The 144,179-nt window shown below is 43.1% G+C and overlaps 1 protein-coding gene across 1 annotated transcript; it reads left to right on the forward strand.

Moving 5' to 3' along the window:
- The first annotated feature begins 10,616 nt into the window (after window positions 1-10,616).
- On the forward strand, window positions 10,617-115,435 carry CCDC83 (coiled-coil domain containing 83). The gene is made up of 11 exons (XM_069203978.1): window positions 10,617-10,712; window positions 13,484-13,604; window positions 30,339-30,423; window positions 43,516-43,684; window positions 57,545-57,712; window positions 69,282-69,373; window positions 74,488-74,556; window positions 85,035-85,156; window positions 107,252-107,346; window positions 110,274-110,458; window positions 115,127-115,435. The coding sequence occupies exons 2-11, from the start codon at window positions 13,504-13,506 to the stop codon at window positions 115,307-115,309; spliced, it is 1,269 nt and encodes a 422-aa protein (XP_069060079.1). The 5' UTR covers window positions 10,617-10,712; window positions 13,484-13,503; the 3' UTR covers window positions 115,310-115,435.
- Window positions 115,436-144,179: the final 28,744 nt, after the last annotated feature.

Genomic DNA, 144,179 nt, shown 5'->3' on the forward strand with positions numbered 1-144,179 from the left:
CTCTTTTGTGGGAAATGTCTGAACTGCATAACATGAACTCAGTTTTAGGTTGAATTATAGCTGTTATCCATTAAGGTTTGGATTTGACTGAAGAATTCCTCTAAGCCAGTGGTTCCCAACATGTGGTCCGCGGACCCCCAGGGGTCCGTGACACATTCCCAAGGGGGTCTGCAGTCCTGGGCTGGGAGGAAGGCACTTTTCCAGCTGGGGCCTCAGACAAGCACGTGGGTGGGTGTTTTCATATTTATTACTTCCTTTGTTCAGCAGTTTTAAACGCACTTCAAAGCTCCTTGTACTGCAAAAATAAAAGCGTCAAGCTAACTCCAGTGATAAATGTATCTGCTGGAGAGAGATGGGAGTTTAGTGCAGTGGCAGTTTTGACTCAAAGGTAGCGCAGATGGTTAATATGCCTGCTGCAAAGAATGTGTATCATGCAAAGAACAGTATTGTATGTGCATGGCACAGTGGGTTACTACTTTTGTCACAGAGATTATTTTGTTACTATGCAGTTCATAATCGTAATCTAGCACAGTGAGCTGTGAACTGCCTTTAAAGAGCTGCATGCAAACCGCATGGCACAAATGAGAAAGTTGTTTTTTTCCTAGTCTTTCATTTTCCTTATGCTGCTAAAAAAGGTTTGCTTGTGTAGAAATACATTCCTATTGCTAACACAGTGTTTCATTTGTGCTTGTTGTTTCCGGTGCTGAGCACCAGCACTTATTTTTGAGGGCCAGGGCTTATTCTTCTGCCTCAAGTATTTGCTTCAAGCGAAAGACACATATGGGAAAAACTGAGGAAGGGAAAAACGAAAAAGCGTCACAAAGGGAGAAAGTAGAAAGCTACTAGAGTGAGCTGAAGTGGCAGGGTGTGGCTTTATATGGATTGAAGAGTCCCGAGATGGCTTCAGGATTATGCTGCCTCAGTATTCCATGTACCCATATTTAAATGCAGCAGCCGCATGTTCAAGAGGAGGTCTTTGGGCACCAGCACGTTTTTATTTACAAATTAAGCACTGTGCTAACATCATCGCTTATCACTGTGCTGTGTTCTGAATCCTAAGTGTGTGCTTCTCCGGACCAAGCACTCTTAGAAAATGCCTACCAGTGTGGATGACATGTGAATCTTACACATTGTAGTCCCCTGTAAAGTGCCCTGACACCCTACAGTGGTATGAGAGGCGCTATAAAACAAAATGAAGTACATGTGACAGAGAGGCTAGGGAGAGATGTGAGGCCCTTACGGTTTACTTCCTTTGCCCTTCACTTATTTATGTGAAAAAGCTTTCTCAGATCTTGCATACCTAAAAAATAAAAACAGAAATCACTCCGGAAATGTAGAATCTGACCTGAGGATTCACCTTTCCTAAATAAAACCTAACATTGAAAAGGTAGTTGCCGAGATGCAGCGCCAACCTTCCCAATAAAATGTTTCGATTTTTGCATATTTTTTCAATATAAAAGAATTTTGTCTTTAGTAATTTGAGTATTTGTTTTGTATGTACTTGTTAAATGTTTTGTAAATTACTGTTTTAATGTTTGAAAATTAAATTGTACAAATTGCTTGGGGTCCCCGGCTTCCAGTAATGATTAATTGGGGGTCCTCAGGAGTTAAAAGGTTGGGAACCACTGCTCTAAGCTTCTATCTTTTTCTGCATCTTATATTAGTTTGACCACCACTTGGGAGTAGTCAGCGTATTTCTGAAAGTTGACTGAGCTTTTCAACAATGATACAATGCATGGTGAAGAGCAAAACTGGTAGTCAAGTTTCGTGCATTATATTTTCTGATGGGGACAGATGTTTGAACATACAAATTATTTGCATCTCTCAGAAAAAGAACCAATAGAACCATGTACTCACAGATCTTGACTCTAGCACTATACAAATATACAACGGGTTTGAGAAATTACTGCTCAAGAACTCCTGAATGGATTTACACCAAATCACAAAAAACACTTTCTGGATCCATGATCGGCCCGCACTCTCTTGCAAGTGGCGTTGGGCTGTTGGGAGGTTAGTGCAAGCTTGGTGTGTGCAGGAGACAAAGCCCTTGTGAGTGGGGCTGGGTACTGCCCACCCCAGTCATTCTGTCAGGATGGCCCATCCTGTCGACACCTAAGCCTCCATTTGTGTAAGTGTCTAGACGCAATTCACAAACCCAACAGCAGAGCAATTCACAGTTATGTGACCTAGAGCACTGCCACATGGCACAAATGGTTAGGACACTGCAATGCCAAGTTTCTAAAATTTACATTTTCAGGTCTGTGACTTAAAATCCAACTTTACCATTAAATAGGATGTTAAATTACAGTTCATTTGAGTGTTAACTGCATATGTCTATCTACTCCCAATACAACATTAGCACTTATTAAATGTGATAAAGTAACTTAGTATTAGTCAATGGGAGAGATAGGCTGTACAGCAGTTAAATACTATTAAACAAATGTAGGAATTTTCCACTGCCAGGTCATGTAAAACTTAAACACACGTCCTACTTTTTAAATACAAAGCCTCCTGCACTGTGATCTTTAGGGCCTACTGTAGGGGTGAATTTTAAGTATTAAAAAGGAAGGTTTAGGCCTGTCAAAAGGTTTATTTTGCCAGGTTGAAATGGAAGTGTAAAACTGCAGCATAGAATGTAAAGTAAGTTCTGAGACATGTTTTGAAACCTACTTTAGTATGTGACACAATGAGTACTGCAGACCCATTAATAGCATTTCATTTTCAGACCCATGGTACATGTAGTGCCATTTACTGGTGGCTTACAAATAGATTAAATGTACAAGTCAGATGGATGCCAATTGCAGCATGCCTTAGGGAGAGAGCACAAGCAAGCTACTGCTGGTTAGCAGGGACAACATTTACAGAGTCCTAATGCAAACAAAATCGGATTCAGCAACAGAAGTAAAAAATCTTGTGGAGACTCTGAGAAAACAGGCTGGTCCAACAAATCTCCTTTGATATCGGCAAGTAGAATGCTAAACATTGGCTCTGTAGCATTAAATAATGGTGATACTTTTCTATCAGAAGTATCTACAAAGTTACAGTCTACTGATAAGGCAGCCTGACTTGAAGAAAAGGAAGAACAAGGGATTCATTATTTATCAAGGAGAGACTCTGTGTTTGCCTTCTGCAATAGCCTGTGAGCTGGCTTCTTGAGTCTAAGAATGCTGGACATCTCGAATAACTAAAACAGAAGCCATAAAATGTATTTTTTTAGACCAGCTGTGCTTACAGACCTTGAGCATATGTTCAGACATGTTCTATTTGAGATCAGATAAGAGGGACCCCAGCATTTGAGGATGTACTGCACGATTCAAGTATCCTGCAGTTTATAAAAGACATACTTGGTTGTGGCCTTGTGTATGGCTTTCCTCCCAGTTGATTAGAGGACTTCTCTAGTAGGGCTCTGCTCTTCACCTGTGTTCTCCTGCTTAGGTGCAGCTCTACAGCAACACAAAAGGATGATGGACAGAGTGCCGAAACTTTTCAACCACTTACCCCCAGTCACAGATCTCGGTTTAATCCATGGTTCTTTTGCTCACCATGCCACACCAGTTTGGACCCAGCCATATGCAAATCAGTCTTGACCCTGTTCCCCATGGGAACAGTCCATCCCGAACTGCCCTGGACCTGAAACAAGCATCTTGGGACTGGTTTCAGGGTATCACCCTTCATCAGCCAGGCTAGCTTCCCTTCTATTCTATTTGTTAACCAAATTCAGGATATGGAGACTAGGGCCCTCATTACGACCCTGGTGGTCTGAAGACTGCCAGGGCCATGGTGGCGATCTCACCGCCAACGGGCCGGTGGTAAAGACCGTCACATTACAAGTGTAGTGGTTTGGCCTCTGCCAAACCGCCACATCTCCACTGGTACCGCCAGGGCAGTAGGACAGCTAGGGCGGTAGGACAGCTGGGCCAGAGCACAGCACCTACGGGCCAGCTGTCCACAGAAGACCACCAACGGTATTACGAGTCGCCTTTCCGCCAGGGTTTCCGTGGCAGTAGCACCTCCACGAAAACCCTGGTGGAAAGACTGTGGAATTCCTTTCCTGCCACCGGCAGATGACTCCCTCAACCCCCCCTTCGATTCCATGACCCCTCCCTTTCATGATAGCACCCACCCACAAACACGCACACACACTCCACATGCACACATTCACCAACACTCACATACAAGCATTCACCAACACTTACATACACGCATTCACCAACACGCATACATACACACATTTGCCAACACGCATGCATACCTGTATTCACCAAAAGGTATACATACACTCATTCACTCGACCCACAGACATGCATTCACACAAACATACCAACATGCACTCTCTTCAACAATCATACATGCATCCACACTTAAATTCACACACGCAGACATACACCCACTCACACATGTACACACAACACCCCCCACTCTCCCACCTGCCTCTGCTGTTGGATGATCAACTTACCTTGTCCGGCAAAGAGGTCGTCCGCCAGGGAACGGGACCGCGGGCTTCCACCGCCGGCAGCACCCTGCCGTCAGGACACCGCCATGTCGTATTACTGTTCGTAATACGGAGGGCAGAGTCCTTTTGCCATGGCTGTGACAGCTGTGGAACCGCCTCTGCGCCACCGTCCATGAGCACGACTGCTGACGGATTTCCGCCCAAATTGTGGCGGAAATCCTTCAGTACTCGTAATATGGCAGTCGGAAGACCAATAGCACTGGTGATCTTCTGGTGCCCGCAGCTTCTTAATGAGGGGCTAAGTCCTTATGTACCATAATGGCATTTGCAACATTTCTCTCAATATTGCAGCCAGCAAATTAATTTTTAAGGTTTGTGAAGATTAATCAAACAGCGCCAAAGTTATTAACAAAACAAATAATACTCTTCCTATGGAAACTCTAACCTAACTTTAGCTATACACAAAAAACACAGTTAAAGTGACCTTGTAGTTAAGTCATGCCTACAAAAGAAACCCAAAGAGCCACAAAAATTCACTGGTTATGGATAGCTCTGCAATCCATCACCACAACGACCTTGCACATCTTAAATTGCACACCACATGCAATGTTCAGAGCCTCACCATTAATTTCACAGATACAATTACAATGTCATAAATTATCTTGCAGATGAGATTACATATAACATTACAATGAATATGAATAAACCATCTAGGAATGTAATATAATTAATTGGTTTGAATAGGTGTTGTTATGTAATGGCATTATCTTTTGAGGTGTTGTTACTTATTGGTATGAACATTGTAAGGCTATAAGCATTCCATTCTGTGTTACCTCGTGGTTGTAATTTAAACACACAGATGAAGAACAATTTGTTGTTCGTCTTAAGGAATGCACAGGTCTATTTGTATGTGTATGAGATGTTCGAGATTGATTGCAATACATTCCACAATATTTTTGCATCATATTGAAAAACATTAATAAATGTTTGAGAAGATACAAACTGTTGAAGGATAATTATGAGCTGGAAGAACCATAACCTATTGGAATTATGTTGATGCTGTGTTTAAAATAATATAAAAAAGCATGCAAATGAATTATGTTTGTTTGATATGAAATGATAATGATTGATCCAAAGATGGGAAACCTTTTATGCTAATAAGTTGTTGTACCCGTCTCCAATGGGCTACAAGTCAACAAAGTATATAAGTGTTGGGAGCAGGTCTCAGGTCTTCACCATATGTAGGACAGAGCAGTGCTTAACTTGTGCCAGTGTGTGTTGGTGCTCAGCGCTGGGACTTATTTCACCATAACACCAGCACTTATTTCTGACAGTCCACCAAAAGATGGCACACATTAGCTTAGTATTTAAAAAGCATTCAAAAGTACAATATTACCTCATCCAGGACATTCTTACAGGTTGGTGTGACTTGTCCAAATTGGCACAATTGTTGGAGTGTGACGGTTAGTAGGTAACAGTGGCACTGGCATTAAGGAGCACTAGCAGGGGCATTAGGTTGTGCAACCTGCAGTAGCCTCTGAAATCCTTGGGCACTGGCCCTTAAGTTGTAAACATTAAGCACTGGGATGGAGGCTTGCACATCCAGGAGGGTCATACCTGTGCTTCAGTTTGGCCTAAAACCAAACCTGATTGCCCCCTACCGAGGTATTGAACGTGAGCTTCCAGTTCACCAACAAATTCAATTTAAGGAACAATGTATGGAGCAAAAGGTCAAGGTAGTGTTTTGCCAGCCTTCATGGCTAGGAGGTTTGAGCAATGGTTCCCAGGATAAACTTGTCATAGTTCAATGGGTGCAGAAAGTAACTGCACCATTCCTTTTGGGTAACAGAATTGTGCGCTGGAAACCTTGAAGGTGTCCTAAATTGTCACTGAAAACCTTAAGGAATTGCTTGATAAATTTAGCCCACAATACTTGGTAAAATCACCACCAGAACAAGAATTCAAAGAAATCTTTGGTTTGTGTCTCCCAGGTCCAAGATCCCTAGTCATGTATGTGTAGGACTGAAACACTGATGACTCACATTGGCGGCTATAATAAAGATGCAATCTGGTGCAGCGCTCACACATGGAAGACATCAAAATGTGCACAATACGGTTAAGCACAATCTTTTTTGCCTAATAGTCAAATCTATGTCTTTTATTCCAGTTGCAGTATATTCCGTTGATGTAGGTGTGGCTGTGCTGCACTGAAGAAACAGAAATTTTTAGTGAAGGATGGCACCATCACTGGATCAGGTTTTCAGAATGCTCGAAACCAGTGACAACCCATTGGAACAACCAATCTCTGCAGGTGGGTACATGTAAAGATTGAAAAGCGTGTGGCTTAGAGAAGACCCTTGTGGTACTGTACAATTCAGATGCAAACGTTTGGAAAAACAGGCCCGATCTAGTACCTGAAAGGTATGATTCTCCAGAAAGGAGGTGAGACATTTTAGTGCCATGTCATCAGTACCTGCATTTTATGTTCTTTGAAGAAGGGTGGTATGGTCTACAGCAGTGTTCCCCAACCCCCGGGCCGCGGATCAATCGGCACCGGGCCTCCCCACTGTGGCGGGCGGTAAATGTTTGATAATTTTTCCGTGGCCCGCTTGTCACACAATGGGACAAGCGGGCCACGGAAAAATTATCAAACATTTACCGGTCCGCGGCGATAAAAAGGTTGGACAACACTGGTCTACAGTATCAAAGGCTGCACTAAGGTCTAAGAGAGTAATGGCAGCCGAACACCCTAGATCCAGACGCCGTTTCAGATCTTCCACCACTGCCAGCAAAAGTTGTCAACAATCATTGGCAAAGCCAGTAGATCTAGCGTTGGCCACCAGCCTTCTGGCAATTCTTGTTTTGCCATGGTTTTTGCAAAACGTTAATGTTTGGTTATATGCCAGTTCCTCATCAATCTAAAAAAAAATCAGCTACAGGCAAAAAAATAATTTTGGTTTTGAAAATGTGGTATGAAAGGGGCTTTTCCTCTGACCCCTCTATACGAGGTAAGAGTAGTGTATCCTGTAGTGTTGAGTAGGAAGTCACACCTTATTGCCTTCTCCTTATAGAACAGTTTACAGAAAAAAGAGAGTTCAAATACACACACTCTCCGTGTATGCAATTATATAATTGTTTGATTAATTCTTCAAATTGTATCAATAAAAGTAAAGATCTGCAGGTGTAACCTGGTCTGGCACACACTGCACACTCAAGAAGCAGGGCATCACACACTCGGGGTTCAGTTCAGTCAGCCATTCAATGACTCGTATTTGTTCCTGGATATTCATCAGAATGGAGCAAGACAGTTAATTGTGGGTGCAGGAAATTGGGGGACCCCTACGTCTGAAGAAGCTACAGTAAAATTCTCAGTGGCCCAGGGCAATTTCTTATTTTGCTAGGATAGCATTTGTGGTCCGTGGGATCTAAGAATTATTCCCGGGATGCTCCAACCCCCATTCCTTCCCCCCTACCACTCATTTACAGAGCAAGCGATTTTGGACCTTAAGGATGGGGACAGATGTGTCTCCTGTCTATAGAAGGTGAAGATGCACGATCAGGTGATGGAACCTTTACTGGTGAGGGCCGTGTGGGTGAGGGATTGGGCTCCCATTTAGGAGCCCTGAGTGGGCAATAGTAGTGTTTCCCAACTGTGGTCACGACTCCGCTGGTGAGTTGCAAGCTGATATTTGGTGGGTTGTGAAAGACTAAGCAATAAATGACGATGCCTTTAAATTTTGTATATATCTTGTCATATTTGCTGCACTTCACTGACAGAGGTCAAATGTCAGGCTCTTTCTTCCCATAAAGTGTTGCTCATGTTTTTGTAACACAGGAGTTGATGTTTATAACCTCCTCTTACTGTGCAGTCAGAGAAAGAACAGTGAAGTGAATTATGTAACAAAGAGCGTGAAAGGAAAGTTTGTACGATGCAGTTTATTTGCAACACAACACAATGTAAACAGAAGTAAATGAACTGCACACATTCAGCAGTTCGGAACGCAAAAACGAAGCACATTTTTTTGTAATGATGAAGCGGGATGAAAACACATAATAGGATCAAAACAAATCGAGGCACTTTCTTGGTGATGCACAAATGATAAATATTCACAGAAACTCGATTTTTACACATTATTATTTGTGTGCTGTATAATTATCAGTTATCAGTAAACCTGTATGACTGTGCAACCTTAGTGGCAATTTCCATGGAAAGTGTGCTGTCTGCAGATGTCAGAGCACTATCACACCATGCTTTAGTTACATTTAACCATCTCGTGCCTCATGTCTATTAAAGGTAGGTGGATCACTAACGTTTTTCATTCTATAACGTGGGTTTGTTGTGGTTGTTAAAAATTTGGGAAGCACTGGACTAGAGTAATACAGCATCACAACTGGTCTCTAGCAATGACCACTTTCACCTGACACCAGGCCTATTTCACCCCACAAACGCTTAGCAAATTATACCCCGCACTTTAGATTAACACCCTAGGTGACAAGCACACTGGAGCAGATTACATGTACCTGCTTTAGGCTTGCCCCGGGGTCAACCAGTAATGGGCGGAAGGCGGTGTAAACTTTGTCATTTATTCCAACTGTACAGTTAGCATGCTCTTTGATACACTGTATAATGGGATTACACCCCCCATATATGAAGAGAAAATATATGTTACGTTTATATCTTTATTGTTGGTGCTGGCCAAGCGTAAGATAGTGATTCACCGGTTGCAAACACAAGGCCCTTTCTCTGCCATTGTGCTATAAAGATGTCTGAGTGGTCCTTGGTGGAAGAAGTCCGGAGAAAGATGCAGGGACAGGTGAAAGGCTGCAGGATGATTTGCGAGCATGATGTGAAATGACGGACATATCCCAGGAGAGGAGAGGAGAATTTAACACTACACAACCATCTCACGCCTCACAAACTTGAATTCATGATACTCCTAGGCGTGTTTGGCCGTGCACCTGCTTAAGTTGTAGCTTGAATATTGCTTTTATTTCTGTACCTAAGATTGTGGTCTGGCTACGTTATTACTGTTTAACTATATATTATGTTATGAACAAATATACTAAAATGCATTTAAAAAAGAGTGAAGCATCGTAAATAAATTATGTCCATTATATCCATAAACATGTGCAAGACAGAAGCCGCTGTATGCACACCGCCCTAAACAAAACAAAAGTTTTCTCGGGGTGGAAGGGTTAAAACAAACTGCTGTCGCTTATTGTGTCTTAAAGACTGCCAATCAGAAATGCACTAAACAACTGCAGCCCTGAAAGAGAATCTATAACCTTACAGCGTCTACACTCCAGATTCAACCAAGCGAGAGACTTGTCAAAATCACAGTGATATTGGAGAAAAGAAAGAAGAGTGATGCAAAAGGTACAATTTAATAAGACAATCACTGAAATCTACCACATACAGTGACGCTATATTTTACTCTGTTACACTTTTGCTCAACTGGTGAGATTAATAATTCTAGTAACATTCACCGTATCAACACATCTGTTATTGTTTTCCTTAAACAATTAAGAAAATCACAAAGTGATACCTAAAAAAACAAATACTGCATACACTCAAGTACTCATTCATTTACTTAATACAAATTTGTATTTTTGTGTCTACTGGCCTTGTGATTATAATCGTTTTACAAGAACATTTCATTACTACTAAATAACAAATCAATTTATAGAATGAGTAATCACGATACTCAGTTCCACTACAGTTCAAGTGTAGTCAGAGTTAAATTCCATTATAGTGTCAAACTATTTTATTGTTATTTGTGAATAATCGGGTGCTTTTAGAAAAAGGTTACAAATAACACTTCGTATTAAATTAGTGTCAAATCTGTTTTGGTTACCAAATCAGTTTTTGAATGGGGACCACACAATTGGCTCTTTTTACTGCTGGGAAATAACGACAAATAATTAATAGCTCAAATGACAAAGGTCTCCATAACCACATATTTATGGCTTTAAATATGGCTATAAATGATCTTTACTGATCAAATTTAATTATTCATAGCTCATTTATTGCTGCGATGCTTAGAAGAGGCACGAAAACTCCAGTCTTTTTTACTATTCCAGTGCAGTTCAGTAGATATCCAGAAGATGGCGGCAATACACTTATAAACATCTTTGCTGCATAAGCTCTAGTCGATGCCATGTGTTGTTGCTGTGGAGATTGAAGAATGTTCAAACAAACAACAATGTCCTGGCAAATCAGAAACAAGGAAGGAAAAACAGAAAGAAACAGTAACAGAAGGTGGGTGCAACGTTTTGTTTACATCCTCAAAAAAGTTAATATAGATCCTAACTGAAAGCAGGTAAATATGCTTTTGCCGCCGTTCGAACGTGTCTTCGTGTTAAACTGAGAAAGTGCGAAAGATCTGAGGTCAGTGAGTTAATTGAATGGTTGCTGATTTGTTAGGCGCTACACGTTCAACTGTTTCAGACTACTAGAAAAGTTCAGGAAAGGGTAGGCGACAAGGAAAATGGGCAGGGGAACAGGCATAGCTCACAGAGGTGGCAAACCAAGTCCTTGTGTGCGAAGGGGTACAGCTTGAAGCCAGCGGACCCCGCATAACTCTTAACTCATAAAAGAACTAGGAATTACAAATAGATGAAGACAATCACATTAGTTTGCAAACAAAGCAAAACAGCAACATGCAAACAGTTGATAACAAATAGGGTCTGCTTTACAAAGTCAACACAGCCAGGAACTTTAAATGTAACTTTACCTTACACATGCAAATGGTTTGATTTACTGGTGCAATTACAACACACAATGTGAAATTTGAGCCACAATTCCCATTTTCAACATTAATCCATGATGGTGCAATATTAAGCATGGGTAAATCCAACTTCAGGCGTGAGGAGTTGATGGTCCAAGCCGGAAATGTTTGGGGACACCAACAAACTCTGGAGTATGTTGGATTTCACAAACTTGTTTCTGACCAATTCCCACCCTGGAAAGAGGTGCAAGTTCTCAGAGATTTATTCCTGCCAAGGACATGAGTTAATCCCTTTATAGGGTGGGAATGGACTCAAAACACCACTAAAATGCGGATGGATAGAGGTGTTGAGGAAATGTTTCTCCATAGGAAAAATATTCCCTGAGGTGAAAGAACCCCCAGAAAATGGGGAATGCCCAAAAGTCTATTTCGCATGCACTTTTGTAGTGTATGTACAATTATGCATGCAGAAAGCCCTTTGCATAGGCCCAAGTGTGAGTTGCCTAAACCTTTCTATAAATGTCCTTGGTAACTTCCTCAAATTTGAAAATTTGCAACTAACCCCTGCTGTGCAGGTCTTCAGCTGTGTTCAGCAGTTGGCCACAAGGTCTTCCAGGGCAAGTTTTCCTGCCCTGGTGCCCTGGCCAGTTCTGGGTTTGGGATCCTCTACCAATCCTCTGCAGATCCTCTAATCTGCAGAGAATCTTCAAATCCCTTGCTGAGATTCAAATATCCTGCCACGTCACGAATATATGTCCTTTTCATTTTTTATTCAGGACTCGAGGAAGAGTCCCTAAGTCTTGTAATGGAAATCACATGTCCTTTCAATGTTGTGGCAGCCTATCAGATTTGATGGGAGAAAAATTCCCTTGGCCAACAGGATCTGAGTATTCTTTCACTTCTTGAATCTGGCAATATCCTGGGAATCCTTAACTGTCAAAGCATAGTCTGGCTTTTTCTAACATGTGAACCCTTCATGCCTAACCCGAGCCCCTTTTTAAAATCTAATTTCTTGAAAACTACTCAACAGATTGACACCCGTCCAACTTCTAGTGGAGTATGTTAGTGCCATTACCATAGAATAACCAATGCAAGCATAATTCATTGCTAGAAGGGGGAGCAATGGTATATGCACTCCATTTCTCTGAAAAGTACATTTCTCTTACTTACGTGAGCCCCATGAGCTTTGGCAACGACTGCTATCATGTGTCTTGATTCCTGATCCGAAAACTCAATTTCCTCAGGTCTTCTTTTGCGGAATCATCACTTGAGAAGTGAAAAAAGGGTGATATATTTTCTGATCCATGGTTTTGGATAATTGGAGCTCCTCATACCTTGATACTCTTAGTCAGATTTGTACCCTCTCCCAATGGGATTCAGCGGTAATGACTGTCCTCTGATGGATAATTGAGATAGAAGGTTAGAAAGTCTGTTCAGACAGTGCATAATACTTCTCTGTCTAGGAGATCTGCACATAGGCGTCTTCCAATAGTAAGACACATATAACTATATTATTCCCTCTTAAAACAATGCTACAGACTGCTTGAGGAGGACGGTCTGCTGATGAAGGTGGCCTGTTCTATCCACAAAGTGGTCCATGTTTCCTTCCCTGTAGATTTTGTCCTTAAAGTAGTTATTCACAGCAAAGACCTATTCCAAGAAAGGTTGCCTCGCACATGGCTCTACTCAGGGTTGCTGCTTGTCATTATTTGGGAGGCTCAGGAAGAGGCTTCCCCCATGCGCACGTTTGCATACATCCACTGCTTCCATATATCCGCACCACTGGATACCAGTTTAGCCTTCCTTTATCCAAGGTAAGTGGCTAAGAGACAGGACCAAAGTGGTGTGCCAAGGGCCAGGTTTATGGGTAAATATCACTTTCAGTCCAGGGCACAAGAGCATCAATGAGGAGCCTCAGCGTGCTGGATGAGATGCTCTTAGTAGAGTTGTGTCTTCAGCTTCTTTCAGAGGTTGGGAAGTGAATCTGTTGTGTGGTGAGACATTTCTCCGCATCTGGAGTGCACATCTTGAGATATTCTGTATTCTGGTCGTTTCCTCATTGTAATAATTACAATAAACCTTTATGTACTTTATTTAGTTTCTTACCTCTGTCATTGTGCAGAGCTGTTTATGTTGTCACTGTCACTTTCATATTACAAATGAATACGAGGTATGTTCCGTAATATCGTTTGTAAATATACTATTTTGCTAACCATCTTGTTAAATCTATTACATAGAGCTGCATTTGTTGTCTCTGTAAAACTAAAAGTGTATTCTCATTGAACATTTGTATTTTTTATAGTGCAGGCAGACTGTTAAGAAATGGGCAAAAAAGGAGGTAAAAAAGGAAAAAAAGTTAAGAAGGAAAAAGAAGGAAAGAAAGAAAACAAAATGACCTTCACTGAAGCGCTCCTTGCATTCCAGTAAGTTTCATATTTATGGAAATTCCAAGTTTAGATTTGTTTCGTTGGAGAATATACGCCTGGCTTTGACTACGCGTTGCTTTGTGCATGCTGTGTCGTGTTATGTAGTGGTGGCTGTCTTGTGGTGAGCAGGTTATGTTACATTAAAGAGGATACTTTAAGTAAAATATTCTGGCATTCAACTTGTTTAGTATAATTAACCATGTTGTCTCTCTTTCGCACAACTTAAGTGAAGGGACAGTTTCTCGAGGAGGTAGGCAACCTTGATTGCCCTGTATGGAAGTTTTAATTAGGTATGGCTTTAGCCAAGACCTTTTGATTTTGCTAAAATTATATGGCTGCCCCCTACGAAAGATTTTTTAGGTCTAGCATCAACCAAGAAATGTTGATTTTATTAACATTATTTGTATAATGTACTTTCTTAAAAAGGCTTTCAGCCAGCTCTCACCCTCCATTGGTCTGTATTTGTGTCATTCACATTTTGCTTCCACCCACTAAAGCGTACAGCATGGGGCAGTCTAATTTAACCACTGTCTAACTTCACTTCGAGAGACTGCATTTTGCTGTTTCATAAACGACACAACTGCACGCAAGGTAGTTCCCTTCAGTGCTAGTGTTTTCATTTTTACTTTATCATTACTTTAGTGTTGCTTTTGCGTTTAGTTTTTTGTGCTTACTTTATTATTATTTTAGTGTTGCTTTTGTGTTTATAGCCTGATGTGACAGCAGGCCGCTTCATGTTGTTTTTGGTGTGAGCACATGGCACATTCCAGCTTTATCACTCCCTGACTCCTGCTACTGCTGCTGAAATTTAGTTTTGGAGAGGCCTTTGTTATCTACTCTTTTTAGTATGCATGCAATGAAGTGCATTTATAAATCTACCACTTTACATCATGCTAGTATCTAAAACGAAATAAAGAGCTCTTGCTTCCAAACAGAGACTTCTGCCATCTTGGATACTAAATGGTGTAAACTGGGAAATTTGCTGTGCATGAAACTAACTTCTTGGATAGGGATACACTGTAAGAGTCCATGATTAATACAGTTGAGGCTTATAAACTGCTTGATAAGATCAGAGTTTGTTTCTGTATATAGCAAAGTTAAGTGAACAACCCTTTGTAAAGGCCTTGGAGAGGCTCAGACTCGAGATTCGTTATGCTGCTAGATCTGCCATTAAACCTGACTAACTGCTGTGCAGTACCAGCCTGATGATGAGGCTTCCTGCCTCCAGACTGAATCCCATAGGTGTGATATGTGCCTTCATCATGAGTGTCCCTTATATAACCAAGCCAGAGTTATACAAGAAATGTGTGCTTTCAGCCCAGAACTTAAGGTAGGCTTGGCGGCGCTTTGGGGTTGCTTGCCCAGTCAGGAGTCTTCACTCTGAAGTTGTCCCTTCTCAGGCTGAGTTTTTGAACACAGTCACGGGGATTTCTTTATCTTAATTTTGGTAGTTTACTGGCAAGAACATCTTTGACCACGTTAAGCAAAGCATTGGGATGACACACCTTCAACCATTTAGGATTAACTGGTAGCTCCCTTATAAAGAAAGAATACATCTGTATCCTCAGGAAGCTTCAAGTGATTCCATCAATTAAAACCAATAACGCTTCCAAGAACCCTTTACAATTGCAGATTAAGCAGATTTGCACATTTACATTTATTTCAAGCAAGCAGGCCCCCTAACAAGAAAGCTAGTTTAGCTGTCTGTCCCTCCCTCGATTTCACAGCACAGGAAGCTCCCTGCCTTACACTCCAGCTGAAGCATTTCAGCTGTCCAAATTAACCATCCCAGGACTGTTGTATTTTCACAAAAAGTAGGGGAACTGTTTTTCTAAAATAAAAAAGTATGGGCACATCATTTATTTTCTTATTTTTGCATTTGTCAATAAGCCTGGAATTGTCTTTGTGTACGAGTTCTAAAACTGAAATTAAATGAATATGCACAAGATATGAATATTGTGCTAAAGGTCTGCGCAGTGGAGAACAAATTCAGAGATGTACAAGTAACCTCTGCTCCTAAACTCTATATCTTGTGCCCATTTCAGTAACACATAAGTTACATTGATACCCATTTTTCACTCAACATATTTCACCACATGAAATTGTCTACACTCTGTACACAATGTAAAAACATTGCACAGTGCAGCTCAGTTGTCGGCTCTGGGTTCTTGGAGAACCTATGAACCCTATATATCCCCACATCCAAAATGATATAGCAAATGTAGTGGTACATTGTGTTTGTAAATCGGGCATTTTGACAAGAAGTTACAGTTGAAAACATTGTCACAAATGGCTGTTTTTTCCTATTCGTTTTCAATAATTATTTATTTCATCAGTTAGTTTCTTTGGGAAAATCTTGAGGGATCTACACATATGACCCCTTGCTGAATTCAGAATTTTGTTTACTTTTCATAAATATACAGCTTTTCTGGATCACCCATGGGTTTCACACTGATTTTCACCACAAACTGGAGGTAGGTGGAAAGCATAAAAATAGGAAAAATGGGCTACCTCTTTGAAAAATGCCAAAACTGTGGTAAAAAATTGATTCAGCTCTGCATGTTTCTGAAAGCTTTGGAGGTGGTGACTCTAGAATATCAAATCATTCATTGATACCATTTTATGAAAAAGACCCTTTTATCCAGAGAACTTTTCCCCATTTTTCCCAAAAACTGAAAATGTAGCTATATTTTGGAAATTTTCTCAGTCCCCTCCAGGGGAAATCAACAAACCCTGCCTACCTTTAGAATCCATCAAATGCCGAGAAAAAAGGACACACATTTGGCATGGTTAGGTTATGTGTACAATAGGTTATGGAGGCCTAAATTTAAAATACCCCAAATAGCCATAAAAAGGCTTAGCACTGGGGAGGAAGGCCTAGCAGCGAAAGGGTTCAATAAAATTGAGGTTGCAAACTATAAAAACTACAGTATATTACTTGCCGGATCTATCTTTGCAGTAAAATGAATTGTTTTTGCATTTTTGGAGTAGCAGTGTTTTTTTCAAAACAAGTCCAAAAAAGTCTGTGAGCTTCTTTTTGGCATTCTCAGTGCATATATTATGAACTTGAAATATCTCTGAGTTAAAAAGTGTTTTGCCTCTTGGTGTTTCCGAGCTCTGCTGTCAGCAAAACATGCATTATCCACCAGCTCTGACCATTGGAATTAAGGAGTGGTGATATTGAGCTCTGGAGATAGTACTTCCAGACAGTGGTGTTTGACCCGGTGTGGAATTACCCCCCCGCCCCCAAGACTGGACCAATCAGGTTTAGGCCATACGTGAATGTATGCTGAAGTGCACATTTCAGGAATCTTTCCTCAGTGTCCATAGTTTACGCCTGTGTTTCTGTTTTGTAATGTTTTTTCCCTACTGGCTTAACTTTCAAGCAAAAGTGTCTTCTCTGAAGAATTCTATGCAACTTTTCAGATAGTAAAGTCAGTGACCCCTGGTCTATAAATTGGATGAATGAAAGCGTGGGCCGGCAGAACCAGCTCTCAGTTACCTGTGATCTCTGGGCCTGCAGCCCGCCCTGCAGTTTTCGGATTGCTCCCTAATAACGAGGCATGCCAGAACAAAGCCATCGCCTTCAATGCAGGGATCCAGGGCTCACGCCTCGTGGCACTTTGTAGTTCTCGGGGAACAAAAGTGAACCAGCTGTCTTAAAAGTAAGTTATAGAGGTATGGTACGTTTCTTTCTCAGAGTTTCATTCCCAATGGAATACATTTTCCTTGAGACTAATAGGAAGGACTTAGAACTATTCTTGTGTTTTCTCTCTGAACTGAATCGTGTTTAAAATGAATGAAAAAGCCAAAGTAAATTCCCTCGGCAGTTAATTATTACTGTCTGTAGGGAAAGAGGCATCTTGGGGGATAGTAGTAAACTAACATTTGCCAATTACTGAGCTAAAGTTCTTTCACAATAGTCTCCAGAGTACAAAGTGTTTGCAAGAGTTAAAGCTCTGAGAAGAATGTTTCTTTGTTTAACAGACTAATGCTCAGTAATTCTTGATTTATATACAATAATAATTAGGTACTGATTAATGTAATTGTTTACCCAGAATTTAAACCAGCGGTTAACAGTAAAGTTAAATAGAGTTATAAGATCTTAGCTTATATTAAAAAATAACAGAAATTCGCTGAAAAAACAAAGGGAAAAGTGACATCATAATTAGGTGTTGAAATGAGAGAAAAGAACTAACATTTAAAAACTGAAAAAGCTTTTAAATTTGCCAGTTAAAGTTGAATGATCTCACAAATCACAACATTCATGGCATGTTAAAAGACATTATTAATGACATCCCCGATGGTATCTCAAAAGGCATAATTGATGACATTACTGATCAACTCACTGATGACATCATCAATGATACTGCTATTCACACCACTCCATAAACCTTATAATTTGTTTTTTTAAATGAAGCTGTGAGTAAAGAGCAAATATTCATATACAGCATAAAGTTACTTCACGCACACGTCAATGCATATAATGAAAATAGCGTAAGAACTGGAGATAATTGAAATGCTGTGCATGATAAAAGTTATATGGTGCACAGCTTTCCAACCAGTAAAGTTCTGGGTACAAGCAGTCCTCCATATTAAACAAGGTAAAGACTGAGTCCACTTCATGTGGGTTTCCGAGCTATGTTTGAAAGTAGATTGTGGTCTAACCCCTTATCTGCCAGGCCTTTTTCCCCTCAGGTGGCAAGCCTTTTTTCGGCTATTTAGGGCAGTTCGCGCTTAGGCCCTCATATCATTTTGTCCACATAAGCTATCAACGCTAAATTTGCATCTGTTTTTGCCAACATCCTAGGGATTCTAGAGGTACCCAGAGTTTGTGGGTTCCCCTGGAGGAGACCAAGAAATTAGCCAAAATATAGCAAACAATTTGTTTAAAAAAACAAAAATGAGATATGAAAAAAGGGCTGCAGAAGAAGGCTTGTGGTTTTTCCCCCTGAAAATGGCATCAACAAAGGGTTTGCGGTGCTACAATCACCATCTTCCCAGCTTTCAGGAACAGGCAGACTTGAATCAGAAAACCCAATTTTTCAACACAATTTTGGCATTTTACTGGGACATACCCCATTTTTACTATTTTTTGTGCTTTCAGCCTCCTTCCAGTTAGTGACAGAAATGGGTGTGAAACCAATGCTGGATGCCACAAAGCTAAACATTTCTGACAAGTAGACACAATTCTGAATTCAGCAAGGGGTAATTTGTGTAGATCCTACAAGATGTTCCTGCACAAAATAACAGCTGAAATAAAACAAATATTGAAATTAAGGTGAAAAAACCAGCCATGTTTCTCCATGTTTTACTCAGTAATTTTAAAGCAATATGTCGTTACATCTGCTGGACTCTTCTGGTTGCTTGTAGGTTCATCAAGAACCCTAGGTACTCAGTGCCAATAAATGAGCTGCACCTTCCAGTGGGTTTTCATTCTATACTGAGTCAACAGCACTTCATTTGCTGAAACATAAAGAGTGAAAAAGAGGTATCAAGAAAACCTTTGCATTTCCAAAATGGGCACAAGATAAGGTGTTGTGAAGCAGTGGTTATCTGCACACCTCTGAATTTCGGGGTGCCCATACTAGCATGTGAATTAAAGGGCATTTCTCAAATAGATGTATTTTTTACACACTGTCTTACATTTGGAAGAAATAAATTTAGAGAAAGACTAGGGGCAATAACACTTGCTTTGCTATTCTGTGTTCCCCCAAGTCTCCCAATAAAATTGGTGCCTAACTTGCGTGGGTAGGCCTAATGCTCACAACAGGAAACGCAACATGGACACATCACATTTTTACATTGAAATCTAACGTGTTTTTTGCAAAGTGCCTAGCTGTAGATTTTGGCCTCTAGCTCAGCCAGCACATAGGGAAACCTACCAAACCTGTGCATTTTTTAAAACTAGACACCTAGGGGAATCCAGGATGGGGTAACTTGAGGGGCTCTCACCAGGTTCTGTTACCCAGAATCCTTTGCAAACCTCACAAGTTGACCACAAAAACACTTTTTCCTCACATTTTGGTGACAGAAAGTTCTGGAATCTGAGAGGAGCCACAAATTTCCTTCCACCCAGCATTTCCCCAAGTCTCACGATAAAAATGGTACCTCACTTGTGTGGGTAGGCCTAGCGGCCGCAACAGGAAATGCCCCAAAACACAATGTGGACACATCACATTTCCCAAAGAAATCAGAGCTGTTTTTTGGAAATTACCTAGCTGTGGATTTTGGCCTCTACCTCAGCCGGCACCTAGGGAAACCTACCAAACCTGTGCATTTTTCGAAATCCAGAAACCTAGGGGAATCCAGGATGGGGTGACTTGTTAGGCTCTTACCAGGTTCTGTTACCCAGAAACCTTTGCAAACCTCAAAATGTGGGCAAAAAACACTTTTCCTCCACATTTTGGTAAAAGAAAGTTCTGGAATCTGAGAGGAGCCACAAATTTCCTTCCACCCAGCGTTCCCCCACGTGTCCCGATAAAAATGGTACCTCACTGGTGTGAGTTGGCCTAATGCCCGCAAAAGGAAATGCCCCAAAACACTATCTGGACACACCAGAATTATCAAATACAAAACTACCTGTTTTTGCGGGAGGGCACCTGGGTTTTTGGTCCTGAGCTCAGCAGCCAAACAGGGAAACCTACCAAACCCAGGCATTTCTGAAAACTAGACACCCAAGGGAATCCAGAGAGGTGTGACTTGTGTGGATCCCCCAGTGTTTTCTTACCCAGAATCCTCAACAAACCTCAAATTTCGCTAAAAAGAAAATCACATTTTCCCCCCATTTCTGTGTGAAATACCACACCAGGACAAATTTCTTACCACCCAACGTTCCCCTCAGTCTCCCGGTAAATATGATACCTCACTTGTGTAGGTGGGCCAATTGCCAGTGATAGGGAAGAGCCAAAAACATGTTGAAATTGAGGGGGAACCAAAGCGGGTACAAAAGGGTTGACAAGTGGGGAAGAATTTTTATCGATATAGATGAGACAATGCTGGGTGGTAGAAATTTTGTGGATTCTTGCAGGTTCCGGAAGGTTCCATCACAAAAATATGGAAAAAATGTGTGATTTCCAACAAAGTTGGAGGCTTGCAGGGCATTGTGAGTAAAAAAATGGTACGGGGTGCATGTGAAGCACACCACCCTGGACTCACCCAGATGTTTAGTTTTCAGATGTGTCTAGGTCTTGTGGATTTTTCTACGTGGCAGCACCCCAAAGTCCAAAAAGTGCAGCCCTCGCCATTCCAAGTGGGACAATTTTGAGAGTTAGCCAAGCTCTCATGGCCCAAATGTAAAAGCAAAACCCAAAATAGTCAAATGTCCTCTTGCTTGCTGTGGGATAAGATGTTTTAGTGTGGGGGGGAGAGGTGAAAGACTGTTACCCTCTTCAATTGGGATGGGGGCATAACCATGCCCATATTGGTTGGTAGCCACCACCACACTATTTTTTTTTAATTCCCTGCATCTAGTAGACGTGCTGCCCCCCAGGGGTGTGGATCAGTGGTAATTACCCCATCTGCCCACTGGTGGGCAGAACAACTTTGGCCCCATTTATTTGGGGTGGGGGATATGGCCAATACACCCACCCTCCTATTTAAAAAAAAATATCTTCCTTGGGCTCTGCTGGGCTTTCTGCACCCCTTGGGGGCAGATGGGGCTTCCAAAAATGGCCCGATCTGCCCCCAATAGTAATGTGCCCCCCTGGGAGCAACCCTTACCCAAGGGGCTGCCCCCCAAACAAAACGCACACATACACACACACCAATCCCTGGTGCCAGAGTGTTTTCTGCTATATAGCAATAGGCCAATCTGCTCCTGGGGGGCAGAAAAGGCCTAATTAAAAAATCCCCCCCCCCCGGGGAACGACCCTTGCCTAAGGGGTCGCTCCCCTAAGCAATATAAATAAATAAAAAACATCCCTGGTGCCTAATGGCTTCTGCCCGATCGGCCTAATTAATATAGGCTGATCTGCCCCGGGGGGGGCGGGACAGAAAAGGCCTGCAAAAAAAAATTCCTCCCGGGGAGCAACCCTTGCCTAAGGGGTCGCCCCCGTATCAATATAAATAACATTTTTTTAAAATCCCTGGCGTCTAGGGGCTTCTGCCTTTACTGGCTAAGCCGATCTGCTCCCAGGGGGTCAGAAAAGGCCTAATAAAAAAATTGTCCCCCTGGGAGACACCCTTGCCTAAGGGGTCGCTCACCTTATTATCAATAGAAATAAGAATAAAAAAACATCCCTGGTGTCTAGTGGCTTCTGCCTCCCCCCCCCCCCCGGGGGCGGATCAGCCTAATTAATATCCTCGGGGCAGAAATGGCCGCTCCCCTTCTTTGTTAACCTATGGTAAACAAACATCCCTGGTGTCTAGTGGGCATTCCTGCAGCACGATCCTCATGAGCAGGAATGTTCAGAGAGACATGAAAAGGGAAGAAAAAGCCTTTCCTTCCCTTTTCATGCCTCTCTGCCTCCCATGCCCCCCGTACCGAGGGGAAACTAATCTGTTTCTCCTCGGTCGCGCTGGAAGCACGGCTTCCACTGCGACAGGAGTTGACCTGCTGATGTCATCAGACATCACTGGGGGTGGGGAGGTTGGGTGGGTCAGGGTGGAAGGGGAAGCGATTCCACTTCCAGCCCTGCCATGGGGGTGTGGGAGGGAAGCCCACAGAGGGAGCACTAGTGCTCCGTCTGAGATCCGGTGCCGGGACGTAATGGTTACACCCACGGCACAGGAGCACTGTGCCACGGGACGTAACCATTATGTCTGCGGTACAGAACCAGTTAAAGCCAAAGCATGTCACATAAAACTGTGAGACGAGGCAAAGCTTCAGAATGTATTATCCACCAGTTGATGCCTGAGAACGTGGTCATGTTTAATATTTGAGAGATAGTGCTACAGACAAATTCTAGGTAGAGAGAGTTGCTTATAATGTGTGAATGTTTTTTGCAAAATTTTTCTGAAGATTTTGAGGCACTATAGATTGTTGAATAATGTAGAATGTAAGGGTAACCTGATTAGAGATGGCGTAACTGCAATGCCGCTGCAGCCAGGCACTGACCCCCAGCCAATACAGAGCGGCCACCCCACCACTGCACAAGGCCTTCATCAGTGTGCAGCAGAGAGTTGGCCTTGCGACCTGCCCACACTGCATATGGCCTACATCCTGCAAAACAGTGGTTGGCCGAATGGTCTGGTCTATGATCAGACCCTTGTAAATTTATTTTTAAATGTTTTCTGTTACTGCTGTATTGGTAGTGGCACTGCTCTATCAAAGGGGTAGCATCATGGTACCATGGTACCACAGGGTAGTGCTGCTGAGGGCCACAGCACTTGGTGCTGGTATCACAGTAGTTGTGACCCACAATAATATTTTGGAATTCCACAACATGGCCATGGAGGTCAGGGTGTGTCCACCCTTCCCCCTTATGTGCGCTTTTGACAATTTCTTCAGGACATGAAGATCATGTTCCCAAGTCCTGTAATCAGCACCTAATCAGATCATTCAGTACAGCAGTACCAGCACTAATACCGAAGTACCAAATGACAGACAGGAGAAAAAGCTTCTGCTGCCAATCAGAATGGCTTATTTTTTGGTACCTCAGACGTCCAGTAGGGCTTCTGTGGCAGCAGCCACCCAGACATACCTAACATTTCCTAACCTGAGCTGAGCCCTCTTTAAATTCTAATTTATAAAAAATGGCTGAATGGATTTACACCAGGTCACACAAATCATGCTTTCCGAGCAAAGTTCTAACTTCTTGCCCAATTTGGTGTAATTTAGTTGAGTGTTTACTTCTGTGCCCACTGAACCTGGAGAGGTCATATCTTTTCTGTAGATGGTAAGTAGGATTTTGTAGAGGTTCTCTGTAAACAGGAGTTATCAGCCCAGCCAGAGGGTCAGAAAGTGTGTCCATTTGAAGTAAAGTTTCCTGTGGAAATTAACACAGAAAATCTCACTTTTAGGACACCCTTTTCTCTTAGCCTCCACTTGATGGACCGGCGTGAAACTGTGCATGAAAATGCAAAATGGATGACCTTTGTTTTTGCAGTTTCATCAAATGTAATTAAGAACACAAAAAATGGCTTTCATGTGCAAAATCTGACCTAACTATAATGACAGTGTGTACACCTACCCTGTCCCCTTATATCCCATTTTGTAATCAAATTCAGCATATATGGACTGAGTCCTCAAGTCCTGTAATGGTGGCCACAAAATTTCTCTCAGTGTTGCAGCCAGCCAATCCGATCATTCGGCACCGTGGGACCATGCCATAACTTTTTTGGGGAAGTTTTATGTAGATTCATCAAGTAGTGTCAAACAACAAGACCCGCCAATCCTATGGAAACTCTGACCTAACTATAACAACACAATGAGCTCTGCCACTGGGTGAGATACAAGCACTGAAGTCAGTATTTTGGGGGAAGCCCTTACACATAGCAGTCTGAATCTGTAAACACTAACATTTATGAATATTAGTGGGTGAGACAAGAAAGAGGGAAAGCGATAACGGGAGATGTGTGAGATGGGCAAGTAAGAAGAGAACTGCATCAGATGCAGAAGTAGCTAGGCAGGATAAAGGGAGATTGAGGTAATGTGAGCAACATAGAAGTGGTTGTTGTGGCTGCTATTAGGTTATGATTGGTGTGAAGAGGGATGAATAGAGGTCGACGTGTGGTTGATGTTGATGGATGGGTGATATGGGAAGGGGTGACGGTGAGATCTACATGAAAAAGGGAGGTCACAAGACGTTGAAATATAGTGAAATTGGGATGAAGATAGGTTTAGATAAAATTAAATTGATGTGAATTAAGGTTGAGATGAGACTAGGTTCAGATACAATTAGGTTGATGTTAACTGAGGCTGAGGTTAGGCTGCGTCTTGATCTAGTTGATGTGAGGTGGATAAGTGAAGTTTAGAATAGATTGAAATTGGTGCTGAGTTTGAGGTGAGGGTGGGCATGAGGTCATATTGAGGTGAGATTAGGTTGAGGTAAGGATGTAATGAGTGGGGTTGCAGTTGGAGTGAGTTATAATGTGCGTTTCTGGACAGCATCTCTTCCATATGTTTTCTATTTCTTCAGTCTGCATCTAGAGTAATTTGCCCAATTCTGAGGCTGCGTTTGAGGCATTGAGGAGGTTGAGTTGACTTAGAAGTTGAGGAGACTTTGAGTAAAAACAGAAGTGAATTTGGGAGCAGGATGACATTGCGCTGAGGTTGAAGTAAGCTATAGGTGAGTTAGGGATGAGGTATATGTTTTGTTGAGGGTGAAGTTAATAAAGGTAAGGTTTAGGTGAGGTTGAGTTCAGGTGGGCACAGAGGGCATATTTTCACTTACCAATCAACCTACTTCACAGTAGAATGAATAATTCTAAAACTGTTTTTCCAGTATGAACCTTACAGATGAAGTCTGGGAAGATCTTAACATACTAATTTTTAAATGGAGCAGACCTTTGTGCTTTCAGTAGTAGGGGTGGCAGAGATGTCTGACTGAGCTAGTCAGTCACAAAGGGGGGTAGCTTCTAAGAGACTGCGGGAAAAGTTTGTGGCTAATGCGGCCCTGAAGCCAGCCCCTAGAAGACAATGATAGTAGTCTCCTGGTTGTATGTCGGAACTCCGCCTGCCGAAACAACAAGTGCCTGAACAACAAGGTCGGAACACCGACCTCGTTGTTACCACTAATGCCTTTACCACGAATGCCTTAACAACGATATTTCGTTGTAAAGGCATTCCTGGTAAAGGCATTAGTAATAGGCACCCATTGATCCTGCATGCATCATCCCGACCCCCCAACCCCACCCCAAAACCTAAAACCCCCTGACCCCCCACCCCGCCCCAAAACCTAAAACGGCAGCCCCCCCAACCCCACCCCAAAACCTAAAACCCCCCACCCCAAAACCTAAAACGCCCGCCCTCCAACCCCACCCCAAAACCTAAAACCCTCCGACCCCCCACCCCGCCCCAAAACCTAAAACGCCCGCCCCCCAACCCCACCACAAAACCGAAAACCCCGACCCCCCACCCCGCCCCAAAACCTAAAATGCCCCGCCCCAAAACCTAACACCCGACCCTCCATCCCCGCCCCAAAACTTAAAATGCCCTGCCCCCCCAACCCCGCCCCAAAACCTAAAACCCCCGACCCTCCACCCCGTCCCAAAACTTAAAACGCCCCACCCCCCCAACCCCGCCCCAAAACCTAAAACCCCCAACCCTCCACCCCGCCCCAAAACCTAAAACCCCCCCACCCCGCCCCAAAACCTAAAACCTCCCGACCCCCCACCCCGCCCCAAAACCTAAAACGCCAATACCGCCCCAAAACCTAAAACCCCCCGACCCTCCACCCCCACCCCAAAACCTAAAACGCCCCGCCCCCCAACCCCACCCCAAAACCTAATACCCCCTGACCCTCCACCCCTGCCCCAAAACCTAAAACCCCGACCCCCTACCCCGCCACAAAACCTAAAACCCCCCACTTACCTAAGTCATCGCCTCGTCATCCGCGTCGTCCTCCTCAGCTGACTCCCTTGTTTGTGCCTTAACCACGCATGTTCGTTGTTCAGGACATGCGTGGTTAAGGCACAAAATAACGAAGTCGTGGTTAAAGAAAGCGTTGTTCTGCTTTCATTAACCAGGACTTTGTTATTAAAGAGTCGGCGTAGAGGGCGTTTCCCTAGTCTCCTTTCCTCCTTCCTACAGTAACTCTTGGACATACATGGGACGTACATCAGTACAGATCTTTTGCCAATGCATCAAGGATGCCAGCAATAGTTTATTTAGTCTGGTGAACTTGTATATTGGCTCAGAGCCACTGCAGCTACCCTTGCGCATTGTTAAGGCTGATTGTCAGATGCAGTGCGTCAGTAAAATGTTGCACCTTCTCAAAGTATCCCACAGACACAGAGTGTAAGAAATTGAGTTACTGGTTGAGGGGGTGAAACCCTACTCAAGCAGCAACTAAAATCTGTGTCAGGGTGAGGCACAAGCAAATACCAAATTAAATTGTGCTCAACCCTCTGATAGTTTGGCACAGAGCACTCAGGCTTAACCTAGAGGCAATGTGTAAAGTATTTATACAGCTCTTCAAACTGTAATTAAGTGAAATCACAACACCAGAAAAACCCCACATCAATTTAGATATCTGGTTGTGCCGGACCGGGATAAAGTGAGAAGTTCAGCCCAACTGCAATGGAGTGTGGGCTGGCTGCAGGGACCCAGTTAGGTCCGCTGAACAGGAGTATCTAAAGTCCTGGTTGTGGAGCATTGTGAGGTCTTGTGTCGAGAATGCGTAGCGCAGCTGAGGTGTTGTGTTGGCACCAAGGAGCTGCAGAGCTGCGATGTGAGGTGTTGTGTCAGTGTTGACGATCCCATTGACAAGGGCTTGTGATGCAAAGTCTGGCTTTGAGAAAGCATCACCCAGTTAAGCCGATGCATCAGTTCTGAAGAGCTCCGAGGCTGCAATGCGAAAACCTGTGTCATCATCGAGGCTGCCATTGACAAGAGGTTTGTGATGGCTTGCATCGTGGAACCTTCGCGCAATGGTGGTTCGGATGTAGGCTACGAGGTCGATGCAGAGTTCTTGCACTGAGAGAAAGCTCAGAACAGGGGTGATGTGCCTGGTCTGCTCCAGATTACGCTGCGCAGCAGAGGTGATGCATTGGTTCTGCTGGATCCACAGATGGGCTGGAAGAGCTCCTTTAGGCCAACTTCCGAGGGTCCAGGACTAGGGTGGCACCACCATTTGGCAGGGTAGGACTCACAGATGGCAGAGTACAGCTACTGGGTTAAAGGTTGTTCAAGGTCATTTGTCCCTGAGGCTATAGTAAGGAAGCAATCCAACTAGCCCTTGGGGTCACTCTGGGATCTTGGGTTTAACAGATGAAGGTTTAGTCCTTCTCACCCAGGTAAGAGGGCAGAAGGTCAGCAGGGCAGAAGACCAACAGAGTAGCAGTCCTTTCACCAGCACAGCAGTCTTCATGGCAGAGTATCCACAGGTCCAGAAGTGTACTAAAGAGTTGGTGTCTAGGGGCCAATATTTTTACCTGGGCCTTCCTTTGAAGTGGGAGAAACTTCTAGATGTTTCCCTTTGAAGTCCACAGGCATTCTGCCTTCCCTGTCCTGGCTCCAGATTAACTACAGACGGTGTGCAGCTCTTTGTGTGGAGGTAGGACACAGCCTCTTCAAGTATAAATAGTGCTGTGCCCAGCTAAGCCCTCCCATCCTGCCAGTGATGGCCCATGTAGGCACGCCTAAGCTCTCTTTTGGGTGGGGCTGTCTAGGAGGAATACACAAAGTCCAGCTGTTAGCTACACCCACTCATGTGAACCAGAGACAGGCTGCAGGCACTAAGAGCCCTATTTATCAATAATTCACGCAACATAATGCAGCAAGCCACAGGCGAAAGGACAGGAATGCACCATATTTACCATTATTCAACCCATTCCAGTGCTTTCCTAGTGCTGGTGCACTTTTGGCTGTCTAGCGCCATCGCAGGCACCCTCGTATCATATTGCAAGGGTGCCTAGATTGCAGACAGGTTTGTTTTAGTGCATGAAAGGACACCTTCCTGCACAAAACAATCCTCAGAAGCATTTTCCTCTTTCTAAGTGTGCTGCTTCCTGGTTAGCAGTGATAAACTGAGCAGAGTCCAAAAGGCACCAAAACAGAAGTCAGAAAAAGAGGAGGGTTGAAGGAATAAAGTTAGGAGGGAAATCACTCCAAGGATGCCAGGCCTAACACAGACTGTGAAGTATGTGGCATTCCAGGAAGCAATGGCTCCTGTTCCAACATACTGATGGATGTATTTTCATGAAACAAGTGAGCAGCCACACTTCTATCAAGGTGTGCAGGGATGTCATGTAGTGTGGTGTGCTTTTTTGTGCCACGATATGTTAGGAAACGTTGTTTAAGCTCAAATTACTGCATATTAACATGTTACTTGCTAGTTGCATTTGTTTTCATAATTGGTTTTACTATTTTCATTTCACAATTCCTCACCACCCATATGTATTCATAAAGTTTAGCATATTTTGAGTTGTAAACAATATTAACGCATGCATTTCTCATCACTTCACTGGTGTGAAATTCCGCCTTTAGCTCATATGCTGTTATTTTTATTTTCTACTGTGGGAATTCGTGGGAATAGGTTTTTCACTTTTATGTATGAGATTACACATCCTAGACTTTACATAGTGCCCTGAACAGCTTTCCTAGGTTCTAACTCAGCAAAGCTGCTACAACTCTTACACTGCTAGCATGCAGAGTACTGGCAGATCTTATCTGATGCAACCTTGTCCTAAAAGCTAGTCTGAAACTTTTCACGTACTCCCATCGCCACATCCTGCCCATAATGTAATGTGGCGGGGCCTGTAATTGTAAACATTTGCACGTAAATGAGGGAACCCAGGGAAACCTCTGGATTTAATTGACATTGGGTGGACCAGGATCACTACACTTCTCAAGACAGATTCCACATCTCACTTTGCTCATTGCCTGCAGTACACTTTGATTACAGATAGACAATGATCCTGTGAGCTTGCATATACAATTGTAGAATCTTGGTGTCTTTTATCCCCAAAGTCACTTCAGACACAAATTGATTTCAACTTAACACCCCCCCCCCCCCACCCATATTAATTCTCCTGTGAGTCACACCACTGTGACCATCATTGCCTCTAAAGCTTTACCAGACCGATGTCCTACCCACTTTTTAGGTTTCAGGATTTCTTAACCATTTAACTGGGAGGTAACTTTCAACCTTATATTACCCTATCTTTTAATTGACCTTTATTTTGACTACTGCCTTCCCCTTGTGTATTTTTAAACCTTAAAGGGAATCTCAGCTTTTACTGCACTTTGTAGCCCTCCAGGCCCTTCCTGAAAGCTTTCTGCTTCTGTAAACCGGAGGTGTGTCGCTTAGTTGTCATAAGTAACCCAGTGCTTCCCACGTTTGCTCATTAAGCCATACTCTATACAAACGTGGCTACAAATAATTTGCATTTTGTGCTACTGTACTGCCCCAGAAATCATTAGCTTTTCCCAAGGTGCTCCCAGAGAGAAACACGTAGTTCTGCTTCATCTGTGAAGGTCATAACCAACACTGAAAACCATACTTGACAGCTTGTATTTGCTAGGAAATCTGAGGAAATAGACTACACCAAGGGTAGCATCCCAGCTCCTGTGCGATGCAGCAGAAACCCTTCACACCTCTGCCTTCTGCTCCCATGAAAATGTAATTCCCTTCTCCGAAACAACAAAATGCGATGGATAAAGACGATGTAGCCTAAAACCTCTTACTGAGAAATCCTATTGGCCGTATTCTATTCCAATATGTTTTTTGCGAGTTTGTGTCATTATTGTATGGGGCAAAATATATGTAAAAATCAGTCCTGGCTTCTGCTGAACTGAAATGGTAGTAATCTCAGGTGCCTTTCAGCCTTATTGGGCTTCACTGGGAGGTGCAGATTGAGTCCCCATGCACAGCAAGCCCAGGGCCTACATCAGGGCACCCCCTTACACTTCTGACATCTGAAACACCCCGCCTTCAATAGCCTTCGCTCAGATTGTCACACTGTGGAGCTCAGCAGAAGATCACACACATCTCCCTGGTTTGCACATATACTTACAGTATACGTGAAGCTGAACTTTATAACCCTCTGCATTACTTTCCACCACGTCCTTTAGGCCTAAAGAACAGAATATTTTTATTGGGGTTCTATTAATTTGTTTTTCACCAGGATTCAGGTTAAAGAGACTGAAATCGACCGATATCTCGTAGAAGTAAAACATGTTGAAGAAAAGAACAAAAGATACAAAGAGAGGGTAAGTACAGCCATTGATAGCTGTTTAAGTGTTATTGCTGTTTACTATTATTATTTAATTGCTAGTTGAATTAGGTTCAAGCAACCCCCCTGTAGTAGCTATCTCTTTAAGACACAATTGCAATTATCTCAAAGCTGCACAAAACAAAACCTCCCAAGTTAAATGCCATGTAGCAATTAAGTTATTAATACCACAGTTGCGACTCATTGTATATTTTAACTGGGCGGCTTGAGAAAATGATTTGAGGTGAATGCTTGGTAGGAAACAATCTAATAATACTGAAGTCGAAGCTTAAAATCGACCTTTAAAAATAGACTTACTGCTTTTTGAGCTATGGTTAAAGATTTACTTTTTCACTGCACACTTGCCACCCTTGCGATCAAACGGAATCTGAGCTCCTTGGGAGAACATTTGTTAGTAGTATCTCGAGATATTTTCCCCTAGGTCTGATTTAAGCTGTAAAGCGTTTTATTGGATCAAAAAGGCATTACGAGAGTGGCATAAGGCATCACCTTTTAGGACCAAACAGATATAATTTGAAGAGATAATTTATGGTTAAAAAACGAGTTTAAATAGATAAATCCTTGCCACGCTTTTGCTCTCCCATCTGATGTAGAGGATATTTTAAGTTGAAATGGAATCATGCACTCAGTAGATCTGTTATCAATTTTGGGAATTGTACACGCCTCATATTATATTATTGTTGACAAGCAATAAAAGTAAAAAGCGGTGTTCAAATCAGCCGCTGTAACATTACTTTTCATGAGAGCTGTTTTACTTCGTGAAGTTCTTCCAGGCAAAGGTGTTCAAAGGGTGTGAGGGAAGTTGGTGGTTCGGCTCAAAATAGGGTTCCTGGTTCATCTTGGTGCAGATATGTATGCATGTGCTATTTATACAGCGCAAACCTAGTCAAAGGGGAGTGAAATGCTATGCAAGGTCCAAGGCAAATATCTCAATCAGACCAGTTATTGCAACTGCAGCTAGTTTTCAAGAGCAAAAGTGGACCGTTACCGCATCTCCATGTTTAACCCCTTAGCTGCTGGGCCTTTTCCCCCCCAGTGCTGAGCCCTTTTTTGGCTATTTGGGGTAGTTTGCGCTTAGGGCTTCATAACTTTTTGTCCACATAAGCTAACCACGCCAAATTTGCGTCCTTTTTTTCCAACATCCTAGGGATTCTAATGGTACCCAGAGTTTGTGGTTTACCCTGGAGGAGACCAAGAAAATAGCCAAAATACAGTGAAAATTTCGTTTTTTCCAAAAAAATGGGAAAAAAGGGCCGCCGAAGAAGGCTTGTGGTTTTTTCCCTGAAAATGCCATCAACAAAGGGTTTCTGGTGCTGAAATCACTATCTTCCCACCTTTCAGGAACGGGCAGACTTGAATCAGAAAACCACATTTTCCAACACAAATTTGGCATTTTACTGGGACATACCCCATTTTTACTATTTTTGGTGCTTTCAACCTCCTTCCAGTTAGTGACAGGAATGGGTGTGAAACCAATGCTGGATCCCGGAAAGCTAAACATTTCTGAAAACAAGACAAAATTCTGAATTCAGCAAGGGGTCATTTGTGTAGATCCTACAAGGTTTTCCTACAGAAAATAACAGCTGAAATAAAAAAATATTGAAATTGAGCTGAAAACAACAGCCATTTTTCTTTATGTTTTACTCTGTAACTTTTTCCTGCGATGTCAGATTTCTGAAAGCAATATACCGTTTTGTCTGCTGGACTCTTCTGGTTGCGGGGATATAAAGGGCTTATAGGTTCATCAAGAACCCTAGGTACCCAGAGCCAATAAATGAGGTGCACCCTGCAGTTGGTTTTCATTCTATACTGGGTATACAGCAATTCATTTGCTGAAATATGAGGAGTGAAAAAGAGGTATCAAGAAAACCTTTGCATTTCCAAAATGGGATCAAGATAAGGTTTTGAGGAGCAGTGGTTATTTGCACATCTTTGAATTCCGAGGTGCCCATACTAGCATGTGAATTGCAGGGCATTTCTCAAATAGACGTCTTTTTTACACACTCTCTTATATTTGGAAGGAAAAAATGTAGAGAAAGATAAGGGGCAATAACACTTGTTTTGCTATTCTATGTTCCCCCAAGTCTCCCGATAAAAATGATACCTCACTTGTGTGGGTAGGCCTAGCGCCCGCGACAGGAAATGCCCCAAAACACAACGTGGACACATCCCATTTTTTCACAAAATACAGAGCTGTTTTTTTGCAAAGTGCCTACCTGTAGATTATGGCCTCTAGCTCAGCCGGCACATAGGGAAACCTACCAAACCTGTACATTTTTGAAAACTAGAGACCTAGGGGAATCCAAGATGGGGTGACTCGCGGGGCTCTGACCAGGTTCTGTTACCCAGAATCCTTTGCAAACCTCAAAAAGTGGCTAAAAAAACAAGTTTTCCTCACATTTCGGTGACAGAAAGTTCTGGAATCGGAGAGGAGCCTCAAATTTCCTTCCACCCAGCGTCCCCCCAAGTCTCCCGATAAAAATGATACCTCACTTGTGTGGGTAGGCCTAGCGCCCGCGACAGGAAATGCCCCAAAACACAACGTGGACACATCACAGAAAACAGAGCTGTTTTTTGCAAAGTGCCTACCTGTAGATTTTGGCCTCTAGCTCAGCCGGCACCTAGGGAAACCTACCAAACCTGTACATTTTTGAAAACTAGAGACCTAGGGGGAATCCAAGATGGGGTGACTCGCGGGGCTCTGACCAGGTTCTGTTACCCAGAATCCTTTGCAAACCTCAAAAAGTGGCTAAAAAAACAAGTTTTCCTCACATTTCGGTGACAGAAAGTTCTGGAATCTGAGAGGAGCCTCAAATTTCCTTCCACCCAGCGTCCCCCCAAGTCTCCCGATAAAAATGATACCTCACTTGTGTGGGTAGGCCTAACGCCCGCGACAGGAAATTCCCCAAAACACAACGTGGACACATCACAGAAAACAGAGCTGTTTTTTGCAAAGTGCCTACCTGTAGATTTTGGCCTCTAGCTCAGCCGGCACCTAGGGAAACCTACCAAACCTGTACATTTTTGAAAACTAGAGACCTAGGGGAATCCAAGATGGGGAGACTCGCGGGGCTCTGACCAGGTTCTGTTACCCAGAATCCTTTGCAAACCTCAAAAAGTGGCTAAAAAAACAAGTTTTCCTCACATTTCGGTGACAGAAAGTTCTGGAATCGGAGAGGAGCCTCAAATTTCCTTCCACCCAGCGTCCCCCCAAGTCTCCCGATAAAAATGATACCTCACTTGTGTGGGTAGGCCTAGCGCCCGCGACAGAAAATGCCCCAAAACACTACGTGGACACATCACAGAAAACAGAGCTGTTTTTTGCAAAGTGCCTACCTGTAGATTTTGGCCTCTAGCTCAGCCGGCACCTAGGGAAACCTACCAAACCTGTACATTTTTGAAAACTAGAGACCTAGGGGAATCCAAGATGGGGTGACTCGCGGGGCTCGGACCAGGTTCTGTTACCCAGAATCCTTTGCAAACCTCAAAAAGTGGCTAAAAAAACAAGTTTTCCTCACATTTCGGGGACAGAAAGTTCTGGAATCGGAGAGGAGCCTCAAATTTCCTTCCACCCAGCGTCCCCCCAAGTCTCCCGATAAAAATGATACCTCACTTGTGTGGGTAGGCCTAGCGCCCGCGACAGGAAATGCCCCAAAACACAACGTGGACACATCACAGAAAACAGAGCTGTTTTTTGCAAAGTGCCTACCTGTAGATTTTGGCCTCTAGCTCAGCCGGCACCTAGGGAAACCTACCAAACCTGTAAATTTTTGAAAACTAGAGACCTAGGGGAATCCAAGATGGGGTGACTCGCGGGGCTCTGACCAGGTTCTGTTACCCAGAATCCTTTGCAAACCTCAAAAAGTGGCTAAAAAAACAAGTTTTCCTCACATTTCGGTGACAGAAAGTTCTGGAATCTGAGAGGAGCCTCAAATTTCCTTCCACCCAGCGTCCCCCCAAGTCTCCCGATAAAAATGATACCTCACTTGTGTGGGTAGGCCTAGCGCCCGCGACAGGAAATGCCCCAAAACACAACGTGGACACATCACAGAAAACAGAGCTGTTTTTTGCAAAGTGCCTACCTGTAGATTTTGGCCTCTAGCTCAGCCGGCACCTAGGGAAACCTACCAAACCTGTGCATTTCTGAAAACTAGAGACCTAGGGGAATCCAAGGAGGGGTGACTTGCGGGGCTCGGACCAGGTTCTGTTACCCAGAATCCTTTGCAAACCTCAAAAAGTGGCTAAAAAAACAAGTTTTCCTCACATTTCGGTGACAGAAAGTTCTGGAATCTGAGAGGAGCCACAAATTTCCTTCCACCCAGCGTTCCCCCAAGCCTCCCGATAAAAATGATACCTCACTTGTGTGGTTAGGCCTGGTGCCTGCGACAGGAATAGATTACACAACGGTCAATGTTGGTCCTTACGTGAGGCAGCTGTTGACCCTGGGGTGATCCATTCCTGACACAGACACTAGGTGTAGGCACTCAAGTGGGGTAGTGTTTTTATCAGGACAGGTGAGGAGTCACTGGGTGGTAGGAATATTGTGGATCCCAGCATATTCCTGTAGTTTGTGTGACAGAAATGCGAGAAAAATTGAGTTTTTTTTCAACATTTCAGCTTTGCAGGGTATTCTGGGTAAGAAAACTTTGGGGAAGCCACACAAGTCACACCTCTGTGGACTCCCCCGAATGTCTAGTTTCCAGAAATGTTTGGGTTTAGTGTGTTTCTCTATATGGCCGCCGAATCCAGGACCAAAAACACAGGTGCCTGCCTTACAAAACCAGTTTGTTTTGCCATGGATAATTTTGATGTCTCCACAATATGATTTGGGTGGTGGAATTTGGGGTGAACTAAATTGGGGAGCTCCCAAGAGAGCACTCTCTCTCTGCTTGCCGCCGCATTCACCTGCTCTCTGGGTTGGCCTAACCCACTATTACCCAGTTGCACAAACAGCTTGCGAAGGGACAGCAGGACTGTCCTCATCACCTCCCTCATAATGTACTGGAAGAGGAGTTATCGAATGGGACTCCTCTGACTGAAAAATCACTCCCAGAGTCTGCGCCATTGTCCTATCCCTCAGATGCTGTCTCAGTATCTGATGTCTCAGTCTCTGATCCTATGTCAGAGCGGTCCTCTATAACCCGAGTGCAGGCAGCAGTCATCCATCAAGATGCCATCTCTGCTATTGGCTAAACTGTTGCTCTAAAACACTAGCCTACGTAGACAGTCACAAAATCGATGGTGTGTGAGATACGTGCAACAGTAGAGGCCACCTTACCTGCGCTTCTTCCCTCAATCAGCACGTACTTTCAAGACACTCAAAAAACACCTTGTCACATACCATTCGTCACAGTCTTTAGCACCTCCTGCGCCCAGTCCAACAATCATTATTGGTGCTCCCACTCCCTCCTCCTCGGATTCCCTCATTACCACCCAGCAAAAGTGCCCTTCATCTCTCCATAGACTTTGCTAATGTACTCAGCTATTTACATAAAATACAGATTTGCTCTTTGCAGTAGGCATATAAACTTTCTGCGCTTCTTTATGGCACTAAAACTGCCACTAGACAAGTCGGACCCTTTTCCCCCCAGGGAAACCACACACATATTGACAAAAGTGATATATATATGACAGCCAATCACCTGAAAATCAACTCAAGCAAAACCGAAATAATCCTCTTTGGCCCACACAAAAACACCTGGGACCCCTCATGGTGGCCCACCACGCTAGGCCCTGCACCCACCCCCGCCAACCACGCACGCAACCTCAGCATCATCCTAGACTCCTCCCTCTCGATGACCCAACAAATCAACGCTCTCACCTCCTCATGCTTCAACACACTCCGTATACTGAAAAACATTCAAATGGATCCCTACAGAGACCAGAAAAACCGTCACTCACGCACACATCAGCAGCAGGCTTGATTACGGAAACGCCCTCTACGCCGGCACCACTCTAAAACTCAAGCGCAAACTACACGCATCTAGAACTCAGCAGCACGACTCATCCTCGACCTCCGCCGACACGAACACATCTCTCCACACCTCAAATCCCTCCACTGGCTCCCCATTGACAAAAGGATCACCTTCAAGATCCTCATCCTCGCACACAAATCACTCCACAACACAGGCCCTGCCTACCTCAACGAGAGTCACCTTCCACACCCCCACACGAAACGTCCGCTCAGCTGACCTCTCTCTCGCCTCTGTCCCCCGCATCAAACACACCACCACCGGGGGCAGATCCTTCTCCTACCTTGCACCCAAAACCTGGAACGCCCTCACAACCCACCTTCGCAAGACCCAAAACCTACTTCTTTTCAGGAAGGGCCTCAAAACCTGGCTTTTCGAACAGTGAACCTCCCAGCCCCTTTCCCTCCCCCCGCCCCCCCCCCCAAGCGCCTTGAGACCCTCACAGGTGAGTAGCACACTTTATAAATCTCTTTGGTATATATAGATCTACCTCTATATATATATATATATCTATGTACATAGATATATCTATAGATATATCCATGTACATAGATATATCTATCTACATAGATATATAAATACAGGGAGTGCAGAATTATTAGGCAAATTAGTATTTTGACCACATCATCCTCTTTATGCATGTTGTCTTACTCCAAGCTGTATAGGCTCGAAAGCCTACTACCAATTAAGCATGTTAGGTGATGTGCATCTCTGTAATGAGAAGGGGTGTGGTCTAATGACATCAACACCCTATATCAGGTGTGCATAATTATTAGGCAACTTAACAAAAAACAAATATATACCCATTTCAATTATTTATTATTACCAGTGAAACCAATATAACATCTCAACATTCACAAATATACATTTCTGACATTCAAAAACAAAACAAAAACAAATCAGTGACCAATATAGCCACCTTTCTTTGCAAGGACACTCAAAAGCCTGCCATCCATGGATTCTGTCAGTGTTTTGATCTGTTCACCATCAACATTGCGTGCAGCAGCAACCACAGCCTCCCAGACACTGTTCAGAGAGGTGTACTGTTTTCCCTCCTTGTACATCTCACATTTGATGATGGACCACAGGTTCTCAATGGGGTTCAGATCAGGTGAACAAGGAGGCCATGTCATTAGATTTCCTTCTTTTATACCCTTTCTTGCCAGCCACGCTGTGGAGTACTTGGACGCGTGTGATGGAGCATTGTCCTGCATGAAAATCATGTTTTTCTTGAAGGAAGTAGACTTCTTCCTGTACCACTGCTTGAAGAAGGTGTCTTCCAGGAACTGGCAGTAGGACTGGGAGTTGAGCTTGACTCCATCCTCAACCCGAAAAGGCCCCACAAGCTCATCTTTGATGATACCAGCCCAAACCAGTACTCCACCTCCACCTTGCTGGCGTCTGAGTCGGACTGGAGCTCTCTGCCCTTTACCAATCCAGCCACGGGCCCATCCATCTGGCCCATCAAGACTCACTCTCATTTCATCAGTCCATAAACCTTAGAAAAATCAGTCTTGAGATATTTCTTGGCCTAGTCTTGACGTTTCAGCTTGTGTGTCTTGTTCAGTGGTGGTCGTCTTTCAGCCTTTCTTACCTTGGCCATGTCTCTGAGTATTGCACACCTTGTGCTTTTGGGCACTCCAGTGATGTTGCAGCTCTGAAATATGGCCAAACTGGTGGCAAGTGGCATCGTGGCAGCTGCACGCTTGACTTTTCTCAGTTCATGGGCAGTTATTTTGCGCCTTGGTTTTTCCACACGCTTCTTGCGACCCTGTTGACTATTTTGAATGAAACGCTTGATTGTTCGATGATCACGCTTCAGAAGCTTTGCAATTTTAAGAGTGCTGCATCCCTCTGCAAGATATCTCACTATTTTTGACTTTTCTGAGCCTGTCAAGTCCTTCTTTTGACCCATTTTGCCAAAGGAAAGGAAGTTGCCTAATAATTATGCACACCTGATATAGGGTGTTGATGTCATTAGACCACACCCCTTCTCATTACAGAGATGCACATCACCTAATATGCTTAATTGGTAGTAGGCTTTCGAGCCTATACAGCTTGGAGTAAGACAACATGCATAAAGAGGATGATGTGGTCAAAATACTAATTTGCCTAATAATTCTGCACTCCCTGTATAGATCTATATATAGATCTATTTTTTTTAGTTGTTGTATGGTTTCCTTGGGGCCAAAATGGCCCCCAGGGAAACCCTACAACATCTAAAAAAAAAATTGCCCCCACAGGGGGTCACCCTGCCCACAGACGACCCCCTGTCATTTTTTTTTTTTAAAACAATCCCCGGGGGGGGGGGGGCGCGATCGCGCCCCCCCCCCCCCCCCCAGGGGGCACCTACCTTTTTTTTTTAAATTAATTATGCCCCCGGGGGGGGCGGCCCGTTTTCCGAGGGGGCGGCCCCCCCAAAGTGAAATCCCTGGCGTCTAGTGGTGTTTCCTGGCCCCCGATCGCAGCTGTGCTGCGATCGGGGGCCAGGAAACACTTTGAGAAGGCCTCGTAAGAAAGGGGAGACTCTCCCCTTTCTTACGAGGCCTTCTCAAACTGTTTCGCACAGCTGCGATCGGGGGCCAGAAACAGTTTGAGAAGGCCTCGTAAGAAAGGGGAGAGTCTCCCCTTTCTTACGAGGCCTTTTCAAAGTGTTTCCTGGCCCCCCGATCGCAGCACAGCTGCGATCGGGGGGCCAGGAAACCTGAAAGTGTTTCCTGGCCCCCGATCGCAGCACAGCTGCGATCGGGGGCCAGGAAACACTTTCAGGAAGGCCTCGTAAGAAAGGGGAGACACTCCCCTTTCTTACGAGGCCTTCCCGAACGTGGGAAAGGCCGTTTTCCCCATTAAAGCAGGAAGCGGCCGCAAGGCTGCTTCCTGCTTTGATGGGGAAAACACCTTTGCAACGTCAGCGCGCCGCGAGGCGCGCTGACGTCACAAAGGGGCGGGTGGGGGGGCGGGGGGAGACACGGAAGCTTCCGTGTCTCCCGGGGGGGGTTTAAAAAAAATAATAAATCCTCCGGTGCGACGCACCCGAGGATTTATTGATACCCTTCCTGGTGTCGGCCACTGGTCGTGACCCGCACCAGGGAGGGTGTGTGGGCGTCGGCCAGTGGCTGACGCCCGCAACGAAGAGGTTAAGGAGGTGTGTCTCAGACCTTTACTAAATTTGAGCAGGGATGGCGTTCTCCTGAAGGGCACAGGGGTATCTTTCCAGATTCTTGGCGCATAGATGGAGGAGGTCTGTTTTTTTCTTCCTTTTTTGCACTTTTTATGGTAATTAATTTAATTTAATAACAATAAGCATTCTAAAATTTGAAACCAAATTGTCTTTTGCTATATAAATAATAAGTATTTCCAACAAAATAGTACCAATTTTATCAACCACAGAAGGATGAAATACTAAGTCAGCTCTGCAGTTCAAGAACACCTGACTCAAATAGCCAGTTATCTAGGATTAGTACTACACTACTCATTCTGTAAACACTGGAACCTTTTAACTTCAGGAGAATAAAACACTGTTTGTCTTGGCAGCTCTCCACCATTCTAATTGGTGGGGTGTATGTGAATCAGTTTCTCTATCAGGAAAAATATCTTCCATGCCGATAAAAGGGGGGAATATGTCATTGCACAAAAGTGATCGCATTTCCCCCATGCACCAATGCACATGCCGAAGTACCTTAACATAGCCCCAGTGGCTTGGTAACAAAGGTTTTCTAAAAATATATGTAGTTGGCGGTAATGACAGCCTACTGTCGCGGCGATGGCTGCCAAAACACCATCGCCACGGCTACCTACCATCTGCCATATAATGACCGTAGCCTGAATTCCGCCAAAAGGCTGGCGGAATTCTGGCTATGGTCACGGCGGCGGACGGTGGTAAGCAGCAGCGCCACGCCAGTAGACCGCCGCAGACCGTATCATGACACATGATATGGCCTGGCGGTGTTCTGCTGGCGGACGCTGCTGGCAGCAGCGGCATGACCCATCTCCTGCCGGAGGACCCCCTGCAAGCAGGTAAGACGGGTGCTCCGACAGGGAAGGGGGAGGGGGTGTTGTGTGTGTGGGGGCGTGTGGGTGTATGTTTCTGTGTGCGTGCATGCGGGTGTGTGGTGTGTGGAATGCATGTGTGCATTAATGGGTGTGAATGTGCATGTATGTGGTGTTGTGTTGATGCATGGGTGCTTGTATGTTTGTCAGTGTGTGTGGATGTGTGTGGGAATGTATGTATGCATGCATGGGTGAATGTGGGTATGCGTGTGTGTATGCATGTGTTTGTTGGTGCGTGAATGTTCATGTATGTCTTGGGGGGGTTGGGAGGGAGGAGGACTCAGGGGAGGGGGATGGGGGCAGGGGAGACCCCTATCAGTGTCAGGGAAGGAATTCCCTGGCACTGATAGTGCCTACCGCCATGGTTTTCGTGGCGGTTAGAAAGACACGAAAACCATGGTGGTAGTCATTATCCCGGGGGTGGGACAGTGACGGCCGCCTGGCTGGAGACTCAAGTCTCCAGCCCGGCGGCTGTTACCTCCATGGCGGACAGAGTGGTACATTGGCGGTTTGGCTTGAGCCAAACCGCCAATGTCATATTTTGGGGAGAGGTACCGCCAGCCAGTTGGCAGTACCTTTCTCCAAAATACCGCTGTCCGCCAGGGTTGTAATGAGGGCCATAGTGTCATAGGCTTTCAGGTGCAAAAATTAGTAAACTTACACCCTTGAGCTGCTATTAATGCATTTGTGTAGATTCTGGGGCTGATATGAATCTTGATAGTAAGGATACTCCATCACAATGGTAACAGAGTATCCTCACCGCCAAGATGATGTCCTCCCATCGAATTTAGATGCAGGTGGACCATAGGTGTAACCATGGCGGAGACTGCTCTGCCATTGCCATGGTTTCACCTATCTCATAGCCCGATGGAGTAAGGACCTTTGGACCCTGATCTCTGTGTCTGCCCACCTAATTTAGATGGGCATACATAGAGGTCAGTTTTCACTGACTGTCACCGCCAGGAAAACCCTGGTGTTAAGAGGCAGTGAAAACTGTCTAATGCCTCCCCCCCCCCACCGTGGCACATAAGTCCCCAGGTGAGGGGGCATTTTTTTATTTTTCAAAAGAAAATCCCACATTGGTACATTATTTTTGGAAAAACAAAATGGACAAACTACTCCATGGTGTTGGCAGAGTCCTTTAGCAAACTGAACCTGCTTGGCTGTCTATGCTAAATTTGGCGGGCGGAGTAGTCATGGCCTGGAGGATGTTAATTTCTCCCCCATATCCCAATGTGTCCACCAAATATTAAATTGGGCCCTCAGTAATTTCTATAAAAACCAAGCCTTTCAATTTGTCCTCAGTATCGCTTACATGGTTGCATCTTGTCTGAAGTCACAGTGCTCAGAACAAATGTGAGAGCGACATAGCACCTTGGGTTTTCATTTGTTCCCATATCCACTGTACATAACTCCCCCCACTCCATGTTTAGGCCATGTTAATACCCTTTGCATCTGCTCATCAAATGCCTTAAATTTTCTAGCAGATCAAAAAAAATAGCCATAAAGATCCTCTCCTCATTCTGCATCCTGAAAACAATACAGATAGCCATATATATCATAAGCTTTAGGTAATATATGAGCACCAGGGATTGCGACCACCGGCAAGCTGATAGAGGAAAATGACCCTAATTGCTCAGGGCTAAGGTCCAGGTCTTGCATCAGCCTGGTCAGAGAGACCATAGAGCGGTAATCCAAACATTTCTGAATGTAACCGTGTTTCATCTCTAGTGGATTGTGCTCAGTGGTTCTTCATGAAAAGAGAACCAATCGACAAGCGCAGCAGTCCAATAGATATGTGGTATATGCCCAGTGAATGTTACCTTCTCATGTAGTAATATTTGGAGAGCAAATAATGTAAATGCTGACCAGGTCATAAGGCTTGATTTCAAGAGTGTCCTACCAATGCAGATGCACTGTTCAGGTTCTTGTTGCACAAGAGAAACTAAAGTTGATAATCTCCAGATGGTCGAATGCGTCTACAAGCAGTGGACATATGAGAGCGTTCTCTCCTTTTCTCACCTAGGAGGGCACTTATACCCGCGTTTCATGATTTTGGAACTGCATGGCTATGGTGGTAATCTGTGCCATCTTCACCCTCCCCACCCTAAATATACACCACCCATCACAAAGGAGGGTCTTTAGTGTTAGGAAATGCACTTTTTCAACAGTGAAATTCTGCCAGTCCCAATCATGAGACTCAGATTGGAATTTACCTTATCAAACTCAATTTCTTCCCTCCTCTGTTCAGGCACGCAGAACATTTTTGAATTGGCTCTTCACTATCACCCCTTAAGGGCATCCTACACACTGCTGCATATCTCATCCTTAGCATGATCAGATCATCCCCTTCCTGATGGAACTCCATTGGCTTTCCGCACATCTTTAAAACCAGTTGCATCATTTTCAAAGTTATTACAATCAGCACCCCCGCTTATCTTTCAGACAACCTCGTCGTCTCTTGTGGTTCTCGGCACACCAGCAACAAGGACGCCATCCGTCTGCAGAATAATAAGTGGAAAAAAAGAAAAAACAAGCAGCAGGCCTTTTCCATTTGTGCATCCACAATCTGACACAATATATCCATATCAACTAGGACCTCCCCAATGCTGCTCCAGATGAAGAAAAAGTTGAAAACTCACTTCTTTAAAGATCACTACATCAGAATGCATTAACCTATCACCACCCAGTTACTTTACCTATCACTTGTTGACTTTATGATTACCTTTAACTTTGTACAGCACTCTGCTGCCTTTTGGCTAGGTTCCCTCTCTAGAAATACCATAAAAATACATGCATACAATTGAGCCTTGTGTATTTTTTTAAGAACTATATTACATTGGTATTTAGGTAATTCTGTTCTAAAGCGTGCTTTTTTTCAGGTACTCCAAAAACGTTGTTGACCAGTTTTTTGTTTTTTTTTACAAGATATCAATTTCAAGAATACATTAGACGTACTTACCTCAGAAATGGAACTCATACCATTTCTTATAAATGCAATTTTATTTGTCATTTACATTTATGGTGATTTGCTTTATCTTTTGTAGAATGAGCGGCTCAAGGCAGAACAGCTGATACACATCAGGGATCTTCTTCATGAAGCGAAAAATCAGGACAAAGAATTTGCAAAAAAGGAGGTTTTTAACAGAGATCAGGTTGATCAGGCTATTAGAGAAAAATGGGAATACATAAGAACCATGGAACGTATATTTGAAGGTGACAGCTTTTTGCAATGTATCCTGATAGTACTTTATGTTATTGCAAATGCAGTTCAGAAAAAATTATTTTGAAATAAAAATATTAACAAATACAGGGAGAAATCATGGGAAAATGCCAAATAGAACTTATTTTTAAACTCTGGTGATACCGACATTAATAAATAAAATAATTCTAACTATTGTACACATAACATAGTGGAATATAACACTTGTAGATGAATATAGCAAAACCATGTTCATTGCACTGACCTGCACTGCACTCATTTTGTATTAGAAAATATATCAGTATTTCTTTAAAAAATAAATTTACTTAATCAGGCATTTAATATGGAGCCCTAGCGGCCTACTATCCTAAGCTTTTAAATAACCAGCAGAACAAGGATGCATCCAAATACACTACTTTTATAATGTTACAAAAATAAATACATTTAGTAGATACACAATTGAATAACACAAACCACAAATACGACAAAATAGGAAGGGCCTGTTGCAACTGGAAATATCTTATAAACTGCATTGACCAACTAAATCAAATCTCATAGTTAACATAATTTCTGAGTATGCATTGCACTTTTTAATAAATTCAACCTTTCGTTGAAGGCAATGTCTGTGAAGAAACAATCACAAGAGGGAATCCCCCATTATATCTGTTTCTTTAATTCCTTTAAGAGCTCTTTCAGAGTTGTCCTTTTTGGATGTGTTTTTTTCTAATTTATGTCTAGAATGATTACAGTATTTGGTTTTACGGATGGTACAGCTTGGTTTACAATTAAAGTGGAAAATTATAAAAATAAATAACAAGTAAAGATTCAAGATATGTGCTTAGGTTTAGAGTAAGGCATAGTGTGAAGGGTGATGTAAGATGCATGCGTTAGAGTTAATAAGCATGGGGTAGATTTAGGATTTCAGTAAGAGTTAGGGATGGGGAAGTTATGTAAGTAGGATTAAGGCTAATCAAAGTTCTTTCAGAGGGCCCATCAAACTGGTAGATGTCTAGGTAGTGATTTCAGGGCTGAAAGAAAAATGGTAAAGCTAGTTGTTATTATAGTGGATACAATTAAAATACTAATTCTGGACAATGATCTGGAAATGTTGAACTCCTATTAGATTATAGCGCCCCATACAGAATCTTTCTACAGAGCAAGTAAGGATGCAGTTAGCAAACCTGAAAAGGGAACAATTCCTCACTCTAAATATTCTCTTTCATAGATGAGAGTCAGCAATTAATATCAGTAAGGCATCCACTGATTAGTGCCCTACATTTTTAAAATATATTTTTTATTATTTTGTTTTACATCAAATCAGCTTTCCACCAAGTGTTGTCAGAAATTTACAACTATCACATTATCAACTTCTCAACATCGGTGGACATAATACTACTTTACATAGTTATATCTGGCCCAATATCCCATATCTTACCATCATATGCCTCTTGTTGTTAACAAATTATCTAAATAATATCCAGCAATATCATCCCATTAGGTGTACAATTATTGACAGTCATATACATGTTTGTCATCTTTCAGCATCCCTACTGTTAGCCTTATCTATTTAACCTCTGGTGGAGACCTGCTATCTACATGCATATTCCTTTCTACTAATATATGTATTTACAGGGGGTGAAGAATAGTGGTTAGGAAGCCTCTGAAAGCAATCACATTTCCCCTCACATAGCCTCAGCCATTTCCAATTAACATAATCCACTGATTAATATTGTGAGGTGCTGTACTGGAGTGAAGTTCCGCCTTCGCCCTCTATTAAGAAAAGTAATGCATCCCATGATCTTGCGAAATGTAATTTACATTTGGCCTCCAGAAGCAGTAAGATGCCTTCCTATCCAGCCCATTTGAGCAATTCTCTTTTCCAGTGTTCCAGTGTAGGTCCCACCGCTGATGTCCAATTCAATGTCACTTGTATTTATGCTAACACTAATGCCAGATCTATAAACATGGTGATAGCTTGCACATCTTGTACCCCGTATACATTTTTTTAAGTAGAGGGCAGTACATCTATCTGTTATTCATTAAGGAAGCCAACAACTCCAGTTCACTATTTGGTAATATTGGGACACGTCCACGTCGTATGATAAAGGTCTGCTTCCAACTCTCCACATCTCAGGCATTTAGCCAGTGCACCTGGGTAATATTTATTAGATCTGTTAGGGGTTATATATCCCGTATGAATACGGTAAAAATGAATCATTTTTAAGTGAACATTATGAGGGGTCTGGGGAGCATTTCCAAAGCCTATCCTCAGTCTTCTTGTCCAATTGGTTTATGCAGGTCATTTACCCATTTGTCCCTGAGCGTGGTTCATTCCACGCTATAGTATTGTTATGTCCTTAAAATTGCTTGGGGTAGGATAGATTGTATGAAGCCCCAGATGTATAGGAAGTTCACACTCTTCTGTGTTCCATATGTGATTTATTACTGCTACTAAAGAACCATAAAACAGAAAATACCCTGCAGCTATTTTAAAGACATTCATGAATTCTTCAGATGCATATAATACACCATCTGTGAATAGGCTCCCAATCCTGGCAATCCCATGATCTACCCAAGTACGTAGTCCTACCCAACTTCTCTTATGAGGCAGGACATGCAAATAATGCAATGGTATATTCAGTGTGTAGGAACTACTGTTCTTGATTTTCATAAGCTTCTGATTATACAATATTTTATCATCTTTAAGAGTCCTTCTTTTGGGTCTGAGGAGGAGTGGTGTTAACATTTGTAATGTGGGTCCAGAGTACCGTGCCCCATTAAGCCCGCCCATCTGAGTTGCCACCCATCTTGACATCCAATGGAGGTGGACGGCTAAACAATGCAGCTCGAAATCATGGACAGAAGTCCCCCTCCCTTTTCGTCAGGAGTTGCAATTTAGCTAATGCCACTCTGTGACCATTACAGCTCCATATTAAATCTGTAGGCAAGAAAACTATTTCCCTGAACTGTACCCTAGTTATCACAGTAGGCTGTGTAGTGTAGTAATACCAGGTACTTGGGGAAAGTAACCATTTTAGCATTCGCTAGTCTCCTGGCCACCGATAACAGCAGTGTACTCCAGAATGTCATCCCTGTTCTCAACGCAGTACAGGCTTTTCTGATGTCCCCACCCAGAAAGTCATTTCCTGATTTACATATACGGGCCCCTAAATACTGTATTAATGTCTGTTCCCAGGTGAGGGCAACGTCCACTTGTACTGACAGTTCCCCTACATGTGGATAACGCCACTATGTGACCACTAGAGCTCCATATTAAATCTATACGTAAGGTATCTATTTCTGTGAACCAACCCCTAATTAGAATGATAGGCAGCATGGTGTAATAATAAAACAACTTTGGGACCCCCAAATGATTGTCTGTTTCCATTTGGGGGCAACGTCCACTTGCATTGGCAGTTACCCTACTTGTAGTTCACTCACTTCAAATGCATTAGATTTATTCCAATTAATCTTCTGCCCCAACAGGTCCCTGAAAGTGTTCAGGAACTAAATGGCCCTTCTCATATCTACCTGTTTATCTTTAAGGAATATTAACATGTTGTGTGCATATAAATAAGATATAGTGGTGTGTGTCCCAAGTAATTATTCTTTATAACTATTCCCTTGTCCCACTCTGCAGCCAGCAGTTCTACCGCTATGGCAGAAAGCTGTGGGGTCAGCGGGCATCCCTGTCTCGTGCCCCATTCTGTTGCATATGAATCTGAAATAACTTGGTCAGTCTTCATGATTGTGGTAGGGGTAGTTTAAAGTAGTTTTAACCAGCCACCATACTCCTGTGCCAACCCCATTTAGTTAAGCACAGCCTATAAGTCATAATTTATTGTTTGATATTGTGCCAACAAGGCAACGCAAACATACCCCACATAAAAAAACACCATACAAGACATTACAATTAATATAACATTGCCTAAAAATATAGTTCGTCCATGTTGTATCGTACTATCTAGTTTTGTTCAAAATCAGTGCATATAGATATTGCCAATCCAGAGGGTCGAACACTTTCTCAAAATTTGTTGCTAAAATTAAGGCTCTGAGTTCCGGTGTGTGGAGTAGTCTAGTATGTCAATCAGTCTTCGTATTGATATGGCTCTGTTTCTCCAGGGGATGAACCCATTCTGGTCTGAATGCACAAGGCGCTGCATATAAGGAATTAACTTAGCATAGCAAGTATTTTGCAAAAACAATTGTAATCTACATTAAGCATTGAAAGTGGCCTATATTCAGTCACATCCTACTTGTCCCTCCCTGTTTTAGGAAACAGAATCACCAAGGCCTCTTTATTAGGCCAAGGGTGGCTATGTGTCTCTCTAGCTCTTTGATATACTTCCAAAAGTTTGAGGGGACAATTGTTTTATGTTATAGAAGTCCTCTAGTAGGCCATCTAATCCTGGGATTTTCTGATTTGCCATGTTTTACTGCCCCTTTTATTTCTGCTATCGTAATTTCACCTCCCAACAGCTTCTTCCCAAGACACTCCTGGTAGCAGAACTTCTCTTAGAAAATCACCTAATTCTCCCCCGGATTCCTTCACCCTTCTGGCATATACCTTTTTGTACTACCTTATAAACGTGTTGTTTATTTGTGAACGCATTTGTTCCCCACCTCCAGTTCTAATCATTTGGGAGGCCCTATTGGTTTGATTCACCAGCCCAAGTAACGCCCCAGCCTTTTCCCGTTCATCATGTACTCTCATTATGTATTCTTCAGAAAGAAAGCAGTGTCATCTCTTTACAAGATCTCACACCTTTTCCTTCCCCCTTAATAAGCCATCATGTAACTTAAAGAACTCCTCCTTTAACACTTTGTTTTGTTTCTTAATATCCTGCACTACAGAAGTTCAAACCCCAGATTACTGTCTTAAAGGCATCCCATTCCATACTAGCAAAAAAAGAAGTTCCCTAATTTTCTGCAAAATAGTCTCAAATAGCCTCACCAGCCTTTTGTTTAAAGTTCTGATCCTCTAACGATTCAGCCTTCAACCACCAACTTAGGTTTGTTGCTCTAAGATTGCCCCAGGTTAAAGTCAAGAGTAGTGGTGTATGATATGGTAGTGTTCTAGTGAGGTATTCACTGTCTATTGCTCGGTGCAATCGACCCAACAATATGTCAGCCATGCAATTAAAATCACCCCATACGGTCAAATAGTGTAGCATAAAAGAGGTCTTTCCTTTTGGAAAAGATTGTCTAGGAATCCCTCTTGATTTGAATTTGGATCATATATATTAATAACACTTATATCTTCCCCATTTAATCTCCCATTAAGAAGTATTTAGCTGCTCTCTTGGTCCTTAATTTCTGCAGTCATCGGAAAGAGAACCACTGGTGTGATCCAAATTAGGACTCTCCTTATAAAAGGCAGAAGAGTTAGTATACTAAACTTTCCCCTGCAATGCTTTTCCTTCTGAACACATCGGGTAGGTTTCCTGCAACAGCACAATCTGCATGCAACACCTTTTCACTTCTGCCTAAACATCATATCTCTTGCACATACTATTAAGCATATTCCAGGTGAGAAGATTAATTCTGGGACTTCCACTACTCATGGCAAATGTCTAAACCAGTTAATTGCATTTGTTCACAGCACACTCCATGGAGGCAAATCTGTAACCTCCTCCTCGAAGTGCTACCGCTTTATATGTCTCTACAATGAAAACAAAGGAAATGTAGCCCTTAGATGCCACCCTAAATAGTGACACAACAGACTTCTATCCAAAAATAATCTTATGCAACAGATGAAAACGTCCGTAGATTACATCCAGGAAAACCTAGTGTCCAATTACAGTTGAGCGATGGGGGATTAGAGGTAGGGGAGAGGACCAGCTCCATACCTCCCATCCGACCAACTCAAATTTATAACATAGTACTTCAGCTGAATTTGTTCATTGTTAAATACCTCTGACTGAGGGTCAGAAAAGACAGGGCCTATTTAAACAGTTTCGTCCACCATACAATCAATTTCATGGTTAGTGTCTGTTTCAGATCCTTCAGCTTTACCAAGCAGGTCTGCTAAGTGCCCTACGTGTAACATACCAGGTTTCACATCAAACTATTGAGTGATAAATATTGTGCTACCAAAATATCAGGAGGAAAATATTAACGACCAAAATATTGACAAAGAAAGTATATTTAGATAAGTATAGGTTTACAATACTTAACTCAAAACATAGGTGCCTTGGCGAGATGTATTTTTGCTACTGTACTATGGCAAGGCATATTTTTTAAAACTCATTATTCTGCTATACAAACGTACATGCACATAGAATGTACTTAAGGCCTGAATAAGATTATCTGTAAACGATTGATGCAAAGCTTCAAAGTCACTTACTCTTTCAGTTGTTCCATTTGTGACGATGATAAAAGATTCACTTTAGTAGAATCAGATGTAATTAAATCATCTTCCTTCTCCTGACCCTCTGATTTCTGGGTGATTGTTAAATATCATAACCTTGTTCTTCAAAAATGATGGGGTACCTGAAGACAGAACACTAAGCACTGTTCTTGCATGGATGTCATTGATTATGCTGACACAAAGGAACAAACTTAAAATAAAGAGACTTCCTTGACACCTATTATTTATAGATGTGCAACATTGCATACATGTTTTGTAACATTATGCAAAATTATATAATTTGTGAAAAATAGAGTTTGATTTTACCATAAACTAGGATAAGATGGAAAGGCAGTCAGTTCTAAAAAAATAAAAATAAATGAGGTTAAAAAAGAGCCAAAGGTGGCAGGCCAGCCTGGACCTAAGATCAGGGAGCATCATTCTGGGGCTCCAGCTGAGCACTGTGCTCCTACACCAGCCTCAGCAGAGCCAGGTTGCCTTGTGTCTGTGTAAACCTTGACTTAAGTTGTGGAGGATGTTTGGTGGCTTCTTTGCTATTCTTGCTATTCTTGGACTAGCAGTGAATGTTGTTGACAAAATGCTGGAATGCTACAGGGGCATTACAGAGGCCAAAAGCCACTACAAAATGTTCAAAATGCCTGCACCAGGTATTGGATGCTGTCTTCCTTACTAAGTTGTACACTCCTATGAGATCCAATTTAGAGAAACCTTTAGCAGATTTGCCTAGATCCAGAAATCAGTTTTTCATTGTAATTGCATTCAGTTCTTATTAGTCTATGCATGACTGGTATTCACCATTTGCCTTTGCCTTTTGCCATTCGCAGTTGACACAGAAATTACTTTAACCCAGAAAGTAAGTGAGCGTGCCTCCCCAGGAGTTAGTGGTCTATTGCTTCCGCCTGTTTAAGCTTTCACAACCCTATTCTCTAGAGCCTCTAGTCCCTCAGTGTCTGTCGTCTGGCCTGATTCCTGGCAACTACACCACTTTACCATTTGACCCTCAGGCGAGCGGAGCTGAGCAGTCCAAGGCTTATTCAGGGATGTTGTGCAGGATTAGAGACTCAAAATGGTATCTAATAGCAAGTAATAAATCTCTACCTGCCAGTACTCTAGTTTGTAAAAGAAGAATACTTTATTACTAACCCACAACCAGTTACTGTTCATAATTGTCTGAGGGCACTGGAACTGGTATACTAGTAACCATAGTAATCTGGGGAACAATCTAAACTGTCCTAGGTACAGATCTTATGTGGTAATGTTCACTAGACTTTAGATCGCCCATGGGCATCTCAGAAGAATTGTCCATGGGGGGCACCTACAGCTTAGTTCACTCTTCTGCCCAAGAGGTATTGTGTCAGTCCCCAAGAAAAATCTGATTTTCTGTAGCCACAATAACACTGAACCTTTTTGTCTTTGCTTATATTTTAGATAGGCTGGGCCTGTTATTTTTATCAGTGGTATACAGCCTCACTGCTCAAGATGATGTACACTATGCAGGGCCCACCGAGTGGACTCACTTGCTCCTCTTCCTAACCCATGTAATGCTGATTACAGTCTTCATTGAAACACTGACATATGTCAAGTCAGGTGAGCTTAGGCATTGGTAGTACCAGGAGTTGAGTGTCTGTGCAGTGGTCAGGTACCTCGCAGTTTGGTGAATCCTTCTCCTGGTCTTCTTCCATGAGCCCAAACTGCAGCTCCCCACCCACAAAAAGCTTGGAGGCCATCTCCCTAGCAGTGGTATGTAGGGCAAAGACTGATGTCCTCATTCGGGAACAGTCAGTGAGTTTCTCCTTGACACAGTTCAGTGCATCTCCATCTGTGACAATAATTTATCAACACTTCACACTTAGAGGCATTCTTTTCTGGTACTGGGGTCCACCCACTGAGTCTTCATTGATCGTCAGGAAGAACCCTCAATCTCAGACACTTCTATAAGCTATAACATGCAGCAAGGACTACAGGTCACCTGGACCTTACCCGATATCGTGAGAGGTACAGGTCTTCTAAGTGCTGCAGTGAATGTTGCATTTCATCACTGCAGCTCGGTCAGTGTCTTCCTTTTTGAGGTAGTCTCTTCTCCATGCAAGATCACCTCTAATGCAGCAGTCATTCAGCTACTTTTTTCATTGCAGGTTTCAAAGCAGCTTCTCCTGATTGACTGTCAAATGCCCCTAGGTTTAATTCCCAAACCTGGCAAGTGAAGTTGCATGTGGTAGGTACTGGATGAATTAAGATTTTCTCTGTCACCACTGGTGTGGTTCTCTGGATTCTGGTAGAGAAATCTTGGCACACTGGCTGGAAGTTTTTGACCCATTTTTATATGAAGGATGCAGAAAACAGCTGTTAATTCCAGCAGTGCGCCTTGAGGCTGATTCCGGTCAGTTATGGCCCATTTACTTATTCCACTCAAACCTGTCGATCTTGTTTTTTGTTGTAAGGTGCTACCAGGAAGGTAGGGTGGAGATGTGTTTCTCCTGTGAGGAGAAACCTAAAACCAGGGTTAAAGGAAAGGGAAGTTTCAAAACGTAACTACTTGTTATTCTGTGGGGTGAGGAGTAGCCATTCCAGTGAGCAATGTGTCATGAAACGGAAGGGAAAACTCCCTAAGTCTCAAAGGGGCCCTCTATTTCCTCTAACCCACGCTCAAAAGTCTGATTGACTACAAAGAACCTTTGTAATCTCCAGAAGGAGCCCTACAATTCACATCACTGTCTGGAGTTTCTCACACACCCATCTAAGGTACCATTCAGATGTGAAAAATACAGATTCGGTTTGTTGGAAATTGGATAAGTAGCTGTGTAGGATGTGATGCCTATGCAAGTAATAGGTCCACAATTTTCCCTTATTGGAAACCAAGCACATCATTGTAGCTCTTGACTATCTCAGGGTAGCAAAGTAGAGCAGTCCGGGGTCTACTCAGGGGAGGTGGTGTGGGCTAGTAATTATCATTCGCTGAAACGCAGCAACATCACTCAATGAATGATTGTCCAGTCTCTGCATTTTTTCTGTAAAAAAGGAAAAGTACATTTATTACACCCAATACTAAATACTGTGCAAAAAATTTACAAATATATACATAAGGCAGACCGAAATACCTGGTGATGCTCTTAAATCACATTGACACCCCTAAAGGGTCATAAACCCCCAAATCACACTACCCCCTACCTATACCATATAGCATATACAAATATAGGGGAATCACTTTAAATGAAACAGGGATATTGGCTTTTTTCAAGGGGTCAGCAAAACACATATTCTCGCCTTTGTCAGAGATTCATTGCCTTAAAATAAACCAGTGTCCTCATGTTGAGAGTTATTCACATTTCACTACAATTAATAAACGTGTAAATGCCATATATATTAATGTACGTAAAGCATTCTATCAATGACCAAAAATCAGTCACTATTATACTGTTATTAATGCACATGAAATTAACATAACATATGTCTGTGCCTTTTTTTAACACTTCCACACTACATAAAATGCAACAATAGACCAGCCCCTGCAGGGTGTTGCTCTCACAGCTGTAAAGCAAAAACTCCAGCCTGCTTAAATTCAGCATGAAATGCCAGGGAAAGTCATAATTTACTGACCTTCAAATGTAGGGCCAGTTTACCAATATTACTTCTGGGGGCTTCTATACTCCTAAAGCCCCACACAACACTTTCTGAAATTGTTGGTGGTGCCCACGTCCTCCTAGGGCCACCACAAGGCAAGGAAAATATACAAATAAGCCTCTCCTGAGGCACCATGTGGTGCTCCCAGCCGGGAGGCAGTGAATATTTTATTAGCGGCTCTCCCGCTGTGCCGAGGAGAGCTGCATAGCTTTTCTTCTATGGTTTTCTTTTTTTCTATTTAAAGGGGATGCCTGGTCCCACTTAAAAAAAAAACAAGCCTTCCTCCTTGTTGGGGACAGGCCTGGGAGCACACTCCCTGCTGCTCCAGCCTGCTCTCCTCCGAGCCGGCATGGCACTCCTGGTCATCGGCGCAGAAGCCAACAGCTGTGTTCCCCCTGCATGTCCTATGCCGACAGGGTGTTTCTTTTCTGGTGGCCCGACTGCAGCCCACAGGCATGGGAAGTGAGGTGAGCCCACCATTACTGGGTGGGTTTACGACAGTGCTCCCCCTTCCTTTCTTTAGTGCAGGGGCCTGGAGATGGGATCCCGAGCTGCCTTTATTGTTGATGCAGCCTGGGGAATGGGGTCCTGGGCTGATAGAGAATCTGGGGAGGGGGCCCCGTACATTTCCCCTCCCTGAAAAAATAAATGAATAAATCCTGCGCCAACACTGTGGACACTGGCCCACCCCAGCGGTAATTTTGGAAAAGAGTGACAGAGCCCCATGCACTCCATTTTCTTGCAGTGATCAAAGTTTACCAAACTTTCAAAGGCCATAACGCATGCTCTGTTGGGTGGATTTGAATGATTCTGGGCTAATTTTACTCCTGGTGGTGAGCCTTCTGGCCTCTGAAGTGGCATAATTTGCAGGGAGCTGGTTCCACTGGCTTCCTGAACCAGTTATTCTACATTTCTTTGTCTCTGGGGCTTCTCTCCTCCTTCTGTGGTGCAGACTTCCAGACCTTCCCACAAATAGTCCTCAGATGGGAGAAGGGGGCCAGCTTCACCGGCCCTTGGAGAGTCCCACTGGTCCTGGAGTCAACTATGGGCAGTCCTTAGCACTTCATCAGGGGGCTTGTCCTTCCAGTTGTCTATGGCTTCTGCAGCCATCACAGTCCCAGTGTACAAATCCAGCAGATAAACACATCCTCTCTTCATTGTGCAAAGATTTTTAAATGGGGGTGGACATTTCTAGAAGACAGCACACCTGGCCAATCCTAGGGTGCAACATCTCCCCTCCAGCACTGGTCCCAACCCTCCAGCTCAAGATGGCACTGTCCAAGAGTCATTGGTCATATCTCCTCTGGGACCCTCAGCTCTGCCCCTCACTGACATCACTGAAATGGCCTTTCTCACCAAAACCTCAAAGACAAGCCCCCTTTGTTTGCTCCAGTTGTTCAGTGGGCCTGGTCTATCCCAGCTATGGCACAGTGTGACAGCTACTTAACAGATGCAGTTGTTCTTCCCCAACCCTTCCTCTTGAGGAGCTGAAGGAAGCACTGTAAGTTCGTCTTTTTGTGTCTATATTTGTGTACACTACGATCCCTGTCCTGGGGATCACAGTAATTAACTTGACCAAGCAGGGTGACAAAAAGCTTGGTATCTGATCCTGAGCTCAGCCAGAAAAATATGCAAATTCTGGACAACCCATAAGATGTACATATGTCTGCTTGTTTAATCGATCTTGGTGCACGTTTCACTCCATGTTCACATCTTGCCGCAATCTGTAGACCAAAGGAGAACACAACTGCACTCTAAGGCAGATTTACCCCATGTGTATAAAAAAGTGTCACTCCAGACAAAAGAGTAAATCCTACTGATTTTACCTATGAGTGTCCACTGCTTTTGTAATGCCTAACCCAGGTCTATACCTAACTGTGCAGAGTCCCCTCAGCGACAGGCTCTGGTGCAGAGTGCACATGTGTGTGGGCTGCGTATGTGAGACTACTGTTGCTCACAGCCCACACGTGTGCGCACGTGTTCATGTGTAGCCAGCCAAGTGTTCCTTACACTTGCTGCTTTGCAGTGGCCTAACCTTAAAAGGCGGACACTCGTGGTAAACACACACAGTCTAATTACCTTGTGATTAACTTGGATGAGACACAAGTAGTGAAACGTATTCACCTTAAAAAGTCCAAAACTGTGTGATCAAAAAAGTAGAAAATCTAGGCGAACTAAATAGTCAGAATTCAATTGCAACAGTATGCCTCTGTGGTTTAGGTCACACATGCTCCGCAGACATCCTATATTCACAGAAATAGGCATAAACTCACAGCTTCCTTACCCCACCTAGATAGAGAAATGGGATGGGTTCCAGGGTTGGCAGGCACATTTTTTTTATAAGAACAATTTATTGATTTTTAACACAACAAGCATTGCTCTCTTCAATTCAACACAATAGTTACAAAACCTTCCCAGTAGACCCGCCGATCTAGGTCCGATCCCCAGTGGCCATGTCTGGGCTAGCCACAAGTACTTTATTCAGCTATGTTCCCCCAGCCTGTGATAAGCCCACCATTTTCCCTAACCTCTGTCATATTTGCGGAGGCATCCACGTACCAATCTGACAGTAGCCCAGCTGGGTAAGGAGGGTGCACAAAGTGTGCTCCTCCAGACCACAGAACTCTGCTCTTGGTCTCAATTCGTATTACACTCATACTTCTAATACACACATGTGATTGTCATGTGAGCTGAGGTGGTAGTCAAAAATCTAAGGCCCAGATTAAATAGGGCCCAGCGCCTCCTTGCTGCACAATAATGTAATTTTTTGTTACGCTAGTGTGGCCCACCAAGGCCAAAATCGCTGCACCAGATTTACAAAGTGGCGCAATGCATGTATTGTGCCACTTTGTAACCTCTTGCGCCACCTTATGCCTGTGCCAGCCATAAAGTATGCACGGAGGGGTGTTTCCCCGTTAAGGTAAAAGATTTCTTTGCACCATTTTTTGGGCATTTTTTATGCACAGAGCAGGCGTTGAAAGTGGGCATACCATGATTTATAATGGGCCCCTACGTACTCTGCAGGTTTAGTGCCACAGGTTTGGTGCTAATCCTGCAGAGTACATCAATAGCATCAAAAATGTTGATGCTATTGCCCCTACCCTGCGCCATGGTGCACCGTATATTAAATACGGCACACACATGGTGGTGGTAGGGGGGCACAAGAAAAGTGCCACTTTACTTAAATCTGGCCCTAAAGCTTTTTTATTATGAACTTGAGGCAGAGCGACACACACTCCAGAAACATGCAGGGGACCTTTACCCATCCCAACAATGTCTATTCATGCATTTGCTTCATAAATGTAAGCAAGCCTTTGAAATGAAGCACTAGGTAATTGCAAGTGGGTAAGTCATTTGTTTGCACCCATAATCATTGGGAGCCATATTTTCCAAACATTCACGCAACAGTGCAGCAAGTTACCTTGCTGCGTTGCATGAAAGGGCAGGAATCCACCTTATTTAACATTGTACGATGCATTCTTGTCCTTTCCTAGCGTTGGCGCACTTTTGGCTGCTTTGTGCCAACACAGGCATCTTTGCACCAGGGTGCCTGCATTGTATGAAAGATTGTGCCTATGCAGGAAGGGATACCTTCTTGCACAAAAACAGCCCTGCAGGGCCACACAATGTTATAATTCAAGGTTTTGCATCGCCCCTTTGCGTGACACAAACCCCATGATAATTGAAGGCCTCCGTGTACTGTTCGGCAGGGTAATTCATCCTGATCTTTCTGATTTTCATTGTCTCTGTGGCACTGCTCTTCAAGTAGAGAATAATATTTTAATGCTTTCTGGGTGCACTCTGCAGACTATTTGTATTGGTGATCTGTGTGACATTACAAACTTGTAAATATGAAAATGCTGGTTTGTCTTTTTCCTAACAGAAGTGCACTCCCGCATAAATCAGCTAGCTGAGGACACGGCGAAAAAGGAGTTTGAGAGGGACTACTGGCTGGCTTACAAAAATGTTGGGAGCAAGGAGCATGGGAAACAAATCCAGCTTCTGGAAATGGAACTTGTTAACATTCAGCAGAATTTTAAAGACATAGAAGGTGAGTCTGCAGGTCTTCCCTAATGGTTCATTAGTTGTAAATTGGCACATTGGTTTGGGAGAAAGCTTTCCCACATTTCAGAAGAGTTCTGCTGAGGTTGGTTCAGTAATTTCAACACCAAGATCCGTCTGTGTTGCTTCTACTTCATTGACGTAGATAGCAATTTCCCTGTAAAAAAAAGTATTATTTGAAAGGCTGACATTGTCTGCTGCTTTTGCCTGGTGACATGCAAGTGGAACGATTTACTTTTCTCAAAAGTTTTGTCAGATCAGATTGTTTCTGAAAGAAACTATACATGAATCCAGTGCAATTACCTTGTGAAAGAACAGGAAATACTCAGTCCGATGTCTGGGACATATACAAGTAAGGGAGGGAAATTATAAAACCGCTCATGAAAAGGTTACAAAAGGTCAATTTCAGAAAAGAAAGTTATTATTGTGCAACGGCAGATCTACTACCTTGCATGGGTGGGGATTTACGATTTTCTGGAATTTATAAAGCTTTTCCAGCTTACTCCTGAGAACCTGCCCAGACTCAGCTTTGCAGGGATACTGCAGGGACTGTTTTGTGAATTCTTTCCTTCTCCTTGGCGGAGGCTTTTCTTCAAGGAGTAATTATACCCTTTGTTCAACGAGGCACTGCGGAATGCCGGCACATTTGTGCTTTGGCACAATTTTCTTATTTTTCTTTTTCTCTACTTGGAAAATATGTTTCCCAATGAGCAGAAACTCCTCTGCTCAATCATGTTGCAACTAATATTATAACATAAGATGTGCTTTTCATATCCTTGAAAGTTACATTTCATTTTCTGTTCAGCATTCTGAGTTGTGCGTATTTGGAGGTTCAGTTATTTCTTCACAATGAGTATTACAGCTGTGACTGCAATCATTCAATCTGTGTTTGATTTATGTTCACTTCATATACCTAGTGGCATGTGATTTCTGGGGATGGGGGTTCTAGTTCTTCTCACCAGGGGTGACATTTGAACTGATGAGAGTGAGAGCTCCGCCTTACTTCCAAATTTGTGAACCTTACTCTCAGTGAATGAGAGTTCAGGTCTCTACATGTTGGGCTTGTTGATGGCTATAAGATTACTTGCTGTGATGTATTTTGAGGATTACAATGCCATCCTTTAGGTCAGTGGTTCCCAACCTTTTGACATCTGTGCACCCCCACTTTATCATTAATGGAACCCGGGGACCCCCACTTTATCATTATTGGAATCCATGGACCCCCTAATGATTCATTACTGAAAGCTGGGGACCTAATCTGTTAATATTATTTATTTTTCTAAGCAGTTGCGGACCCCCTGAGGAAGCTTTGCGGACCCCCAGGGGTCCCCGGACTACAGGTTGGGAATCACTACTTTAGGTGATAGGCTGCAGCTTTCATGGCAGCTTCAAAGCTTACCAAGTGATCTTGGGCATCCTGCTGCTTTATAAGGCAAGCTGCCGCTCTTGAATCCCATATGCTGTGAAAAGATCTAAGCAGCACTTGCATTAAGGCAGTCTGAAGCTGAGATGCACCCAAGCAGCCAATTATTTCACAGCTCCTCTGCCAATAAAAATAATTGTAATGGTGTGATTGGTCGTGTGTTGGTCATACTGATTTAGTGCTCAAGTTACTGTGGTGGTCTTCCCCTGGGAAGTATTAGGAATGCAAATCCTGGAAAGAAGCTGCAGCTAAGCTTAAATGTGCCCTCTTGCAGTCATTGTGGAGCTAGAGTGACAAGTAAACCGCAGTTTGTCTTCAGCCCAGGAATCAACATTTAATATTGCTAATAATATAGAGGATACTTGGGAGTTTCTGGGCATTGGCAAACCTCTCATTTACCATTTTCTACTCTGAAATGATCAAGTATTTGCTCCTGCAAAGGGCTGCACTAAATCCCTTTCCCAACATTGTAGGACGTTGGGCAAGGGATTGCTCAATGGGGAAAATGTTTTGACAATTGAGAAAAAAATGTATAATTGCAAATAGGTGCTAAATTATCTTACCCAGGCTTTTATTGTGTGCACCATTCCTTACTGAAGGAATAGCAATGTCAAGCAAGCATTGGCAAATCCAAAAGATCTGGCTCATAAATGAAGTGTTTTTTGTGTCATTAATGTGTTAAGGCATTCAATACCTCATCAGACATGCACTGTGTCACTCATCTTTGCACTATTGCATCCATTTATCCATCCACTGACTCATTTTTGCATTAATTCCCTAACACAACTACAATAAGGCACATCCACAAACATGCATGATAACTTAAAAGAACCCAAATAGTAAAAAGAAAACGTTATCTAAACATGACGGGCATTTGCTTGCAATAATAAAACTAAGCTTAGCACCAAAAATCCATCTAGCAGTGGTTTTGTATCTAGCTTATCATTGATTTAATTAAAGTACCTCCTCGACAGCCATATTCAGAACCAACTAGTTGGCCATTTTTGAGTGGTAAAACAATGACACACTGTGCAGCGTTCCATAATGGTTGCCTGCTTTAGATGAAGTAGCCAGGCAGGACGTGGTACATTGCAAGTGAAATGTGTGACAAGGAATAGGCCCCTTAACACTCCCTGGAGTGGTGTGGTATCATGTTAAGAAAAATAAAAATGAAAAGAGAAGAAGTAAAGAACTGGAGGGGGGACGATTAAAGGAGAAAGGTGCAAATCAAAGTACTGTCCAACCAGTCCTGACACTGTATTGCACTCACCCTCGGGGGATGTTCATATGTGGTCAGAAAATGCTGTCATTTACAGGGCAAAAGAGTCAATGACTGATGTGGCCTTAGTCATTACCCTGTGCAGTATTCCATCGTGGATGGAAGCAGAGTGTAAATGGCGCAGACAGTAGCAGAAAAGGGCTGTCTCAAAGGCCCCCTATGTATCTATGAGGATATGTATTTATGTTTATATGTATTATTTAATTGCTTTTTATTACAAGGTCCTGGCAGACAGCCTGTCAGGCTTTCCAAACGGAATATAGCAAGAAATTATTACAGTACAATATTATCTACCTCTAAGGTTTAATAAATGGGGTAACTATAACCAATGCATTCACTACAAAGGTTAGCTGTGAGATTTCATATAACAAAATACGTGACTGCAGACTTTCACATGGTCCAAAAATAATCCACTCTTGAAGGCGTATTGTCTTAAAATATGTTTTAGTAGATGAATCAGACTTACTACAGTTGTCTTAACTTTTCATAATAAACGGCTCAGACCTACGGCATGCAACCTAAAAAACGTACCATCTTTCAGGTTTTTCGCTTCCTTCATGTAGGTGGAAGGTAGTCGACATGAGCAGAGGCAACTTATATGTTGTGTTTCTCGTTTTACAGGCTGCCTGTGATACAGTCCCAATGGAGAAGGTTTGGGATGTCCTATCCAAAGTATGAATTTCTTTTGAACTTTTGGATATGATCATACGTTTATATGTGGGTCCCTGGATCGCTTTGCCCAGGTCTGATCCGGGGACCAAACAAGAGTTCACTAAAAGGATCAGGCTTACAAAAGGCAGCTGTCATGATGTGTCCTGTCACCTACTCTCTTCGAAAATGTAGGCAGATTATCTAATGAATTGTAAAAATTATTCTCCAGTTTTCGCTGATAGGAAGGTTGCCGCTGCTTTTTTTGCAGCAGACAATCTGTCTATCTCAATAACACAAAAAGGCTAGAGATATTGCTCCAAATGTTTGTTAGATATTGCAACGTGCACGGTCTAGAAATAAATATGCATAAGACTGTCCTCATGGCATTTGAGCCACTTTGAAACTTTGGGGGAAAAATAATGTTGGACAATACCCCTTAAAAGACTTACTGCCTATGGTGTAAGCAAATTGTAAAAAGCACATAATTTCTAAAACATAGGTCAGGTTCAGTAATTAAAGTTGCTGATTGTGGAGTAACTCATCCTATACCACCAGCCCGCCGCTGTTATTTGAGCTCTGCATGTCTCAGAGATATGGGGGTTCTGTAATTTGGATATCCTGGTACAGGCTGAATTCTATTTATAAGGTCACTTCTGGAATGGAAGTAACAGAGGCCACGCAGGTGCCCCACGGTAGCCCCGACCAGAGTCCAGGCAGAGACTGAGAGAGCCAAAGTGGTGGCAGATATCTAACACCATTGCTCCTGGAACTTGGAGAACAAAGGGGAGGCCTTGGCGAGAGAATCAGATGAGGTAGTTAGTGGGTCCGAGAGCTCTGGGGAGGCCAACCAACTGGTGGTCACCGTGATGACTGCAGACATTATGGGCCTCATTACCAGGCTGGCAGTCTTTAGACCACCAGCCTCGCAGCAGCAGTGTGCCCGCTGCAGACCCGGCAGTGAAGACCGCCGTATTACGAGATAGGTGGTTTGGCTGCAGCCACACCACCACAACGCTGGCTGGCCCGCGGGTGTGGTCACACCGACGCAGCCGGCGGTGAGCGCCTCCAGCCCGGCTGTAGCCCTCATGTTGCCAGCCATATTACGAGGCTGCTGTCGCCAGGCTTTAGGCAGCAGTCACCCCGCCACAAAAAGCCTAGCGGTCACGCACCCAGTGACAGGAATCCCCATTCCTATTGCCGGCACATACACACATGTCCACACACCCCCTTGCACCCCCCACTCATCAGCCTACATGCATACACCCCCCTTCCAAATTCACACTCATGCACACACACCCTTTATTCACACTTGCACACACCCCTCACCCACTTCATCCACACTCATCCACACCCCCCTTCATCCACACACATTCCCACACACACCCTCCACGCACACAGACATGCACTCATGCACACTTCAAAAAAGAACGCCAACGTTGTAATGAGGGCCTATATTATGAGTAGCAGAAGTGGCAGCCTCAGTCTCTGCACACATAGCTGTCCACCCTGGGGAACTGAATGGTGCTTTGCAGTGAATGTCTATGAAGTGACCTTACAGGCTCAAGCCTGTCCCTTAAATCTCCATCACAAGCGACAACTAGTATTTGCTAGCGACAACTAGTATTTGCTTATCATGATGTTCTTATTAACTGGTTTTGGGTTACAGAGATCATGGGTCCTGGGAGGTGAATAGTTTCAGATCCATTGCACAAGGAGGTTAGGATGGGGGTGGAGGGGTTTCAGCTTTTGCAGTATGCCTCCTATGAAATGATGCTGCAGTATTCAAGAAAAAGTTAAACACCTGGCTTTTTGTGCAGAATTAATTACACTCTGCGTTATCTACATCGACCTAATGCATGGCACCGGGACACTCCTTGGAGTAGCTGTGCAAACTGTAAAATGCTGTCATCAATATCATTATTAAGGTCCGAACCTAGAATATCAATGGCCTAGGGAGTAAGTTGAAGAGAGGATCAATGTGAAAATGCCTCATGAGGCAAAATCCCCATACAATTCTCCTGCAAGAAACGCCCCTAGATGGGAGCATTTGCAAGGTGCTGAACCATCACAGTGCACTCAGGATTCTCCCCAGGCTATAAGGGAGTGGATATGCTTGTACAACGATCCCACAAATGGGTAGATAACCTGGGTTGCTGGGCAGCAATAAGTGCATGGTGCAATGGGGTAAGACTAATACTTGCATCCTTCTCCCCCGTGGGCTACAGACTGAAGGACAAAATGGGTACATGAAAGACAACAGTGCTGGATTCTGTACTTCTCATGGGGTGGGTGAACTCAGTTTAACCCACCAGAGAGACTTCGACAGGCTGACGATGACTGGAAACAGACTTAGGCCTGACTCATGACTGGCTTACTTCCTTCCTTGAAGCAATGGGATTGGCGGACCTGTGGCAGGAGAAACATCCGGGGACACCAAGACATCAGTTAGACAGGTTTAGAAATAATAATATCATTCCACAAAACATCTCCGATCACTCGCCCCTGATAACTCACATGTACACAGACACCCAGGGGACAAGAGGGAAATGGAAGTTAGATGCCTGGGACTTAACCAACTGGAACACTAGAGAACTGATCACCAAAGCCACCAAACTCTACTTTAAAGAAAACTAGAGTTTGGTAGATTCTGAGGTTTACCTGTGGGAGAAAACCAAGACAGTCCTGAGAGGACAACTCATTGCACATATTTCCATTAAATGAAAGAGTGAGACAAAGAGGTCAGAGACCTCAAAACAAAACTAGTGACGTGGGAGGCCGACTACGTGACCAGCCCCGCCTACAGCCTTGCAAAGAAGATAGAGGTGGAGAGGGATGACTTTGACCCCTGGTACATCAGGAAGTAAGAGCGGTATAAGGGGGAAACAGGGGAAACTCTATGAGGTCAGCAACAAAGTAGGTAACCTGCTGGTGTGGCTAGCCAAGAAGGAGGAAGGCAAAATAATAATTCCCGCCATCTATGTGGGGGAGTGTACGATGGCTGAAACTCAAGCGGCCATAACACACCTTCTTAGGAACACCTGGTATACCTCTATAGGAATAAAGGAGAGACCTATATGGATAACCTAGAGGACCTAATCAATAATATACCGGCACCCAGACTCCACGGGGAGGCAAGCCAATCCTTACAGACCGATCTGTCGGAACGTGAGATTTCCAATGCCCTGGGCCAGATGAAAAGTGGGAAATCCTCAGGTCCTAATGGCCTCCCACCAGAGTTTATAAATGTGCAAAATCCCAAATTGGAGACCACTTAAAATGATATTTCTAAGGAGGGCACCCTATTACGAGACATTAAGAGGAGAACAATAGTGACAATACTTAAGCCAGAGAAGCCACAGGAGGAATGTGCCTCCTACCGTCCAATATCACTCCTTAATCTTGAATCCAAGATTCTGATAAAGGGGCTGGCTAACCGCCTGCTGCAGGTGATGGACAAGTTGGCCCCGATAAATCAGGCTTTTTGCCATAAAGGGCAACAAGGCACAACCTGCGTGGACTGGCCAGTTGCACTGCACGATGCAACAGGATAGCTGAGCTGGGCATCCTTCTTGGCGTAGACACCAAAAAGACGTTCAATTCATTGGAATGGCCCTACTGCGTAAAATAGAGTTAGGAGCAGAGTTCATTACATGGGTTACGCTGTATATAAAGACCCATTTGCCAGAGTTAGGACAAACGGGGTGAGGTGGGACCTTTACTGGGAGGATATTGTCTCCTCATATGGTGACAACGTATCATTGTATCTAGCAGACCAGAATACTCAACCCCCATGGTGCTGGAAATTCTGGTAGTGTTTGGCTCCTACTTTGGGCTCAAAATCAAGTAGCATAATTCTATTGAATTTCTGCTGTTGAAGGAGGAGGTAGCGAGGGCCTGCCACTACTCCCCAGCAATGCAACCTCAAGATTTTAAATATCTGGGCATCTTCATCACAAAGGACAGGGATCTATTTGTTTAGGAAAATCTGGGGGAAATCCTTGATTCCTACAAAGCAGATGTGTAACTTTGGAAATACTGTCAATACGGGTAAGGACGTTCTTTACAAACCGATATGCCTGTCGAAATTCCTCAATGGTCTGCAAAACACCCCGTTCGAAGTCCCAGATGGATTCTTCTGGGCAGTCACGGATGTTACTTGGGGTCTCGAAAGGGAGGGTGGGATGCTGAGGATTGCATGGTCATCCCTCACTAGAAAAACCCTGAAAGGCGGAATTGTCCTCCTCAACTTATGCCTATACTGTTGGGCGACACAGCTGTAACTGATTAACAACTGGGTCCTCGCCTCTGAATAGAAGCCCTTGGTGATGGCAGACAGACAGTCCATGAACCCAGAGGGGTATATCCGACGATTGTACAGGAGAAAGGGGTGACAGCCCTGTCGGCCCCCACACTCGTGGTCTTCAAGATATGGCATACAACAACCAAAGCCCTAGGCTGGAAGGGCAAGCTGACACTAGAAACCCGGCGCCGGAATCTGAGGTACTAAAGGGACTGCATATTATAGAAGGCCACAGAAAGTGGGATTTGCTGGGAATCTCTATGGTGGGCGACATCTAGTGAGGGAAGAAGATAATACCATTTGCTAAACTGAAGGGAGGGTTGCAGACAAAAAGGTGCACTGTTGCAAATGATCTGGGGTAGCCCCAGGATCCAGGCATGCTGGGGGAAAGTAGACCATTGACTCTCTGGAGTTCTTCAATTCACTCGGGAGCTTACCCCACAATTAATAACCCTGGACATCTGAGGGGAACAAACCCTGGATCGCTATATCCTTATCTTTTGTACTGCCCTGATAATGGCTAGACGAGATGTAATTAGAGAATGTATGTCGGAACGACGCCTGCCGGAACAACGAATGCCCAAACAACAAGGTTGGAACAACGACCTCGTTGTTACTACTAATGCCTTTACCACGAATGCCTTAACAACGAATGCCTGAACAACGAGGTTGGAACAACGACCTCGTTGTTACCACAAATGCCTTTACCACGAATGCCTTAACAACGATTTTTAGTTGTGAAGGCATTCCTGGTAAAGGCATTAGTGATAGGCATCCATTGTTCCTGCATGCGTCCCCCATGGCCCCCCAACCCCACCCCTAAAAATTACCACAAACCCCCCGACCCCCCCTAAAACTATACCAACCCCCACCCTTGCCCCTAAAACTACCCCACCCCCCGCCCTGCCCCTAAAACTAACCCCTACCCTACCCCCAAAACCTAAAACAACCCCAACCCCCACCCTCAAACCTAAAGTACCCCCACCCCTAAAACTACTCCGAGCCCCCCACCCTGCCTCTAAACCTAAACCTCCAACCTCCACCCCGCCCCTAAAATTACCCGACCCCCCCAACCCACCCCTAAAACCTGAAACCCCAAACCCCACCCCCGCCCGCCCCTAAAACTGACCCCCGCCCTACCCCCAAAACCTGAAACAACCCCAAACCCCAAACCATCCCTGAAACCTAAAGTACCCCAACCCCACCCTTAAAACTACACCGAGCCCCCACCCTGCCCCAAACCTAAATCCCCCGCAACCCCCCACCTCGCCCCTAAAATTACCCGACCCCCAAACCCACCCCTAAAACCTAAAACCCCAACCCTCCACCCCACCCCCTAAAACTGAAAATACCCGATCCCCCACCCCGCCCCCAAAACTAAAACCCCGACCCACGACCTCCGGCCCTAAACCAAAAACCCCGACCCCGCCCCTAAAACAGAAAATACCCGACCCCCCACCCCGCCCCTAAACCTAAAACCCCGACCCCTCACCCCCGCCCCCCACCCCACAAACAGAAAATACCCCGGCCCTAAACCTGAAACCCCGACCCACCACCCCCGCCCCTAAAACAGAAAATACCCCGACCCACCACCCCCGGCCCTAAACCTAAAACCCCGACCCCCCACCCCTAAAACAGAAAATACCCCAACCCCCACCCCGCCCGACTTACCTGAGTCGTCGCGTCGTCCTCCTCAGCTGACTCCCTTGTTTGTGTCTTAACCGCAAATGTGCGTTCAGCACATGCGTGGTTAAGGCACAAAACAACGAAGTCTTGGTTAAGGAAAGCGTTGTTCCGCTTTCATTAACCAGGACTTCGTTGTTCCGGAGTCGGCCTTAAGGGCGTTTCCCGTAATTAGAGTGTGGGTGCAAGGCAAGGCCCCAACACTGCGGACCCAGGAGTCCAACCTACACTGGTGCATGAGGGATGAAAAACAGTGTAGCAGGTACGGGGCTCTCTACGGACGTTTAAGAAAATATGGGGCCCATGTAACAGTGCAGAAGAAACCAACCCCCAATGAACAACACAAGTGGAGTCCCGGTGGAGGGCCTGGGGGTTGTAATGGGGTGCTTTATCATGGCACAGGGATAACGTCATTGCATGTTCACATATGTATGAAAAGTTTAATAGCTGGCCCTATGGGGCACAGGACAGAAGTTGTTATTGCAACTAAAGTATTCGGGCTGGTATGCCTCACACTGTTGTTAGCAGATTGGTGCCCGTTGACCAAAAATCAATAAAACACGATACCTTAGAGGCGGCATATAGAAAAAAAGATTGCCTGTTCAAGACAGATGGGATGCCAATTGCAATGAGGAATTTTTAAAAGGGATTAGATAAGGCATCATAATATATTAAGACGTCCTTCAGTAATGGTAGGGTTTGTCTGACCCAGTACAGTAGGCTACATAACACATCACGGCCAACACAATACCCAAATTGTCTTGAAAAAGACTAATGTGACCCAAGCACAGCACCCGTGGGGCTTCCTTCCTACACTAAAACTGGTTATTTCCCAAGATAGCAGCATACTGGCTAAGACATCAGATCAATACTCTCATAGTGCAAAATAAAAGGTGACTCAGGAAGCATGCTTGCTGGGCATTTTTCTCCCTCCAAGATCAAAAATACGATGAGGAATAAAGATGAACAACTCACTTTGTTATGTGACTAAAGGAAGATCAACAACAGAGGAAATGTGCTTTAGAATGACACAAAATGATGTAAAACAAGTTTATGGTCTAGTAGATTAGCAATGTCACATACAAAATGTGCTGTACCAAGGAACAGACTGCCCTTCTACACTCTCTGCCAGATAAACCATTGTAATTATTGTTGGCCCTAAAACACTCTGGACTTTAAACACAGGCGTGATACACATGGACCTGAGCAACTGGAACCTCAATATGCAGCTGTTATAATGTGACGAGCACCCCAACAAAATACCTCACACTGATCAAGCCTTTCCATTCTGGGGTGATCCCAATGTTCTGTTGACTTATGCAACCTTGTTACCTGAATGTTTATGAGTAAATGCCATGTGACAGGGGCGTAGCTTGGTCAGTATGATTGGGAGAGGGGATGAGCTTCAGATTTCCCAACAATCACACTGAGACAATTTATAACATGCAATTGTCCTTATTGTTTGAGTCTTCAAAGTGTTCATGGCAAACAGGACATGATTGGGGCTTAAGGGGCACTAGAAAAGAGAGAGGAGTGCGGATTTTCGGAGGTACTTAAAGCTCAATATTTTTCAAACTAATCAACATTTTTAAGGCCTTCAAAACTTGGACAAAAGAGAGTGTATGTGTTTTTGTCAATGTGAGCATGTAAAAATCCCAGCTGAAATCCAACAGACACTTCACATTACCCGACTAAAGGCACTTGTACCCAACTATTTACAATAGAATATATTTTTAAGGGGGTGTAACACCCCAAACACCCCCTTTGGAGCTACACCCCTGCACTCCGGACATGTTTGGCTGAACTATTTTGTTTATTTTATGGGAACACCAATAACTTGTGCCAACGCACTTACTTCCTTCTGGCCAGACATACAATTGCTTACATTACTTGGCCCACGTGCGAATGAGGAAATGACATCACATTGGCAGACTTTTTGAATTCTCAGATACCATTTGTGAGGTTCAATACCCACAATTAGTAATTCTGTAACTTGGAAATGCGATTTTTACAATCCAATTTCATTGTCTGTACTTAATCTTGAATTTAAGTGCTAGAAACTGAGCTGAGCATTATTTTTATGCGTGCAGTATATCGCTGTGTAATGTGTGAATGTTTAATGTTTTATCCTTATGTAAAACTGAACAAGAAAATGAATGTACTAAAATGGTTATTTTAAGTAATAAAAAATGAGACATGATCTTTTGCATTTCTGATTCAAGAACATTTCAGGCAATCTTTGGAAAACACGAAAAATAAAATAAATTTACTGGTTATGAAACAAATGGAAGAGAAGAAAGAACTTGCTACAGAGGTATAGTATCTTATTATATTTTAAAGTCCGATATCCATTTCTTTATCATAAGTGCATTTTATAGGAAGTTCCTCCACAGTACCAACTCATGACGTGCAGTTAGATGTTATTAACACATATCCTCTTCCAAAGTTGTTCTGCAAAGGCCAAGTGGTTTGTAAAAGTCATCAAAGTCAAGAAATAGTAATAATGGAACATATTATAACTGCTGTCCTTTATCTGTTTTTATATTGTGTGTCAATTTTGGTACACTTAGCATGAAAAGAGTTGTTTTTTCAGTTTATTGAAAACAGTAAGTGGAAAACCAGAATATACTGTTTGTCTGTGATAGTGGTTCTTAAGCTTTCAACTTCTGAGGACCCCCACTTAATTGGTACTGGTACCAGGGGACCCCCACAGATTCATTATTGGAATTCAGGGGCCCCCACAGAGTCACTGGATGCTGAGGACTTTGGTCTAAGCATTTCAATCATTTGAACCGCAAAACAATTCACAAAAGATACAGAAACAAGCATTCATCAAACAAATGCACAAATGCTGAAATATTGTACTTAATTCACAAACAAATAAAACAATCTATAATTTCATAGGAAGGTTGGAACATTTCTAAATTCAATTGAGGGCACTCATCATCCATACTATATTGTGTTTGATGCACTTGTACTGCTACCAGGAATTTCCAATTTTAACTTCCTTCGCATTTTCAGTACATTTTAACATTTTCTATTATACATTTTGCTGCTTTATTTGTATAAATTTTATTAATCTGTTAATATTATTTAATTTTCTAAGCAGTTGCGGACACCTTAAGTAGGCTTTGTGGGCCCCCAGAGATTCCTGGACCACAGGTTAAGAACCACTGGTCTATGATAAAAAGAAGATAACATTATTTATTTAAAAAGATCGGGGTTTAGAAAGAAAAAAAAAACTAGCCCTCTTTTGTTAAAAAAACGCATTCTGTATAGAGAAGTCAGGGATTTTTAAAGCTACCATCAGCACAGTGCAACTGGCAGTAGGCCCAGATACAGTGTAAACAGCTGAGTGAAATTACACTGAACTTGGCATGAGAGCAGAGCTTTACTCGAGGGAGTGCCTTTGCTTGGTTTTGTATGAATCTGTTCAGTATCTCTGGAGAAATTAGCATTTAAAAATATGTTCTGTTAGGCATAAAGAGGGTAAATTTTAGAGATAAATTCATCATTAATATATATATATATATATATATATATATACATATACACACAATGGTGCAGCTGAGTTAGCTAGGGTTGTCATTAGGTAATGCAGTCCAGAAAATTGTATGAAGACAAGGTCCTTGTAAAAGTAAGGCAGCACATTTGATGCAGTGTTATAGCCTTCAGTTGTTAATGCAGAGAATGACAGAGAACAATAGTTAAAAGGCTCTCTGATGTGTTTTGACCTACAAGGTCATGCTCGCACATATGAGTCCTGTCTCTCTCGCTGTAGTGAAGTACTGTTCTAGATACCCAGAAATTAAATTGCTGTATTGGGTGCATTGTAGAGGTAGCAACTTATATTTGAAAAGTCTTATTTTTATGGATTAAATCAAGAATGTTCATACTAGTAGGTATAAAAAAGTTTATCTTTTATTATATTGTTAGATCAACAATGCTATTACTTGAATTCGTAACATGGACATTACATCCAACTACTGCTGTTTCCAGATTAAATCTATCATTGGTTAACTTTCTTCTTGTTCAATGCTATATACTCTTTATTCGCACCCTTTAGCGGTTTATATAATTCTTCTGAATAACGAGTTGTCATACAGGTGTCCTTCAGTAATTCATCAATCCTCATTATTATTATTATTATTTTTTAAGCAATGATTTTACTTCAAATACGCTTAAGTTAATTTCCACTCTTTAATTTTGCTTCATCTTTTATATTACTCCTTTAAATACACATGTGGTTCTTCATCACAGAGGCCAAAAGATTGTATCATAATAATTCTAATATAGTTTGTCTCTAGTTGTGAATCTTTTTGTCCTGTTATCCCTTCTCTCAAGATTTTTAATTTAATCAATAGCATATCATTGTAACGTCTTCACATCATTGTCGTGCATCTTGTCATAATGTTTGGCTATGGTGTATGATAAGTCCATTTTAGTTCGAGCACGAAAGCGTTTTGACCTGTTGTAAGTATTGTGGCCTTTTAACCACACCCACCTTACGCCCATCCTTTCACTCATTCGTGGGCTTGCCTTTCAAAAATCCTTTATCATCATTGGTAAATGCTTTACTTTTGTCCTTCCTTGGGGCGGTTTTGTTACTGCATTGCAGACTGCCCCCGTTAGATGAATAATTGTAGGACTGCCAATACGATTGACTGCGAGCAACCTTCTTTTTCTTTTTGTGTCTCTCCTTCGCGCTCATGGTCATGGGGTCCATGGCACTTTGAATCAGCTCGCTTATGTCAACTGTTTTACTTTTCATTTTCAATTTATGTGGCAAGAAAAGTCTAGTTAGGCATTTGCAACGCTAATAACTCTAACTCGAGCAAATGCAAGACCCATTGCATTGCAAATACTTGTTCTTGATAGCCCAAGGATCCTCTCCTTGAAGCTACACGTCATGTTTCTTACATATTTAACCTATGTGAGAATTCCAGTATCACATAAATGCTGCTGCAGCTCAGCATGCTTTGTTTGTGTGTATGTACCATCGTTGAGTTGATAGTTGTTTTGTTGTTTTTCCATTTTGCATGCTTTGCAATGATTGCAAAAATAAAAACCATTCATTTGTTTCCTGAGCCATGAATCTTTACCATCATCTTTCTTAAAATGCCTGTGTATCAGCATATACTTTAATGATTTGCATACCTAAAAGTAAGGGTTGGTTTCAGCCCCATTTATGCTTTAACGTCCTGATTATCCTTTATGAGATGTCAATGGCTCTTCAAATTGTATGTATTTCTATTGCTTGTTTTGTATACATGCGAATCATCCTTATTTTGTTGTCTTGTATTTTTAATATTTTGTGTGTATCAGGAGCTCATTTCAGTCCTTCACCTGTACCTTTTTAATTCCCCCTTGGACAACATTATGGACTAACCTCTTGCTAGAAATTTGCTTGTCATCATTCCAGTAAATTTTGTAAACTCTGTTTCGATTGATGAATTTCTTCTTAAACCTAGAAATGCTCCCTATAGTATTTTGGTTTTGTCTGTTTTGATTAGACCTTTGTACTTACAGATTATTCTTAGTTGCAGTTTTTTTCAGTACAGCAAAGTTTGGATTTTGTCCAAGAAAGTTATTCTATCATTGCTGATGTCATATGTGAACATGCCATTGATCCTTATTGTTTGAGTCTTCAAAGTACTAATGGAATATTTCTTGTGTGCCTTCCCAAGTTATTAGGTCATTGATGACTACAACTATATTATAATCAGTATATTAATGAAAGTGCTCAAAGTAAAGAAGGTGCTAATTGTACAGGAACATTTTCTAAATATTCACATTTTAGATGTTTTGAGGCCAGGTCACAAAGCATTTAGGAATATGTAAATAATACTAAAGGATTGCTACTTGACATACTCATAAATGCCTTTGTGAATGGTAACTAGTTACACCACCAACAGCAGTTGGCGTCCAACTTCTTAGAGGGACAAGTGGCGTTCAGCCACACGAGATCGAGCAATAACAGATCTGTGATGCCCTTAGATGTCCAGGGCTGCATGCGTGCTACACTGAATGGATCAGCGTGTGTCTATCCTTCGCCGACAGGTGCGGATAACCCGCTGAACACCGCTCGTGATAGGGATTGGGGGGTTGCCTTTGTGAATTGCCCCTTCTATCTGCCTAAAACAAGTTATTGACCTCATCAATTTGTTCATTATAGATGCTTTCCCTGTTTTGCAGACGCTATTTGATTGTTTTCATTTTTTGGTACTCAATGGCATATTTGAAACTGTTTAGTATTCTGTCTCACTTACACACACCTATAAATGGATTTTAAAAACATAGCTGTGCAGCAAGCCACACCCCACCTATATTATATAAAGTTGTAGATGGTGCATGTGTCACTGACAGTAATAGAGCTCATCCTTTCCTCAGTTGTCAATAAAAAGGTCAAGGCAAGCTTGCAAATTCCCAAACTTGACTTACAATACACTCTTTAAAGGTTGACTATGCCCTCCTGTAGCGAAGCCTGTTGTCTTTTTCTGTGCACTTGCTCATTTGTAGCATGTGCAATGATGTCCTATTTGGCACTGATGAAGGGGAGTATTAGAGCATTAATATGTTCTAAAAGTGCTACTTCAGTTAAGCACTCGTTCAATTCGCTTTCCAGAAACAAATGTTTGAAGATGTGAACCAGAAGTCACAATTCCTAGATCGCATCATGTGTAAACTTCTAGCATTGGAACCTTAGATGTAGCCTTAACTTGCTGTCATCCAGTATCTCTGTTTAGATCGGCCCTATGCCTTCTGTTTTTCTCTTAGGGCTTCATTGTAAGTGCCCCATTGGGAATTTCAAGGTCCATGAAAACCCTGCAGAGTTATCACGTTTATCACGTTTGCCGCAGTTATTTCAGCTGCTGAAACTCTCTCCTCTTTTCTTATAGGAATATCAGGGATCAGCCAGAATCCATGTTAATTCTACCAGTGTGGTGTTAACAGGGAACTGTGAGCCCGGGATGTTAATTTTGCACTGTGGCACTCACTATGAGGCGCTTAGAAGTGAAAATCTTATTCCACATATCTAACCAGCGAAATCCATTGTTTTTATCATGGAAATATTTTATTCCCAACAGTTTTAGCATGAAAGTAGCTTCCCAAAAGCTATGCATGGAATTGTGCACCTTTGAGCGCATATCAACTGGTGCTCTCCCTGCTTGAGTAGGCATTAAATCAGTAGCAATCAGGAGCAGTATGTATTTTGTTTGTCATCATCCACTCTAATTCTCAGGGCGTTAGGAACACGTGATTCTGGGTGACAGCCCACTGCTCCCTTAATCTCCCTTAATCTCCCTTAATCTTCAATCCTGACACAAGAGACAAAGCTGTGCCCCTGACTCATACTTGGGGAGAAACATTCATGTTGATGGTACTCAGTTGTCATTAAGGATTTAATTGTACATTGTGTCTCCGCAGAATGCCATAAAGCATATTGATAAATTCAGTCGCAAAGAGATCAAAGAGAACAGCTGGCTCAAAGATGAGGTAAAATGATTTACTTTGCAACTTTTAATTGGAATGAATGACAAAATGGAAGCTTGGTGGTTTATTTGTTTGTTAGAGGTAAAGAATGCTCTTCCAGATGTTTTTGACATTTTTTAAACTGCTCAATCCCAGCACTAAACTGGGTAAAATTGATTTGCTGTCATAAAATGCAAGTGTGGTGAGAGATGGATGGGAATGAACATGGTATACAGCTTCACACCACTAAGGCCCTGATTACTGACAACTATGGTGTTTAATCAGTCTCGGATGAAAACTCCCTTTCACCCCCGAAATGGGATTCCCAGTCTGGCACTTTTTGTCCCTGTTCAAATTGCACGTGTTGCTTGCCCAGGAGCAAACTGTGCAACCTGCTGTATGACCCAAAAGTTAATAGCAGGTAAAATTTGATGAGGATCTTTTTGGCAAATAGCATAAAATATCGAATTGTGTTCCATTTTACAGGGTGCAAATTTTCTATTCCCTGGGGTGCGTGCAAGGGTGCAAAACCACGATTTGTGCACCCAGGAACACGGTCCAGATGGTGCAAATTGGAATATTGTGCTTTTTCAAAATGTAATCCCTTGCCCTTTTGCGGGTAAATAGTGCAGGGTACACAATTTTCAAAAGGGCAAATAGCACTTGTGCAAATAGTGTATTAGTAAAAGTTATCCAATCTGGAATCCTATTTGCCCCCTGAAACCGAATTAACTCTGTATTTGTAATCAGGGCATAAGAGGCTCCAACCCATCTCCAGAGAATATACTATTGGCAACAAGTACATGTTTTTGGAGAGTGCTTAGTTCCATAGTTTTTTCCTCGTAGCGCTATGAATGATAGGTGCATTGTGAGATGCCTGCATTGACATTTCTAAATGAGCTTTTCAAGGTGTGCGGGAGAGCACACCTCACAAAGCACGTGATTGAAAACACATCTCGTGCAAGTTGTATGCTGACTTTAGTTTAAGACCTGCAGAATCGAAAACAATACACTCGTTGCCATTGCACATGAGCAGTAGGCGATTGGTGCTCAGTCGTGAGACAGGTTATGGCACCCTTTTTTACCTCTTCTTCCTCTGAATAATGGCATCTTTCCACCAAGGGTCGGCCCCTCCGAAATGGAGTTGCACCACTGGCTAAGAGCCAGCAGTTGAAAAATAAAACAATATTTTACTATTGTTTTATTTTTCAGCTGCTGGCTCAGCCAGTATGTGCAGGGCGGGGCTGGACCATGGGAGGAGGGGGGAGGAGTGCGCATGACAGTTTGGCCAGCGATCTTGGGCTGGCCAAACTGACAGGCCCACTTAGGTTTCTCAAACCTGACTGTGTTGCACAGCTGGGTTGGAGAACCAGCACAGATTCCCATGCAATGTCTGAGCGACAGACCATGCCACTCAGACCAATCCTGGTGCTGCTCTCATGCTAGGTATAGGATGAGAGCAGCACCAGGATTGCATGGGGAGCATGTGCTGGTGTCCCAGAGACTGCTGGGACACCATCAGGAGAGAAGAGGAGCGAGGCAGCCACCAGTGGCAGCAGCACAGGTACGTTTTTTTAAATTGTTTTATTTCCCCCATCCCCGTTACCCCCCGCCTGCCCCTTCGCATGAGATTTATAGTAGGCACCACTGCTTCCACCCTATAACACTAGTGAAGGCTCCAGGCCCGACTCTATGGTTAAGAAATATGTGTGGGTCATTGGCCAAAGAACAGTATTTCAGAGATCTGATATTTTAGGTGTTGGCATCTGTCCACTTTTGGGGGAGGGAGGGACGCCGCTTGCCGGAACTTTAAGATGGAGACACAGAACTATAAGAATGCGCTTGCTCCTTGCAGGCACAATGTGCAATAGTATAAAAGCCCATAACTCACAGTGAACAATGACATATGGAAAACATTTAACAGTTGCCTGTGAAATATGGATTAGATTATCATAATGGCATTCCCCAAAAAGTCTGTGGAGGTTCAACACTCAGTGCAACTAGGATTAAGCGACCTAGATGAGTAAATTATACGCAATTGTATCCAAATTATGCAGCAACATGACAATTATGCAACACTTTCTTTAGTAGTAGTATTTTCATCAAGATTTGAAAACATTTTCTAAATACTGGAAATTGTGGCAAATGCAGTAAACCTATTAATACAGTAAATTCATAATCATGCAGCCAAAGAATCACCTACGTCCATTGACCATCACTGTTGCTGCTGGTTTTTTTAACTATTTAATCAAGCATTTTTAACAAAACCTAAACTTTCCTTTTCTCCTCAATATCATTATCAGCTGCAGAAGAAAATATTTTTTTTCAAGCTAACTATCCAAAAATAAACATGTAATATAAACAGTACATAAAAGTACCAGGTATAAATCGTCCTGTATTGCCATCCCATGGTTCTAATGATATTTCCAAACCACTCAGCTTTCGACCTTGTGGATTATGATGTCAGGTGAAACAGCTCAATGGCAATATTGGACCATATTATTCTGTTATCTATTGTGCTACATATATTTATTCCCCAAGATTTTTTAAAGTATCTTGAGACATCCCTTACCCTTATATACCACCCTGTCTGCTGCCATATGCCAGTCTATATTGTTGGATCCATTCCTCAATGTCTATTGGTGAGGGGCTGCCCTGTCATTGTTCTATAGCTCTCTTTGCTAGGAGAACCCCTGTGTCACCTCCAACTTCCTATCAACTTATTTGAAGCATTTCTCTATATTCCAGCAACTCATTAATGTGCCTCAGCCTCATGAGAACATTGCGTCATTAGTTCACCCAAATTTACACAGCTAAACCCTTGTTAAGTACACTCTGGAAGAGTTTCATTTGGGCCTAGTGGAAGCTAAATTTTGCTTGCTGATAACTCTCTTGGATGTATGCAATTGTTTGCTCCATAACCCATTTTCTACTGGGCCTGTGTCATTTTCCCAGCTCGCTTTGACTCTTTTTATCTGATATAGTTCTTTGATTGGCCTGCCAAAGCTCTGGCAGCTTTAACTGTGGTGGTGACACTTCTGGCTTTCCTGTCACCCCCTTAATACATGAAGTAATGTCATTTTTTAAATGAGACCATTTTAAACTTGTTTTTATTGAGTTTAATGCACGTATATCATACAGCTAACTATTATAGCATGAAATAATATTAATTTTATAGGTCATATTCAACAGATGTTCTGCTTTATATCTTAGTAAATATCATACAAAAACCAACATACATTGTAAACTTATCTAACTAACCTGCCTATATCCTCCTTTCAGGTCTTAATTTCTGAAGGCATCTAGTTGTCTGGGTGTTTAAGAATGGTGTTTTGTAAATGGTACTGTGTGTACCAATATTTACTCATTTTATAAAAACAATATTACAATGCCTTATTCTAAACAAACACAGAAAACATATATACTCAAGCTGGACAATGCTATACTGTGCACTACATAGCTCTGTTCAGCCACTCATTTATTACAAAAATTTCAACAAGCGCTAAGGGTACAATGGACTCACACTAGGAACCATAAAACTTATTTCTCATAAGTACTGAAATACATCAGTTAAATTCTTTTTGAATAATAATAATAATAAGAATAGTAGTGTTTACCTAATTCAGAATGCTCATCAGATAAAATATCAGCACTTCCCCCCACCCTGTCAACGTCTTCTGTGACATATGTTCCATCCCATGGAGTTGTCCACTTCAATCAAGAGGCATACTAGACCCCTCTTTGTCTTTACCTCCATTTGTTTGTTTAAACTGTAGAGGTCAACAATGGACTAGCCAGTACCAACACTTTACGTGTTCTCACCACTGCACCAACCAAACTGTGTCCACTATACTGGCTGAACAATGTTTGGGCAATGAATTCAGCAAGATTTGTTGTCTTGTTGATACTTGAATAAATTTCAGTGTCAGAGTATATATGATTTTGTGAGCTCTGATTATACCTTGCTATAATGAATAGATGAACTAATGTACCTGTAATGATGAACTACCAAAACACCACCATATGTTGTAGGAGCATCTGGTTATTAACTTTCCCGATGGTTAAAAACTTTGTAATAATATCTAACCTAAACTATTTGTTTTAACTTTGAAACAATTGACTACTACAAACCTTATTTAAATAATTTCTTTGTTGCTCTGTCTCAAACATCACTGTACACCAAGCACCTGACCTCTGGACTACTTATCTATTTTGAGGTATCCTTTTATTTGAACCATATCATGCTCTAGCCTATTTATAAAACAAAAAAGAAGAGAAGTTTACAAGAATCTCAACAATATGGGTCAGCATCCAACGCTCGACATAAAACCGTTTTTTTTCTTAGATCACATCAGCTTAGATTCACTATTCTGTTAGCAGTTACAGACCCTCCAGCATCAGCCAGGTACACCTTTACTGAAAGGTGTGGTAGCAGAGGGTCGACGCAGGTAGAATATGACAATAATTATGTTATTCTAAACAGAACTCTACAATGAAGGTCAACAACTCATCTCCTTAATTGTTGGTGCTTACAACTGATTATCTATTTCTCCAGGCTGAAATAAAAAAAAAACTCTAAGTATCACTCTCAAAGTCTTGGGCATTTCATGCCTTGAAGCTTTCCAGACCGGAATGACCATGATCCACCCTAGAAAACACATGTATCCTTCTGTTTTTCACAACTCTGAGCCTGGCAGGATACCACACCACTGCATTGCTTAATTTCATTCTTTAGCTGCCAAAAATCCCTTCTTTTCCCTGAGGACCATCAACTGAGACCAGGAAAATACACACCACAGAGTTTTGGATTTCTTTGTTGCTCCTCTGAAGAATGTTTCCCTCCTTTCCCTTGACCCACCTTCTGCAATATTTATTCCCTTCTTCGTGGAAGTCCTTGCAGTCCTGGGGGGACTCTGAAGACCTCCTCACCATCACTATGTCAGAATCCTAGCCAGATTTACTTAATTTGTTTTCTTTACAATATTCCAAACATATGTGAGATGGGTCATCCCTCCCTCCAGATCTAAGGAATCCTAGAATCTGATCTGGAGATCTCCAACCTTTTAACTTTACTTTGAAGCTGGATAATTGATTTTACTGCACATTCACAGAACTCTACAAACTCTTTAGATTCCACTTGAAGGTCTGAGATCGCTCATTCAGCAGCCTTTAACCTTGTTAGAGCCTTGTCCATATTCCCGCCCACTCCTTGAAGAGTGCCCTGCCTCCTCTTCAGATTACTCTTCATTTCTGTTGCCTTCCTCTCCGTATTATGAAAAGTGGTCTGCAGCTCCTTTAGAGTTGTCATCAGAATTGCTTCTCCATGCGAGAGACACCTGTGCTGACCTCTAACGAGATCAGATGGCAATAATCCGCCATCTCCTGTGGTATCCATGGGGCTACAAAGGCCTATTTCCTTCCTTCCTGCACATTGGGGTGCACAGTTCCAAGAAAGGATGACTCATTCAAGAACAGAGGATCAGGGGATTCCATTCATGACACACACTCTCACGCTGACCAGAGGGATAAAGCCCAGCCTTCATCCTGCATGGTCATTCTTAGTCTCCCTATGGGTGATTGTTTTCATACTTGGTCAGCAAACAGGGATATTCTGCATCCACCACATCTGTGTCCCACCGTTTTCAGGGTGTGGCAGTGGGTCCTCAGCACAGGTCCACAGCAGCACACTCAGCAGACTATAAGCATCACCCCCAAAGCACCACCAAGCACTTTCATCATTCCAAGGCCTTCACAAGCAGCACTGGACTTTCCTAGCCCTGGGTAACGCCATATTGAAAGCCTTTCGATTCACATAGAAGATGTCTACTCCATCAAATTCCAGATATATGGTGAGCCTTTATATGGACTGCAAGCAGACATTAGGATTGCAGCCGATTACCCTCCACTATCCATCCTCCAAAGTCCCCCAAAATTTCAGTCATGACATCTGAGGCCTGTAACATGTTTCTGCTTGGTAAATGTGGCAGTCAGCATTATCTGAAATGCAGAACCCCAGTCACAGCCCTTGGTGGTCACTTGGTTTCTTACAAAAAGTTTTTAAAAACCTTTATAAAACCTATACATCTGACAAAGATTCGATATCAGAAATATGTATTTGGTTCTCCATACATTCTACTCAGATGAGACATAGTAATATATGGAAGATGTCTCTGAGCAGTGACATGCACTTGGATTAATGACTACAACTATGGGTTGCCTCGCTGAAGGCCTTGAAATGTGTACATAATAAGAACATACTATATACCTTGATATCTAAGAGATGCACTAGGTCAAGAAAATTGACGGAAATGTGTCCAACTTCAAGTGTGAAATATTGTCGGGACTGTGGTTAGAAGGGGCATGATCTTCGTGTATGGTGACCCTACTCTACATTGGAGCACCTTTGGAAAGAGCTCTTGTGCCACATCAAGAAGGTCTTGGGCTATCAGTACCTCAAGATCTGGCAATACTCATCCTACTCATCCTATAGTTGAGAGATCATACATTAACAGACATACAATTAACAGGTAATATCATGATATTTGATATTTTGCTGGTAAAAAAATAAACATGGCCCACACACTGTTCCTAGAGGAACCTGGGTGCACTGGTTTAATCGAAAATAGGGTTTAGTAAATAATACAATTGATTACTCCCTAATACATGGTGCACATCTGGTCCATGTGGTTAGTGTGTTAGATGATGAATCAGTGATCCCAAAAGTGAAAACAATTTATATATCTGGCATAACTATCAACGTATGGACCAAGAAAAAAGCAATAATTGGGACTACCGGATGTGCGTTGAATAAAGACATATAGGACCCTAAGAATGTATTAGAATGATGATCAGTAAAACTGGACTTCATAGAACTGGGATGTTTTCCAGTCCAAAGGCATTGGGGTTTGACAGTGTTCATGATATACTGGTGGTATTTTTTAGTGGAAGGGTGAAGAAAAGTTAGTCACTTTTCAATTGCTGTTACTGAAGACATTTTGATTAGTTTGCACCACCTTCTTATGATTTTTCTTAATGTATTTTATGACCAATCTAATAAAGACTGTGAACAAAGCTGCTTTCAGGTATTGGCTTCTTAGACCAGGATGGAATAGCAAAATAGTGTTGGTTTCAGCTCTTCCTAGTACCAGAGGGATCCTATTGTAGCCTGTATGCCTGCCCTTTTTAGTTCATGCCTTTGACATTACTGATCCGTGGGTCCTGACCGTAGTGTTTCTGGATGCATGATACACTTGTGATTTTGTATATTTCTGTAGCTCTCATTTTATGGGTCAGTATCTAGATAGCTGTGAATTTACTTAGTTATTTGAGTGTCATGACCATTCTGACTTATAGAAATCCCAAAAGGTGCCTTGTGGGCTTTGAACAGCACCCCAAAGGTTTCTATGCTTCAGAGAGTCAGCTATTGGAAGAACCCTAATTGATGTGGAGCAACAGGACCTTGTCCATAGTTGCAAGAGACCTGGCTGCTGGGAAAGACCTGATAGAGATTAGATGGACATCATTTCGATATTGATAGGAGAAACCTGATGGGTACCGGGTGAGACCAGAAAGATACAGAGAGACCTTGTCCTTGTTCAGGTTCTTACAGGTGAAAGAATAGTCCTTGCATGAGGACCGATCGACTTGGTGTCAGGAGGTATTCACTTGCTTGACTCACATGGCCTCATGATGGATGGGGCCATGGTGGAACAGATCCTATAATGCCCTGGATAACATAGAGGATGATTCAAGAGATTGAGGAAGTTCACAAAGAGGCTTTCCAGGCCACATACGTGATTGGAACTGGGAGTAAAGAAGTGATTCCAAATCAATACCAATCGCAAGGGAAAGGGGAGGAACTTGGAGAATGTATGAAGCCTAAATTCCTTATAAAAGAGAAAATCAAATATTGTGTGCACACCATCATGTGAACACCGTGAGCTCCAGGTTTCTGGATTTAGCTCTAGTGATTGCCAAACGTGACATAGCAATGTACTGGAGATGTCCTGAGGGGCCACCTCGGTGCAGGTGCAAAGAACTCAAAAAGTGGGCAATGGCTGATGGTGCTGTCCTATGGAATGAAAAATGTCGAGGTCTATGTAAGTACCCTACTGCTGAACAGTGGCATGAGCTGTTGCGCCTATTTGATGGGACCGCTGATGAGAGTTGAGCTTAGTTGATGCCTAATTAATCTTTAAAAGGAGTGGTGTGAACTCTATTCCGTAATATAATGGTCCACTAATGTCAAGGATATTGCGTAATGGAATACAAGTGTGAGGTGCAGTAAAGATGTGCTGTTAGTGTAATCAGCAGATGGACTATGCCAATGTGAGCCAGGCCACATAAGTTATTCTTGGTTCTGTTGATCCTTTTGGTTTCCATGTGTTTTTCTGTCCTTCCTTTCAGTGAATCCTACTGTGCTAAATACTCAGGCCCCACTGCAGGTTCTGGCTTACACCTTCGTTAGTGCAGTTATCCGGGGAGCAGTATGACAGCAGACCACAGAAGGGGCTCTGAAAGCAAATGCAATGGTTCATAGGGCAGTGATATAAAGGGAAGAACGTGGCACTTGTTCGGATGTGAAATGTATTAAAAACCAATAAAAACAGTTTAGAAAGAGAATGGGAGAGGTAGACAGTGTGGCAGAGAGGTGTCACTCTATGTGCATGGCTTTTCCGGATGCAATGAGAAGGATATTGAAGATAATCACATACTAGGGCATAGATCCACTACTGGTCCCTAATTGGAGAAAGGGAGATGAAGAAACCAATCTCTCAGCCAAGGGAGAGCGACGAGACAAGGCAGGTGTCATTGAAGACACTGGGGAATATTAAAGTTAAAAGAATTCCATTTGCGCAAGCCCTAAAAAGAGTTTTTATTGACACCAAGGTCGGCATTGCAAGGTGTGCGTTAAACTACACACTAACTTTCCCCCTCCACCAGCAGAGCATGGATGTCAATTCACCGAAATACCAGGGGTAGCTGAGGCGGCACCACATGCCCTTTGACCACCACTTTCACTCACAGACACACTCACACATACACACAAGTTCACAATTGCATGCACTCTGTAACATAAACACACTCATCCGCAAGGATACACGCAACATACATTTAAAAGCATTTTTATTTACCTCAGCATTACCTCAGAAGGGCATATTCCAGCTAATTGTATTCCATATTTATTATGGTAATAGTGCATAATGTGTTATTATGCACTATTAATGTAATAATAAATTGACAGAAAACAAAGAGAGTGGTCTCCAATTGACTTCCATAAGGACGAGCTGCCACTGTGTTCCTGGAACTGAATTTTCTACCTCTGAGGTCAAAGGTCGCAAATGCAGAGCCAGAAGTAACAAAGGGCAAGCCAGGGGTCCCATATGGGACCACTGGCAAACCCTAAATGGCGACCATGCAACAGAGTTAAAGGTACCGAGTGTGTACGTAACTCCATTGGAGGATGACCTCCAATCCAGTCCCTTCCAATCCAGGTCGCTACCGATGCTGTCTGCAGCACTGAACCTTCCACCTACAATTTATTGATTTCAGAAGTGTTAGTATAATTACTCCAATGGAAGCAAAGCAAAATCACAACCCAGAATGCATTGGTTTCGCACCAAAGTCCAGGAAGTTCACTTCCTTGAAAACAATCATAACATTACTATTATTATTATTATTATTATTATTATTAGTGATGGTAGTAGTAATTGTAGTAGCAATAGAAGTGATAGTTGCATATAGTAACATCATATTATTAATAAAATTATTATTATTAATAATATTATTATTATTAACTATCTTAATAATAATAATAATAATAATAATAATAATAATAATATTAATAATAATAATAATAATATTTAAGTCGATCCTAGAACTGCTGTTTCTGCCATTCCTAGCTCTAAAGTGGCAGGTTTTACTAATGTCGAAAGTAATGGTATTCAATTTATCGACAGTGGAACAATGAAAGTGAAAGTTTGCCATGCTGCTGTGTGTACTTGTAACCCGCAGATCACAGTAGATGTCAGCAGGCAGCTTTGAATCCACGTCAGCTCATTATCTACCTTTAATAAGGACATCTGCTCTTTCAAATGCTGTATACTTGAGGGGTGCGTAAAGCTATTTCGAGCGGTGGTCTGTAACCCAGGTACGGGATACGACGGTCTGGGCCTGATTACCATGGTCTTTTGTGTGGAGCAAGTGGTTCTCACAAGCTGCGAGTATCCGCATAATGCTGCATTAAAAGCAGCAGCTATCTGTGCACCCCCAAAATGAATGTGAAATAAAATGTGTTTTTCTGTTCGCATTGAAGGTAAAACGGATTAAAGGCAGCTTTGCCTATTTCTAAAACCCTTGACAACTTATTATTTTGTCCCATCTGACTAATTTATGCAAACTGAATAATCCACTGAACTATGAAAAATATATTCAATTATAGAAATACTAATCAGAACACATGTTTTTTCTGAATGTGTGCGTTTCCTTCCTCTAACTTGCAGGTTACATCGTATAGGAAAGAGGTGAACGACTTGGAAATCGAGGTCCAGAATCTAGAACAAGAAAATTTGAAACTCATAAGTGAGCTGTTCGATTGCAGACTTCAGGATCTCAAAATCTCGCGGTAATGAAAGTGTGTTTACGATACATATTTAGGCCCGTATTTATACTTTTTTTAGCGCCACATTTGCGCCGCTTTTTGACGCAAAACGGCGCAAACCTACAAAATACAATGGCATTTTGCAAGTTTGCGCCGTTTTTGCGTAAAAAAACAACGCAAATGCGGCTAAAAAAAAGGATAAATACGGGCCTTAGATTCTTGTGCCTCACTGGCCCCGATCATAATGTCAAGGCGGCGTGTTAAATGCCAATTCCGCATTCCAAGCCTCATTTCCAAGCTGAAAACTGAGAATGGGGGATATTTACCACACCTGCGCAGGTCAATCATGCACCTGATAGAGCGTTCCAGCCTAATAATTTACCTGTATTTGGACACTCTTGGGTCGATGAATCTTTTGACCAAGTGGGACTCTCCTTACCCGGGAGTAATCAATCAAAATCAACAATCAATAATCAATAACGAACATAAGCGATGCCCTGATCAACATAACACTTCACAATTAATCCAGAATACATTTCGGCGAAACCCTGACCTTTCGGTCATGAATAACCACACCAGTTTATGCAAAGTTAATGAATTTATTTCCCTATATTAACAAAGCTAGCACAATGTAGATGTGTCTCAACACCAAATGATATATGTAAATGAACATTAATAGCTGTCCATATCGGCGGAAAAGATGCAATCTATGCAGCATTTGAATAACAATGCCTTCTATGATGGCAACGCAAACCACTAAAACTACAATCTGTGATGGGCTAATTGCATACATTTAGTCAGCATAACAAGGTCTCAAATTGCATCGTGCATCAAATGAATCCTCATCTAACCTCAAATTAGCATCGGCATGTGGGACTTCATGCAAAAACAATTTAGCAACATTAATTTGGAAAACTCCTAACTAAGGCTCTTATCAAAAATGAGCAGTTGGTTACCTAAAAAGAAACACAATGCAATTGTACAATTTTCCTTTCATATTTACCAAATTCAATCAGCATTCAAGGAAGTCTTCGTCTCATAGGTACCGGATTCGATCAGCATGGGACGGGGCAAAGGGGCAGGGTGGACGGGGGCAATTGCCTCACGGCGGCAAGATAAAAGGACAACTATTACTTCATGCAAAGGGACGAATCAAAGTTTAAGTCTCTAGGGCGAGAATTACTTAAAGTCTCTTTCTCTCGATTAGAGAAAGCATCAAAGTCTCTCAAAATGGCGTCGCAGCAAGATGGGCCATAATGTCTGCCATGTCCTGCAAAATGGCGGGTATATGGGCTGTAATGTCCCTCAATAATGGCTGCAATGTCTATAATGGCTGCAATGGCTGGTAAAGTTCGTAATGGGCTACTTTCTTCTTGTGCACCTGGTTTAAATAGACAACAGTTCAAATCCAGTAGGGTCTTCCATTGGAGGGTTCATAGGTTGGCTTCAAATTGTCCAATCAAAAACAACAGTTCTCAAGCTTCTACCTAGGCATACATTATCCTTGGAGTCGGGAACGTAAGTTGCAACATATTTTACCAATTAACTCACTTTCAGAGCGTCCATTGTCTGCACCTGCAGATTGACCTTGGAGCAAAGAAGAAGATGCCAGGCTGGCACGAAACCTTAAAGATAAGCATGTGAACCGATCTCACTGGAAAAGTACAGCTTCAAGCAAGAATACACGTTTATTAGCACATTGGAAAAATACGAGCATCTAAACCGTGAGACTAGGCAGCTAGGCCAAAGCCTCCACTAAAGTTATGCTAAGCTAAAGCATTTCTAACAAGCAAATCATGGCACACGTCTACGATTATGTCAAACTAGTACAATTCTAATACATCACGTTATATGAAGCACGCTTATAAATGTTGGCAAACTACTCTGAGGGCACATTTGTCCCCGTACAATCTTATTTAGTTCGATTAAAGTCACACTTGATTATTGCTACACTACGTTTATGCGCTAATAAATGTAAAACCTTCATTTCAGCGTCATCAATCCCTCCTCTGATGACTACTTGTCATCACACAAAACTAATCCCACAAATTTTATTCCATTAAAATTCTGTCAGTTCCCTCTGCCTTTTAGTTCCCCTTGTTCTTGCTTTGTATTCTTCTGCCATTCTTTTCATCATTTTCTCTTCCTTCCTTCTTTTAATTCTTGCCATGATCATTAATATTCCTCTTTTTATTCCCCAAATTCCAAATATGCAAATTAGAACTATTAGAATTCCCTGTATTATTTTCAGTAGTATTCCATTCCAAATGCCACCAAGCCAATTTCCCACTGACGCAATTCCCTTTCCAACCTTCTCCCACACTCCTGGTTCTTTCAGTTCCTTCAAATCTGCACTCTCCTTTGTTAGATTAGCAAGCATTGTTTTAATTTTCACACTGTTGTCTGGAATATACGTGCAACAGTGTCGCGCATCAAGCATTTTGCAAACGCCGCCATCCTTTGCTAAAAGAATGTCTAGGGCAAGCCTGTTTTGAAGAGTCATAGCTCTTTCCGCTGCAAGTTCAGCATCCATCAGGATTATAGCACCTGAAAACTTTGTCAACATGTTATCCACTATAGTAGACAACTTTCTTATTTTGATGGAATTCAACACAACTCCCAATGAAGGAATCATGGCTCCAAATATATCTCCTACCACAGCAGCTGCGGTCTCTCTTTTCTGGATACGATGGGATCCAGATGTCTTTGGAATCATCGATAGGTCATCCAGCTGATAAACCTTTGGGAACACTATACCCAAATAACATCTCCCCCACCATCCCTTTGGAAGACGATAATAGGCATTATGCCCACAAATGTAATATACACCTGGTATGACAGGGTCAAGTCTGTTCAGCATGAATGTCCATTTGGCCTTAAAGATAAACGTATGTTTACACTCACTCGCACCCACAAAAATGTTGTCATAATAAGATTCACCTCGATATATACAAAATTTCCCTACATGCCAAGCATCTAAAGCTATTCTCCCTTGTGTTCTTATTGCGGCAAAAGCATAATTATCTACTGAAGTCCTCTTATGTAGTTCCTTTTCTAATTTCGCATTCATGTGTGCCCTTCTATCATCTGTGCGATCTAAAAAGCTTATTTCTACTGCAGAGAGGGAGCAGGTAAGATTCTCCCTATGAGCGTGAGCTGTTTCAAAAGGTTGCATTGGCTCGAAAAATTCCCTCATTATTTTAGCATCCCAATCTTTAGCAATCTGGCTTAGCTGCATGATTATAGGAACATATGCAAAGGTAACGTCATAATTTGAGTAAAAATACTGTATGTTGGTTTGACCATAAAATCTAGAAGTTACTATACTACATGTAATCCCATATGTAAGAGGCATGTGATGATAAGTCACCCCTTCCGTTACCGATGTCGGTATCTGTGTACACACATAACAATCTTTCGCATCCATAGTCTCAACATATTCTGTTAGCAAGCGATAGAAAACATTATACGAAAGCTCCTTTTTGTCATGCAAGTGTCTCTCATCTAATTCTAGTCTTTTCAGTGCGGTTAGTTCAGTGACAGTAACAGGAGCAAAAGTAGAAGCATCAATTTTCTCATTCTCACCCTTACCATGCATTCCAAGCACTATTGCCATTATTATTAGTACACATGCAATTACCAAGCCTATACACGCATATTTACAATATTTCATTCTACTGTTTTGTGTAGCGTACCTAGTCATGATCTGTATAGAATCAGAGAGCTAGAAGCACCTATAAAAGAAACGATTTAGCAATTCAGTTACAAAGCTGAACGAGCGCAATGTTCACACAGTTTTCTTCAGGAGCCAAGTCACTTATCGGTTAGCAGCATTTGTCTCAATTCGGCAATAACTCAGTCTCAATTCGGCAATAACTCAGTCTCAATTCGGCAATAACTCGTTTTTTTTTTTTTTTTTTTTTTTTTTTCAAAGTTCAATAACTCACTCTCTCTCTTTTTTTTTTTTTTTTTTCAGTTGGCAACGTTGTCTCAAATCGTGTTTAAGAGTCAATCAGGTTTTCAAAGTCTTATCAAGTTAGCAAATGTCTCATCCGGTTTAGCAATGTCTCAGCTGGTTGTATCACGTTAGATTATAGCAAGCAATGTCATTTACCAGCCTTTCAATCAACAGTGTCCATAAAACTTTTCTTTTCTATTGGTATCTCTTCTTCTTCGTTCTCGAGGCTAAGAGATACAAATTTGTCAGTCCAATCGTCATGGACTACATATGCCCATTCAGGACCGGAATATCTCCTGTTCGGTATCCTTTTCCTTTTCAATTTTGCATCTCTCTTTGACTCTGCCTCACTGGTACTTTCCTCTTTGGCCAAGTCTTTTCCTTCACTTGATGTTGGTGTCACGACAGACACTTCCTTTCTTTTCTCTTTCACTCTTGGCCCTTCACTGTCGTTCAACTTTTCTCTAGTTCTTACTTTTACTGGTGATGTACTTGGTCTTTTCTTTGCACTGTGTCCACTCGAGGGACCTGCGATCTCTTCTGAAGAAGTTTGAACAGTTTCGTTCTGTTCTGCCTTGTCCCCTCCTTCTGGGGAGTCAATCAGGTTTTGCTTTTCTCTTTCTGTACCGTCTGCTTCTGGGAAAGCCCTCCTCTGATCAGGCTCTCCTGCTTCTTCACTTCTTTCGAGCCCTTTGTCACCGTTACTTTCTTCAGGCTCTGTGTCACTTTCAGCTGCTTCAGGCTCTTTGTTACCTTCAGCTGCTTCAGGCTCTTTGTTACCTTCAGCTGCTTCAGGCTCTTTGTCACCCTCAGCTGCTTCGTCGCTGTCTGAGGTTTCTCCTTGGTCTTCCCCAAATGAATCGGTTGCTTCGTCCTCAGAGAATATTTCTCTCTCGACTATTTCTGCCTGTTCGCTTCTAGTTCTGTTTTGCTCTGTCTCAGCGCTCGGCACTTTGTTATCAGGTACTGGCAGTTTCAGCGCTTCAACTTCCTCATCGGTGGGACACAACACTTTCTTTGTGTGACTGGCGTGAATCCAGTTGGGAACCCCGCACACTTCACAGCGGTAGTGGTTGTCAGGATCACTTGGAAAGGGCCTTTCCAACGGGGTTCCAGACACAACTTCCTCACGTGCTTCTTTACCACGACCCAGTCACCTGCTTTCAGTGTGTGTCCTGGACCTTGGATCGGTGGCAAGGTGGTTGCTTCCACCTGGTGAGAGAAAGAGCGAACCACGTCAGCCAGACCTTTGCAGTAGTCTAACACCATATCATCTGTAATATTCAAAAGCGCGTTTGCGGGAACTGCAGGAAGTCTCATGGCCCTGCCCATGAGGATTTCGTGCGGGGACAATCCAGTCTTTCTGTCAGGGGTGTTTCTCATTGACATTAACACCAAAGGCAATGCGTCAGGCCATTTCAAATTTGTCGATGCACATATTTTCGCTATTCTTGATTTCAGTGTACCATTCATTTGCTCCACCAGTCCTGAGGCTTCAGGGCGATAGCTACAATGCAGTTTTTGCTCAATGTTCAGCGCTGCGCAAAGTAACTTTATCACCTCGTTATTGAAGTGACTTCCCCTATCTGATTCTAAAGAGATCGGGAATCCGAAACGTGGTATCAACTCCCTCAACAATAGTTTTGCAACTGTAAGGCTGTCATTTCTACGTGTGGGGTATGCTTCAATCCAGTGACTAAAAATGCACATAATCACCAACACATACTTCAGACCTCCATGCACAGGCATCTCGATAAAGTCCATCTGCATTCTGCTGAACGGGCCACCGGCCCTGCCAATGTGGCTCACGTTCACAACCGTTCCTTTTCCTGGGTTCATCTGCTGACAAATGACACATCGATGGCAAATTGCTTCTGCAACTTGACGAAATCTGGGGTTAAACCAGTGAGTTTTGAACAATCTTATCATGGCATCTCTCCCTAGGTGAGCCTGCCCATGATAGAACCGCGCTAGCTGCGATAAGAGACAATTTGGTAAAACAAATTTTCCCTCATTTGAAACCCATAACTCATCTGGTCTCTGTGTACACTGTGACTTAATCCAGGAAGCTCTTTCATCCTCCCTGACGCTATTCTGTAATGCTTTTAGTTCATCCATTGTATCCACGACCTTCAAGGCAAATGCTTCAGCTGGTTCAAGCTCTGGCTCACTTATCGAATTCCATTCATCCCTGAGCAATATACAGTTCAAGGCACAAAATCTTGCGACTTGATCCGCATATGCATTTCCCAAGGAAACATAGTCCTGTCCTTTTGTATGAGCACTACACTTTACCACTGCAATTTCGGCTGGCATTTGAATGGCGTGTAACAATTCCCTTATTCTCTCCCCGTTTTTCACTGGGGACCCTGAAGAAGTCAGGAAACCTCTCTGTGACCATAGTTGCCCAAAGTCGTGCACAATTCCAAACCCGTACTGACTATCAGTGTAAATGGTAACCTTCATCAATGCAGACAGTTGACATGCTCTTGTAAGAGCTACAAGCTCTGCTACTTGTGCAGAATAGACTCCTTGAAGCCAGGACGCTTCCAAGACACCTGTTACAGTACATACAGCATATCCTGCTTTCAGTATTCCCAATGCATCTCTTAAACATGACCCATCAACAAAAACAATTTGGTCATTTTCATCAAGCTTAGTATCCTTAATGTCAGGTCGGGGTCTTGTGCAAAATTCAGTCACCTGAAGGCAGTCGTGCTCGACGTCTTCAGCGTTCTCAATTTCAGCATTTTCACCGGGAAGCAAGGTTGCTGGATTCAACGTAGTGCACCTTTTCAGCTGCACATTCGGTGAGCCCAGAATTATTGTTTCATACCTTGTGAGTCTTGCTCCAGTCATGTGTTGTGTTCGGGAGCGGGTCAAAAGTATCTCAACTGAGTGAGGGACCATGACTGTTAATGGGTGTCCCATCACTATTCCTTCACTCTGAGTGAGGCTGATACCAACTGCTGCTACGGCGCGCAAACACCCAGGCAGTGCTGCTGCGACCGGATCCAAAGTAGCTGAAAAATACGCTACTGGTCTGTTTATGCCACCATGGGCTTGGGTCAAGACAGACAAAGAACATGCATCACGTTCATGACAAAACAATGTGAAAGGCTTTGTGTAATCAGGCATACCTAAAGCTGGAGCCCTACACATGCATTCTTTCAATTCAATAAAAGCATCCATCTCATCTCCTTTCAGCTCAATTTCATCCAATGCATCCTTCTGGGTCAGTTTCAGTAAAGGCTTTGCTAGAGTTGAGAAGTTGGGAATCCACTGGCGACAGTAGCTCACCATCCCCAAAAACTTCCTCACCTCCCTCCTCGTCTTTGGTGGACTCATTTGAAGTACACTTGTTATTCTTTTCTTCATTATTCTCCGTGACCCTTTCTCTATTTGATGACCCAAGTATTTCACTTTCTTCTGACAGAACTGCAACTTTGAAGGTGACACCTTGTGTCCATTCCTTCCCAAGTGGTTCAGTAGGGCAATGGTGTCGGCTGTGCAGCCACTTTCTGTCTTAGATGCAATCAGTAAGTCATCAATGTACTGTACTAGGACTGACTCGAATGGCAATTCTAACGCTTCCAAGTCTTTCTTCAGAATCTGATTGAAAATTGACGGTGACTCAGAAAACCCTTGAGGAATTCGACACCAACTGTAAACTCTGTCTAAGAATTTGAAACAAAAGAGAAATTGGCTGTCCTCATGAAGAGGCACCGAAAAGAATGCTTGTGACAAGTCGATGACTGATAACCACTCGGCATCACAAGGGACTTGAAACATTATCACAGCTGGATTTGGTACTACAGGGCAGTATTTAACTATGATGTCATTTATTTTCCTCAAGTCCTGCACTATTCGGACCTTTCCACTCGGCTTTATTAGTCCCATGATTGGTGAATTACATGGACTGCTCAACACTTCTTTCAGTACTCCCTGTTTTACGAACTCGTCAATTAGTTGGGCGACTTTCATGAGGGTGTCTTGTGCCATGTGGTATTGTGGGGTCTGGGGAAATGTTACATTGGGTTTTACGGTCACTTTCACTGGTTCCACTCCTTTCACCAATCCCACCTCCTTTCCTGTCATATCCCACACTTCTTTTCCAACTGTTTCCCGTAATTCAGCTGGAATATCTTCTTCACTTAACATCGGAAGAAGGTTAATCAGAGGATATTTTTCATCGACAACTTCCATCTCGTCCCCTTCTACACTGTCCTCTTCTTCCCCATCACTGCTCGTCTGAATTCTAATTCCATCGTACGAACACATAATCGAACATCCCAATTTGCACAATAGGTCTCTCCCTAACAGTGCTATCGGGCTTGAGTCACATACCACAAAATTATGTAACCCTTGGTAGTTACCAATGCTGATTGGTACTGGATCTGTGATTGGGTTCGTCAGGTACCTGTTTGCTACTCCCACCACTTGAACTGTTCTCCCTGAGAGGGGCAAATTTGGTACTTCAATGCTCCTAACAGTTGAACGTGTGGCTCCTGTGTCAACCAAGAATGAAACACGATGACCCATAACTTTTCCCTCCACATATGGACCCTTTTGATCAACTTCCAAGGATGCTGCAAGCACACAATTTCCCTCCTCATCTGAACTTTCACTCTCCCATACATCGTTTATTCCATTCTCACTGTGTAATGGGAACTGTTGTACTGTGCCGTTTGTACTCATCACCTGACTCGAGACCTGTGGAGGAACCATCACCTGCTGCTGATTCATTGGTGCCAAAGGTATTTGCATTTGCTGATTAGGTACCATGGGTAACTTCTGTTGCATTGGCTGCATTTGCGTCATCTGCATACGAGGCATCTGCATCTGCTGCGGCTGCATGGGCTGTAATCCCTGCAGCTGGTTTATGGTCTGAAAATTTTGATTTGGACCTCTCATTTTCGGTCCCCTCATTGTCTGGAATGCATTGGCATCATTGTTTTGCTGACCAACACCTGCACCTTCCTGCACCATCATCGGGCACTCGCGTTTCCAATGTCCGACGATTCCGCACGCGTGACACGGCATCACCCTTTTCATTGCCTGCATACCATTCGGAGTCACAACAGTGTTAAAATCCGGACCATTACTCCCGAAACCTCCTCTGCCTCTGCCTCTCGCCTGTGGCTGAAACACCATATTTCCCTGCGGCTGCGGCTGCGGTATCTGCTGTTGGAACCCTTGCAACCCTTGCAAACCTGTCTGAGCTGCTTTAAGCTGCATCATCATCACCTTCTCTTTCAACCTTTTCTGTTTCACCTCAATCTCGTCACTACAGTATTTCGCATAATTCAACACCTCATCAATCGGTTTCGATTGCCAACAAATCAAATGCGTCTTTATCATCTGACTTATCTCTGGCCTCAGCCCTTCCACAAATCTGAACACAAAATGAAGCATGTCCTTCGCCTCTATTGTTTCCGTGCCACTGTAGTTCTTGAACGCCTTCAACAACCTCTCATAGTAACCATGAATCGACTCTTTAGTCTCTTGGGCAGTTCGATCAATCTTCTGCCAATCCACATTTTTCGCGGCAACCTTCGTCTTCAAATGCTCAATCACCTTATAGTACAAGCTCATCACCATAGGTGATGGTGAACCCGTATCCCTGTCTCTCTCTGGTTCACTTGTCGGCCAACCTACAGCCCTTTTGCATTCTTCCCACAAATCTGCCGGAACCACAATCTCAAAGAGGGTGTTCAGGTCTTCCCAAAGACATTTTGCAAGCTTCACAAACCTATCAGTCTGTTGATACCATTCAATCGGTTTCTCTCTCAGTTTGGGAAAATCATCCGTAAAAGACTGAATGTCGCTTCTGTGCCACGGTACATGTATTAATTTTCCCCCTGCTGTCTCCCTCATTTGTAACATAGCTATTGCATCACTACTCTGTGGTCTTTTCTCCTTGTGCTCTGGGACACTGTCTTTCTTCTTTTCCTTTTTCTTCGCCCACCTGCTTTCCCATTTGTCTAAGCACCTCCACACTTGTACACTCTGCAGCAATTCTCTAAGGTGCGTTTTCATGCCTGCTGACCTCATGTGTTCAAAGTCTGTGGTCCCGAAATCCAATCTATAGCTCCTGCTCAAGTGTTTTGTCTTGTCTATCTCAACCCCATTTTTGTCAGCTATTTCTTGCAACCTTCTGTGTACCTTATTCACTTCTCTCGTAATCCTGGGACATAGATACCTCAGCTCTTCTTCCGAGTAGGACTCTAGCCTATTCACATTCATAGTCCCTTCCACCAACTCTTCTGCTTCCATGTTCAACCTTACCCTATTCAGGTAGTCTTCTCCCTTCCCACTTGTTGAGCTTTGTGTGGAATTCAGACTGTTGAACCACTGTGTTAGCTGTTGCGCATTCACCCCCATCAGCGTAGCATTCACATCGACTGCCATTGATGGTTGCGGCAATTTTTCAGTGTTCGATGATAGCGGTATTATCAGTGGGGGACTCGACCTCACCACTGTTGACTGAGCACATATGGGACTAAACTCCATCAAGGACCCAGATCCAGTTGGCTGAGCCGCTATCGGAGTTATCCCTGGAGTGTTTTCTATGCACCTCCTTTCCGTCCCATTCTGCACCATTGATCCCTGACCGCTCATACCTGAGTTAGGCTGAACGTACAAAGGTACCGGAGGACCTACAGTAATGGGTAGGGATATCGCATCTGGGTTCTGTCCATTCCCCATGTTCTGAGGCATGTTCATTCCCACACTATGGGTCATCATTGCCGGCATGCCCGTCTGACTCCCCGTCATCTGAGCATGTGCTGTTCCCCCCTGCATCTGCTTTTGAGGCATCAAAAACTGGGTTGATTCAGCTTGTGCCAATGTTGGGTTGTGACCATTCTGTACTCCCATTACGGTTGGATCTAGAATCATTCCCGTACTGTTGTCACTGCTGTAGTACCTTGGGACCTGCGGCTGATAGTTTTCTGCTGGTTTCAACAGAGGCACATCTGGGTATATTCTCCTGACCTGCGGTATCTGCGGGGTGAACAGTAAACTCGGGTCCTTATATCCCGATGGCGTTTCTGAATTCGGAGTTTCATTATTCTGTACCGGTGCCGGAGGGGCAGAACTGGTACTTGGACCTTGTCCACTCTCTGCATAAGGCGGTGTACGGTCGTTCAGCAATTGCATGATGAACTCCTCATCATCTGACTCATCTTCTCTATCTTTGGAACACCTCCTGTTTGTCTTACAAGTAGCTTTCTTGCCTGTCGCCTCTTCTTCCTTAGTAATTGCGGGAAACAATTTTATCCCCTGCAATATATCTGACCTCCACACCTTCTGTGAATTATCCCACCTAGCGTCCGCTAGTGTCTTTTCTACCTTTCTTATCCTGGTCTCGAACTTCTTTTGCTGTTGCTGTCTAGCCATTAGTTCCCAAATTGCTAGAGCCTCAAACTGTGCTGGTCTTGGAGGTACCTTCATGTCGTACATCGCGAATCTCAAATTCTCTAGGATCCTTATATTGAATGTCCCATGGATCGGGAACGCTACGCTCCCATGTTTCTCTGTCAGCTTGTGCCATTGCTTTAGCCAAAGGCACGGAGCTACCCCCCTTTCCTCCATTACAATGTAAGCTGGTGTACCTTCGGGTGGCGTCTCCTCTCCTACGCTCGCTTTAATGTAAGACTCCCCCTTCATCGCACTCTTTAATGCTTTAAAAAATTTCATTTTCTCGTCTTTTATTTCACAAAGTTTGTAATCAATAAGTGACTTTAATTCCCGGAATACTCTTCGCTTGCCTTTCCCCTTCCAATCGAGCCCCACGGACTGCGTCCAATCCGTGCGCGACCCTTCTCTGCAACCAACCTATCCCAGCGCGGCTCCTAGTGACGTCACACTCACACACTGCGGCTGACAAAGCCTCGCGGCTTGTCCTCCTTCACTCAGCTCCTCTCGTAACAACTTCTGGCATGTATCGCGAGCAACCAAATAATAATAAAACAGATCTGTCGGTTTACTACAGGAAGGGTAACCCAATCGCTTCAGGACCTTAGGGATTTTTCACTAGCCTCGGCAGTTATTCCATCTTTCTCGGTCCCCACTTTTGCAAGCAAATCTGACCCGCAGACTCTGCTCTCAACTTGTCAATGATCTATTCTAGTGCACTTAGAATTTGTCAAAGCCCGAAGTCGAAGTTTTCTTTCACTCCCTTAACACACGTACCGACTCGTTGACCACGCCCGATCAACCTATTAAACCGACCAGACCACAACATAAAACAAGTGTCTCATACACTTTTCAACATACTCCGGAGTCTCTTGACCTCGCAGGGCCCGTCTCAACAACAACAACCACGTGGACCTTTTTCTGCACAAAGCGCCACACGCACATGAAGTTCGACGACTTCCCTACTCTCACACTCGGAGTCGCACCTCCGCTATTCTCTATGAAGTTCGGCGACTTCTCTACTTCTACACTCGGAGTCGCACCTCCGCTATTCTCTAAAATCCTCGCAACCTTTTCACACAATCTGCGGCAATAAGCTGTGCAAGCGCAAAACCCTAACTTCACTCATACCGTCACTAGTACCACCAACGCCGATCTCACACCTCCATTCTCTCCATTCGCAAGCTCTGAGATCCCGGGAAAGTCGCGGGGGACTTAGCCCATCATCATTCTCTCAATCTGTTTTACCCAAGAAAAATCTAATTCAACTTCTCGAGTGGGGTCTCAAAGGGCGTAACCGTTAATTCAACACCATGTACTTTAAGAGTGAGGGGTCCCAAAAGGGCGAAACCGTCCTCTGCTACCATCTACTGATAGAGCGTTCCAGCCTAATAATTTACCTGTATTTGGACGCTCTTGGGTCGATGAATCTTTTGACCAAGTGGGACTCTCCTTACCCGGGAGTAATCAATCAAAATCAACAATCAATAATCAATAACGAACATAAGCGATGCCCTGATCAACATAACACTTCACAATTAATCCAGAATACATTTCGGCGAAACCATGACCTTTCGGTCATGAATAACCACACCAGTTTATTGCAAAGTTAATGAATTTATTTCCCTATATTAACAAAGCTAGCACAATGTAGATGTGTCTCAACACCAAATGATATATGTAAATGAACATTAATAGCTGTCCATATCGGCGGAAAAGATGCAATCTATGCAGCATTTGAATAACAATGCCTTCTATGATGGCAACGCAAACCACTAAAACTACAATCTGTAATGGGCTAATTGCATACATTTAGTCAGCATAACAAGGTCTCAAATTGCATCGTGCATCAAATGAATCCTCATCTAACCTCAAATTAGCATCGGCATGTGGGACTTCATGCAAAAACAATTTAGCAAAATTAATTTGGAAAACTCCTAACTAAGGCTCTTATCAAAAATCAGCAGTTGGTTACCTAAAAAGAAACACAATGCAATTGTACAATTTTCCTTTCATATTTACCAAATTCAATCAGCATTCAAGGAAGTCTTCGTCTCATAGGTACCGGATTCGATCAGCATGGGACGGGGCAAAGGGGCAGGGTGGACGGGGGCAATTGCCTCACGGCGGCAAGATAAAAGGACAACTATTACTTCATGCAAAGGGACGAATCAAAGTTAAAGTCTCTAGGGCGAGAATTACTTAAAGTCTCTTTCTCTCGATTAGAGAAAGCATCAAAGTCTCTCAAAATGGCGTCGCAGCAAGATGGGCCATAATGTCTGCCATGTCCTGCAAAATGGCAGGTATATGGGCTGTAATGTCCCTCAATAATGGCTGCAATGTCTATAATGGCTGCAATGGCTGGTAAAGTTCGTAATGGGCTACTTTCTTCTTGTGCACCTGGTTTAAATAGACAACAGTTCAAATCCAGTAGGGTCTTCCATTGGAGGGTTCATAGGTTGGCTTCAAATTGTCCAATCAAAAACAACAGTTCTCAAGCTTCTACCTAGGCATACATTATCCTTGGAGTCGGGAACGTAAGTTGCAACATATTTTACCAATTAACTCACTTTCAGAGCGTCCATTGTCTGCACCTGCAGATTGACCTTGGAGCAAAGAAGAAGATGCCAGGCTGGCACGAAACCTTAAAGATAAGCATGTGAACCGATCTCACTGGAAAAGTACAGCTTCAAGCAAGAATACACGTTTATTAGCACATTGGAAAAATACGAGCATCTAAACCGTGAGACTAGGCAGCTAGGCCAAAGCCTCCACTAAAGTTATGCTAAGCTAAAGCATTTCTAACAAGCAAATCATGGCACACGTCTACGATTATGTCAAACTAGTACAATTCTAATACATCACGTTATATGAAGCACGCTTATAAATGTTGGCAAACTACTCTGAGGGCACATTTGTCCCCGTACAATCTTATTTAGTTCGATTAAAGTCACACTTGATTATTGCTACACTACGTTTATGCGCTAATAAATGTAAAACCTTCATTTCAGCGTCATCACACCAGCCTGCTTTTTCACATCTCTGCCCTGGCTGTAACGTTCTGGATATGTGGGCACAAAGGTAACATAATGATATGCTGCAGACAAGACCTCACTGGTGGCTGAGAGGTGATCTCTCAGTTAACCAGTTTGACTGACCCCACTTAGGCTCTATATATAACTGAACCCATCCTGAAAATCTACTGGAAACCAGATGTGTAGTGCTTCAACTACCACAGCCAGTCCTCTGTTTTAACAACAATGGAAATGCAATACTTCCATCGCATGACTGAGGCCATGCATAGCAGATGTTAAAAAAAGATTTACCATCATCAAATATCGGATTGGCGTTCGGCGTAAACCGAGGCTGTGTTCACTGGGGCTTGTTTTCATACAGTTCTCCAGCATCACCCCCTGTGATGCAAGAAATGAAAAGCCTAAATGAGGGAACACCTCAAAAGCATTGCACAATACGGAATTTAGCATCATCCAAAGAACATCACCTTCTAACTAGAACCTTTGACTTTGGATGTTCCTGCTCAAGCAAGAGCGTATTGTCAGGGTATATGAGTCTGTGGAATTCTTTTGGATATAGCTTCAAGCTTCGTCCTGACTTTTCCTTTAAAATATGTTTGAATCCAAAGATAAATTCACTTACCAGCCAAAGCCTCAATTTCAGTCTGATCAGATGCACTTGCGGGTCAGTTTACTAGATGTCACTGAGTGACATTTACTTGGTGTCACACGAGGTGACTTTGGGGTGATACATATTTTGGCAGACAGGATTCTCCATCGCAAACATTTTTATGCATGAGCAGGAATATTTACACAAAACACATTTTAAAGGCATTTGGATTGTCTTCTGTCAACCACAGATGCACCTTAGGAATTTAGGAACAGTGCCGAACAACAGCTCCTGTCTTGGAGATGCTGGTGGACACAGCACTGCAAACACGGAATGACTGGTTAAGAAGTAATTCTTTATAGACATGTGGACATTTTTATAACTTAGGTGCACCACAACATATACTGAGAAATAGTTTTTTAGACTTACACCAAATCTTGGCGAACACCAAGATCACTGCCTGGGGCGAGCTAGCCCAAGCAGTTGATCATTGTGTCAGTTCTAGAATAGTGTCCAAGAAAGCCCATGAAGGGCCAACAGAATGGTATTCAGGCCTTTTTTGGACTAGGTTAGAAATGTCTTTTCGTTGAGAGAGAGATTCTGAGTTCAGAAGTCTGCAGCTTCCTTATTTGACTGAATGAAGGACTGGAAGAACTTTTTTTGGAGACCTCAGAGAGACTCTGTGTATGTGTGATTGCAGACCAGTCTCAAAGACCTACACATTTCTGTGTTCAGTTAGTACTACTGCTGCTGTAATACTGCTGTGCACCATGCCTGCCATCAAATACACAGCATAACCTTTTGTTTAACTTTTAGTAGATGATTGTAGGGATTCAGGCTCACTTCTCTGAGAAACTTGCACCGTCATTAGATAGAAGAAGTGTTTTGTCCCACTCAGAGAAATGAGATCTCTGCAAAGGCCAACCAATATGTGCTCCAGGAATTGCATTCCATATTTGAAGGCCCTTGTTACAATTTTATTCTAGCACCTCTCCTGCAGCAAATGCAAGCTCTATCAAGCTCGCAAAACAAGAACTAGCTGAGTGAGGCAATAACAGCATGCAAGACCATATGCACACCACCATCCACTGAAAGGAATATAGCTCAGCTTGAGCTTCTGGTTAGGCCTTCATATGAGTTTGGTGGGCGGAAAAGGCCACTTACCAAACTCCTGCTGTGACCTTCCCACAGCCCCTATTGCGAGTTCCCCGCTGGGTCCGCAGGCGGAAACAGATTTTCTGCCCTCTGGCCCAGTGGGAAACAGCCCACAGCATTGATGCCGGCTCGTAATCGAGCCGGTGGCAGTGTTGCTGTGCGTAGGGTGCAACAGCACACGCTGCACTCTTCACTGTCTGCTAAGCAGTTCAGCAAGCAACCTTTGACACTTTTTAGGATTGTCACCCTTCCACTATTGTCCATAAATAATTTTTGTGGATTAATATCCATAAAATACATGTAAAATCAGGTACATGTATTTCCAAACAAAGACAATTCAATTCTACTTAAATGTGCTTGGAAATAAAGAACATAGTACACAATATATGAACTATAGAATTACTGATAAATGTTTCAAAGTACATAGACCAAGATACAATCCAACTTAATGGTAGTCACAATAGAAGGTTTGCATGGTGTTGATGAAGTGCTTAGAAACATTCTACATATGGTAATGCTCTTGCGCCTTAGGCACTTCGTCACAAGTTAAAATTAATAAACCATCAATTGTAAAGAAGTACAACCCTTCTTGTCACTGGGCTGCTTGTAAACAAGTCCTGACACAATGCCTTGCTAATTTTGGCATTCGAGGAGATAACCTAAGGTGGGATAAATCCTTCCTTACTGTTAAAAAGTATTTCAACCAACACCTTTTAATTTCACCCTAAACCGGTCTGTAGAAAAGTCCCAAAAGGATCAATATTACCACTCTTATGTTTTGATTTGTTCCTACATCCTTTAACCCTTTGTCAGTGTATACTGATGTTTACAGTATTTGTTAAACACACAGGTCCTCCTCTAGCATTATGGGAGGAGCCAGGTGCTCTGAAACAACCTCTGTTAGCATTAGAAGCTTCAGAGGATTAAAAGGCCCATCTTTTCCTAACACTAAATCCATTAAAGGATGACTGAACAGCACTCAAAAGTGCAGGACAGCGTTCTATGGCCTCAATCCCTTTGTGAGTTCAGTCTGATTCAACAGATGAGCCTGGCTTCTAAAGTTGCTTCTATCACAATAGAGTAATACCTAAGTTTTTCTGCTTTGCTTCTTTTCCTCAGAGAGATATGATAATCAGTGCTTTTGTCCAGTCCAGTCTAGTATTGACGTTGGCAGCAGAGGCGTAGCTACCAGTGGTGCAGCTGGCACAATGTACCAGGGCCCAGAGGTGTGAGGGGGCCCATCTACAGCAGCCCTGTGAGGGCACCCAAATAATCATGCTGGAGTTCTGAAGATGAAGGAGCATTAAAAGTGGAGTGCAACTTTTGTTTTTATGCTGTCACATCTGCTGTGCCTTCAAGAACGTGGTCAAATGTCAATCTGTTCTACTGACAAATTGCTGCTTATTCTTTTAATATGGAGACTGGTGTTTACTTTTCTTTTACTTACGGCAACGTTTGTGGATTTTCTAACATGAACTATGTGACAATCTTGCTGGTGTGAAAGGAAAGGCTGTATGATATTGTTTTCTTCTAACACAACAACATTTAAATACCTATAAAGAAAGAGTACAAATATTTCAAAGTAAATACACATTTAGGAAATGCCAAATAAAGATGGCTGGTGAGACAGCTAAAACAGGCAGACTAAAAGGTACAGAAATAGATAGAGCACATGGATGAGGAGCACAGGAGTTCCTTGTCTCACATGCACAACACATACAGCTCTGGCCAGAATCATCACAGTTCAGCCTGAAAGAGACTGAACAAGTGTGGTACTTCAGAACCAGTGCACGTTTCCTTCAAAGACATGGAACAATTGTGGTATTGCAGTGCTAGCCATGCAAGCTCCCTTCAAAGACACTAAACAAATATGTTACTGTAGGACCACTCAGAACAAGCTTCCTTAAAAGACATGGAACAAATGTGGTACTGCCAGGCCAGTGCTAGCTTCATTCAGACAAGGAAGAAGTGTGGTAGTCCAACCAATGCAACTTTGCTTCAAAGAAATAGAACAAATGTTGTACCGCAGGGTTATCCAGTACCAGCTTTTTTTTAAAGACATGGAACAAGTGTGGGATTGGAGGGCCACTGCAAGCTTCCTTTGAAGACATGGAACAAGTGTGGCACTGTGCAACACAATTTAATGCCTCCATTAGATATAGCGGAGAAGCAGGATTTCAGATTTGGTAGAAATGTAAGAAACAGCACTGGGGTGAATGAATGCAAACTTGACTCACATACATTGCAAGATTTGCACACACAAAACAAGTACACTACCAGACAGGAATACATGTTTCCCTCACACCTACAGAATACATAACTATCTGGTAAGGAAAAATTCAAGTTTCCCTCACATGCACGAATATGGGCAGCATCTGCAGCAGCCGTCTAAGACTGTGTGTTAACACACACACACAACGTGGAGCATTTGGGAGCAGTGGAAGATCCCCTATTGTGCAGCACAGGCACAAGATGGTCATCTACTGTGCAAGCTAAGATATCCTCACATGCAAAACATGCATCACACTGGCAAAAGCATCTAAGCTTATTTCAGGCACAGAATACCCAGAATTAAATTTGAAGGTGGGTGAGCCACTGAAGTCTCGAGCCACATGACAGACTTTGTTCAGCTCAAGTTCGTCTTGAGCCCTCTAGCCAAAATGCACTGAGCTTTCTTGTGGCTTCTACTGCTACCAACGCTCTAACCTCATACACCAAGAATTTTTAAAAAAACATACTTTGAGATCAAACAGATGCAAGAAAGGTATACCAATCCAGTGGCTGAATTTCACAGTGTGAAACCAGAAAACCTGTGATCAATCCTGGTTTTATCAAGCTGAGCCATTCTAGACAGTTATTTTATTTTAGCATTCCTATTTTTTTCATTACTGCACATAAGAAAACCTTGAAATATGTGAGGATGTGTGTAGTACAAAAAGTATTTCTTATGTTTGACTTAATGGACCATATGGTGTAAAATTAGAATATAGCCACATACAGGGTGCACATGACAACTAACTTGACTCTTACTTCACTAGTGGTATTGTTGTTGGAGGGGAGCTGGGGGTATGAATGTTTCTCATTTTTGTTTTTTTATCCACAGTTGATCTTTATTGCATTTTTGTAATAACAGTATTGTCGATGGTGTCACCCTACACTAAATGTATCACGGAATAACATCTGGCTGCTATTGCAGCACGCGCTTCAGTGGTTGGCACCATTTTCAATAGCCAATATAAAGTAAACTGGAAAGTAGTTATGTTAAAGAGATAACGATAAGGAAATCCAAGTCAACAGTCAAAAAAGCCAGCATTGTGTGAAATGTAATACAAATTCAAGGAGGGCACTGAGAGGATCATTCTGTTTTACCAGTATACCTGGTAACTAAAAAAAGAGTCGGAGTGAGGAGGCGAAAACAGTGGGAGAGGGTGCCTAGGTATTGAAAATGCACTGTGTGCCTTCAAGTGTGAGCCTACGATCCCTCCCCTAGGTATACAGCATGTTCAAGTATTATGTGCAGAATAGTGGTCAATGTGGATTGTCATCTGTTTTAGTTTCAACCACTCTAAAAAAAATATCATCTCACGGTACTGGATTCGATTGTGCCCTCCAGCAAGGATGCTGCAAGATCGATTTCTGTGTATATCCCCCTTTGTAGATCTCTGAGCCAGCATGTCAGGGGCGGGGCTAATGGTGAATTCCAAGCTCTTGCTATTTTGTGTATGAGGGCCAGGTTTAAGGATCGTAGTGTAGATGACTTTGATGCATTTCACTTGGTCTTTCAAACAATGTGCTGGAGCTGCGGGGATCCGCACCCCTATTATATATGATAAATACATCGCCACTGCACCCAAGTTCCCCACGATCTGCAGACAAAGTCAGCATATTTGTCTGCACACCTCGGGCAGCCATGGGTAACACCCTGGGTACCTTTGTTTATGGTGTGCTGGGGTCAAATATGTGCAGTGCAGATACTTCAATTGAGTGAATTTGGGCCGGGCCTTTCAGCAAACATCTTTAACCACAGAGAGGAATGCCTCCCATTGGGTGTGTTATGTCTTGCCCTATATCATCCTCCTAGAGTCTTTTCAAAGCAGGGAGGCGCAGCCCTTCCCTGGTTTGTAACACATCATACAAGACCCTCTCTGCCTTCTTGAACCTTCCATGTGTCAACAGTGTTTGCAATACCTGTGATGTCGTGAGGGTGTAGTGCATTCTGCTCAAGACCACTTAGAGTTGGCATGTTAAGGCAAAGCACAAAAAGAAGCTGCCTATAGAGACTCCTGTAGCTGCTTTCAAGTCTTCACATGCCCATAAGTAATGAGATTCCCCTTGTAAGGAGCCCCACATCTGTCCAGGGTTGAATATCATGTGTGGCGCTCAAATCCCTGTAGCCTGGTACTACCCATATGGTAAGATCTGGAGCATAGGGAATGCATTCTTTCATCATCTGGAGGTGCATCTTCCAAGTGAGGTGTTCCACTCGCGTCAGTGCATTCACACAACCACTCAAGTATGGAAGTCGGAGCAGGGGATGGAAGCGGGCATCCAATTAGTAGGAGTAATAATTCTGGGCCCCGAGATCCCCTCCATCATTGGGGCATATAGTTTGAAAACAGCAGCCTGACGCCTGTTGGCGCCCCCAAATTAGTGCAATCAATTGAGATTGAAATTCTCCAAAGAAGCTCCATCCCAGTGAGGCACGGATTGCCGAAAAGTAATACAGTAAGCGTGGGAGATTGCAAATAGTCAAATGGGCCATCTGGCAGTGTGGGCCTCTGAAATGAAATCAGGCCTCCTGCCTCCTGCTCTGACCTAGAGAGACCTAGAGAGCCGACTCCTGGAAAGACTCTTGCGGTCTGCCTCTGCCGATGGGGGCATCTGGGGGCTCCGTTCACACTTGCCGTGGTAGGGCTGTCCCCCCACTGCTCCAATGGGGCGCTCCTCAGCAGGTCACCGTTACCCCCCACCACTTCAACTGGAGCGGCACACATGGTGGGACTCACTGGATCTCGTCCCCTGGGTTTCAGCAGGTTGCATTTACCTCAGCAATGGCTAGGCCACAATCAGGTTCCAATCAATCTACCCACAGAGTGATCAAAGGGTATCCTGCGGTCACCCTTGGCATGCTAGGGGTGCAGGATGCACTGCAATCTAAATTAGATTAGGACAGATTATCCGAGTTTACGGCCGAGGGTCCATCTCGGCTGCCATCTTGGCCACACCCTAATGTATCTAAGTTCATGTTTAGAACTATCACTTTTAGTAAACACCTCTCAATGTAGTGATGCACTAAGGTAAAACGCTTGTCAAAGAAATATCATTTTTTTTAATTTTGGAGACACGTGATCAGATTTTTATATGATATTATGTTGTGTGATTTCCATGCCAAATGTTCCTATTGTTCAGCTCGTGCCGGGACTCTTACAGCCAAGACAGACATTTGGCTTGGCACCTTTTGTTAATTTTTTGGCTCACCCATTTTTACTACAGCACTGTTACGCTAGTCCTCCCTCTCTCAGTATCTCTGAGCGCAACATCTTCCTTTCTGAGATTCTGGCAGCTTCCCATGGGTCTCAGAAGGATAACTATTCCTACTCGTGCTTTTAATGAGGAAGAATTGAGCATTAGCGACACCAAGAAGTTGTTCTAAAGTTACTTGAGCATTTTATTAGCATTAAGCTCCTTATCAATAAAAGTGCAAAAAGGGCATGGTCGTTTCTATTTGCACGAAGTGCTTATGAATATTCCCCTTTCATTCCCATTTTAGATGTTTTGCCCCAATTCACAAAGGCACGTAAGATTAATTAAAAGGGTCCTAGAGGAGTACTATTTTACATATTCCAAATTCCTTTGTGAATAGGCCCTCGTGTGTCTATCGATCGCCACAACTATAATTGTATTTTCCTATCACATAGAAAGTATGTCTAACATACGTTTTTATCCAATGTTTGCTTTGGCAGGAGTTGTTTTCTTACCCAGGTAGCAGGGCTAGAGGTTCCAGCAGATAGTTTACTGGGACAAGACTTTGCAACTCTGGAATGGATGGAAGAATCTGGTAATGCATTTTATTTAATAAGGACCATAAACACTGTTTAAATAACACACATACATAAATGTTGTCAGATTACTAATACGTGTTTTCCTTTTCCTCTATGTTTGTCTATTTAATTTTTCCAATATTATTTTTCAGAGAGCACTCCATACCACAATTTTTGGCATTTCTCAATGCCACTAAGTGACGTGTGATTATTATGTAATATCGTGGCATCCAATTTACCAGCCTCGGAAAGATGGAAGGCTGGGTTTGCCTCAGTCTCATGATCTACATGCCACAGCAGATGTCTGTAGTTGTAAATGTTCACCTTCCTGAGTCATATTAGGGCTCTGAATGGTACACTCGGCCTAAATGGCACTTTTTTGTGCTCCGTTGAATTGTCTGAAATAACAATATAAGAATTCAGAGAGAGATTTACAGGAAATTCATAACAGGATATACTTAATATACTTGAATAAACACAGGAGCATATTGAGGTGACCCTCCAGCTAATAGGCTCAGAACCCTAATGAAAAAAGAGGAAACATTTCCAGCTCCTTTAAAATGCACAATTAGAATAGGAATTCTACAACATCCATTGTGGTGCTTTCAGAAATCTGCCTGAGAGGGTCCCGCTCTGCCATGTCCAAAGTAATTGAATTGAAAAACCTGATAGTGCAACTTAGCATTTCCAGCATCTTGGCATGTTGTTAGCTTTTTATAAATCTAAATGAAATCAGATAACCCTTTTTAATACCGTTTTTAATCAGTCCAAGGTTTGTGTCATTTGAAAAAATGATAGCATTAAATTAAAGATTGAAAATGTCACAATATGAGATTTTCCAAACAAGCCTCCTTCTTTATCCAACCTTTCATTTACTCAATCATTAAAACACACATCCACGATCTTCATACGCACAGGAAGTGGCATCACTGGATATCCCATCATCCACCTACACAGGAAATAACATGACTGAATTTCCCATCGTACAAGCAAGATAGGAAGTGAAATTATTGTTTTTCCTGTCCACACCATCTTTAAAAGAAGAAGCCAAGCAAGAGGACTTCATCTCCCATCACCCATCAGCACAGGAAATGACATCATCTTACTCTGCACCCCTTCCCACTCCCCAGAACTTCTTAATGGCTCCTGCTCTCGTCGTAGGTCTGATCACCGCCCAGTGATACTCTGCAACACTCCTTAGGTTGCTAGACCCCATGCGCCGTTCCCCCAACTTCTTCAGTGCCACACCTTACACTACAGTAGGAGCTTTCACCTGCACCCACTGCCAATTCTCCAGCAGCCACACACCCACACCCACCACACAAATACTAACAGCTGCCTTAACACCCCCTCCCAACACACATGCCACACAAGCACTAACAATGCCTCCACCACCCTACACCACACACCACAGCAAACCTGCGTCAGCACCCACTCGCATACATGTTTCTCCACACACGATCACTCCGCAAACACACAACTGAATTATGGGATCTGCTGAGTACCAACACACCTGAACTCCTCTATATTACAGAGACCTCACACAATCCCTCTTCGGCTCCCAAAGTCGCCACAGAAGAACCAGTGGGCTACAAGATCACTTGACAGAACCCCCTTCACAAGCCAGGAGAAGAACACACTATCATCTACAAGAAATCCATCAAATGCATAACATCTACAGAGAACGCCACCCCATTCATGGAACACCTGCACTTCAAGCTACGAAATTCAGAAAATATCACTCCGAACGGAACCCTCGCATACTGACTACCTGGACCATAAGCCATCTTTACCAACCTCATCACCAACTTCATCGCTCCAATCTCCATCGACTCCCAAGCGTACATTCTTCTCAGTGACCTCAACTTTCACTTAGAAGACCAAGACAGTCCCTGTTTCGCAGCACTCCTCAGCAGCTTCACACACTGAATTCCATCATCACCACAAGCAACAGCATCAAATACAAATCAACAACATCACTCATATGGACCGGCCACTTCATCATCCATTTCCAAATCAAGACACCTCAAGTCAACATCCCTACCAGGTTCAGCATTCCAAGACGCAGCTGGGGTAAAAATCACAGAAGCAGACTGGCTCAGCTCCCTCAGCACAGATTAACCTAGCCCTACAGACAACCTCAGAACTGGATGGAGAACTTCACAGACTCCCTTGCACCCATTGCCTCTGAACTGTAACAAAAGTTCTTGTACAACAGACTGATTCTTAGGCCATGTCCATACTGTACTTCCAAGTTTCTATCTGAACCAGGAAGCACAATGTCTTACATCATTTTCCAAACCCTACAGACTTTGGCATAAGCCTGATGATTGCTTTATAGTTATAGATATAGTTAAATTGCTCGGCAGTCTAGGACTTTTCATTCCTTATTGTGGGATTTCCCATATAAGTACAAATATTATGATTTAGTGTAATGAGGATTACCGCTAAATAGTCAAATTATGCCCAGTTCCATGAGAAAGAGAACTCCATCTATTCAACCTTGCTTTCCGAATAAGCTTTACACAATGAGTTCACAAGTCTGTCAGCATCTTGACTTTTTTTCTGCCCCTAACATTCCCCTTCCTTGTTGCCTTCTAAAATCTCCCCCATCACCCACCACTCATATCCCTTGGTGCTGCATGCTGGGAACAGTGCCTGAGAATGTTAACTAAATAGAGTAAAGGAGAAGATATAAAAAGATGGACAACTGAATTGGAATGGTCCCAAACAGGAAAAGACACTCAGCTGAGTACAAAAACGCAGCTATAGCCAAAACACGAAGCAGTCTTTAAAGGAAGAACGACTGAACCCAGAATTGCTTAACCCGTTTTTTGGTGTATCTCCTACAAATCAGTGCTTTTCCATTATATTGAGACAACAGTTTTGAAAAAGTTGCCGCGTTCTCATCTGGCAAATACCTTATCTACCCATGTCCTTGCAGGAGCCAAGGGGCCAAGACCAAAGAGCGCAACACTGCTTGCAGTGGAGAAAAAAGTAAGTGCAGCAGAGGAGAAACTTAAAGAAAGTCACACCGAGCAAGAAATGTGCACATGGAACCCTCCTACCGATTACTGTCTGACACAGGAGCTCACAGATCTATTGTATGGAGAGGAGAAAGATTTTCAGGTAAAGAATTGAAATACTTTTATGTGTCTACCACTGAGTTCTATTCCAATACATCACAAACGAAACATGGTAGAAATTGTTAAAATTAATGCTATATAGCAACATATACAACTTACTTTGTTGGTTTCAAACATTATTTACAACCTCTTTATTTTGTTCCCATTTCCTGTCTTTTGTTAGATTACCCATTGCTGTACCTGTAGTGATTAGTGCATTGCAAAGCGGTGTCAGTCTATTATATTTTGATGTCGTGCCACTGTCGTTATGCATCAGTGGAGGACCAAATAATGCCACATAGCTGACTAACATATAAGGAAAATATTGTATTGCGTATTATGGCTCTAAATCTAGTTTTAGAACTGAATATATCTGGCATATCATTAAGCCTCATGTCCAGTATAACATTTATAAAGGAGATTCCATTTCTTTTGTGATTTCATGTTTATATTTAGGAAACTGAAACGATGTATAATAATCCGTAGCAATGTCAAATTAAACAATATTTTGTTCAGTAAGTTTTATATTATTAAATTATGTTCGGTTAATGATCCTTAGCATATTTTCTAATATTGAGAGTATGGCAACCAATCAGAAACTTCAGAATGTAGTATATAAGTATAAGTATTAGTAGAACCCCCGAGCTGAAGCTGTTACAGGACACAACTGACTTTTTAGATGGGAAGGAGAAGAAAATAGTGGCAGGAACAGTGATTGAACAGTCTAGTGCTGATAATATAATGATAGTTATTTTCTCTTATCATTGTTATGTGTCATCACTTTTGGTTCTGGCCCAGTACTGGACTGAGTGCCAATAGCTAGTGTTAATGACTGGCTGTGTAATCTGGAAGGCTACATAGCAGATATCAACAATGTGAAATAAGTCCACTTCTGTACATCACTGACCCTGGCTCTCTTGCTACTAGTTCCCTATTGATCTATTTATCCTTGTCTGGTCCTTACAGTTACTTCCTTCTCTGAATAATCTTCTGTTGGTTATTACGGATTCCACTTCACATCCCCACCACACACCTACACCACCTGTCTCCCCCTCTGTGTGTTGTTGTTGATAAGGATTAAAAAGTGCATTGATTATTATAGGTGTAATGTTTACAACTACTAATTAAGGGCCTGATTTAGATTTTGGCAGACGAGTTACTCTGTCACAACGGTGACTGATATATTGTCTACTGAAATACAAATCCTATAGGTCATAATGGGATTTATATTTCGGCAGATGGGATATTCGTCACCATTGTGACGGAGTAACCCATCAACCAAACTCTAAAGCAGGCCCAAAGTATTTGACAAACTCTAGTGTGTGTGTGAGTGTGTGTGAGTGAATATAACACAAAATCATGGCTTTACAGAACAATTGACAAATCCTGATTCACTGACTAATTTCTGACATGCATACAGTTCACAGCTTACATTTTGAGTACATATTTCGATTGACCTGGAAAAAAAGACACAGAGTTCATTGGTATTGCACATTTGCTAAACACAAAGGGAGAGTGTTCCTTCTTCTGTCACAATGTACCAAATTTCTTTGCTTCCAAGCTAACAAAGACATCAGCTTTGGTGTGGTTATCATTGAAAGCATGGCTGTATTGCAATGGTTCGTTGTGGGTATTCACAAAGGGAAACACTTGGAACAACGACCCCGAAACCACAAAGTCGTGAAAAACGAAAGCGAAACAATGCTTTCGTTTTCCACGACTTCATGGTTTTCATACCTTAACCATGCATGTCTGAACCACGTACATGCGTGGTTAAGGTACAGAAGAAGGGAGTCGGAGTCAACGCGGTGAAGAAGGAGGTAAGTTGGCCTGAGACTGGGGCTGGTTTTTTTGGGGGGTGGGGTGCTCGGGGTGATCAGGGTTTAGGGGGGGGGTAAGGGTTTAGGTTTAAGGGGTGGGTTGGGGTGTTTAGGTTTTGGGGGTGGGGACTCGGGTATTTTAAGTTTATGGGGTGGGGGGCTGGGGGTGATTAGGGTTTAGGTGGGGGAGGGGGGTCAGGGTTTAGGTTTAAGGGGTGCGTTGGGGGTTGGGGTGGTTTAGGTTTTAGGGGAGGGGGTTGGGGTAATTTTGGGGTGGGGGTTGGGGTTGTTGTGGGGATGGGGGGGTCGCGGTAATTTTTGTGGTTGGGGGGGGAATCATGCTGGAACCGTGCATGTTGATCACTAATGCCTTTACCAGGAATGCACTTACAAAGAAAATTCGTTGTAAACGCATTCGTGGTAAAGGTATTAGTGATAAGAACGAGGTTGTTGTTCCGACCTCGTTGTTGAGCCATGGGTGCTTGAAGCACTCATGGTTCCGACATATAACCATTCACAAACCTTCACAATGGTGTTTCACTCCTAGGTTAGGCATATAAAACGGGAGCCAGCATGTAAAGTGGAGGTGAAAGACAGCCAAACACCACCGACCTGCATGGGAGAGTATAGGGAGCATTTTCTTCACATATTTTCTCCACTTATTTCCAGGTGGACAAAAATTAAACTAAAGTTATATGCATTTTTACATCGAAAGTAATCATAAACCATCGGATTTTCCATTTGATAGTTGATGGTGTAGATTTATGTGTGTTGACTTTGGATTTTTTGGACTTCCAAAGTAGAGTAACTTCATGAAACTCTTAGATAATAGACTATAACTTGGAAATTTACTTTTATCTTTGTGAATCAGCCCATTAGTGGTTCTTTCCTCTGAGGAGTAGCTGGACTGCTTCTAATTAACAGAAACCACAGTAACTAGGCAGTGTTTACAAAATGCACAAATCGCAGGCAGCCCTTTTATATATATGTCCTTCATCAGTGATCACTGGAATTGGTGATAGTGAAGAACAACAAAATGTAAACTTCATGGGTTTGATTCCTAAGACTACCTTACATTCACAAGGTTAGTGCAGGTGACTTTGAAAATTCAAGGTAGTAATTTGCTGTCCACAATTCATGATGGGGTGGTTACTGCGAGCAAAGGGCTGGTGCAAAGTCTTTGCAGAGAATTTGATTCTGCGCGTGCGGCTGCTGGCAGCAAGAACAGCAGACATCTAACTCACATACCACTGCCTGTTCCACCATCTCTATCTCCATCTCAAAATGCACACCTTTTGTTGCATTGTGATCCTTATCTTTCTAAGGGACAGGGGTTGCAATGCTGGCATACTGCCAATTCAAAAACTGAGACCGAGGTCATGTGCAGCCCACTGTTCTAGGATCCACTTCTGTGCACTAACAGGCATACAGACCAGTATAGGCATCTAATGTCCGCAAATATGTCTCACATTTAGAAGTAAAAACTAAGAGATTCCTTCAGAACAAACAGTGTGCAAAAGGAAACATGCTCTCCTGTGTTTCCATAAATGTTGGATGAAACATAGGTGAATTTCAACTATGGACGATATGTCCGCAGGGTGAACTTGTGATAAATACAAAATCTTGGCATGCTTCTCATCTTTGCTGGATTCATGTGGAAAGACAGTGGCAAGGACAAGGTGTCCTATTTCAGTAGGTCTGCCTCAGGAGCAGCAAGAACTTGGAAACTGCAAGATCTCATAAACAAACTGGAGATGGTGGCACCGGTGCCAACAGCCTGAACAAAGGGTATGGCTATAGGTACAGAGAGGAAAAGGTACAGGAATAAAATTATAGTTAAGCATATGTCACAGCATGTGGCAGGAATAAGAGAGCCAAACACAGTAAACATCCTATTAAAAAAATAGATGAGAGATTGAAAAAGGGATTAGGTGCCGGCAACTCTTGAATGAGGGATGTTCTTCAGTTAATCCTCTGTGAAGGTTCAATTTAGGTTTAAGATGCAATTACTCATTTATTTCTCCCCCTGTAGACTCCATGGAAAAATAAGTTTGAGGCATGGTGCTACCATATTTTTTTTAACCATTTTTATTAAATCTGCTCAGTGACATAGTATGTGGACAGTATAAAGTTCTGCATCATGTAAACAGGATTGTAACGGCACCCTACAATACGCTGAGGAAGACTTGGTTCTTATCATAAAGTAACATAGCCAACCAAACGTGTGACATCATTCTGCAATGCTTCTTCTGTGCAAGACAATTATTGATGGTAGCTGGAGTCCTGTCTAGTCCAGAGCTTCAGCAATTAGTTGAAGGCTTATCATGACATTCATTACGTATACATACAGCAGCGGGGTAATTTACAACATCGCCTAGGTTTAGGGTAAAGAAGAATAACAACTCCTGAATCATGTTGCCATCTTTAATATATACTTTCCACAAATGTTTTCAACTAAATTTACCTGTTTTTAGGATGAGAAAACCCTCTGGGGATGCTTATGAATAACCACAAGGTTGTGACTTCACGGGTTTTCCCAGCAATCTCAATGATAACCATAACCACCAACTAGGTTTTGGAAATTCCAATTTCCCACCACTTGAACATACTATTGACAGCAGAGAAAATGTTGTCATTGCATATTTTCCGCTGTTTTGTGTATCAGTAAATTTGGCAAATCCTAACTCTGTTTATAAATATTTGGGAAATCTGGTCGTAAATTATTTTTTTCATCTCTCAGCAAAGTTTAACAAATAGTTTTGTGAATCATGTCTTGAAATATGGAATATACTTTGTGCTTTTTTAAGGATTGTTTACCATTACAATTATGTTTTTATCTCATCCAACTCTAGGCCTATCTACAGCTTGGCCCCCTTGAACTGAAATTGCTTAGTATTGTTGGACAACAAATGCCTATACATCAGGAGACTGTAAGAAAGTCATCCAAGGGAAGCCTTCAAGATGGCTATGATGAAACACATGAGAAATGGCCCATCACATATGAAAGGATAAAATCTACAGTATCGTACAAATAGATTTTTGAGCAACACTGTTTTGTGCACATATTCATATGTATATAAAATAAAATTAATATTTCATTCCTTAATTGGTCATTCAGCTTTTAGACAATAGTGTATAAAGAACACTCTAACATTTTATAAGTGAGCAAACGTTTCGTCATCATTTCATTTTCAGTATTAAAGTATGCACAGGTTTTCCGGGTGAGTATGTGTTATCATTGCTTGATATTTGTGCATTTTGGAAATAATGTCATTCTACCAGGGGCAGCTCCTCCGTTAACGTTGTCTCCCTGCCAGCAGCGGCAGCTGCAAAACCTTTACAAAAAAACGATGATAAACTGTGTTTATTATCATTTTCTTGTAAAGGGACGGGGCCACAGGGGTGACGAGCAGTGAGGGGGGACTGCACAGCACTCCCCCTCAGTGTGCATATATGTTTGGCTGGCATGTCTCGGGCCGGCCAAACGTGCATGCGCAGTAGGCTCTCACCAGCCCAGCAACACAGTTGCCGGGCTAGAGAGAGAGAATGCACAGGCTCCCAGTCAGCCTCAGAACGCACTGGCTGGGTGCTCCCAGCCAATCATAACATTGCTCTAAGCAGCATCAGGATTGGCCGCAGGGCAGGTGGGAGCCTGTGCCTGCAGCAGAGGAGGAGTTGGAGCTGTGCGGCAGTGGCGATCAAGGTGTTTATTTTTTTAAATAAATAATGTAATTTTTATTCACCCCCTCGCGCGCCACTCCGCCCCTTCTGTGCGCTGCGAGCTGCAACTTCATTCTACAGAAGATGCCAACCTCACTAATATATCCCCACCAGGTGATGGGCGGGTGATGTGAGGCACTTGTTGCAAATCAAACAACTGTGCAATATCAAAACTGCTGCAAATTGATTGACCCCGAATTAATCAATATCTGCCAGTGAGACTCATAACCAAGGCAGGCCCCATTGTGGTCACAGCCCAGATATCACTGCTCTTTGTTTACATAACACCTGTCATAATTCCTTGTAACCATCATCTCAAAATAGTACCATGAAAACCAAAGTGGATAAAATATTGTTAATTACACCTAAAATGTCAAATTCCTGATTTAAGATGGCAAAATAATGCCCAAGGTATGGTACCCCTGGTCGATTTCAAATGGAGGTGGGGTAGGAGCCACTCCTAGTGATGTAACTACCTGGTAGTGTCTTCTCCAATGCATAATATTGCGTAAATCTAATTTAACTGGAATAGCAGGATATATTTAGCAAACTTAGCAGTTTCCACTTCCTCCTGCCCTTCCAGTTAAGTTAGTGCCTAAAGACTCATATGTGCTGTGTAATGGAGAATTTACAAATTAAATTTAACCCACTTTGCAAGAGCCTAACAAAAAGCAGATAGATTAAAATACTTTCAATTCACCTCCCATTGCGCATACAGAGTGTCCTTCCCCCAACATAATTCCTGCATACAATTAGACCCCAAAAGCAAACCTATGGCCACCTGCCTCACCTGCGAATGATAAAACAATGTGAAGAGGAAGCCTACTAGTTTATGTAATGAAGATTACTGTGTAAGTAGTCTGGGCACTACCCCCTAATCCACTCTTGCTCACCCTGGTCTTCACTAATGAGGATGTAGCAATGAAGAAGTGGTAATCCAGAAAACACGTATACAGAACCAAGAAATGCAAGAGCATCTAATAAAAGTTTAATATTTAATAGAGGAAAGAGAACAATATTATAAATCAGAGTCCCAACTGCATAATTAAAGAAAGTAAATCACAATAAGGACAGCCAACCTCAAGAACACACAGACATATCCAACTTATAATGAGACACAAATGTAAGTAGATATGTCCTAGTAGCCACTCTACAGTCAGACATTAAGGCCTCCTTACATTTATCCAAAGCATCTCAAGAGGCTGCCATACCCCTGGTAAAATGCTTCTGAACAGAAAAGGGATGTGAAATTGACACAAGTCAAAGCAATTGCTGAATGGGTCCAGTTACTGACTATAGACACATCAGGCTTTTCACTCATATGACCTAGCAAATTCTTTAATCTGATTCAAATATAACCCAACTGCTTAATCTACAGGATTGTCTGTCTAGCCAGACTTGAACCCTCTAGAGTCAAAGGAGGCAACATTAGTTCTTGATAATGGTGAAAAACAGATATGTTTCTAGGCTGAACAGTAGGAGAAGGCCTCAACACAAGATCTCTAGGAGGAATCTTCAATACGACTCCCTTTACAGAAGGTCCCAAGCTCCTCTTCCCCCCAGATGCACTGTAGAAGCAATGGCCACCGGAATGGTCACCTTCTGAGTCAGAAATTTAACATTAACCTCCTCTTAGAGCTCAAACAGAGCACAGATCAGGCTCAGAATGACGAGCAAATGATTCCAAGAGCGAACCACAGGATACATCTTAGAACAGGAAAATTCAAAACTCCACAACAGAAGAGAGGCATACTACTCCAGAGAGGACAGCCTCTCTCAAGGCACCCTAAACACCCTGATGGCTTTCACCCATGTACATACACTGTTTTGAGATCTTTTACTTTTCAGCTTAGCATCATATCTGGTTTTTACCTTTGTGAAGAAATTCCCAAATGTCTTTTTATCACCTGAAAGTCATCCTCAGAGAGAAGCCCATCGAGGATGGAAGCACCTGATTCAGGGATTCTGTCTGAATATTCTACGCTCCAGGAAGTTAAGTTGGATTGAAACACAAGTCAAAAGGGAATGTGAAAAAGAGCCAGGAAGTGAGACCTTGTGCCCCCTGCCTGTGTATGCAAGACTTCGCCAGCTTATTGTCTGAACAAGAAGGGCCAGCCACTGGGTCTGAGCAGGAAAGGACTTGACTGCCTTCCAATCTGCATTCAGCTCACTGCAACTTGAAGATATACCAGTCTCCTGAGCTAAGTATAGACCCTGGACTGAAGCAGTCCCTGATGTGCACCTCACCCGCTCTTGCTGGCATCTTTTGTTATGATCACAGGAAACAGAAGCTGAAGTTTGATTCCCTTCACAGAGGTGAGCTCTCACTAGCCACCACTGGAGTGACCTCTTCAAGAGAGAAGTTGCTGGAATGACAAGATCATAGTTCTGAGACTCTAGGTTGTAGTTCTCCCTAACAGCACAGCCTTTGACCAAAGAGAGTTCTCACCAGACCATAAATACCCACAGGTCAGTTGAACATGATAACCACTACACCATAGAAAAACATAGTGGCTTTGGAAGACCAGGCGATCACCAACTGTTGAGGAACGGGTTGATCAATTGTTGTATTGTTGTGATATAAACATTTAACCTCCTTGAAGCTAGGAACTCAATATGGAGTTATGCTTACTAACTGAGACAAAATCATCCTTCAACATTCCCCATCTTAAAACTCCCTTTCATTGCTACCTTTTCCCCACTCCGTTTGTATCTGGGAAATAACCATTCCCTGGGCAGTCAGGAAATTGCCTGGGTGACAATTGGAATGACGTTCTTCAGAAACACAATCCAAAAATCCACATTCCTCATGAAGAAACTCATTCCATTTATACTGATGATTAGGCAAACACACGTCCAGGCTTTAGAACTAGAAGAAGGTTGGAATACAATCCAGAGCCCTTTCCTTCAATGGGCTTGGAGTGATTTTTGTTTTGGCTAGGAGGGCCGTCACCCTCTTCTTCAAGCTTGCCTTTCTTGAGAGGATCTGCTGTGAGCCTGCTCCCCGAGTCCACGGCAACTGAAAAAAGTCTGCAGAATAGCATTCTGGGGCAATCGCCAACATTCAAACATTGGTAACATGTTGTTACTCAAATAGAACTAATGCTGAGAGATAATCCCCTACACGGAGAGGAATATGTGCATCGCCCAGCCATGAATGGTCCATATGGTCATGCCATCTTCTGTTATGAAGTGACAGAGGAGCAACTTCTGGACTTTGGGTAGGATGCCGGAGCAGAATCTTCTCCTAGAGCAAAACTGGAGATTGGTTTGCCACCTTGCAGTCGGGCGCCTACGGACGCCGCGGCTTGGTCAGAGAAAACAGCCGCCGACGGATACCCCGGGGGCATCCCAGGAACTCCTGACGTGATGACGTCTAACGTCATCCGTCAGGAAGAAATACGGAAGCAGGAAGACGGACAACGAGGGGAACGAAGGAGAGAGAGAGACGCCGACACCACGAGGAGCACCTCCGAACGCAGCAACCCACTGAGTCCGGAGGAAAACCCCGCTGCGAGAGGAGAAGGACGCGCGAAGAGCGGAACACCCAGGGCGCCTCCCGCCCCTGCAGAAGACAAGCTGGGAGACTGTCTACAAGCCGGCCGCGTCCCTGGAGGGGCGTGGCCCAACCAGGTACGAGCGTACCAGGGGTGGAATTGGGGCTACGGGTGGCTGACTGGGCGGAAGGACGGCAAGAAGAGGGAGTTAAGGTCCTGCAAAGAGGGGGAGGTAGTATAGATGGGACCCCGGACCCTGCCTATAACTACAACCACGACCTAACCCAGAAACAGCAAGAAAAGCTAAGAGTAAAGGGGTCACCAAGAGGGCACTATAAGGAATTCAGAGACATAGCTTCACCTACCTCAGCCCCCTCCCCTCCCCACAATACTTCGTCCCTCACTTCCTACTAACTGTGAAGGAAACAGGAGATAAAGTATATTCCCCACTTACCTGTGCCTTATTTTTCTTTCTTCTTTATTTTGGGGAATCCGGTCCCACTGAGCGTCGGGGGAACAAGGTCTCTCTCCACACCGGACCAGGCCATTCCCGGAACTCTCGGCCCTGAAAGAAAAGGGATTCATATTAGTTTCTGGACTCTGCCAACACCAAAGTTTTGCGACACGGGCTAGTGTCCCATCCGAACAGATAGAAATAAAAGCACTAACCCTTAAATATCCTGAGTCTGTCGCCTTCTTCCAATATCCTTTCGACTCGGGATAAAGAACCCGCCACACACCTGGAATAAGAATTCAGCAGGAGGCTTTGGACGAAAGGACAGTATCAACTTGGTAATCCCCACTGCTTGCTTTACCATTTCTCCAAATTACCAACTAAATAGGCTCTGGCATGAAAACTAGAGCTTGAGCATCTAGTACCATGTATAGCCAAGCTGCAGAAGAGACTGCTGTAAGCACCCTGCTCTCAGACCATCTAGGGCCACATGCAATGCCTGCTGAAATTGCTTCGTCATTAACTCAATAATAGAGCTCCAATCATCACCCTCTTTTAGAGCAGCTAATAGGAATTGAAAGCTCCGGAGCAGAGACTGAGCTGCAGAGGTGGTATAATCTACTTATCAATTCTATCAGCGGAGGCAGCAACCTGCAGTGCCACACTCATGTGCCCTACTGAATTAGGCAAATTGAAGTCAATCTTCAAAGTGTCAGCAAATTCTTCCACCAATCCTTCCTTCCCAGTAGTGTAAAGAACACTTGTGCTAAGTTATAACTGCAAAAAAGATTTATTTTAAAAGTGACCCAAAAGTAAACAGAACCAGAACCACACAGGCATGTAAATGAGCATTTGATGAGTTTAACTTCTAGGGACCTTTTGCTGATGTACTACTTCAATAGGAATATTTGTGGCAAACATAATCCCAGAATGAACAAGTTCATATTGCAATATTGCCAATTTTTGACTTTTGAACCGAAATGTAGCATGAAATTGTAGGTGAAAGTATGAAAGGTAACAGGTAGTGTGATATAGACAATATTTATATACATGATTATATAGGAATATAAGTCTGAAACTGGACTTAAAAAACAATGAAATAGGTTTCAGCATAATACCATAACTGCCACAAATAGGGGCTGTGCTGACAGTGTGCGTCATTCTAACAAAAAACAAAAACGTTCAGGAGGTATCACTAAAATGAGTGTCCAATCAACAAGATCCTTTTCAAAGGTAAGAGGTTTATCACTTGTTACTTCCAATTAACAGTTCCTATTTCTTCCAATATCAAGAAAACTCTTCTTTCCACAGATATCATTAATCATGAAAAACAGCAAACATGTGTTTCACAGACATAACGCTTTCTCAAGGCTGTTGAAAGAAGAATATAAAGACAACTTCAAAGGATCCTTCCTGGAAGTGTCAAAGTATCCACACATTCTTATGATACAAGTGCATTCCTAGACTTATTGCACCCCTCATTTAGTGGCTCTTGTTGTAATACTTATTTCATATATACTTAAGTGGAGATACACATATAAGATGATACATGGACATGGTGGGTATCCTTACAACATACATGCCCAATTACGTAGGTTGTTACTTTAATATCTGATGATGCTTGTACAGTTAATCTGTGACTGAAGTCAAAACCCAATATGTTCTCACCCAATTGAAACAAGCCTTTTAAGATCATTGTACAGAGTATTATACATATTACCAAGCCTCTTATTCAAAATACTTATTTTAACATCACAATCATTGTCAGAAGCTGTTATCACAAATACTCAGTAAACCTGTTTAGCAGATGAAACATATACATTTTCATAGATAAATTAAATATAAATCACATTTTCTTTTTTTTTTTTTTCTCGGACTTTAGAAGTTATGCGCATTCATGTCTAGAGTAATTATTCATGAGCATATGTTTCTTAATATAGAATCACTGTTATTCCGATGTTGGTCAAAATTTGTAATGGACCAACATTCTCCGAGCTTAAAACAAAATAAAGATCAGGCATATATATCCAAACAATTTAAACCATACATAGTATGAGTATACACAGGCTTGTCAGATCACATTCATTATTGCTAATGCTTGTTAAGTGTTGGCTGACAGTATCCAAAATGTAACACAGTATAACAAACTCACCTAAACTCCCTAGACTTGCACAGACATACAAGCGTGGCATAATTATCACATCTATCATATTTCAGAGCTTCAGTCTTGATGATACACATTCAAATTGAAATGTAAATTTACTTTGTTAGCCATCATAGTAGCTAACCTAGCGATTATCTGACCTTGTGAATAAAATATGACTTGCCTTTGTCAAGAGATTATTGAAGTGTGTCTGCAGTGTACTAAAAATTTAAGTTCCTTGAATGTTCATTTTATTAATGTTTTTCAAGTTTCCGAGGAGGAAAAGTAGAAAAATAAGGAATCTCCCATAGAAGTTGGGATTCTGAAACAATGTATAACAACATTTGCGGTGAATAGGTTTATCTCCAAATTACTAATATTAAAAAACTAATAGAGTACAAGTTGGTGGGCTCACTAGATAAAAAATAGTGAAATCTTTGGAATAGCAGCATTTTTACCACCTCCCAAATAGTTATGGAAATCTGTTAATTAAACAATAAAAAAACAGGCTGGCTAGGAGGGCCTCCGCACTGCGCATGCCAAGTGCCCACCTCGGATTCCCTGCACCTGTTCTCCACCAGTCTATTTCTGTCCTGTACCTAAGGACCATAATACAGCCAACATGAAGACAGACCTAAAGACCTTCGAGAGAAGATGCAGACTTGCAGAGTACTTTAACAATAATTCTAATGTTGATCTGCCAAGCTACCTTCCAGATCCATTTACGAAGTTCCTCTATCCCAAATCATGGACTCTTCAATGTGGTAGAAATCCTGTTCTTAATACATACATTTTATCCATTAACAACCTCATCAAAGAATCAACACCTAAAAGGATTTTTGATAACATACCAGAGAGGAAAGAAAAGCTCTCACCGCCTTCAGCAGAGAACAGATATCATTATAAAACCTGAAGACAAAGGTGGTGCAGTGGTTGCCATGAAAGTATGTGATTATATTGAGGGGGGAATGAGACAACTGATGGATACAAAGACTTACAACCTTGAGAAACTGATCCCACAGAAGACTTGAACAAAGAAATCATGAACATGGTTGCAAAGTACACAAGCTTAAACCTCATTGATGAAACAAGAGCAGATATACTTGTTCACCCCAAACCAAGACCTCGGAGATTTTATATGCTTCCCAAAATTCACAAAATGAACAATCCTGGCCGCCCCATCATCTCTGTCAATGATACAGCAACTGAGAGACTATCTTTATTTGTTGTCCTGCACCTCCAGCCCATTGTCCAAGAACTTCCATCATTTGTTAAGGACACCAGTCACTTTCTGCAGATTATTGAAAAATTAAACCACACTAACACATTTGATGATGATACTCTTCTGGCTACATTTGATGTTACATCATTATGCACCAATATACCATATGATGGGCTATGGCATTTTCTGAAGCTCTTAATAAAAACTGTGAAAAAACCATCAACAAATGTGCTTACCAACTTTGCAAGAGTTATCCTTAAATCCAACAATTTTACCTTCAAAGGTAAACACTATCTGTAGATACAAGGGACATCCATGGGCACTCGGATGGATCCTTCCTATGCAAATATCTTCATGGGCAAACTGGAGGACTATATACTTGTGAGTTCTAGCATCAAACCACTGGTATGGCTACAATATATTGATGATATATTTATAATAAGGAATGCAGGAAGCAGAACACTGGAGCAATTTACAGCTTTTATCAACAGTATCCATCCTACCATCAAATTCACCGGCAGCAATACTAAACAGAAGTGTAATCTCCCTTTTCTGGATGGGTTACTCACCATTCATGAACAAAAAATTATAAGCCTACAGATGCTCATTTGTATCTAAACTGGACTTCATGTCACCAACACCACACTAAACTCAGCATCATCTACAGCCAAGCACTCAGAATAAGACTAATCTGCAGCAATGAGGACACTTGTAAAGACCATCTACAGGAGCTTGTTACATTATTTAAAAAGTGAGGCTATCCACTGTCTATCATTCTGCAATAAACTGACAAGTCTTTGCACTTATTTGGAACACCAACAGAGGAAACAAAAGTGACAGAATCCCATTTGTGGTTGACTATCATCCATCAGCTCCCAACTACAGAAATATAACACAAACAACATTTCCCTTACTATCCACTTGTGAAAAATTGCAAAAGCTTTTTCTAAAACCGCCTGTCATTGCTTACCGCAGAGCTCCCAATTTACGATTGCTTGTTGTCAGAGCGTAACTTAAGCAAGCTGTAAAAAAATGCAGGAGTTAATTGCTGTGATTCTAAAAGGTGCATCACATGTGAATACCTTTTACAAACATCATCAGTAACTAGCTCTTTTACAAGAAGGACCTATGAAATAAGACAGCATCTTACATGTCGTTCAACATGCATTATTTATGTGATTCAGTGCTAATGCCAAAGCTGTAAAAAGCATTTGGTAGGCCGAACAGAGAATGACCTCTGTACACGATTCAGGAACCACAAATCAACAATAATTGACAAGAAACTTGACCAGCCTGTAGCCAATCATTTTAAACTTGTGGACCATTGTCTATTAGATTTAAAGAATTTCCTTATGGAACATGTTTTAAAGGAAGAACTACTGGTCATCAGAGAAAACTTCTGGATGTACCATTTAAAATCATTGCATCCAGATGGACTGAACATCACAGACAATACCACTTGATTTCTGCATATCTGAAGAGTTCTCAGGACTGCATTGATTCCACATTCCAGTTGGAATCTTCACTCATGATACTTTTTGAAAATCCAGCAGTGTCAGCTGTGCAGCTATTGTGCAACCCATCTTGTATTACCTGAGGAAGGGGGAAGCTGAAACGTTGTAGCAGAAATATATTTTTGTTCTTTGGTGAGATCATCTGTTTGAGTCACTTCTTCCTTGGATATATGTAGAGATATATATAATCTCTTTATGATCACCATCACCTCCTCACTGACTAAGGGCCTGATTATGAGTCTGGCGGTCAGAAAACCCTACCGCCAGACTCATGATGAGGAGACGGCCACGGAGCTGGCTCCCCATCAGAATCCACCAGATCAATTACAAGGTTTCCATTGGGTTGACTGGCAGAAACCAAGCTTTCCGCCAGTCATTCCAGTGGAAACTGTGTGGCGGCACAGTCCAAGTCCAATGCTGTCACACAGGGGGGGTGCGTCCAGCACCCTTGGAATGCACACTGTCTGCAGACCATGATTCTGGGGAGGGTGGTTGGCCCCCGGCACTGGCTTTCCACCAGCCTTTCCATGGTGGGGTCCCCGCCATGAAAAGGCTGGCGGAAGGTGTGGTTGTAATCAGCCAAGCAGTGCAGAATTCAGCACTGCATTGGCTAGTTACAAGCTCGACTGACATCACCCGATCAGGATCTATGATCCTGGCAGGGACGCCGGTCTTTAGGTGGGTCCTCGCACCACCACACTCATAATGAGGCGTTAAGTCTAACATGTGCGATACCCAGCATTTGTACCTTCTGTATATCTTTCTCAGTATGAGATGTCCAGGTGGCTGAAGTAACAATTGCAAATTAGTTATGGTACTGTTAGTCGTAAATGTAATCATTACACTCTGAATTAGAATGCTCCTAAGAGTTGGAACCTGTTTGTGCATTATGATAGTTTATGCAGAAATATATTTTCCAAAGTCATAATCTAAGCATAGAACAGACAAATGTTTTTTCAAAATATTAAAAATGTAATCAGATCTATTACTGTATTTTTTTTATATCCCTGCTCTTTTCCTGTGCATGACTTCTTTCTTCATTTTGTCCTCAAATAGCTCATCCCTAGTGATGTTTTGGCACTTTTAATGGCTTCTTTTAAAACCCTTGTGTCATAGCCTCTTTCTTCAAATTTACTTTTGCTTAGTAGTTCCTCCTTTTCATATCATGGTCAGTACTATTGTTCCTTTTTGTCCACAACAATTCCCCATATGGAATGTTGTCCTTCTGCTTGTTAGGATGTCCAGATTTAGCCTGTAAAATTCCATTGACAGGACAGAAGTGGATTCCCTAAACATTTTGGATGTAAGTATATGATCGAAAATGTATAATTCTGATGGATACAACTACCTGTGGATTCCTCACCTAATGAATTCTCCCAATCCACCTCGTAAATCAGGATTCAAGCCTTGTAGAGAGTGTGGGGGTCGTATGTTGGTGATGGACCCACATAATGACTGCTTGTGGAGTTCCGAGCACGACGTGGAGGAGTGTGGTTCATGTAAAAAAATGAACCTGAAGGCGCTCAAGGAGCGAGAGGCCAAGCTGTTTTTGGTCAAGGCTAAAAAGAAAGAGAAGCATAGACATCGGAGGTCATCTTCAGGGAAGTCCTCGAGGTCACATAAGAGACGGCGTCGACATGATTCCCGGCGCCGTTCGGAGAGAGACCGATCCCAGTCGAGGTCACCATCCATTCGGCGTCATCCGACGTGGGATGTCAGTCCGACGGTGACTTCTCAGCCTGAGAGCCCTCAGGGTTCTCCGGCACCATCACTATTTGAGGTGGTCAAGCCTCACCAGAGTCCTGGCTTCTCGCCTGCAGCGCAGTCAGAGGTGCCTGACCCAGCGCTGATGCCGCAGGAGTATCTAGCATTCCCGGCTCCAGGTGCGGATCCGGCGGCATTCTTGAATGCTATGTTTAATATCTTTAAATCCATGGCCCCTGGCAGTGCACCAGCTGGTCCCTCAGGTCCCTTGGCTTTTGGATTGGGCGTTCCGGCTTTATACAAGTCGACGCCGTTCATGCCCTTCTGTCCAGCAGAGGTTGCTGGTCCAGTGCCGTTGGTGTCGCCAAGGAGACCTTCGACAACGGTGGCTTCTGTGGATTTGGTGGCGCTGATGACTTCGCTACAAATCCAGTCGATGCCGGAGAAGAGAGCCTGTTTATCCATGGCGCCGATGGATCTGGCGTCAGACGAATCCGGAGACCGGGGTGTGTCTCCTGGGCCACGTCAGCCGAGGTCTTCGACGTCAGCCAATTCTATGTCGACACGAGGACAGAGGCCAGGCTGCACTCAAGAAGAAGGTCTCTGAGGCTTTTGGAGGAGCAAGAGTATAGAAGGCAGCACCTGGAGGGAGAAGAGATCGCTGAGCCCCTGGGGGACTTTCAGGGTTTGGACTCCGCAAGTGGTCTCAATACTTCCCCTGAGTGGGATCTAGCCTCTCCTGGGAAATTTACTGAGGAGGATGCCTCGTTCCATACAGTGATAAGGAAGGCGGCTGACTTTCTGGGCCTTCCGCTACCGGCAGCTGAGGTAAAGATTAACATTCTGACGGAAGTCTTGCATCCTGCTTCGGCTGCTGCGGAACCACTCCTTCCGTTCAATGAGGCTCTTACAGAAACAATCCTGGAAGTATCGAGGAAGCCTGTATCTTCTACAACTGTAAGCAGATCGGTGGCGAGAAGATATAGAGTGGCTCCTGGGGACCCAGGATTCCTCTTTCGGCATCCGACTCCGGAGAGTCTGGTGGTTCAGGCCTCGTGCTCCTCACGTTCGGCTCCTGGTTCCTTCCCTGGGGCTCCATCGGACAGGGATTTGAAAAGGATGGAGCAGTCTACCATGAAGATTTTTTCTTCATGCAGTATGGCCCTTAAGTCTGCAAATGCCACTTGTGTTTTGGGCAGGTATATTCATACCCTGATGAACGCGGCCAAGGTTGTGCTACCTGATTTGCCTCAGGATATGCGGGGTCTCCTGTCTGATGCGCAAGCGGCAGCGACTCAGGTTATTCAATCAGGGCTGGATACGTCGGACTCGGTGGCCAGGGCAATGGCAATGGGCACATCCGTTGTCACCAGCAGACATGCATGGTTGAGGTGTTCTGGATTTTCAACAGATGTACAGACGACCCTGTTGGACTTGCCGTTTGATGGGGACAAGTTGTTTGGTTCCAAAGCTGACTCTGCCTTAGAGCGCTCTAAGGAGAGCAGGGCTACTGCCAAGACCCTAGGCCTGCAGGCTTCTATGACCACCCCATTCAGGTCTTTTAGAAGATTCAGGGGGTTTGCAAGAGGAACTTCCTTTCGGGGGAGACCCCTAACGGCAGGCCAACAACCGTCTAGCCTTCCCTATAGGTCCTATAGAGGGCGGGGTAGGGTTAGAACGAGAGGAGCCACCCAGCAGCACCCTGCCTCTTTCTCTTCCTCCGGGGGGGTGGAACAGGGAAAGCAGCCTTAGTCCTCCATCCATTGCATCCCATGCTTCTCCTGTAGGGGGAAGGTTGTCTCATTTTCTCCGCATGTGGGAGTTGATCACATCGGACTCCTGGGTCCTCAATATTGTGGGGAAAGGTTATGCCCTTCCTTTTCGGGAGTTTCCCACTCCCACCCCTCCCCATGCATCCTTTTGCACAGAAGACCATCTCCTGTTGTTGCAGCAGGAAGTTCTAGTCCTTTTATCGAAAGGTGCAGTGGAGTTGGTTCCAGAGCAGGAAAGGGGTCAGGGTTGTTATTCAAGATATTTCCTGATCCCCAAGAAGGATGGTCGTTTGAGGCCGGTCCTGGACCTGAAGGTTTTGAATTGGTTCCGCAAACAGGAGAAATTCAAAATGCTGACCCTAGCCCAGGTGCTTCTGGCGTTGAACAAAGAAGATTGGATGGTGTCTGTCGACTTACAGGATGCTTACTTTTATATCCCTATTCTTAAGTCGCACAGGAAGTATCTCCGGTTTGTGGTAGCGTCGCAACACTACCAGTTTGCGGTCCTTCCTTTTGGTTTAACTTCAGCACCTCGAGTCTTCACGAAGGTGATGGCGGTGGTTGCAGCAAATCTCAGGAGGAAGGGAATATCGGTATTCCCTTACCTGGACGATTGGTTGATCAAAGCCAAGTCTCCGGAGCTCGTGCTGCATCATCTGCAGATGACAACCCAGCTGTTGTTCGATCTGGGGTTTTCGGTAAACTTGCCCAAATCTCACCAGGAGCCCTCTCAATGCTCATAGGGGCAGTACTGGACACAACATTGAATCAGGCCTATCATCCGCCTCACCGGATTCAGATAATTCAGGCGTTGATTCCAATGTTTCAAAGTGGAGCGGTTGTTCCAGTCCTCAAGGTCCTTCGTCTGCTCGGTCTGTTCGCTTCTTGCATTATGTTGGTCACTCATGCACGCTGGCACATGAGGGCTCTTCAGTGGTGCCTCCACAGGCAGTGGTTTCAGCACAGAGGGGATCTCGGGTAGTCAATAAAGATCTCCAGGGACACTGCAGCGGATCTACGATGGTGGGCTGCGGACGGCAACCTGTCCCAAGGAAGGCCGTTTTCGCTGCCACCACCAGCGGTCATAGTTATAACAGGTGCCTCCACTCTCAGAGTGGGGAGCTCATCTGGGGGACATGGAGGTCAAAGGTCATTGGTCCCCAGTGGAAAAGATGTTTCATATCAATCTGTTAGAATTGTGGGCTCTCAAGGCCTTCCTCCCTTCCCTTGGCGGTCAGTTGGTTCAGGTCCTGATGTACAACACTACCGCCGCGATGTGGTACACCAACAAGCAGGCAGGAGTAGGGTCGTACCTTCTTTGCAGAGAGGCTCTGCGGCTCTGGTCCTGGGCACAGAACCATCAGATTTGCGTGGTAGCAAACCATCTGGCCGGGGTTCTGAACGTGCATGCGGACAGTCTCAGTTGACACTTCTCAGTCGATCACGAGTGGCATCTCCATCCAGACCTGGACCTTCACATCTTCCGGATGTGGGGGTTCCCTCAGGTTGACCTCTTTGCCACTCGGGAGAACACACACTGACAGTTGTTCTGCAGCCTCCAGTATCCGGTACAAGGAGCGTTGGGTGACACGTTTCAGATGTCCTGGTACGGCCAGATGCTTTACGCGTTTCCCCCCATACCCTTGATTCCTCAGGTTCTGAGGAAGATTCGCCAAGACTGGGCCCAAGTCATCTTAATAGCTCTGGATTGGCCAAGAAGGGTGTGGTACTCAGACCTTCTCCAACTCTCACTGTGCCCTCCGCTCCATCTCCCTCACAGGGCAGATCTCCTCTCGCAGTCGCCGGGGCAGGTTCTACACCCTCACCTCCAGAGCCTGCACCTTCATGCCTGGAGATTGAACGGGCAATCTGAGTTCCTTTTCTCTCCCGCAGGAAGTGGTGGACGTTATTTTATCAGCCAGGCGACACTCCACCAAATCTATCTATGCTGGCAGATGGGTAAAAATGTGTTGCTTGGTGTGGAGAGAAGCAAATTGATCCTTTACGGGCCCATTTGTTGGACATTTTATTATTTGCGTTGTCATGGCGCAGAGGGGTTGTGCAGTTGCGACTGTTAAGGGCTATCTGTCGGCACTGTCGGCCTTTCTGTGCCTTCCCGATCAACCCTCTTTATTTAAGTCCCCTATCGTTATAAGGTTCTTAAAGGGTCTTACCAATAGGTTTCCTCCCACTCTGTTTATTATGCCTCAGTAGTATTTGAATTTAGTTCTTACATTCCTGATGGGTTCGCCGATTGAACCTTTACATTCATGTCCGTTAAGGTTGTTGGTATTAAAGACTGTTTTTCTCATAGGCATCACGTCGGCTAGGTGAGTGAGTGAACTTCAAGCGCTTAGCGTTAAACCCCCTTTTAATTCTTTTCATGCGGACAAGGTGGTGCTGAGGACCAGGGTGGCTTTCCTACCAAAGGTTGTTACACCCTTCCATTTGGGACAATCTATAATGCTCTCATCTTTCTACCCTCCTCCTCATCCATCAAAAGGGGAGGAGAGACTGCATCGGCTTGACCTGAGGAGAGCTTTAAGTTTCTACATCAAAAGAATGAGAGAGTTCCGGGTGGACGATCAGCTCTTCATTGGCTACATGGGGAAGAGGAAAGGCAAGGCTGTCCACAAAAGAACACTGTCCAGGTGGGTCATTCTTTGCATAAAAGTATGTTATTCCTTAGAAAAGAAGGTTCCTCCTGTTGGAATTAGAGCCCATTCCACCAGAGCTAAGTCGGCCTCTTCGGCCTTGGCTAGAGGTGTTCCTGTGGATGAAATTTGTAAGGCCGCGACTTGGGCTTCCCTCCATACTTTTGCAAAGCATTATTGCTTGGACTCAGAGGTTAGGAGGGATGGCCATTTTGCACGGTCCATGCTGCAGGATTTCTTGGTGTGACCATTCAGGCCTCCCGCCACCGAGTGCGGTACTGCTTTGGGACTCTATTCATTAGTTGAGGAATCCACAGGTAGTTGTATCTATCAGAAGAACAAGTTACTTACCTTCGGTAACGCCTTTTCTGGTGGATACACTAGCTACCTGTGGATTCCTCACAGTCCCACCCGCCTCCCCGTTGCCTGGTTGGTCATACCAAGACTTCCTAGAGTGAATGTATATTTGATTGTATATGTATATATGTGTGATATATAGATATTTATATTTGCATATTTTGCTGTTGTTATTTTCTTAACTATTGCGCATTATATTTGATTGATGTAGTCATGTCAAGTATGTGATGTCAGGTGATCACCTGTTCGCCTCAAAGGCAAGTAAAAAATGGTGAAAACTGACATCAGCACGCCAGCGAGGTCCTCTTCTTGCCACGATGACGTCAGACGGAGTCACGTGGGAGTCGGGCAATAGTGACGTCCTCGTCGACGTGCAGAGCTGGAAAGAAGGTTTTCGTTGAATGCTGGCGCATTGGGAGAATTCATTAGGTGAGGAATCCACAGATAGCTAGTGTATCCACCAGAAAAGGCGTTACCGAAGGTAAGTAACTTGTTCTTCTAGGTTGAGAAGGCATATTTGTTCAGTATTGCATTCAAGACTCAATTCATGAGATATTCAGTAGTATTCCAGATTGTAAGGATATTGTCTATATATTTGTCCCAACAGACAACTTTGTCACAGAAATATAAAGGACCAACCCCATGCATGATCTTGCTCGAGTAACCCCATGAAAAGTTTTACATAAGAAGGAGGGAATTTGGATCCCATAGCAGTCTCCCATTTGTGATAATATATGTAATTTTGATATAAAAAGAATGTATTAGGTAGTGCAATTGTGTTAAGTCAATCATCATGTTAGAATGTGATAACCAAACGGACAGACTTCATGTAAAGTAATGATTTTATTGCTTCAATACCTTTCTGTAGTACAATGCTACTATATAACTAGGGTCATCCATTGTCACAGGAACATATTCATCTTCCCATGTAACTTCTAACATTGTTTCAATAAATCCTTATTGTCTCAGATAAATGAAGGGAAAGAAGGGACATAACCAACAGGTTTTCCACTGCATGTTGCTGACACCCTTAGTGTGCTGTGGTGTGGAGTGAAGTGGCACATATATTTCACGACTTTTGAATTCTATCTTATTTCTTTTTTAGGCCATACCCCTTAAGCATATGCTGGTAGGCCGCTTTTTCCTTTTGAGCACTCACCTTTCTCAACGAGCATTTCAATTATGCTCCACGCCTTTTGGGATCTTCGGGCCTGATGAATGCCACAGACCGTCTAGGCTTTTAGTGCGGGCAGAAACATGTTGGTCTCCACCTTCTGGCTGGTGAGGTGGCGCTCACAAAGGCTCTTTGAGGTCCTGCCTTTATCCCCAAATAAGATTATATACACATCTACATCTTGCAATCCCAGATACAATTCATATTCCTGCCCATGATTCCACACCACCTTCCTAATGTATCATGATCCCTTTAGTCATTTCTACATCCAAACTGTGCCCAGTCACGTCCTAGTAGTGGTGCTCTATTCTGTCTCACGATTCCTGGATCCCACAGCCTTTCTCACGTTTTATACTTGACTTCTGAACTTTTCACTCTCTTGGCTCAGACCTGTGCTTTATTCCTGGATTTCCCCATGTCCTGTCTTTTCTCTGGTGGTATCCCTGTTCTTTCATGATCCAAGTCCCATTTCTGCCTTCCCTTTATGGGTGGGTCCCTGATTACTTGCACATGGCTCTCTTCCTCCACCTGTGCTCCTCCCCAGAGCATCCTGCTATTTCTACCTTGGGAGCCTAGAGTGCATCATCTGACCTTGCCCCTGAGCCCCATTGAACACTGCTAATCTTGCTACTTTATTCCAGGCTTGCTTTTTCATTTCTGTTTTCATTGTTGTCTAATTCTATGTCCCTATTCTGATTAGTTGTTGCTATTCTCTTGTTTATCCTGCCTCTTTGGTCCTGTGTTTGCCATGTTTCTAGTTCTGACTGCACACATCTAGGCCTGTTTTGTATGTGCATATTCCTTGTCTTGTATTGCAGTGTTCTTGTTCTGACTGCATATTCCTGTTATATCCTAGTTAGTTTCCAGTATATTCAGTTTTGTGTATTTGTCCTCTTCCTGACCCTTATTCCAGTCCAGATTTTCCCTGAGCCCAGTTCCTGTTTCTGTGTACCTTCCATTACTATCCTTTGTCTTCCCCTGTGTATATATGATTATCCTGATCTTCATTGCTTTCGAGTGTGCCAGTCGGACACCATGGCTTGTGCATTTGGCACAGAGAATGACCCAGCGCTTCTTGTCCATAAGAGCTGCTGGGTATCTCTCTGACCTCTGTGAGATTAATTTGCTCTTTGCCTCCTTGAAATTTCTATTCACTTCCCAAAACGATCGCTTCAGAGAAGCAAACTATCATTTTTCATAGTTTGTCTATCATTTCCCTACTTTCACCTTCTAGTTGTTTGTACTTGTGTTAGCCTAATAGTTTCCCCTACAGACATCCAGTTCCCTATTCACTGCCTGTTTTAACCTGCCTGCTTTCCTTCCAGCCTTGAGGTACTCTCTTGTTTATATGTAACTTTTTCTCTAGGAAGCCGTTGTCCTTGCATAGAGCAAGCACCTTCATTAGCTTGTCCTGTCCACAGCTCAGCTTGTCTCCCTAACGGTTCAGAAATAGCTAGATTGTTGTCACTGTTGCATAGGTATTTTCAATTAGAACCGAATCTGCAGACCAAGCAGTCTCGTGGCTGAGTTATGAGATTTAGTGGCTGCCAGAAACAACTGCATAGCTGCCAAGATTTTCGGATTGCTATGTGTGACATTTTCATAATTTCACTGTAATTATGAGTGGCAATTCAAAGACTATGAGTGACACTTTCTTGCGACCAATTTCAAGCAATAAAGACGAGGATAATATATAAATATCAGAAATTACACCCATTTGAGCAATGAGAAACTCTAAGAAGATCTTAACACTGATGATGAAAAGCCAAAAATGGAAGGGCACTAACCTTGTGCCCTGGTCCCCTGATTGTATTGAAACAATTGTGTCAAAGCATCCTCCACCCCCTCAGCTCAGCGCCAGGTGCCTTGCGAAGAAGTTCCACAAGTAACAAAAGGATTTCTGTGAGTAAAGAAGTAACTCACACAGGTATCTGACCTCATAAAATGCAGTTTTATAAAATGCACATTGGTACACATTCTTTGCAGCAGGAATATTAACACTCTTCGCTAGTACAACATGGATGTCAAAACTGCTTCAAAACTCTGATCTTTGAACAGGAACATTTGTAATAAGCAGCATCATATTTTGGTCTTGCCTACCGAAAGTCTGAGAGTCCCAACAATGCTGCAGCTGGGAAAAATTAAGCCTGCTGCAAATGGGTCGCTGAAGTGTCTCTGTGAGCCACGCTCCCAGGCTGCAGAAAGATGCTGTGATAAGAGCCCTAGTGTGCCTTTTAAAGACAGTCACCACCTGCTCCCAGAGTCACGCCATGACCAGACACCACCCCTGGGACTGCCTCGCCACATCCTTCCCCACAACAGGGCACAGGGTGTGTGTCGAGGTCAGGAGGACGGACATTGTCTTCCTATAATTTTAATTGGAGCCGGGTGCCTCAGTAGCTCCTGGGGGCCCGGGCGGGCAGGAAATTGACGTTAAAAACATACTGCATACTGGGTAAAGTATAGGAGGAATTAAGTCACATGTTAAATCTATAATTGACAAGTGGAAAATAGGTATGTTCTTAATGTATTGTGCGCTATACAATTAAACATTACTGGTATTCCAAAACACTTCCGTGGAGTAAACAGTATATTTTAGATGTTGCCACAAGAGGGCAGTACATGGCGTGTTTTCTTTCCACACATTCTTTCACTTAGTCTTTCGTAGTAAACTACGATCATGCTTTACTGTCTAAAATGTAAGCTAAAACGGGTCAGGAAGCGGGCGAATCTGCCGTGTTTTCACAGCTATAAAGTAATTCTCTGCTTCTATAAGGCAGCGCAAGTACAGCGGTTGCGTTAATTTTAAGCTATCTGCTTTAGTTCACCCAGGCTCAGTGCGCACAGGTGCTCAAGGCACTAAAAAAGTGTGACAATTAAAGTGTGTTAGTTTAACGCCTGATGCGTGGTACTTGGTAGGGCTGGATAAGCCAAGGATTATTTAAACATTATATGCACGCACAAGGTTCACGTCCAATCACACATGAGTATTCTTGGCTCCCAACCAACCAGCATTTAGTTACTAATACAGTTGCTAAGTCACCTCAAGGACAGAGCTTGAGTTCTCAGTTTGAGAGCTTAGTGAACTTTGCCCCCCTTTGAAATCCGTGGTAAAATGTTTACAGTCTACATATTTCCGATCCAGACTCAGAAGGATCTGGATAGAGGCATTCATTGAACCATCCAATAATTAATAGATGTTACAGATATAGATTATACCAGAGCAAGTGTAAAGGAAAGACAACAGATCAGTAAGGCGAGGAGGACAAGAAAAACAAGCAGCCATGCACTGGCCTGGGCGAGAAGGCCAGTCTGTTTCTTCTGTGCTTTACTGCTTTGCAGTGCACCTGAGGGAGGCCTCCAGGCCGTAGGAATGCTTGGAGCATAAACGATCTTGAAGTTTGAATGCAGAGCAGTCTAAAAATATATGATCCTAGGCGCAATCTGCACGAACACCGATTCAAAATACTGAGAGTGAGCCCTTTGTATGCAAAGGAAGTAAAAATATGGATAAGATGGCTGTCACCTTGAGATTCACAAGGCATTATGGAATTTGGGTCCTTTTCTTGGAGACAGCAGAAGGCGGTTGGGCACCTTATGTGATATGAACTAATGCTGACCATGAATGGGGGAGTGAACAAGAGTGCCACCAAATTCTGCCCAGTAGAAACCCCACATGGCAAGAGGAAGGGTTTATAGTCTGCCTCAGAGCCCTACAGTAGTGAGCCCAGTGCATGCACATAAACTGGAATCGGGATATCTTGTTAGTGAAATTGGGCTGTCAGGCTTTGAGAATGAATTTTAGTGGCTGACTCCCGCGAGTGTTCTTTCTGCTAGCACTCTGTCCATGAAACCAGATACCTTAGCAGTGGGAGTCAAGGACCCCAACCACATTGTATTCCAGCAAGAGGTTTATAAGAAATGGTAGCAAAGGTGGTAAACCACAGTCTAACTCTAGTTAAAGGAGAGAGATGTGAAACACAGGGCTGACTTGTAGGGAGTGCAACTACTGTTTTTGTTTTTGAACTAACATGGTTCACTCATTTTACATCATTGAGCAAAACCACTGATATTCACCAGTTGTTATCCTAAGTAACTATGACTCATGCTCTAAAGTAACTATAACTTGCGATCTCATCATGCACTGCTAATTACCTCACATATTACATCACACATGACATGTTCTATAACATCATTGATAACATCACTGCAACATCTAAAGTGACATCAATTATGACAACACTGTGCATGGAGGGGGTACAAGTCATACTTACTTTGGAGCACAAGGTATAGTTACTTGAGATAACTATAACTGATGAATTTCAGTGGGTTTTTTCAGCTAAAATATGTTTTAACTGACATTTTCAGCTAGCAATAGCAACCTTCTAACCTTTTTTCAATAAATATATATATATATATATATATATATATATATATATATATATATATATATATAAACAGAATGGACATAATCATTAACTAAGTATAGAAAGGTGGCCAAAGCATAGCAATTTATAAATAGTATCCCACAGTAATCAAAACAGCTGTATTATGTGAGGTATGCAGTCTTCGACTCGTCTCTGTGGGATTTGTTCGAGTTGCCAGGGTCCTGTCAGGTCCAACCAAAGGTGGAATGCAGAACATGTTATTATTTATAAATTAGTACGTTGACAAGACTATCCAAAATCACATAATGATTCACAGATCATGTTATGTTTATCCTCCTGGCCTCTTCTTTGCCTTTGACACAATAGGCTGCAGTATCCTACTTTAGCTTTTTAACAAATACTAAATGGTTTCCGACCCCAAGCAGCATAAGAACATTTTACTTTACATTTAAAAAAGCATAGAAATTCACGAAACAAAACAGGTTAAAGTGATGTTATAGTTAGGACTTGTAATAATATATAACTTTAGATTTGAAAAAACCTTAGAAATTCATTAAAAAAAAACTAAGATTAAAGGGAAGGTATAGTTAGATGAAAATGTCAGCAACAGAATAACCTCTCCGGTGATAGTACACTCTATAAATCTGCATAACATAATATAACATACTTATATCTTTCAGACAATAGTGGTAAGGCTAGAAAATCTATGCTTTCCAGTTGTGAAGACTCATTGTTAGAGTTGCCAAGGATCATGCCCTCCCCCTACTTTATATGTGTATAAATATATAAGGCCCATCCTACATCATCCTACTCTGAGACACTCGTGTTTGTTACTAATCTTAGCCTATTCTTGTTCCTATTCTTAGCCATGTAGTCATAGAGGCACAGCTTTAAATATATAACTTACTCACTGTGGAAACTCTTGCATTATACAGACAGCCCTTAGTCCAGTTTGACCCTGAACTGGAGCACTTTCGTGCAGTAATGATCTCTCTCATTAAAACTTGGAAACCTGCTTAGTCATGACCCCGCAGGCTCTGCTCGTGCCAGCTAGCTTCACATTCCTCAGTCCTAATTTTTGTGATGGAAAAGCTGCACAAAAGAGAGAACAAGACACAAAACACATATACTGTATACAAATAGCTGAATATTTTTTTACGCCTTATGCTTTTTGTAAAAGTTGAATGCCAATTGGTGGCATGCTTCATCATTGGCCTTATGCTCCTCGTCGGGCTGGCTGTGCAATGCCTGATGGGACTATACGGGGGCGTCTGTGCCAGAGATCTTTTTAAAAAATAGCCAAAATGTCCACATTTATGGGCTAGAAATGTATACAGAGTAGACTGGTCAAAAAGGTGGGTGATCACCAAATGGTATGTGAGGGCTCTTGATCCTAAACATTAATGTTGTGCTTGACCCTTATCAGGCCTACTTATCACAATCGATAATTGAGATATAGATGATGTTAGGGAGGTAGTGTGTGGGACCGATTCCAATCCTCTGTTCTCCATGTGAATGAACACCAGAAGATAGCCAAGGCATAAGCTCTGCCTGGGCACACCGTAGAGCATCCTTGCACTCACATCCACCACATCGCCTGCCTTGCATCATATTTGATGCACTGTGCAGGAAGTAGAACTAAGTAGTAAACAAATGCACCCGTATGTGGGCAAATTCTATTTTCTAATATTTTAATTTAATTTTATTTTAAGTTATAAAAAAACACAAAACTGTAGAATCAGCAGAAGCACAGGCATTACATTTCCGTCCACAAATACCTCTTTGGGGTCATGACCGCCGACCTACTGTGCTGTAACAGTTTTTAGAAGTTATATTTATGCAATACACGGGGTGGAGTGCTGGGCACATTCCAGGACTTCCTTCCCTCTCCTCTACCTTCAACTTTAAATGGACAGTGGTGTGCGCAGGCTGACACCTTCGGCTCAGGCCTTTAATGCTGGAGCAGGCCTTTTATGGCCAGTATAGCCCGCTACGGCAAGTTATAAGGCATTAGTAGGTAGTGTTTGAGGGTTTCCTCCAGGGGGATACCAGGCGTCACCCGCAGCCGTTGGACCACATCTCTCCAAAATGACACCATAGTAGTACAAGTACAAATATATAGCAATGCCTTCCCAGCATCTGGGGCACCTGTCTGACTATCCCAGGTAAATCTTACATAAGTATGTTGGCAATAAATATGAACGATGTAGCATGTAGAAGTGAGTCAATTTGAATCTAGCATTACTGTTTAACTCTGGACCATCTCACAGGCTTTCAGCCAGTCTATATCCATCAGTGGTTCCACAAAATTAGCATCCCATTGTGCTCTAGTAGACATGTCTCCCGCCTTCCTGTCCTGTTTCAGGTATCCTTAAAAGAGGAGGGGGGGGCTATGCGCTTGAAAGACACCCTCTGGAGCAATTGGTCCTGTGTGTGTGTCTCGTCTGGTGGCAAGAATCCCAGTTTACACCTCCCTCCCCATTCTAATCAATGTAGTGAACTGTAAAAATAGTCCCAAACCTACCCCAAATAAATCCTGGGCCTCCTGAATCTTAACACAAATGTCTTCAGCTTAAAGATTGCCCAATGTGTTGCACCCTCCTTCCTTCCATGTCTCCATGGATGTGTTCCAGGTGATTTAGAGGAAGGGATGCAACCACCAAAGGGGTAGTATTCTAGGGAATGAGGGTCTATACAGCACCCTCTGTATGCCAAATTCTCCTGTCAGTGCTACTGGTTTCACAACACACGAGCAGTGTTTGCCTTGTTTTCTGTCTGCCTTTAAGCGTGTTGGCAGGTCATAAGAGCCTGGTGTACGTGCCAGTAGCCACTTTTCAAAATTATCATCATCCACACATTTTCTTGCAGTGTGCTGCAGTTGGGTTGCCAGATAATACAGCTCCAGGTCAGGCCTAGTACTCCTTTTCACGCACCTAGTTTGAGGACTTTGAGTCCTACTCAACTCCTCTTACCTTCTCAGATAAGTGAAATTAACTGGCTGTTGAGATGTTTGAATGTATGGTGTGGTATGTGGCATTGTGTGTTTTGGAGAGACTAAAGGCATTGAGTGAGTCCTGCTATTTTTGCCATTGTGACCCTACCTGTTACTGACAGCTGTAATTTGTTCCTGAAGGCAGCAGATGCCTGTAGGCCCACCATGACCCTGCACATATTATAGTCGTATTGATGTTCAGCTGCGTGGCTCACTTGTATCCCCAAGTATCTGAACTTATTAAGTTTCCATCTAAGTCCCACCACAGGTAATTGGTGTACTGGCCATTCCTCCATACTTGCCAATGGGAACACCTAGCATTCCCCTAGGTTGATGTTCAGTCATGAGATCCTGCCAAACCCTTTCAGTTCATCCAGCAACCTTGGCAAACTGTTCTGGTTCCTGAAAATACACTACTGCATCTTCTGTATATATTGAAACTATGTGAACAAAGTCACCTATTTGGACATCCAACTGGTGTAGTAATTTTCACTGTTGCAGGGCAAATGTTTGCATTGCCAAAGCAAAAAGTAATGGCGACAGAGGTCAACTCTGCCAGGTTTCTTTCTCAATGTTCCATTCCTCAGAGATGTATACTCCTGATCAAACGCAAGCAATAGGTTTTGAATAGAGCAAGGAAATCCAGCTTCGAAATGTAGGGTCAAAACCCATTTTGGAACCAACTGCCATCGGGTATTCCCACCCAGTCACATCAAACACTTTTTAATGCTCAGTGTCGCTAGCACAGCTGGCAAGTCCCGACCTTGTATTGACTGCATGATATGAGTGAGTCCGCGTATATTCATCAGCGTGCTCCTGTTGGGGATGAAGCCACACTGGTCCTCATGTATCAGCGAGCTAATCACGGTCTGCAATCTATTGGGAAGCAGTTTTGATAACACCTTACCATCCACATCTGTCAAACAGTGGACAATATGAGTTAAGCTTTTTAGTGTCCCAGTCTGGCTTACATATCATCACTAAGGTTGCCCCTCGCATGTATCTCAGGAGCTCCTTCCGTTCGGTAGTCTTCTTAAAGACCTCCAGAAGTTTCTCTGTGACGAGATCAGCATGCACATGGTAGCATTCTGGCGGTGAGCCAACTGTGCCCGGTGCTTTATTTCTGGGTATGTTCTTGATGACTTCCAGGATCTCTTCCTTGGTTAGGTCCCTTTCTAATTATGCTGTTTGATCTCTATCCACTTGTGGGAGTGCCAGTCCGTAGAGGAAGTCCAATAGATTCTCTGCTTCTGCACTAGCCAGTCGCGTGTGGATCTGCACCAGGTAGCTCTGCAGTGTGTGAATGATCCTGGTCTGGGTCGTTACCATCTTGTCCCTTTCGTTTTCTATTACCAGGAGTGTGGATATCGGTCTTTCTCTCTTTAAAATCCAAGCCAGTAATCTTCCTGTCACCTTCAGCATGGAGCGCCTGTCAATAGTCCTGGATAGTAATTATGCCTAATGTATCCCAGAGTGACCCTATTTCCCGTCATGTTTGCAGTACTTGTGTATCTGGTTGGTAGCTGACAGGGTCTCTCCTCTGTAGCCAGGCTAACTTATCTTCCAGCTCCAGCAACCCATGTTGCAACTCGCGCATTATTCCATGTGTTTTGTTGAGGCATTCTGCTCGTACCACCAGCTTGAGTGCTTCCCACTCATTCACCCTAGTCCCGGATGACCCACAATTTTCTGTGAGAACCTCCTTTTCTTCAGAGGGAACACTATCTGCCAAACTCTAAATCAGGCCTATGTCCTTTGGTGCCTCTGGCTGTAACCGCCAGGTTGAAATAGGTACGGCGATGGGGAACCAATCATAAGTGAGCAACTCAGGTGCATGATCCAATAATTATCTTCCCAGGTGTTCAATGGCCAAGAGATTAACCAACCAGGGTCCTCGAGATCAGAATCCTGCCTAATCTACCAAAGTATACTTTAAGAAGAGCAATGGTGTTGGTTTGATGGCCGGGAATGTTTCAGTAAATCTGAATCTAATAAAGCAGTGTAAGCTTGGGAGTCCTTAGGAGGAGTGAGATCAAGGAAAGCATGTCAGTACTGTAAACAACTAGTGATTCGTGGTACACGCAGTGTTCCTTATCCACACCCCTGGGGCAGGTCTCAAAGAGTCCAATGTGATACTTGCGGAGAAAGCCAACAGGCCAGACAGAAAGGTCTGACTGAACAAGCTGTTGACAGAATATTTTGGCCACACAGAAATTATGATCGAGAGGTTGTGCTCAACGTGTAATTTGCGCATGTAAAGCAACTCGAATAACAGCCCTACAGACTCGACTAGCAGATTAACACACAGGAAATCGAGGGTCCGTTTTAGAAATACACCCCAAAAACCTTGGGGGACAAATCCATAGGTAACAAATATTCAGATAAAAAACGCAGGAAGAGCTCTCCCTCAGAATGTGCAAAGTATGGAGGATCTATTTAGCCACAGAAGATAGACATGGAAAGATTATGTGTAGATAAGTCACATCACTGACGTGGAATACTTTGTGGAGACAACAGGGGTCTGCTCGTACGACCACCTTACATTTACGAAAAACTATGCAAGACTCCAACAGGGAAGAGCCTACGAAGCTTGCTTAGAAACGGAGTTTCGGCAAACCCAGGGCTTGATTCACAAAAGTAAACAGAAAAAGATTTTTCTGTTTACTTCCTATTGCCTAACATCCGTGGTAGTCCGCCTAGAAAGCTACACCCGGCGTAGGTTTGAATGGGGAACACTGGGCATGTGAGGGGACTTTATGTTTTTTTTTTAAGTCTCCTATTCTAGAAGTGCGGAGTTCTCGGGGGAGAAGCTTCGCTAAGAGTAATAGAGTCCTCAGTGCAAATGCACACTTTTTTCTCTTCAGGGAAATCCACATTTGTAAAACCATTTGCATCTGGAAGGAATATTTCAGTGGCATAAAAAACAAATGAATCTCTGTGGATAGACCCCACAGTTTTCATGTTACTATTTAAGATCACCGTAGGCACTAACTGCAGCAATGGCTCATGGAGTTATGCTATTTTGCAGCCACGGCATTTTCTGCATAATTATGGATTTGCCGTATAACCAATTATCTGCTGCATTATCAGCAGATTTCAGCAAAAAAAAAAAAAAATCCAGCTGAAATGGATCAAACGTTTTTCAAAAAGGAGCAACAGGTGTTGCTGCACGGTGGAAGGTCCTCTACAAAGCTTGACTGGTATCTTTCAGTTGCTTATTTCTGTATTAGGAAGTCAAAGTGGTATTAATGAGGTGAAACGTTTACCCAAAATGTATTAACGTGTGAAAAAAATAAATAAAAATGAGATAATGCTAAGACAAAATGTGCCGCATTACACCACATAATTTGGCTTTTCTTGCCGCATAATTCAGTGAACCCTGTCACATTCTGGTCCCCCCACCCCCTGCCACATAATTCCAGTAGCCCCGGATATAAGGGATATTACAGCTTGTAAAACGTTTGCATCCCCGACTGAACAGGGCTAGTCCACTGGGGAAAACCATCCACTCAAAAGATGCCTTACTCTGCCAGGTGAATTTGAAACATTTCATTTAAAAGCATTGCACTCTACACTTCTACAGGCTAATTTCCCTAGAAGATAGGTCTTTCATTACGTCACAAGAATACTAGTCTCGGGCAGATCAAAACCAGAAGAAAGTACATTGTAAAAACACAATATTAGATGCCCACTTCCTGTAACCAGAGACCTGTGGCGCGACCATTTGCTCCACAAAATGCCAGCATCGGCCTGACCCAGGCCATGGGATAACTCTTTGGTACCAAGTGGCCGCGCTCATTGATCAAGAGCCGCAGCGCAGCATCATTCGCCTTGTTGAGAATCTTGCCCAGCTGAAGAAGAGGAACACAGAGGCCCAACTCCAGTAGTTCAGTCAGTGGGGAGTAAAACCGATACCAGAATCATCCTCTGTGCCCTGATGAAATGTTGACAGCTCCACTTCAGAAACAAAGAGGAGGCCATGTCCGCAAGAAGCTCGTCTTCAAGAGGGGAGGAAACCAGAATTTTCATGGAGTCTACCTCAGCATTCTGAACCTCATTTAGGTTGTGGTTGAAAAAGTGACGGCCAGGAAACAGGCTGACAGGCGCTTCGGTCCTACCGCACTTAAATGGGCTGAAATAATTCCCTGCTGCTCTCATAATGTTCGCTGCGGTCACTAACACCCTCCTTGCCAGTGCTTAATTTGTAAAAGAAAAGTGCCGGTGCTCAGAGCTCTCCTCTGAAACACGCGGCTGCTGCAGCTGAATGTGCGAGCACGAATAGGAGGCAGCGTAACCCTGAAGCCATCTCGAGCC

Source organism: Pleurodeles waltl, chromosome 8 (assembly GCF_031143425.1).
Source record: "Pleurodeles waltl isolate 20211129_DDA chromosome 8, aPleWal1.hap1.20221129, whole genome shotgun sequence".
NCBI classification, from domain to species: Eukaryota; Metazoa; Chordata; class Amphibia; order Caudata; family Salamandridae; genus Pleurodeles; species Pleurodeles waltl.

Coding starts and splice junctions, on each gene's coding strand:
- CCDC83 (XM_069203978.1), top strand. CDS start 13,504: ATGGGCAAAAAAGGAGGTAAAAAAGGAAAAAAAGTTAAGAAGGAAAAA. Junction 30,424..43,515: donor ACAAAAGATACAAAGAGAGG/GTAAGTACAGCC, acceptor TATCTTTTGTAG/AATGAGCGGCTCAAGGCAGA. Junction 69,374..74,487: donor AGAAAGAACTTGCTACAGAG/GTATAGTATCTT, acceptor GTGTCTCCGCAG/AATGCCATAAAGCATATTGA.